Raw genomic sequence first — 144,179 nt, 5'->3', positions numbered from 1 at the left:
TGCCAATGTCTGGCAACAGCTCCAGCGGTAGCTGGGCCCCCATGGACCATGCTTGCAGCAGCCTCTGGATGGCTGAATATGGTGAAAGGAAGCCCAGAAGACTGACTCTCTAGGCCAGGGGTCCCCAACAACCTCTGGTAGGAACTAGACCACACAGCAGAAATTGAGCAGTGGTTAAGTGAGCATAGCTTCATCTGTATTTATAGCCAATTCCCAATTCTTTCATTACCACCTGAGTTCCACCTCCTATCAGATCACTGGCAACATGACATTCTCATAGACTGCGAACTTTACTGTGAACAGGGATTTAGTTGCAGGAGAATCTAATGTCGTTAGACAATCTAATCTGAGGTGGAGTTGATGTTAGTGCTGGTGAAAAATACAAATTAACATTAAGAGGTTTGACTGCATAGAGACCATAATACATCAATTGCTTGGAGCATCATATAAAAACCCTTTCAGTGAGTAGCAAGTGGCAATTAAACTGCATTTAGTGGTGGGATTTATAATGGTAAGTGAGTCAATGTACTTCCATTGTACAGCTGCCTTTGGTGGCAGTTAAGGGAAAACCCAACTCTTATTTTAGCCCATGAATGGCTTTCACATTATTTTATTTACTGTGTCCACTGTACCTCCATCCTGCACTGCATACTTTTCTCATAGTTTTTGTAAAACCACAAGACAACCCTATACAAAATGAATAAAAAACAAACCTCACTAAAGAGATTCTTTGAAAAAAATGAAAGACCCTATGATGAGACAGAAGACTCTAAGACTACCAAAGAACAAAAAGCTGCATATAAAAGAAAATACCAAGAGTCCTACTTAAATTGTGGGTTCATTGCAACAGGTGATTCACCTTCTCCAAGTCTCCTTTGGATAATATGTGGGAACTATCTATCCATGGAAGTCATGGAACCTTCAAAACTCTTCACCATTTGGAGACTGAGTAGCTTGAATTAAAAGACCAGGCTTTGGAGTTTATCAACAGAAAAACACAAGAACCTGAAGAACAGAAGCAATTATTGAAGGTGACTTATTCAGCAAATGTCTCTGCACTGAGATTACCATTCTTAGTGGCTAACTGCATTGCTGAAGTAAAGGAACTCTTCAGTATTGGAGAACGATTGATCCTTCCTACTGCCAAAGATGTTTGTTATGAACTTTTAAAAGAGGCTGCATTCAAAAGGTGGCATGTGTTCCTCTTTCACCTAGCACCATAGTCGGAGGAATTGATGAAATAGCAAAAGATACTGAGGCACAATTGTTAGAAAGGATGCATGAGTCACCATGGCACATAATCCAGGTTGATGAATATACTGATGTTGATGACTAGACAACAATGTTTGTTTGTATAAAATATATTTTTCAAAAAGATCTGTGTGAGGATATGTTATGTGCAGTTTTGTTGTCAACCAACACCACAGTTGGAAGATTATTCAAATCTTTGATTGATTACAATCAGGAAAACTGAATTGGTCATTTCATGTTGGTATGTGGACTGAGAAGGGCCTATGAGGCAATAGCTTTCTGGTTTCACTTCTCGGGTTGAAGAAGTCACTTCTGAATGCGAATCTATGCAGTGGCATCCAGAGAGAAACACTGGCTACTTGGAAAATGTCACCTGAATGCAGCAATGTTGGGCAGACGTGATCGGAGTTACCAGACCCATTAGAGCACAAGTCCTTAAATGTCTGTTCGCATAGCTCTGAGTGCCTGACTACAGAGCACACACGGCTTTTTTTACTCACAGAAATGAGGTGGCTTTTGAAAGGTAGAATGCTGGCCAGAGCTTTCGAGTCATGAGAGCCTCTCCAGAAGACTTTTTTTGTACTGTAATTTTTTGGGTACATTTTAGGTATACAGTATAATGACCTTCATCATTGGAAATTTGCACCGTTACATGATCCATCTTGATTCTTATTTTTTCCCCCTTCCCCTGCCCTCCCTTCAACCCCTCCACCCCTCCTTATTTACAGAGACTTTGTTTCCATTTTTTCATTTTCTCATATTAATTCCACTCCCTTCTTTCCTTTCCCCTACCCCTCCCACTTCCCCTTCCCCTTTGCCCCTTTTCTTCCTATTTCATATTATCTATTATACCTTTAAGTCCTTGTTTACACTTTCATTTTCTCACACTAGAGAAACTATTTTGTATTTACACATGTGGGTCCTATTTATTTCACTTAAGAGAATCGACTCCATGTGCATGCATCCATTTAGCTATAAATGTCTCTAATTTTTCATTTTTTATGGCTGAGTAGTACTCCATTTTATTTTTTAAAAAACACGTTTTCTTGATTCAGTCTCCAGTTGATGGGCATTTGGGCTGTTTCCAAGTTTTAGCTATTACAAACTATGCTGCTATGAACATGGGTGCACATATATCACTGTGGTATGATTCTTTTAATTCTTTAGGGAAGATACCCCACAGGGGAATAGCTGGGTCAAATGGGACTTCCAGTCCTAGTTCTTTGAGGTATCGCCATACTGATTTCCACAATGGTTGCACCAGTCTACACTCCCACCAACAGTGGAGCAGTGTTCCTCTTTCCCCACAGCCCTGCCAACATTTGACTAATTGCAACCTTATCTTCTATATCTGAAATTCTGTCCTCACATTGGCTCATTCTGCTTTGTAGACTTTCAGTGGAGTTTTTAATCTCCTGAGAAACTGTTTGCATCTGTTTTAGACATTCCATTTGTTTCTTATGTTGGCATTCCATCATGTTTCTCAGCTACTCTTTAGATTTATTAATCATGTCTTGCACTATGGGCACAATCTCTGCTGTTATCTGAGAAATCATTCCTGATTTCTTTTTTTCCAGATCCTCTTTTGTTGCCAGTTCAGGAAGTCCAGGTGGTTGAGTATCAGATTGTCCCATCTCATTTCCCTTTGGCTTTGCTATAGGTGATCTGGAAGTCTGGTTTTGAGGCTTTTTTGTGTGTGTTCTCATTTCGCTTGGGGTGGGTGTGGGGTTGTGCTGCTGGTGCCTACAGGGCTCACCTCCTCTGTGGTGGGAGCAGTGGTATGTTGGCCTGGAAGCCTCCTCTGTTTTCCAGAAGTTTTTTTTTTTTTTAAGTCACCACTGGTAGCATATTTCAGTGATACAGAATGGGTTTCAAAACTTCCTTACTTATATAAAATGTTCAACCTGCTCAGTGAACTCCATCTGTCACTTCAGAGGACAGCAACAATTTTGTTCAAGTTGGCAAATAAAGTAGCTGCATTCAAAGCCAAACTGAAATTATGGGGGCAAGCAGTGAACATTGCAATTTTCGACATGTTTCAAACATTAGCAGAGATTTTAAGAGACTGAGCCAGGGCCTTCTTTCTCCCAAGTGATACATTATCACATATCTCAGCTTTCAAAAGAGCTTGAACATTACTTCTCAGCTACAAAATATCAGTTCATGAAATGACCAGTTCAGTTTTCCTGATATGTAACCATTCAAAGATTTGAATGATTCCTTCCAAACTGGGAAGGAACAGATCCTCAACCCATTTGTGAATAAACCAGGTGAATGGACCTTGTCCAAACTAGAAGATCAACTGCTTGAGATCTGCAAATGATGATGACCTTAAAAATAAGTTTGAGAGAACTTCAAATCGCCTTGCACTCTGAATTAAAATCAAGATGGAATGTCCTAAGATGGTAACAAAAGTACTGAAAAGCCTGTCTTGTGAACAAGATTTTCTGCAGTGACAGCAACCAAAATGAGATTATAGTGTAGACTAGACATAAGCAACACACTCTGAGTGTCACTGTCTCCCATCAGCCCCAGATAGAACTATCTGGTTGCAAGAAAACAACTACAGAACTCCCTACTGATTCTGATTAAGGTGAGTTGTATAATTATTTTATTATATATTACAAGGCAATAATAATAGAAATAAAGTTCATAATACATGTAATGTACTTGAATCATCCTGATCCCCACACACACACACCGCCACTGTTTTGGTCCATGAAAAAATTATCTTCCACAAAACCAGTCCCTCGTGGCAGAAAGGTTGTAGACTGCTGGTTTAGGTAACTTCTCAAGTCGAGGATGCTGGCTTCTCAAATGAAAGGTTTACACTTTTTCATCTTTAAGCCTCAATGTGTGGGGTATTGCTGATTACTGAGATTCCCTCGAGGCATTTTTCTTCTTGTCCCACTTCAAAATACTTTATTTTTCTTTTAGTGATGTTGTTAATATTGTCAGCAATCATATCTCCCTTAACTCAAATTTCATACCTGGTTCTTTTTGGACCAAAATTTTATTTTGTCAAGTACTTCTTCTCTGTTTTATGCTCTATAATCCTAGCTCAAAACAGCCAGAAATATCCATGATATAGCCTGAAAGCTGGGATGAATAATGGGTTTCCACTCCCAAATCAATTGGTCTACTGTTGTTAAACTCACCCTCCTACAAAGTCTCACAATGTGGGCAAAATAGATAAATTTTTGGCAGGGTGCAACATGCATTGCTTGTATCCAATACCCAAATAGTCCTTATTCCCAGGTGAAACCTGAGTTTATTCCTAACCCTGTTATTTGCTAGATCTAGGCTAGGACTCAAACATTTCTATAAACCTTACAGACAATGGGCAACTCTTTGAATAATAGAGTTCTAATTTGTACAATGCTTTCTTCATTTGACCATTCTAGCCTCAGGTTCATTTTTAATGCAGTCTTTTCCAGGAGGCCAAAGGAAGGGCCTCAAATCCATTTAACTTGGATTGACTATATCACCTGACTACAACTGCTTGTTGTTTTTCCTTCTCCTTTGAGAATTATTATCACATATATAAATAAATGTGCACTAAAATTTCCCTAACTGAGACCTAATGGAGAAAAAGGCATCTGAATTTAGTATAAGGTGCTTCTTGAAATATAACTTCAGCGTTCTTGTCTTCAGTGCTATGGAAGAGTTATATGGAAAAAGCCCTCGCAGATTTATGAATTAGATTAAAGTGGATAGTATTTAAATTCAATTTGATGCCTTCCAAGTATTTTGAAAAGATTTTGACCTTAGTAAGTTGAGCATTCTCTGAACTATTATTTATATTTCCTGGAAACTTGTTTACATAATAAATTTGCTTAGCAAACTCTTAGGGCAAGAACAATACAAAGAAAAGTAAAAGTGCTGCAGGTGTGTAAAGATTCCAAATGTGTCCCTGGATAAAGAAATTTTGTAGTTTTTCTGATAAGGTGAACACACTCTAAATTTTATATGCTTTAAAATTTGGTAGAAGACTGTTCCTGATAAAAAGAAGCTATTTAATAATCATTCATTCATTTATTCAACAAATAATTCTGTGTGTCTCTTATATGTCAAGCAGTGTTCTGTATATCACTGAGTAATGGCTATATCAAAGAACTATAAAATGTTAATTATTAAACAAGCTAAAAGTTGCATGATGCTCTCAAGGTGCAATAGAGGGAAATGATTTGATTGTGCTGGTGGAAAATGTGCATTTTCTTTCTAACCTAGTACCTTTCTCTTAGGTATTTGCTGTATGGGCATATCCAAAAACCCTATCAGTACACGAACAAAGCTGGTGACAAAACAGGCTATCACATTGGACAGATTTCCAACAAATGTCCATGGCCACTGAGTATATTGGCCCTTAGATGGTTTCACGTGAGCAGGAACAAATAAATTTATATGCAGATGGGAGAGCCAAGAGCATGGCTTGGGACATTGGGCCAGTGGTGTTTAGTTTAATTATTAAGTAAAATGGTTAAAGAATCAGGTTTAATAACTTCCTTGCTGGGCAGATCCTGAGTCTCCGGGCAGAGGCTGCCAGACTTGTGGACTGTGGCCAAGTTTCTCTCTGGTAGCTTGCACTGGCAATTTCACAAGTAAGTAAATTGTCCCTGGCTTTTCCAAGAGGTCAGCACTGTTCTGAGCATCCTTTCCTACTCCTTGTAGGTCCTCATCCTACACACAAAACCCGACTTCAGGGTCCTTCGGGTTGCAGCCAACTATGTGCACAGAAGGCAGTATTGCTCTTAATTTAATAACAAAGTAACATTTTCATACTAATCAGGGACTTGCTGGCTTTAATTACTACACATTATTCTGTGGGAAGGGAAAAACCACTCCAACAAATTTTAAAATAAGATATTCACAGGAGTGTGAGAAGTGCTTCACTCTTAACTGCTGGTCTGCTAATAAAATAGGTTTGTTCTGGGTACCTTACCTTGATGATATTTTCATCTGTTTTTAAAAGCAAACCTCAGAACAAGACTTTGCTAGTTGAAATAAAAATTCATTGTCCTGGATTCTTTTTTCCCATTTTCTTACAGGAAGAAAAATTTATCCAGTTTGCATTTCTAAAAGAAACCACCGTTAAAAATTTATTTGCAGAACGTGCTTTATCCTTTAATCATGTCTCTGATTCCTAAGCCAAGGTCACTTTGTAATGATGACTCACTGTGTTTGGTAGCATCTATTAAGACAGGATTAGCAAGTTTACTCAAAACAAAGGAAGTGTAATAAAGCCTGAGGAATCAACCCACTGACTTTAGTTCCCCTGATCTTACTCCTCATTTCTAACATAATTTGGGAGAGTGGAAAGCAACACAGAGGTAAAAGTCTTCCTAGAAAAGATACATAAGCTTTAAGGTGTGTGTCTGGCAGTTTCTTCCTTACATGAATACTCTTCTGATGCCGCATGATTTAGTTCATTCTGAAAAGAACAAAACTTTCCAGTTAGTGGTTTTTTCCCTCTGAAATTCTTAGAGGATGCAGTCTATAAAATGCTTTGTAGATATCTGAGTTCCTACAGATATTCATCCATGTACCATTTATTTTTTCTCTCCCAAGGCACATATAGCAAATAAGGCAGCTCAGGAATCCAAAACTGCACTGGCCTAAGTGATGTCACCCTGTAGCACTTAACAATGAGCCATGTGTGCTGATTTCACAGGCTTGGAAAGAAAGAAGGGAAACACAACAATACTTCTCAGCTACGTGTTCCTCTCCAACCCTAGGCTGAGTGCCACACCCTATTGGAGTTGTATAGCTCAATGCCTGGCTATTTTCTTCACCTTGTTTCAAACTTGAAAATTTAACTTAAAAAAACAAAGCACAACTAATAAGGACCTGATATTTTCTTAGCAATGTGACGAAATTTTAAAAAAGTTTATATTTTTTAAAAGGAATGTGATTGATGAAACAAATTGTAAACCTATACAGAAAAAGTGTTTAAAATCTTCAGTCTGATGTGGTGGTACACATCTGTAATTCCAGCACTTTGGGAGGCTGAGGCAGGAGGGTCACAAATTTGAGCCCATCTTAGTGAGATGCTGTCACAAAGCAAAACAATAATAAAAGGTAGGAATGTATTATTATATCCCAAAGCCCTGGAAGTTCTACTGAATACAGGTCAGTAGCATGGCTTTGCTGTCATGTGGGGTCTAACTGAAAGTCCACATTTCATTTTGACAGGAGGGGCTTTTGCAAGGAGTGGCTGCGCCCTTTGGTGACCAGCAGCCCTTTGGTGCCCCTGGATAGCTCAGCAGAAGCAGCTTCCTCCTTCTGTAGGCTCCTAATTCCTGCAACTGCTTCTTTGCCCAACCTATGTGGGAAAGAAAAACATATTTAGTCGAGGAAATCAAATAAATACATTCTTTTAATGGGGTGGTATAGAATTCTAAAAATTTTTTTTTCTTAAATTCTTTTATTGGTACATTTTAGGTATACAGCACATTTACATTTCTCTTTGTGAACTTGTACCTTTACATGATGCACCTTGGTCCTTTTTTTTTTTTTCCCCATTCCTAGCCCTCCCTTCACCCCCTCCACCCTTCCCTATATACAGGCTTTATTTCCATTTATTCCATTTCTCAGCATTTTTCCTTTCCCTTCTTTCCTTTCTCCTGCCCTTCCCACTACCCCTACCCTTTGGACCTTTTCTTCTTATTTTGCATTTTCGATTATTCATTCTAATCATTGATACATTTTAGGTATAAAATATAACGCCATTCATCATTGGAAATTTGCACCTTTACATAGTCGCTCTTGGTTCTTATTTTTCACCCTTGCCCAGCCCTCCCTGCAACCCTCCATTCCTCCCTATTTACAAAGATTTTGGTCCTATTTTTCCATTTTCTCATATTAATTTCATTCCCTTCTTTCCTTTCCCCTGCCCCTCCCACTTCCTTTCCCTTTGCCCCTTTTCTTCCTATTTCACATTACTTATTATACGTTTTAGTCCTTATTTACACTTTCAGTTTCTCACACCAGAGAAACTATTCGGTATTTATACATGTGTGTCCTATATATTTCACTTAAGAGTATCGCCTCAATGTGCATCCACTTAGCTATCTCACTAATGAACATAGATGCAAAAATCCTTAATAAGATAATGGCAAACAAAATGCAGAAGATCATCAAGAAGATCATACACCCTGATCAAGTGGGATTCATCCCAGAGATGCAGGGATGGTTCAATATATGAAAATCAATCAATGTAATACACTATATCAATAGAGCCAAGGAAAAAAATGATAGGATTATCTCCATAGATGCAGAAAAAGCATTTGACGAAATCCAACACGCATTTATGATAAAAACCCTACAAAAAATTGGAATAGATGGTCTCTACCTCAAACTGATAGAAGCCATCTATGAAAAACCAACAGCCAATATCATACTAAATGGTCAAAAACTGAAATCCTTCACATTAAAATCAGGAACAAGACAAGGATGTCCACTATCACCGCTCTTGTTCAATATAGTTCTGGAAACACTAGCCATGGCAATTAGACAAGAGAAAGAAATAAAAGGAATAAAGATAGGTAATGAAGGAGTCAAATTGTCATTATTTGCAGATGACATGATACTCTATATAGAAGACCCCAAGAACTGCACCAAAAGTCTTCTAGACTTAATAACCAAATTCAGTCAAGTAGCTGGTTACAAGGTCAACACACAAAATCAATAGCTTTCCTCTACCCCAATGACAGACTCACTGAGAGAGAAATAGGGCAAATAATTCCTTTCACAATAGCATCCAAAAACTGAAATACCTAGGAATCATCCTAACTAAAGAAATCAAAGACCTCTTCTCTGAAAACTATGGCACTCTGAAAAGAGAGATTGAAGATGATATCAGAAAATGGACAGACATCCCCTTTCCTGGGTAGGAAGGAGGAATATAGTGAAAATGGCCATACTTCCAAAACTGCTATATAGATTTAATGCAATTCCAATTGAGATCCTAGCAGCATACTTCATAGACCTAGAGAAAACAATCCAAAAATTCTTTTGGAACAAGAAGAGACCCAGAAAAACAAAATCAACTCTAGATAACAGAGACATGGCAGGGGGTATCACAATCCCCAACCTGCAACTATACGACAAAGCTACTGTGATAAAAACAGCATGGTACTGGCAAAGAAACAGACTTGAGGACCAGTGGAACAGATCAGAAGATGCAGAAACAATGCCAGACACACTCAGCCATCTCATCTTCGACAAAGGAGCCAAACACCCTCACTGGAGGAAAGATAGCCTCTTTAATAAATGGTGCTGGAAAAATTGGGCTTCAACTTACCAAAGATTAAAACTAGAACTGTATCTCTCACCATGCACTAAACTAAAATCAAAATGGATTAAAGATCTAAATATTAAAATAGAAACTCTGAACCAGTTGGAACAGAGGTTAGGTAGAACCCTTGAAGACATCGGTGTAGGAAAAGATTTTATGAACAAAACCTCAGTTGTCCGTGAACTAGCACAAACAATCAAGAGGTGGGATCTCTTCTTATTAAAAAGCTTCTGCACAGCAAGAGAAACCACCAGCAGTGTGAAGAGACAACTCACAATGTGGGAAACAATCTTCACCTGCTCTTCCTCAGGCAAAGGTCTACTATCTCGAATCTATAAAGAACTTAAAAAGATCAAATCTCCCAAATTTAAAGACCCAGTCCAAAAATGGACATCTGAAATGAATGGACATTTCTCAGACAAAGAAGTAGAAATAGCAAATAAATACATGAAAAAATGTTCAACATCACTGGTCATTCAAGAGATGCAAATGAAAACAATGCTGAGATTCCACTTCACTCCAGAAAGAATGGCTGCTATCATGAAATCCACCAATAACAAATGCTGGTGGGGCTGTGGGGAAAGAGGAAGCCTGCTCCACTGCTGGTGGGAGTGTAGACTGGTGCAACCACTGTGGAAATCAGTATGGAGATATCTCAAAGAACTAGGAGTGGAAGTCCCATTTGACCCTGCTATTCCACTGCTGTGGATCTTCCCCAAAGAATTAAAAGAATCATACCACAGTGATATATGTGCACCCATGTTCATAGCAGCACAGTTTGTAATAGCTAAAACTTGGAAACAGCCCAAATGCCCATCAACTGGAGACTGGATAAAGAAAATGTGGGGTTTTTTTATAAAATGGAGTACTACTCAGCCACAAAAAATGAGAAATTAGAACTCTAAAAATTTGAAGGACGTATACTTTTGGAAAAGTCCAAATTGAGATTTTTTAAAATGTGCTTTTTCTTTATTTCTGAGTTCCCTACATAGAAAATAAGGCCATAGTTGAGGGTCTAAGATAATAAGGTCCATTGAAAACGATGGGAGCTATTCCTCCCCCTTACTGCTCTTGTAACTCAGAGTTGGCCCAAACGCGATTGTCCTGTTAGTTCAGGCTCTGGTGGCATATGATCGCCCCCATGTGCTAGATAAGTTGAGGCACCGAGACCCGGATGGACTGTGACACAGACACTCTTCCTGTGTTACTGAGGAGACTGGGCGGCCCCCAGACACACAGCAGGGGAACTGTGTGAGGGAAACTGTTTACAAGCTGAGTACATTTATGCAAATATCCATCCTCCAATAGTAAATAGTGATTACCTGGTGCCTTTTTCCGGAGCTGGACTGGACTTAGGTTTCACAGCAGAGCAGGCCTTGGTTCACATCCTTGCAGCCTCCAGATGATTGACTTGGTTTTCTTGTTCATTTTCTTTGAGTTTTGACATCTTCTAGAAATAGTTCGTTTTAACACATGCTGCAAAAGTACAATTATATAACCACTTGGTGAAAGATAATTTCTGGTCAGACCTTCACAAATGCTAATGAAAGTACCTTCTAAGAGGACACACTTGGGTGTCAGCCCGTTAAAGACACAAAATCTTGGCAGTAAGCTCAGCTGGAAGGTTTTGTTAATATAATTTTACAAGCATATTTTGCCAAACACATAGAAGAGAACACAACCAAAGTCTCTTAATTACATCTATGTGTACAAAGCACAGGCTCCTCTGCTCATCTAGGATTGTTGGCCATTTCACCCTTGACCACAAGGCCAGGACAATCAACCTTTCATCCTCAACTGGGAAGCTTAGTTGCCCATCTGTCAATATCTAGTCAATTTCCCTTTCTGCACTGAGTCCGTAACACCTCAGCTTTGAAAACTTTTCTAACTTTAGATTTGATTGTATAATGCATCATACAATAGGAGAAAAATTTTAATTTTCCCTTTTATAGTTATGATTTTAGTGCTAGATACACATTAAGTTGAGGTATTGAAATGCAAAGTACATTTAAACCCCTGAAAGATTTAAGCAGGATTGCTACTCAGATGTGCAGCCTCAAAAATCAATCCCAGTATTTATGATGAGTTTGATTGATTTTAGTTTAAATAAAAAATTGCATTTAAAACTGATCAAAACAGCCAACCTTCATGGAACTAAAATATTCCGCATGGAGAACTCAAGTGTAATTACTGCAAATGGAATATCTTTTTAAAGTTACTTTCATATAGTTTTATTCAGAGATACACACAAGAATAGAGGTCAGCATCTCTAAATATTTTAGCAAACTTCTTGAATGTACTATGGCAAAATGTCTCTCCAGAAAATAATCATTTGTGTAATTCACATTGCTAACTCAGTGATGGTTGGAGGAGACTCTGATTTAGTATATCTCAAGAAAGCCTGAATGAGCTTATAGTCCTGAAGTCCCAATTTAAATCATATCAGCGTTAGTACACTGTTATTTAATTTTAGGATTCATGCATATTTGATTATGAAAAGACCACAGTAGATAAGAGGTTTATTGAGAAGTCTACTTACTGGGCCACACATGTGAAATGGATTAATTACTTTCCTGAATCTTCCTTGAATACAGGCACCTAGAAAACCTTGGCCTGATTCAAACTTTTCTCAGTCATTTTGGTTATGGGACAATGTCATCTAGTAATTAATACTCAGCTTTCTTCCTTTTCCAAAATTGGTGAAAATGTTGGCGGAAAGGCTAGAGGTGGTCGATGTGGCTGCACAGCACCTTCATACTGATGGTGGGGAAACAGCCCTTTCTTTTGCTATGGAGGCCCCAGCACTGTGGGGAGCCTGTGCCACAGGGCCTACATGCAAGTGGATCCTCATTTAGCTCAACCCAGGCCCCCCCAGCCTCTCCCTCAAGGGAAGCTGTCTGCCCCTGGAGGTACTCAGTTCCCGAGGTACACATCCCTGATTTTTTCTCCATGTTGAGCATTCGTGTAACCAGCTGGGCTTGGGTAACACTACAGCATCTTCCCTTTCAAGTATCTTTTCAAGTAGTTGCCCTAGAATCAATGTGGAACTTTCTTCTTCCTGCAGAGTGCCATGGATTGCTGAGACAGAGGTCCGTTCTTTATCTTAGACTAGCTACAGTCCTTTCAGACTTAGCTGGAAGGGGCTAGCTGCCAGGCTTAGGTAAGGAGCAGGTAGGAGTTTCATATTCCAGTGTGCTTTCTGGCTCCAGAGGGCAGTTGAGACGAAGCGTCCCCTAATCGACCTTGTGGGCTTGGAAGGTTTGAGAGCCATGATGGGCTATGCTCCTGAAACCCCAAAGCACCCTCAAGACTGTCTCATGCATGTTGTTGTCGGGGCTCCCCAGAATGAGCCAGACTGCAGGGTTTGGTGGGAAGAGCATGCAGGGACCCTTCCTTCCAGAAGTCTCAGTTCTCCGTGAGTGACTCTGCTGGAGCCAGTCTGCTTCTTTTTCTCTGTCCATCCCTCCATTCCAGTCCTCCAGGAGCTCATGGGGTGTTGACGTGTGCAGGAGGGAAGGCGTGTTCTGGAAGTAAGAGGCCTGAACGCTTCTCTGCCTTGAGACTGTAGGACACCTAGAAACCTGTATTCTTACCTCTGATATTTAACCTCAACTTCTGGAAAACACAGAAAGTCCCGGTCAACATCTGGTGGTATAAATTCCTGTAAAGTATGCTGAAAGTAATCATGGCTTCAGTTTACATAGACTTACATCCATCTGATCAGGTTTAACATTTTTATAGTGTTTGTTTTTGTTATTAAAATTTTATTTTGGTCCTCTAAACAGAATTTTGCCTAGGTCCAAGATTCGAAAGATATTTTCCTATGTATTTTAATTTTTACACTTAAGTCCCTCCTTTATTGCAAATTAGATACAGGTTAAGGTCTTACAAACCTTTTTAGTTAAAACATAATTCTTCTATTACCATTAGTTAAAACCTTTTATTCTTTCCCACTGAATTACCTTAGTGCCTTTGTCAAATATCAACTGATCATCTTAGAATGGTCTATTTCTACATTTTCTGTTCTATTTCCTTGATGTATTTGTCTTGCCTTATGCTAATACATTCCTCATTTTTTTTTTATAACAACATTAGAACTAATCAGACTTTCTATCTGTGGACTTGCTAAGTTTATTATTAGTTTTTCCCATTCCTCAGGATTTTCTACATGAACTGCCATATTTTCTACAAATTACAAAAATGGTTTCTCCCATTTAAGTTTAGATGCCTTATTCTTTTTTATGCACTAGTGCACTGTTAAGGACTTCCTGGACAATGTTGAAAATAAGTGCAAAGAGTAGAAATATTTGCCTTGTTTCCAGTTTCTGGAAGGACACATTCAATTTTTCAGCATTAAGTGTAAGGCCCACTCTAAGCTTTTTAAAATGCCCTTTGTCAAGTTGAGGATTTACATTGATTTATATTTTATATTTTAATTATGATAAAAACAGAACATGAGAGCTATCCTTTCCACTAATTCATAAGTGCCCAATATCGGCACTGTATAGGTAGAGTATCGTACAGCAGATCTCTAGAACCTACTGAGTCATTGTGCTTAACTGAAACAGGAAGGTCATTTCCCACACTCTCAGCCCCTACATCTACCATTCCATTCTCTGTGCATCACCAATCTCTGACATCTTCCAGTAGATTTTCAAAAATTATTTCCTACATTTATAACTATTATCTGTGGGGAGATCAGTTTAAGAAAACTACTAATGCATTTCCTGAAGCCTCAATGCTGTTCACATGGTCTCGTGATTTTTTTCATAACATTTAACATATAGTATTTCATTTTCTTTTGTCACATTTACTTTCACTTTTTTCCCCTTTGTCTTACAAAAGGTAAGAATCTGATTTGAAAGATAAAGTGGTTTTCTCCAATCCAAGGAGTAAGTGTTGAAGGAGTTAGAAATAGAACATTTAACATGGAAGTGGGAACAAGTTCTCCTGTCCCTGGGATTTTGTTCTGCTACCCTCTTGGCCTCTCATGCTGTATTCTCTGTTGGTTGTTGATTTAATTCTGATCTTTAAGGTCTCACTTGAAATATCACCTACTGATCTAAATTATGTCTAGTTATATCACTCCTGCTCATGGTACCTTGTTCTTTTTTGTTTGTACTTCTCATAATAAGGAACTAAAGATTCTGCATATATTTTCTGCATATATATACTTTTGGGGGGTACTAACTGACAAGAGAACCCCAAAAACTACAGAAATTGCTCATCCTGTTGCTGGCCCAGGGACTAATATTGATTATGCATTTAACCAATATTTACTAAGTCAATGATTAGGATAGTATTTTTCTGCTAGATCATGCCCTTTCTGTATGAAATGTAAAACCTAAGGCCAAATTCTCAGCACACTCTTATGACTAGTTGAAGATAAAAGTTAGGTTTAAGGAAGTTATTTTAGACTACTTTAAGGCCTCCACATATTAACTTTTACATTGAAGATATTTTGTAATTGCTTCATATCTTTTGGAGAGATATAAAAGTCTGAGATAGTCTTGAGAAGAACAGAAGAAATCTGCTTATTTTATATATATATATATATATATATGTATATTTGTCACCATAAGGCATAATTAAAATTTAATAAGTTATAATACCCCAAAGCCAGAATTTAGTAGCAATTATTTTCCAAAAGCAAGAGCTTAAACTAAATGCAGTAGCAAACATTTTGATAAAGCCCTTTCGTTTTACAAGAACTCTCTTTGACAAAGAACTTCCAGAAACTGAAATGAAGAAAATTTTTAAGAGCTATGAAAAAAAAGTAAAAATTTAAATTTTGATCTTTATTACAAAAACAACATAGGCTCCAGGGGAGCAGGGGAGCGGATAGCTTTGTGAGTCCCTAATGATTGTGTTCATACCAGGGAGTGGGTACATGCTCCTAACACATTTTAATTATCCTTACTTCCTCTTCTCCTCCCCTCTTTTTCCCCTCCCTCCACTTCTTGGTCTCCTTCCAGTTGCAAAAGGTCTAACTCTCTGTTTCCTATGATCTTTTATTTTGCTCTTCATTTATACTTTGGGTTTCTCAGATAAGAGAAACCATGTGATATTGAGGCTTGTGTATCCAATTTGTTTCGCTCAACATCATGGTCTCAAGGTGCCTCCATTCTCCCACATCCGGGTTACAGAGGGATGGACGCAGAACGGGCTCCATCTTCTTTGCTAATGCAAACTAAGCGGGGAACAGAGGTAGTGCAGTTAGCAGAGCTGGCCCTCAAGGGGCACTGTGGATAAACACCTGTGGGATTTTGTTGATGCCACTTGAAGGTTCCCGAAGTCAAATATCTATGACAATAATTAAGACCAAGGAGCAATTCCTTGCAGGTTATAATTCATAGGATGCCTTCATATATATATATATATATTCCATTATTTCATTCTACTGGATTTATCTTAATATTGTCATAGTTTACAACTGAGGAAAGCAAGAGAGAAAGCAAAAGACATACACTGGATCGATCAATTCCTTCAACATTTATTTGTTAACCACCTACTCTGTACCACTGAAGCAATTATATACAAAATACTCAAATTCCTATCCTCATGGAGCTTATATCCTAGCAGAGAAGAGAGGCAAATACATGCAAAAGAAGCTGTCATGTCCACAGTTCAGGGGAAAATAAAGGAGGAGGGAGGAGAGAGAGTGGTGGAAAGAGGATGATTGTAGACCCTAGTTTGCAGAACCCCTTTGAGGCCATGGTCTCGGAACAGGTGGAAGTGAAATGAAGTCACAGGGGGATCCTGAAAATATCCAGAGCCTGAAACCAACTCTTTAAAATCTTAAGCCCACACTTTTGGCAAAAATTACCTAGTGGTTATTGAGGTTAAACATCCCAGCAAGAGGTTTGAAAGGATTGAAAATCATAGTTACAATTTGAGTAGGTTAAACTACGGCATCATGATCTTCTAATTTCAACTGGAGACGCTTTAATCACCTCTGATTTCCTAAATCACCCGGAAGGTTAGCCAGTGTTTTCCAGCCCAGTAGTCTTTCAGAGAGCTGTGCCCCGCCTCCCTGTCCCGCCCCCTCCCCAGACAGCGTCAGGGCCTGGCACGGCTGGGAGACAGCGTGGCAGCACACAGTGTCCTCTCGGGCCCCATGTCCTCTGCTGATGACTTGCTTTTCCCAGAGCCTGACTCTGCCTTGGTGGCGTCTCCTGCTGAGGCTAGGCACGAGCGATGTAGGACCCTGGCTCCCCGACAGCCGGGCCCCTCCTTCTGCCCAGTAAGGGGCCTGTGAGCTCCATCTGACTCCTGTCCCACCTCGATCTGAAGTTTCCCACTCTCCAGCTCCTCACAGAGCGGCTCCTTCCACGGGCGGTGGGAAGACGCAGGCTACAGCCTGGGAAGGGACCTGCCGGAGTCGCTTTCTTCATCCCCACCAACATGTCCCTTTACCTTTTTAAGTGAGAACTTGCTCTTATGTCACATCAGGTTGTCCAGATTTCTGTTCGTTCGTTTTAAATTCTCAGAAGAGAATGAGCAAGGATTCTTTACTCATGAAAGCAGAATGCAGGAGAGAAACAATTGTGCCTCGATTTGGACAAAAGTTTGGCTTGGGAGATGAGCAGCTAAGGCCACAAGAAGAGGGCTGCAGACCTGCCCAACAGGGCACTCTGAGAGCCATTGGAGAATTCAGGGAGGCGATGTGTGAATGGGAATGTTTCTTTAAGTCAGGGGAAGCCATTTATCTCGGCGACTCATCTCTCTTGATGGAAGCGGAAACCAGAGCATTATAAGTCAGTGTGGATAGAAGGATTAAGCAGTGATGTAGAAATCCCATAAGTAGATAGGATGGTATTTTTTCATACAACATGGGTAGACACACCTGTTTACTTTGGCTTTTGATAAATATGGCCATTGTGCTCTGGGACAAATTTTGGGAGGGTAATTATCACGACTTGCCAGTAAGTAAAGTGTTAGGAAGAGGACATTTAATTGAAGGGTGTAGGTACTTCTTCTAGAGTTAGGTGAATGAAATAAAGGTGATGCTAATTTTTCTAGAGGAAGCATACACTTCATAAAATAGGAGTGATAAAAGGGTAGTCTTCATGGATAGAGCAGAAAGAGCAGCAGGTGAAATCAGAGACCCTTCCTCCCTGGCAGTGTGGTTCAGTGGACATTTTTCATCTTTCACTTTCCGTCTCTGAGAAGTAAGAAACATCACCAGGAAAAGCAAGGCTGACTGTCTAGAACAGAAACCTAGGTCTTGCTTAATTTCTCTAAACTCACTTTTCACACCAATAAAATGTTGTTTAATAACTGTACTAAACTAAAAAAAAATTGTACTAAACTCATGTGTTTATTTAGAAGAGTAAATGGATTAATAGATGTAAGGCACGTGAACGAAGCACGGCATATGGAAACCACTGGACAAATTAAATTTTAATTAATATCATTACTTTATTTTTATTATGTTTTCCTCCCCAACATGTTACCAAGAAAAAGAGAGAGGGAGAAAGAGAGACAGAGAGACAGAGAGAGTAGAAAGTTCACACTGAGACTGTAACTACTAAACACATTTAGTGCCTTAGCTGTGAGGGAAGCCCCAGTTTCCTCACTGAAGTCTCACCTCCTCTGTCCTCAGGGGACACCTCCTGAGCTCCTCCAATAAAGCCCTACAGGGATCCACCCAGCTTTTCTGGCTTTCAGTTCAATTCTTTGGTACCTAATATGAAAATTAAATCAGTATTTTTCACTTTTTATTTTGCAGTGATTATAGAATCAGAAGAAATCACACACACACACACACACACACACACACATTTTGTGTGTTCCTGGTGGGGAAGCTTTCCTTAAGCAATGCTTCAGAGATCAGGATCTTGTCCATTTGCCACTTGAAACACATGGCTCTTGACAGCTTCCTAGGAGTCTGCTGATGCCAGGTGCCCAGGAGGGGTCAGAAGCAGAGATGTTCTTGCGATGGAGTCGGGTCTGAGAGGGATGTACCTCATGTCTCATGCACCCCATGTGTCATTAAGATACCCTAGTCACATGTGCACAGGGAATGTAAAGGAGGTAGGCACATAGTCTGCAGACAAACCGTGAGGAGAATAAAGGGATGGGTTTGATGAGCAGCTGTTTAGGATCTACCAGAATCCAGGATGCTTCAACCTGCCATGCACAGAGATCTTGCTCTTAGTCCACCCTTGGTAGTTAGTACATAACCAAAAGGAGAAGACATGAGGTTGGAGGTATACAGTGCTGAAAAATTCAATATTTCTATCATTTCTTCCATGTATTGAATGTTTGTTATTTGCAATTAATAAACAAAAGAATAAAACTTTTTATTCAAGCTCCACATGCTTTAGGCCACCAGGATTCTGAGAAGAAAGCTGCCCACACTTTACATTGACCATAATCTACTACATTTTCTCTGGGAAGAATTGGGAACACACAGGTAATGTGATCTCTACGATAAGAGGTTATTGAAAACCTGCACGCACTAAAACAGTATTGACGACAGGTCAGCAACTTTTTCAAGAGGGTAATTCTGAAACACTCGATAACAATTTCTTACAGTTCCTTATGCATTAGCTAAGAAATTAGGATAAATGTATACTGTTTTGTTCAATTCATATTCAATATAACTTATAGAAATAATTAACACGAATTGAAATTGACAGGAATTAAAACGTCACTGTATAATTTGCTATTGACCCAGAATTGAATGACAACTCTCAATGACAAAATATAAACCTGCAAACTTTGACCTTGAAAATAATTAATGTCATCAAAATAATGGCCATAAAAGAAGTTTTAAAGTAGCTAAATATATGACAAAAATTTTCATTCAGATTCTGTAAAAGAATTAAAAGATCAAAACTTCTTTTATAAAGGTAGCATAGAATATTGCATTACTTCCAATGGTGCTAATTTTAGTTAAATCAAATATAAAAAACTTCAGAGCACTATACAGAGGAACATTAAGAAATTCAACTAGTGTGGTATAGTTTGGTGTAGAGAAAATTTCAATAAAAATTTACTCATGTGTTACAATTTTGATTTAAAATGATGTGTTCCTAAATGTGGAGACAGAATATGAGGTCAGTGTTGGAATGCTTGAGGAGAAAAATGGAGTCAAAACAGCTTTTTTTTTTTCAAAAAGAGATATTGTCCTGTCACCTGATTGTGTTCTGATAAGAATGATTCAGGGGCCGGGGATTTAGCTCAGTGGTTCTGGTGCCTGACTCGCAAGCGCAAGGTCTGGAGTTTGATCCCCGGTACAAAAAAAAAAAAGAATGACTCAGAAAGGAGGGATTCTTGCATGCAGGAGAGAATGGAGTGGGTACAGAATGCCAGAATGCGGAAGCGAATCCAAGACTTCCTTCTCTTTCATTTCTGACATTAAATTCCTTTTAACTCCTAAATTCTCCCAATGCTCTCCTTCTAATGTTTTTCCAGACTGCTGCCTTTCTCTACACCCTCCATTTGAGGCTCTCTAGGCTCACAGCTTCTCACTCAGGTTTCTGCAAGAGGTTCCCACGTGGTCCTGCTGCCCTTTCCATCCACTCGCATTGTCCATGCTGCTGGACACCTTTGAAAGGTGGACCTCTGAGCATCTTTCACACCTCATCCAATCCTTCACCCATCCCATCTCCCACTAGATAAAATGTTGGGTTTATTGGTTCAAAACTCAAAATCTTAGCGGATCTGTCTCCTACTACACCCCCAGATTCTTTAGCCCCTTGTGAGCCTATAATTATGTGCCTCTTGCAGTTCCTCTGAACATACTGTAAAATATTCCCTTTTCTCCAAACACTCTTTTTCCACTTGCCTGACTGCCCAACTCCTGTTTATCTGTCCTACTTCGGCTGACAGTCATTACTCTTCCCGTTCATTAAATTAAGGAAATTATGATTGAATGTGTAATAAGTGTTGATTATAGCAACCAGTCCAAATGTTCAATTTTCTGTGGTCACACCACATTTTCCAATCTGGAGCTTGAAAAATGTGTCACAGAGAATGACAGGTGATTAGTTCACACCAAGGTGTGAATGAGACATCACCTGCCAGGGTCATTTTAGCTTTTCAGAGGAGTTTGCAAAGGAAGCATTAAACTGTGTGGAGGTGTGCTCAGTTTTTCTAAGTTTCTGCAGAGCAGTAAAATCCATGGACGCAGGAAGTAGAGAGCTTGTCCTTGCCTTCCAAGACTGTCTGCTAGCCACTTGGGGGGAAATGGGGCTACCATAAAGAATGGAACTGGCATAATGTCTCCAAACACTTGGAACTGAGCTGGCAAATTTTGCTATACTTTCTAGGAATGGCTTCTTTTGGTAAGCACTGCATAGGAAAATTTATACTTGCTTACCATTCCCTTCCCCCTGCACCCCAGCAACGGTGTGGAGTGAGAGGCAAACATTGCCCACGACAATGGCAAAAAAGTCATGTGATAGCCTCAAGAAACAAAGGCAGAAAAACCCTCCAGACCATTTTTGTTAAGTGATGCTTGGCTCAAGTCTCTCTCAGTCTCTCAGGAGGCAGGGAATACCTAAGACTCCTGTGGTTTGGATGGGTTAATAATAGAAGAGTAAAAGGGAACCTTGCACTACAGTCCTGGGGTAAGTGAGAATCAAAGGAGATGACAGAGAAGAAGAATCACAATGAGAGAAGAGCTCTGTTGGGTGGGGAGGCACCCGGACCACCACAGAACTGTCCCAATGCCACAAGAGTGACAAGTATAATAAAGGAACTTATAAATATCACAGGGAGAAACAGGCAGGATTTATTTGAAAGCCTTCCCAGTATTGCCTTTTACCAAACAGTAACATTTTTTAAAACAGAGGTTACGAAGTGACCGTTATGAAGTGATCATACCTTCCTGCAATTCTTTTCAGTTTTTGAGTTTTAGTTGCCTTTTAAAGGTTTGCTGTGGCTGTCGCTTTAAGAAATGTTTTTGCTGTTACTGCTCCATTTTAGTCTTTCACTTTGTATTAACAAAATCAAAACCAGCACAATTAGATACCTCCTGATTCTGATTTGTTTTAATACTAAGAGAATGTTTGCAAGGGCACAGGCGGTTGGGGAAATACTTCAAGCCCTGGTGCCTGCAACATTGTAGCTAAAGAAGCAAACATCAAAAGATAGCTTGAAAGAAAGACCAAAAACATCTAAACCAATAATTCTTTACATTTGTGTTTTTATTTTATTGTAGTCTTCACAATGAAAGCAAGAGGATCATATGGCAGGGAAAAGATGCTTGTGAGCTCATTTCAATTGTGCAATTTAAAATAAAATCAAAAGGACTTTCTCCTTGGCTCTAGCATTGACAACCAAGCCCTTTCCATATAAGTAAAAAAAAAAAAAAAAAAAAAAAACAGTGACTAGAATACACAGGCAACACTCAGCTCCCAACTGTCTCATTTTATTAGAATAAATGAAAAAGAAAATGAGCAAGACTCAGAAAACGGGATTATAATTAAGCTCCATTGATCTAAACACCCACTTCTTCTGTTTATATATTGGACATCCTGAGCAAGATTGAAGTGCTAGAAACAGAACTAAGGAGAGCTCTGCAAGTGATAGTAATTTGGCCACAGAGGGAGATAAATGAAATGAATAAAGAGGTCTTTGAAACACCACAGCAGTTACAGCCAGCAAGAAGTGGCTCCAGTCTCCCACATGTGGCTGGCAGTATCGGAATTTTGAAGCATCCAATAACTTGATTACTCATTCCATTTATTGGTGCTATTATTATTTTTAAGACTCCTAGCAAAAACATTTTGGAGCATTCAAATATTACCTTTGTTCTTATTCCATTTTAAGCTTCGCATTCAGTAGAAATTCTACTGTATTTCTCAGTCTTGATTCCTAAAAACAGTAGGAATTGTTTTTAACATGAAATTTGGGTGGTTGTGGTATATTAGCTTTTGCTCTTACCATTCATTTAGGTAGGTTTTCAGTTCATTGAAAGAGTAAATATTTGGCTTTCTGGAATTGGCTCTTACATTCTTTTTATTAAAGAAAAAAGAGAATACCCGTGGGGCATGCTGGGAAGTTCTGAATTCTGTTCTCTGGGTCATGGAAGAGTGGGCTGAAGTGGCAGATTCGTCATCAGCCACCCCACAGTCCCTTCCTCCTCCACTCTGTCTCAGCTTACCGCTCTGCATCCTCGTCTTTCATCCCCTCCCTCTAGGAGGTGGTGTCAGGGGAGACGCAGGGACAGAGAGATGCATGGGGATGTAGCTCAGCAGGAAGGCGCTTGCCCAGCATGCGTAAGGGCCTGGGTTCAATCCCCAGGAGTACAAAAAGAGAAAAAAAAAATAGTCATGAAGTGTAGACAGAGATATTAAAAGAATAAAGTCTGCTCAAAGACACTTATCTTGGTCACTGGGTTCACGGTGGTCCTGAGAACAGTGGGTCACTGTTCAAATTAAACTCTGACTGTGTCCACGGGAGACAGATCCGAGACTCTGCCGGAGCCCCTGCCCCATCACCCTGTTAAGGTAGCAGAGCCCAAAGAGGGACCTGCATTTGCAGAGATCGAGCAGCACCCTGACCTCACGCTCTCCCGTTCTGCCCTGCCTCACCACCCGACTGCACATGGAGGATGAAAACTTTCTGGGTTGGGGGAAATAATTTTCTGCTTCATATTATTAAATCCAGAATCTTTTCGCTTGAGTTTTATTTAAAAAAACCAGAGTGAGCATTTCCTTTAAAAGGTTCCAGAATAGGCCAGTTTGAATGTCAAAACCTTTCTCTGCTTATCAAGCAGTTAACCATGATAAATAAAGGATCAGCCTTTATGTTCCTGACCAGCATACCTCAGCGATGGCAGAAACTTCAAATGGCAGGAAAATAATCTTCCATTCCACCGCAACAATGTTTCCAAAAGAGAGGATGGGATCACAGTCACTACAGACAGCAGCTCTACAGAGCAGGAATCAGAGAGTAACAAGAGAAACCCAGGCCATGGAAGAAGCCCAGCTGCTCCTACAAAAGAAAGGACTGGGTAGAAAGTGTCCAGGCTCAGAATTTCCAAACGTTAAATCACCGTGACGCCTCTTCTCTCCTGTAGCTTTATGAATTTTGATATAGTGCGCAAGAGAATTTTCTATCACTAATCGTAGCCTGACCATACGCTTTAGGAGTGAGTGGTGTGAACTTAGGAACACAGAGGGAGTTTGAATCAACCACACTATTAAAATGATTCCCTGAAAAGGCACATGTATCACCTTTCATGGTGTATTTTGTGAAAACGATCATTGTCAAGGAAAGCATTTGATTTCTAACCAAGGAAAGCAAGATATATAAAACGTAAGAGCCACAAAAATTACATAATGCTGGAATTTCACAGACTTGAAAATTTAAGGACTTTTAAGTACTTTTAAAAAATATATAGTTTTTCTTCTAAAATGTCATGTCTTCTCAAGCATAGAGTGAAATATAGAGAAAACCTTAAGACTCAGTACTAAATTATTATCTAGTCCTATACTTTTGTGTCATGTTGAACAAGTCTCATTTTTTAGGTCTAGAATACCAAAACCTGCAGTCACTTACTAGGGCTTCTTATATGTCATGCACTGTGTGATTTGAACTTTATATATGTTGTTCAACAACTCCATTGGGTGGATATTCTTATATCCATTTTACATACAAGAAACCAAGATTTTCTGGAGTTGGAGCAGATTGCCCAGCCTAAATGGCTAGAATACAAATTTGGATACATCTCAGGTATTCCAACAGAAAAGAACCTATAAAACCCAGTTTCACTCACTTTATAGCTAAGAGGTTCATCTCAATGGATCCCTGAGAAAAGGTTGTCTGTTCTCCCCATTTGTCTTGATTTGCTTAGCCATGAAGAACTGGAATAGCCTTGCCAAGGAAACAGTGTCTAGGTCATTTCTTGGCAGCTATAGTTTTTGGTTTACTGCTTCCTGCTACTCACCCTTCAGCTTCTCCAAAGACAGCCAGTGGGTTCTGGCACCCTGTCTTCTTTCCGAGTCCCTGGGATGCTCTTGTAGCAGGGACTGAAGCTAGCAGCTCCATGGTGACCAGGAAAAACAAATGAGCCCCGGAGCCCATACCAGCCCTGGGAGCACTTGCCAAGCTGATTCTGCACAGGGCTGAACTCAGTGTAGCTCCAGAGTTCCGTCCAGAAACTGGTACCAGGGGATCCATGAACGGCATGTCCTTCCGCCTTTCAAATACCCAAGAGTTCTGCAGCACAGGCAAGAGTTCAGTCACTCTGGATCTCTCTCAGAAACATGCGAGGCACTTTGGTAGTTATTATGATGCTTAGTTTATGGATGGAAACCTCCCAGGCTCACAAAGAGAGGTTAACACACGCAAATCCCCACTTCAGAGTGGGTCAACGTGGGTCAAGCACAGAGCAGAATGAGGAGAGCTCTTACTTCACCAATCTGTCCAGCTAAAGGAAGCATCTCAGTGTCTCAAAAACCTAGGGTTGGCTTAAGAGAATTGTGAGAGAATTCCCCAACTAGTACAAGAAAATAAGAAGGTCTCTTTAAAATACTGTAGCAATATGAGTCCTCATCCAACTGAGTAAAGTAATGCCTTAGAATAAAAATATCAGTATATTTTATTTTTATTAAATAATAAAATCACTTCCAAACACATAATGTTTTGCAAAACCTTCTGAGCTTTCTTAAAGAGAGAAAGAATAATCAAATTACTTGAGGGACAATTGAAATCAAGATCAAATGCTCTCTGTAGGTAGATGTGTTTCAGTTGATCCATGGATAATAGAAGATAGGAAGAGATTTCCAAGAATAAATGAGGAGTTTTGAAATATTAAAATACCCAATGATCTACTCTGCCAGCACAACTTCATGGTGCTAATTTTTGTATTTAGTGCTATTTCCTTAACTTTCTAGAGATCAGCTCAGGCTTGGAGATTCTATGTACTCCTGGACTCTGAATAGCTTCCTCCTAACCCAGGGGAAGGTGAGAAGAAAGGCAAAATGATACCATGACACCTTCGGTGACTAGACTTAGAAGACAAAGTGCTAAAAGGTGTGATGGAAGTGAACAGTACATGCTAGGCTTTCTGACTCTTTACTGTATCTAAAAACAAATCGAGCAATATTAAGCAATGTATTAATAACTATTTTCTTTTTACCTGGAAATAAAACATTCATATTATATATTGTTCTCCAGATTGAACTGAAATTGTTTTCCTCTTCATGCCAAGAAGGTAGAGAAGCCAGAAGGCAAGAGACTTACTGCACTTATTGGGGTGGTTAGCAAACCTTTCCTGTTGAGGGCTATATTCAAAAAAGTATCAAGACTGCATCTCAAACAGTTGAATATTTATATTAAATAAATAATGTAGAATAAGAATAATGGAAAAAGTAAAGGAAATAACATTTTAAAATAATTTTTGTCTTACTCTACTTATTAATGTGCATTGCTCATGATAGTGGATGTCAATTTCTAATAAACAATTTATTTGGCCACTGTTTTCTTTTCAGCTTTCATTGGTTTGCATCACAGGCTCAGAGCTCATAAAATGAGAGATGTCAGGGTTGTCAATTTCATGAGATTTTCTTGAACTTGTGCATTTTTAATCCCAAATTCAAATCATAGTTTCTTTTGCAAGAATTCTTTCAAGCCACTTCCTTATTTGGGGTCTTTTTCCTTTAAAAGATGAAATAATGTGATTCAGAAATCATGGCTATACATAGTAGGTAAACAAGAACGGGGGCACATCACTCTCTGCACTGTCTCGGGGATCACAGATGCCCCTTTCTTTATGAGATGAGTGAGTAACAGGTATAGACATTGAGTCAGAATATCAGCAACAATTAGCCCTTTAAACATTAACTGATGTTCCTAAATTCTACAGTTGGACACATATAGTCATGTAAGTTCAGATATTTCTGTCCCACACCTCAGTTGTTCATAGTATGCACACTGTCACTGAAGTTTAGATGTCCTCCATCATGCTGAAGACCATTCACCAAAGATAGTAACCGCAGTGACATCAACAGTACTGCTTATAAAAATAACTATTATTTAATGAACACTCACTAAGTGTCATTCAATGAGTTAGGCAGTTAGAAAACATTCAATCCTCATGATATCCCCAGGCAGTTGTTTTATGGCTACATTTTGTAGAAGAAGAAAATGCGGCTCCTAAAGAGATAAATTAGTGATTAAATGATTTACCCAGAGTCACAAAATATTTAGTGTCAAAAAATATCCCATGTCCCAAGAGGCCAGGTTCTTGCTGAGCAAATGAGATTTAGCAAAGGGTGTTTCATTTTGTTTTGTTTTTTATCTAGAATTTTCTTTGAGAAGGCCCAGGCTTGTGTGATATTTGAGTCAGGAATACTGACCTTTTAAACTATCAGATCTATCTGTTGCTCTTGGTATTCATTTAACAGATCAAACTTTTATTTTCACCTTTAAAGCAGTTGTGACATCCAGACTGACTTATCTACATTGGTGGGTAAGTGAGCAATATCTGCTGAGAACAGAGGACAATGGGAGACCAGAATCCCCTGGGGACACGAAGACTGGAGGAAGTGCAGGGGCCCCGGGGGCCTACCAAGAGAAGCTATGGACATCCACGTACCATCTGTGCCTATTTACCACTTTCTCTTCAAAGAAGATCAACAGAGCAAATATGTTGAACATTTATGTCCTTATGTGTCGGTTTCCTCTCCCCAGGTTATTTGTCTCTGTGAAAACTACTGGTCACGGTGGACTTTTGACCCTTCTGTTTCCTTTATCAGTGGGACACCAGCCACTAGCTTCTGTGGCTCTGTGGTTTCTCCACAGCGTTTGCATCAGGTTCTTCTGGCCTTGTTTGTTCCCCTTGTCATCTGTCCACCAGAAGGGAGGGTTCTTCTAATTTTAGATTCAAATTAATTTATATTTCCCATAAACCTGATATTTGTCTTACTCCTCTTATAAATTATTTACACTGGAAAGGCTGCATCATGAAATTAAAGCTAAAAATAATGTTATTTTCATGTGTTGATTTTTTAAATGGATGCGTGGAGCATTTTTATCCACTACTTATTTTTCCCCTTCCATTTGTTCTTGCCTATGTGACTTCTTCATCTTTGTGTGTGATTGGAAAAGGTATGGTTTTCTTTCTTCTTTACATGCATCTCTCATTTTTAAAAATTCAACAACTGATCATTAAATGGCCTACTATGGGCCAGTAACTGGTAGACTCAGCAGGGCACAGAGAAGGCAAAACTGCCTGCACTTTAAGGTTTGTTAGAGGTAAACATGGAGAAGCTTATCATAGCACAATCTGAGGACAGGGACCAAGTGTTCCATCTCCGAGAAGGGAGCAATCACAGTTCTCGGGGAAGGTGCAGCAAAAGGAAGATGGCCAGGCTCCAGGTGCCACTTGGCATGGTTGTAGACCTTCCGGAGTCTGCCAGATCTCAAAGGGCCACCATTCTCTACGCAGGGAGCCAGCCCTTTACCTTAGGAAATTCATCCAATCCCAGCTGGGCCTCAGTGTTGCATCTTCCGCAGTTTGGAAGTTTGAGCCGAGCAGCGGGAAGTGGAGAGTGTTTGAAAGAGCGCCATGGTGCAGCAGCTGCTCCAGCACTTTGGCTCTCGGCACAGTTTGAGGTCAGTGCCTTGCTCTGCGACTTCTAGCACTGGAGTCTTGGGAACTTGATTTAACCTCTCGACCTTTTAAGTTTTTAATTTTTTTTTTTAATTTGGAAGGCAGGAAAAAATAATGTAAACTTTCTCATACAGGTTTTATGAAGCATAAAGGAATTGGTTAAAACTGTGACATGCTATATATTCTATAAATGTTTACCCTTCCAATTATTTTAACTGTCATTGTTGTTATTAAAGAAATATCTCATGAATGCCTCTGCTTGGTCTCCGAAGCAAACCCGAATGCCCTTTTCATCAAGGGATGGTTAATCAATTCCTTTTTGAATCTTTCAATACCCATTTCCAAGAATAATAAAAAATAAAACAAGAAAAAAAAAAGAAACAAAAAGGCCAGATCTACAGCTAATAAGACTGTGAGTATTGAAATTTTCCATCCCCTTCCTTATTATTGTTATTCCTTGGGGTCACTTTTAGGAAATTAAAAGAAATTAATTCACCTCTCCACATTTTGGCTGTATATTCACATGTAATAATAAAATTTGTTAGATCTGTAAACTTTGAGACATATATGGTGAAATAATATAACAAAACAGAAATAAAACTCCTACACAGAAAGTGAAATATAGTTTCTGATTTAGGTAATATAATTATTATATATGGTATATATTATGCAATTACATATATATCCCTACATATGTAATGAGTGAACACGTTCTATATAACACTTGGAATTTACAGATTCTGTATGCTGAAATTCCGCAGAAGCATTGTATTAATTATAGCATCCTGTCTTAATTATTTATTAATAAAAATCCTTAGGAAAACACTAAACTTTCAAGTTGATACAAATATGACTGCTTTTGAAAAGGCAGGGGAAGGTACAGCTATATGATAATAAATATTAGATAACAAAATTGATTTACACCCACATAGCACCCAGAAGCCAACAGATTAAATCAACCTCATGGCATTCTGGTGACGTTATATTGAAATAAGGGGTTACTAAGCCCTCTTAAGGTTTTCACCGTAGAAAAGAAAACCGCAATAGTTGCATATGGCTATATCAAGAAACCGCATTCTGGTAGGGTACACAAAGAATAGCAGAGTTAACCACTTTTATGTAATTTTAATGGTATGTTAATCCTTAATTCCTTTATGAAGTTATCCAGTTCTGGCTTTATCGTACCCTGACCCATAATTTTTTCCTTGTTTGTTTATTTCCCTAACCATAGCTTCAGTCTTGATCAAACAACAAAAATAATAAGAGAACAATAATAATAATGGTAAAAATAATAATAAAAAAATAATAATAATAATAAAAGAAAGCATAAAATGGGGATTCATTAATAAATAATTCTTATTGGATAAATACTCCAGAAAAATGCTCATTAAAAAATTCTGGGTATTTAACAAATAAAGGAAGCAAGAGCAACAGTTACAGCAGCGGTAGGCTGTTTCTGTTTCAAAGGGAAGAAAGGTAAGGAATTTTAAACATGAATGAGAGTTGCTGGTATTTGTGCTTATAAACCCAATGTGGCTGCCTCGGGCTCCTGCTGGATTCTAGTTGTAAAATGTGGTTCCCAGGGAAGAATGGTCTCTCTTCCGCTTTTTTATCTGTCAGAGGAATTGTGAGTCCTTCACTTAGTCTGATTTTCCATGTTGCTGCTGCATGCACCATAGCAAGATGTTGTGTAATGAAGGATGAGGCAAAAAGACAAGTTAAGGGATGAAATACAGTGATGGAGATAAATTACTTGTACCTTAAGTTTCCTTTTTTCCATTCATTTTTGGCCCATAAATACGTGGAGATCATGTAATATAAATAGCTGCCATTTGTCAAATGCTTACTCAGGCCCCAGCATGAGGCTAGGTCTGTGGAATACACGTGGGGTTCAGGCAGATGAAAAGGGGATCCAGGCCAGAAGAGGAACTCGAGCAAAGAAGCAACAAGTTGACTTTTCCCTTGGACCTCGAGCATTTGGTACTGGGACCATTAGTGGGGGCTATCCAGGTTCCAGGGTTACTGTCTGCATTTCTCTCACCCTCTTTTCTCCACCCTTTTTTCCCAGTAAACACAAGACATTTCTCCGTGGTGTATCCCCAAGTTTCTGCAAAGTATCATATGTAGGATATATATTGAATAAAATAACAATGGATTGTCATTTTAAATTTCCATCAAAGAAAAGGAAGTTTGATGGCACCTTATGTACGGGATGCCATATTTGACTTTAGACCACACAGTTATTTATTCCTCTACATCTTTCAAATTTCACATTTTACTTTCAAAGAAATGTAGAATATGTTTTAAAAAAATGAATTTGATTCAAACTTGTCTAATACTCAACTGATTGTACTCAATATTTCTTAAGTAATATATGACTATAACATAGACCAGTCTTTTTATAATGCATTTCAAATTGAATGTTAGAATGATTTCCACAGATATGAAGCAGCATGTTTTTGCTACAACATAAAAATATTTTTACTCTATAAGGATGTGGTGACCCAATAATACACAAATATCTTGTCTTAGACAATAACTTTCTTATAAAAATGTAAATGGAGATCTTTTACTCCATTGGAAAAAATTCAGGTCTAAAATTACTTCAACCAAAGGAAATTTCTCCAAGTTAGCCAAGCTCAAAGCTTTCACATCATAAGATGGTTAATTTTCTACAGGAAAGTACTTTTCCTTATGTGGGCTTCCTTTTGAAAACGCATTCAGAGCTTCGAAGAACCAATTTTGATTTCATAAACTGATCAGCTGCATTTTCTGTGTGATCACATCTTTGTGCTCCTCCCCACAAAAGAAATTTTGAACTACATTTGAGTTTAAAATTCTTGATTGAAGACTGTCAGCCATTTTTTTTTTATAAAACTGTCAAATAGCTCTTACCTTAAAATAGCAGTGTGATAAACAAGAAAGGTGGAGGCAGACCAAAGGCAACCTTGATACTCAAATGTTAAATCACTCAGTACCATTAGGTTTCTTCTCTCTTTCCACTGTGCCGTTCTGGACAAGACTGGGTCCATTCTTTTCAGCTCAATGTCCCGAACCACACAGGGACACAAACAAAGTTGTAGAAGGCTGGTTTTCACGCACAAATTTCTCAATTCATTGAGACAAAAACATTGTACAGTCACAGGGACTGAGAACCCAGTTGAACATGTCATGTTCTAACTTGATAATAATAAAAATAGTATTTTAGAAGTGACAGAGAGCTGTTTGTGGATTTTAACTTATTTCCTGGTCATACGTTTCAAGTGCTAGGTTATTTGGTACCAGGGATCGAACTCGGGTCCTTGCGCTTGTTCAGCAGGCAGTGAAACCACTGAGCTAAATCCCCAGCCAATGCTAGATTATTTGACTAATTCCATGCACAACTTCTTCTGGCTTTTTAATTTTCTTTCTACCATGTCCCTTTCTTGCCCCAGCAAGATGACCACAGGAAATGGTTAGATTTATTATAACACTGATCAGTCAAATGTGTGACCAATACAGACAAATATGGAACCAAATACTTGTTATCAATATAACCTTAAAAATCAATTGAATCAATGTTCCTAATTTTGACATCATTAAAGTGTTAGTTTCCACAGGGTAGGAAATTTCTGCCTGCTGCTTCATTACCACCAGACCATTAAAGCTGCTCAAAGCCTGGAACATTGTAGGTGCTCAATAAATAATGGTCAAAAGCATGCATGAATGAATGAGTTACAAATAAAAATTATGTTGTTTCAGCAAGATTCAAGTAGAAAAGGATGGTAAGAAGTTTCCATGAAAGTGTCTTCCCTAAAGATCTATTATAAAAAGATATTAGGTTGGAGATGAAATATTAATTTCATTCCATTTACTCACCCTCATTCATTAGTAGTGACTTTCTTGGACACTATTTTGAGAAGAATTCTATTCACCCAAGCTCAGTGGAAAAGTATATCATAACCAATTGACAATGACAGCTGTTGGGGCAGTCATGACCCACTTGACAGATATTTGCTATTCCTGAAACAGTATCTTCCCTTACTGGATGTATAGTATCCCTTGTGATAGTGTCTCATCTAATGAATGAATGTCGTCTATCAAGATATACATTGATTCTTCTGAATTAATTCAGTTTTTTCTTGTCTATAAGATTCTGGTGTATTGGTATATCAACAGAACAAAAAATTGATCTCTCTCTAAGAAAACCTAGGGAAACTTGCTCTCTTCTAGAGAAGGTGAGGATGCATACAATTCTGTTTTATGCTACCATTTGAAAAATTTCAGGAAAATGGTACCAGAACACTTTTTCAGCTGTAATACAGTTTCAGGCCTCCAACATTATTTCAGCATGATTCCAAGGTTCCAGGATAATTGTCCAAGTCTGTTGAAATCTGCTTTTTAGCAAGGCATTTTCCCTATTGTCTTTGTATTTGCAAGAATGAACAAAACTGACTTTTGTCAGCTGTCAAATGGAGCGGGATGTTGAGGGTTGGGGAAAGTTTTTCTATACTTCCAGTTCTTATAACAGAAACAAACCATTAGGCCATTTGTTGCCTGCTCTGGGAGAGATTTGTGCTTCCAATATTGTATAGTACACATATCTAAGCGGATTGGAAGCAGTTCTGGTGTCAACAGGAAGGTTGGCAATTTTGCTTCGGATGGAGCCGATAAACTTTTGACACTTTGGGAACAGCAGCCGAAAATCCTAAACCCTTAAGTGCAGCCTCCCTCTTCTCTTCAGTGGCATCAAGTGGTTCTAACAGGCTTTCTCGGCATTTGCAGATGAACTGTGGGATGTGCTGCTGTTGAATTCCCAGGTATGTTTGTGAGTGTGGGACACAAACACAGCCTTAGGTCTGCCTACCAACCTCTCCCAGGACATCTTAGACCTGCTAAGTGATTCAGACTGTTTATTTAGTCATAGGGTTGAGTCTTCTTCAAGTTAAAAAGCTACCACTTATGCAAAATACGGTAGGTCACAGTGTGATTTACAACCAGCTTAGCCTGTAAATTCAAACCAATATTTTTTTATCAGAATTAAATCAGTCCTGCCAGCTCAACTTTCCCTTACCAAATGCTATTTCTATGACACTCCAAGTGTTTTTATTTCCACTGAAATTGACTCAGACTACATGAAACTGCAGTGCATCTGCACACTTTTGATATGAGTATTTTCCCTCTCTTCAGGAACTGTATTGAATTTGTGGTTTAATTATACTGTATGGAAATATGACTTAGTTCTCTCAAAGGGTCTCCTTCCTTCCATGTCCCTCGACAGCAAAAATAGTCTGTGGTGAATTGAAAGGACTCAACTAGGGAAAAAGCTAACCTGGAAGCAAAGGCAAACTAATCTGCTGCTATTTCTCTGGCTTTTATTGCAATAGCTCGTAATGTTTATCTCACAGGAATGGACTCCTCAGACCCCAGCCAGTCAGATATGCTGCCTGTGAAGCTCATGGTTCTTCCTGTCCTAGGAAGGCAGGACACTGGAGTTTGTGGTGTGAGAGCCACTACCCAGCACTGGAACGCAGTTCCTCCCGTAGATGGATGCAGTGCTTGAGTGACTTTTCCGGTCATGGTTAGTGGGCTGCCATATTTGACAACTATCTGGGGTACTTGATGGAAAATCAGATTCTATTCTCACCACACTGCAGTGTTGCCTCAAGTACATAGCTGCTGCTTTTAGCACAACTGCCTTGGTTCCTAGTGGTAGGAAAGCCCAAAGAGGAAGACCTAGCTTCTGTTTTACCTGCCATGGCATGAACCAATCCTTGATCTTATTTTAGCCTCTGGAGTGACATTCCACCTGTGTGCACAAGGATAGCTAAACAAGTTGTTGTATTATCAAAATATTTCCAACCTAGTTGTTAAAAAGCCACTTCCCAAAGACTTCTGAGTGCCTTATTTCCACACCAACTCTTCAATTGCAACACTTCAGGACCCCCCTCCCCCAAGAAAATTCCAAGTTAACACCAGGCACAGAAGTTTTCTTTAGACTCTTTGCACTCTCACTGGGTCATTTCTGGGGAGACTTTGTTTTCATGGCTAGGATAATCAAATCTTTGGGGTTAAGCATTAATCTCACATTTGGATCATGTCTTCTTCTGAGCTCTAATCCCAAATATCTAACTTCTAATGTATCTCACTGACATCCTCATAGCTGAATAAACACGTTCTGTCTCAATTCAACTCCTCTCACCATCTATCCTGACCCATGACTCTTACTCATTCTACCACCATGAAACACAAAACTGACTCATACTTGATCCCTTGCTCCCTCTATCCAATTACTCATCCAATTAGTTGAGTTTTATTCTTCAATTTATCTTGCATCCCTCATTTCCTTTCTATTCCCACTGCCACCATTGCACTGCAGGCTCATTGCTTGACTTTTAGATCAACAATAATTTCTTTTAAATTTTCCTTCAACTTTTCTTCCAATATTTTCCTTTCTGCCACTTCCAGACAAACTCTTTTAAAATGTCATCTTGACGATGTCAAGTTTAAACCAATTCCATAAATTAATTTTTCAAATATGAAACCGACCTTGCATTCCTGGAATTGATACTATTTGATTGTAGTCATTTACGTTTCTTGCTTGCTTATATTGCTTTTATTTTTCCGTAGCTGCTTTTAAGACTTTTGTTTCCTGTCTTTGGTTTTAGCAGTTAGATTTTGATATGCCCGAGCATAGTCTTCTTTGAGTTTAGATGGGTTGGAGTTTGCTGAACTTTTGGGATCTGTAAATTTCTTTCACCAAATTTAGAGAGTTGTCAGCTATTAATTCTTCAGAAAAAGGTTTTTTTCCTCTATGTCTTTCTGTTCTCTTCATGGAACTACACACCACATGATGAGCAATAGATCCCTGCGGCTGTGCTTTTTGTTCACCTCCATACATTTGCTTTTCTGAGTTTTGACTCTTTTTTATATTCTACCTGCTTTTTTTTTTTTTTTACTTTTATTGTTCTCTGGAAGTTGTTTGCAAGTATTTTTCTAGAGTTTTAATTCTAATGGAAGAACTGTGGGATGGTAGTAGACATAGGCTACCAAAGCAGAACTATCCCTCTGTTATGGCTTTGGAGGCCATCCTGGGCCTGATGACTTCCATACCAATATCTGTGGCTAATCTCTCCCCTTATACTCCAGGTATGTGTGCCCAGTGATTTCCACATCTATAACTTCTATGTCTAATAGGCATCTTAATATAAACATGTTCAAAACTGAGTCCCTGGTCTACCCAAGAACCTATTGCTTCATCTTTTCAATTTCTTCAAAGTCATCCTAAACATCTTTTTCTCAAATGCTACATCTGAATCTCAGCAAATCAATTTTTACTTCCAAAGCATTTGAATATTTTTTACACACACATTTCCTACTACTATCTTGCCTAAGCCATTGCTAGAACACACATGAATTATGGCAATCATAGTCCATCTCATCTCTTACTCATAAATGTTTGGCAAATAAATGATCCACCAGTGTAACATGCCTATGATATTTCCACAATATTTAATTGCTACAACTCATAATGTTGACAAGTAAATGACTGAAAAGGTTAACGTCACTTTTAACTAATTGGATCTGTGGCTCTAAATCAGAAATTAAAATCCACAAATCTTACTAAAAAGGGTGGGGCATGGTCCTAGGGCTCAGCCTAAGTGATACTCTTGAATTAAAACTTTCTTGAGTAAAAGTGTCTTCATATAAATCATACACTGTATTTGCTTTCCTTAGAATTGCCCACACCCATAAAGTGGGAGTGGAAATAGCGTATCATTATCAAATCTCTCTCAACTTGTACAATATCTGAGAGGTTCTAGGCTATTTGATAGTGAATTTATCAGTGACTTTATAAGAATATCTCCAAATAATGGCAATGAGAAAACTTAACAATCATTTCAATAATTTTCTGAATGTATGCATCCTCACTTACCTACTCCCTCCCTCTCAACCTGTACCAGCATTCTGGTGCATCTCACAGAAGATATCACCTAATCTCTCTGAGACAAGAAAGTCTGGAAATGCTCCCAAATAATTTATAACTGCATAAACTTTCAATTACTCAAAATCAAATAGAGCTACACTAATGGCAATGCTTTTATGGTCCTTGTTAAATTGCCTACATATATATGGAGAATTATCTTCTTTATTTCAAATTGTAGAATCCATAGAAAGATTATGAAATTATGTGCATAGAGACTGCAAATATTGGGAAATTCAAAAACCTGCATTCAATGCCCAGTACCACACACACACAAAAAGAACTCTTACACAAGATAATGACATTCTTATTTTCTCTTTAGGAAAAAAATGTTGCTTCAATTATTCTTTATTTATTGTTCCTCCCAGGGGAATATAAATTTAGCATGCATTAAACTTTTTGCCTTTATTTATATATTTATTCAATCTTTCATAAATATGTTATCAAACAGTACCTTTTCAAAATTCTAAAACTAAGACCATTAAAATTAGAAATGAAGTTAGAAGCAAATTATCTTCAGTTATCCAGTTTTTTTTCCTAAGCACATATTGTCTATTATGAAAGGTCTCTACCTAAAATATTTTGATTAAATTGTCTGGTTTCTTTGTTGCTGGGGATGGGGTAATCTACTTAACATGAAAAACAAGTCAAGAGCAGAAAAAGGATTCAGAATGAGACGGGCTAGTATATTTTTATGGAAGATTACCAATGCACACAAAACCTAGGAAAGATTACATGTAAGCAAGAAGCATTATTTGATTTTAATTTTGAGAGACAAGAAAAAAAACAAATTTAGAAAGCTAATCTAATTTTCTAACAAGGATTATACAACTTTCTTTCTAACGAGTACAGATTCTATTCAGATTGAGGAGAAATAGGAATAAAGTGCCTAAGGGAATAAAAAAAAGCCAAGCTAAGAGCATCAGAAACTTGAAAAATTCCAGGAAAAAGAATACAAAGATTAAGGAGGTATTGAAATCAACCAGGAATAGTCTGGAAGTCGTGAAAGAGAGGAAAAGCATGAAGGCAAAGAGAGAAGGAACGAGAGAGAAGCCTTCTCTAGCAAGTTCTGCTGCTGACCTCACAGGCCTGAGCCTGGAGGAACTCTTTCTCCAATCCCTCTCTTCCTACCTTCTTCTTGCCACCATTTCCCACCAATTCAATGTGCCAAGACAAACTCGATTGATAACTTTAGGGTTCCCATCCGTGTTTCAGCCAACAACTTCTAGGATCCAAATTAGATGCAATGCTGTGCCCTCATAGATGCTTGAACACCCCAGGGGCTGTGTTAGGTTAAGGCTTTGTTGTACTAGATTATTCAACATGAAGAATGTATTGTCACTAAACCAACAAAGAGCTCTTTGAAGTTTGATGGGAAACATAACTCTTCCATCACTAGGAAGAGTTCCATATAATAAAGCTTCTCCTCACATTTACTATATCATCACTTTGTTCGTGTTACAGAACATTTCTCATTTCCTTACCACTTAGCTTGTCTAGGCTTAATTTCCTGGAAAAATCCATGTGAAAAGTACCAAAGTTCTGAGTTTATAAGATGTGTGCTCACAAAAGCCCTGTGCAGTTGTTCAAGTGGATTTGAATTTGAATGTTTGCACACATAATTGAGCACAAGCCAGTAAGGATCTATAAGCATTCAAGAACAGGGAAAAGCAATAAAAATACTATAACTACTCAGCTGACCCTTCCATTTTTTATTGAAAATAAGAAGATTGTGACATTGAGGTTTAAGAATCAAAGATGAGCCACTATTTTGGAGTTTCATTTGAATTACTCTGAATCATAGAATTGTGGATTTCTTTATTTTAAAACCTGCAAAACATTTTGAAACTTTACGTAGATATAGTCTATGTTATATTAATTGAATACAATTCAGATAGACACTCAAAGAAAAAAGCATGGCAAATGAAAAAAATCAGGCCTAATACCCTTGCTTTATTTAACGTCAGATATGTAAACAATGAATGTACCACACAGTTCCCTTTAATTAGGCTGAAATAAAAGATATGAAATATCATAAGTGAAGGTTCACATTTTTAAAGATTTATTGCAGTAAAAGGCACAATGCCATTAATCCTCTCAAAATATACACACTCATCATTCTTGCCATGTTCTGATGCAATTCTAGAAGTCTTCTTCCATGAGTATCTTTAGTTGCACTCCCTCTGCTGCCTCAATGGTTGTCCTGAATAGGACTAGAACATGTACTTTTCACTGTCATATTGAATTTGAGGAGGAGCTGGAAGTTGCATGGTGCCAGAGCCAGGAAATAAGGTGGATTAGCATATACCGTAATGTTCTTATTGACAGAAATTACTGTAAATATTTTGAATTCATTCAGGACATTGAGGCAGCCATGAAAAACCCATGAAAGAGAACTTCTCAAACTGGTTCAAAAATTGGCAGGAATGATGGGCTAAATGTGTTTTAAGTCAGGGAGAGTGTGTTTTGGGAGGGATTAAAGACAATGTAGTTTTGAATAAAGTAAACTTTCTTTTAATTTAAACATTCATTGTATTTTTATTATGCCTCATAGAATATAATCTAAATTGTACATGCTTAATGCTTAGTATATTTAAATGAGAGAATTAGATTTATGTAGGTATGTCTTTTAAGACTGCACTTTAAAACACTTTTTACCTTGGAACTATACATTAGATTTCTATGCAGAAATATGTTTTAACATTTAGAAAAAAAAGTATATATTTAAAATATTACATATTTTTTAAACTATAAATATTTGTGAAGAAAGTTTTATTGACATGCTTATATTTTATTTAGTAATGGTATAGAGATGGAAAGGAATCAGCTACATTTTAGAGGCCAAATCACAAGATTTGTGAAGTATTTTATCTGGGAGGAACAGAAATAGGGAAGTTGTCGAATATGACTCCTCAGGTTCTGGTTTGAACATTTGGGTGGATGGTAGTGTCATTTAGTTAGATGGAAACAACAAAGGAAGAAACTTTTTAATACTTGGGAGTATATCAAGAATGATTTAATAGGAACTAAAGAAAAGATCAAGAAGTTAATTTACACATAATAATTTTAATGATTAGGTTATCAGGCACTTGTCATGAACTGTACGAAGCATTTTATATTCATCATCTTTCAATTATGTCAACAACCCTATGAACTTGATGAATTCCTTTTATAATACAGAACAGTAAGGCTTAGAGTGTTAAAATAACTTGCCTGAGAGTGGTGGAGCAAAATTCACATTCAAATTTGGTTGACCTCAAAACTTACGTTCTTTATGATTAAGCTGCTATAAATATCATATCACAAGAGCGGTAATATGCTACCCACCCATATTATTTTAGTTTGCTAATTATGAAGATAAACATAATTCCTAATTTATTGAAAAGAAAGGAAATATATTCCTTGAAAAAGAAGGATTTTCATGGTAATTCTGGAAAAGGAGACACCACTAATAAATATTTCAATGCTTAAGAAAAATTTGAGTGAGACTAGTTATAGATTCTGTACTATGTGGAAAAGATAGGACATAAACCAAAAGATTACCTTGACTCTCCTTGATTACACCAACACTCATTGTTATGCTTTAGGATTATTCATAAGTAATTAGTTTTAATATGTTGTTTAATAAGACATGTCACTTAATACTTGAGTATTTGAGTGCAATCAAAATATTGCTTCAGAAAAAAATCCTTTGAGAGAAGTCACTGGAATAGAGTCATGAAGACAGATTGACAAAGTTCTAGCCAACAGATCTGACATTCAGCTTTTCTCTAAAACTAATAAACAAATTTGTAGAAACTGAAAAGCAACAGTGAATGTTGAGAAGCATTTTGGTCTGGGGTAATGATAGTCCTGAGTTTGTCGCCTGTATTCAGGAAGTTTTGGCTGTGAGACTTGGGACAATTAACTTATCCCTTTTTAGCCTCTACTAAAGGATTGGTGAAAGAGAAATGATGGCCCTCTCTTATAGCACTGTGAGAATCAGATGGAGAATTTGCCCAGAAAACAGCGATAGGGTTGTAATTAACAGTTGTTACTGTGACGGATGCCAGTGGTGGTGGCAATGACAGCCAGGATGGCAATGAGCACATCTCAGTGGAACTGTGCTTAGGAGCTTGGACTCTAGAGCCAGCGTCCCATTCAACACTCACATTGGCCACTAGATCATCAAAAAATTTGTAAAAATAACACATGCTTTACAGGACTACTACAAAGATCATGTGAATTAACTGACAATGACATGATTTGAATTAACTGACAATGACATGATTAGAATTACATTTTGTAACTCATGGCATTTGTTATGCTATTAGAAGTAGGTACAAGAATGTCAGTAATAAATCTTAACAGAGAAAAGCCCTAGAAAAGCCTCTGTTAATGATGAAGAATAAATCTTTTGAAGAAATACCTTATAGTTCCTTTTTATTTATTTATTTATTTATTTATTTATTTATTTATTTATTGGTACCGAGGATCAAACTCGGGTCCTTGCGCTTGGGCAGCAGGCTACAAAACCACTGAACTAAATCCCCGGCCCAATAGTTCCTTTTGAAACATACCTCATTTGTCTTTGTCAATCCACTTCAATTTCCATGACAGTTATTAATCTTATATTGGTGTTTCTCAATTTCTACATTTGCTTTTATTTATTTGTAATTAAATTATGTGAAAGTGCTTTTAATGACCTAAAGGACAAAGTACCAATAAAATGTCATTAAATAAATGTTAGTAATTATGATGTACCCACATCTAATATAATTCTGCATCACCTGTCTATTCATTTATGTACTTACTTAGTTATTTACCCAGCTATCCATCATGTATTTCTTATATTTAAAGATACTTTCATTTAGTACAGTATATTGATTGGTATTGATTTTTTGTAAATTAATAGGCCACAATTTTATCCCCATTTTATAGGTAAAAGATGAGATACAAATATTCAATTATATGAAACTCATTTGATGACAAAATGTTATCTGCAGAGCCAGGTTTCTAATGTACGTCTTATGAAAGTGGATCTAATTTAATTCATATTTTGTAGCTACATGGGCTCTTTTGTCCATAGCCTCCTCGTTCTCTCATCCTCTCATCCATGCACATAATTGTTCTATTCATCTGTCCACTCTGCTCATTCAAAAATACATGCTGAAGCCCCTTGATACAGCCAAACCATCACAGATATGGAAATGGTGGTCAGAACTGAAGTCAGAAGACTGGGGTACAGTTCCTGGCTCTACCATCACATCTGCCTGCTCTGAGTCCACTCCATATAGTCAGTCAACAGCACAGTGAACCAGACTGAGCTTAACTGCTGCCTCCTCCTTTGTGAAATCTCCCCAGAAGACCCATGTACTCAGGGCTTCTGTGTGTCCACGGCCCACGGCCTCTATCTCCTCTCCCATTCACTGCAACTCCCCACTGCCATGCTTCACTGAACTTGCTCTGAGTGAGCTGAATTCACCATAGAGGATCAGAAAAGTGAGAGAGCAACAGGCATGAGGAAGAAAGGACAAACCAGGAAGAAGAAGATGAGTGATCAGGTGGAGTTGCAACTGGTGAGCCAAGACATTTTAGTCACAATGGTAGTGGTCTCTCAGACCAGCAAAATATGAAAAAGCCATGTTTTGTTAACTTCTGTGGTTGCAAAACCCAGACTCACTTCGATTTGCTCAAGTGTTATAAAGCTTACTTTAAGAATGTAAGTGAGATGGCAGGCACAGTAATGGCCTCCCAAGGACACTGACTTCCAAACACCAAAACCTGTGAACATGTGATGGTTCATGACATGAGGAAATGAAATCCACTTCCTTTATTAAGGGGGAACAATGCAGTTAAAGTTGCTAACTAGCTGATCATCAGAGAGAGATAGAGAGAGAGAGAGAGAGAGAGAGAGAGCATGCTTTGGATTGTGTCGCGATCTTTCTGTCACCACAAGGGTCCTTAGATGTGGAAGAGGGAAGGAAAACAGTTAGTGTAAGAGTCACTGAGGAATGAGAAGGTACTGTATGACTGGCAGTGAAGAAGTAGGATGAGGCCAGGAGCCAAGGAATGCAAGCTGCTTCCAAAATCTAGGGGAAACAAATTCTTTCTCAGAGCTTGCAGAAGGAGCATAGCCCTGCCAGCACCTGAATTTAGCCCACTGAATCCCCATTTTTGATTCTGCCTAGAGAAATGTAAGATGATGTGTATACCAAATTCATGGGAGTCTGTTACAGTAGCAAAAGGAAGCTAATACAGGTAACAGCTAGTAAGACTACAGGCATTTAAGCCATACATGCAAGCATCATGGCACCGAAGCCAAGCACAGCCCATGTCTCTGGCAGTTATACATGTTATAATGTCTTCCAACACTGCTCTGGATTTCAATTTTGGATTTCAATTTATCTGTAGTTTATGGTCATAGAAGGATTTGTTGACACTTACTGTTCTTTTATCAACAATATGAGCCTTTCTCGCATTCTTTTTCAGTATTAAATGTTTATTTTTATTAGTACATACTTGTACTACATACTGATTACATGCATCACGGGGAATTGGTATGTGCATGTAACACATGTGAATTCTTTTTATGACCCCCTTCTTCTTCCGTTCCTCTCCCTCCAGTTCTTTGGTCCTCTTTCCATTTGCAAAAGATCTTTTTCCCAGTTTGTGTTTTTATCTCAGTGGCTGACAGCAACCTCATCCTCTCCTCTACTTCCATATGATGGTGCTGGCTACATGCCTTCGTGGTCTGCTTTCATGTGTGTGTTTTAATTTTGACCTATTGATAGTCTTGTGCATTATGACTATCATCAAATGAAAAATCTTGTTTATTTTATTAAACATATCGTTTAAACCTGTTTGTCAGAGCTCTAATACCAAATAACCTCAGCAAGTGCTGGCCATATTGACTCCTGGAAGTTCTTGGGCCAGACACCAATGGTTACTGCAATCATCTTGGCAGCTAAAGAAGCGATATGAATTGCAGGACAAGTTCACTAAGGGCACTTACTCAGCGAGCATTGTGTGAGTGTCTGTGTGTTTCATGTTGGACAGAGGAAAATACTCTATCAACGCATCAAAAATATGGATTCTAGATCAAAACACTATGCATTCAAATCTTTTCTCAACTGTGACATGGTAAGTTGCTTAACTACTCTGCATTTCCTCACTTATACAGTGGAGACAGCTTTAGAACCTACTTCCTAATTGTTGTGAGGATTAAATGAAATAATCCAATTAAAAGCCTGGATGGATAAAAAGTCCTCAATAAAAGCCTGATGCTATTGTTATGCTATGTTTACAGTATCATAATTCTTGTGAGGATTAAATAAGCTTATATTTTTTAACTGCTATGTGTGAGAAGGCCTTTTCACCTAAGTTAAATATAAATTCTTAAAGGTGGAAGATATTATCTTAAATTGTTTTGAAATCACTCAAAGAAACTCACAGTTTTGTTGTTATATAGATGTTACCACTTTTATTCCTTCATTTATTCAAGACTCACTGAGGGCGTACTATGGCCCAAATGTGTTATGAGACATAGAAGTACAAAGATTAATAGGATATCACACCTGCACTCAAGGAAATCCTCAGTGTCCAGAGTGATAGGAAGAAAAGGAAATGAAGAGATGGTAGGGAGAGGTAGAGGGAAAGTGCAATCACCCCAAATTGACTGCCTCTGGAACTTTGGACTGAAAGCAAGGGAAGCTACAAACAGCGTCCTTACAGGTCCCTGACTCTGACGATCTCATTTTATAGATAGGAAGCAAAGTTTTGTCCATATGAATTTTATCAAATTGAATGCATCCGTGTATGAGGCCTGTGGATTAGTTTAGCAGCAGATGTGCTCCTCTGGTGAGAATTGAGAGCAAGGGCATGGCATATTGGTAAATGTCTACCAGTCTGTCCAATGGGGTCGTCCTGCCATTGCTAGAGCTGTGAGGACGAGGCCTGCATCCAATGCTTTAAAATCTAGTTTGACACCTCATTGTCTTTCCTGTTGGTAAAAGGGTCTGTAAAAGACAATCATGAAGTAAAAACTGAAGAGATCCATACATAACCATGAGTCCAGCACATGTGCCCTCAGCGTGGTCGCTGCCTGTTCTGCCCCAGGAGTTTTTATCCGCCATCCTCCCATACAGTCCAGAGTCATCGTCAAGGCTTTTGGCTGACTGCAGAAGACTTCACTCACCCCTTTGAAGGTGTATTTGTCAAAACCAAAGCCCCAGTTTTGACCATCACACTCAGGAATATTTCATCTGTTTTTTCAGTTTCATCCAAACCTTAGCCTTTCTTTGCAGATCAAATTATTTAAGATATTATGTACCATAACACCCATAAACTCACATAAGTTCTGTACTACCCAGAATGCTATGCATTACTTTATCCTTGTGCTGACAGCATAACAAATGACTTGTCATATGTTAATGTTACCTGAGATATTGTAAACACTTTGACAACAGAATCTCTCCTTCTCTCTCTCTCTCTATATATGTATATATATGAGAGAGAGAGAGAGAGAGAGAGAGAGAGAGAGAGAGAGAGAGAGAGAGAGAGACATAATCTGTATGTCCCGGTTCCTAATGATATCTAGCATCTAGCAGCAGAGCCACCACAAATGTTTACTGAATTGCATATGTTAGTCTCATTCAATCATTTATTCAGCAAATATTATACCTAGTAGTGATCTATGTGCTGAGGATGCATTGACTGATAAGAAATAATCATGTTTGTGTGGAACTTACATCTAGCAACTCGTTTTTAATAAAACCTTATAAGAACAGTGGCATTTTACAAACAATTCTTAGTGATACAACTTATTGTAAGTGACAAGTAAGCCATGAATTCAGACATTTTCTATTCATTTAATGCTTCCAATCAGACCATGTTAATAATAGTTTAAAAGTGGCTTCCAAGTCTTGAAAGGTTCGCCACAGACATTGGAGCTCCATGTCTGCTGTTTTTAATGGCTTTCTGCCAAAAGCAGCTTAGCCTAATTGGGAAGGGATGTATCCTTTCCTTGATAAGAGCATAACTCTCATGAATAATAATAAGAGTTATGTGTGAACATGAAGAAAAACTCACCTCCTATTGCTCCGGATTGCACAACAGTTTTGCAGAGCCTGCCCCAGTGATTGATGGTATCTCCCTAACTGGCTTCCATCTATCAGTACCATCTGAGGAAAGGACCTCGTTTTTATCCTGGGTAAGTCTCCCAAAACAAAGACCAGCTAATTATTTGAAAATTCCCAAACACACTTTAGGATAGCACTGTGGAGTGAAAACACTTCCATTTGGATATCCCATAGGAACTGCCATTCATGAATGTTTAAAACAGATGCTTCTGTGAGCAACATATTTAATTAAATCCAAACCTGTTGTTATTATTCCAGAAAATATTATTATTAGCACAAGTTCCAAATGGATCTCACAGCAACTTCTGGTTGGAGTTTGTGGGAAGATATTTTCATTTCTAAAGGAATTTACTTAAAGTATAAATCACCACAGTTATCTAGATATGCTTTCTTCAACTCAAGGCTACCATAGTTCTGAGAGTTAATTGCTTGGAGTCATCGGTACTTTGAAAGAGTGACCGAGACAACCAGTTGTCTGGGAAGCCACGTACATCATTATAAAATCTGGGGCTGTGCATGAAGTAGCCATCTTTGCTTCTAAAAGAGGAGGAATGGAAAGGAAAAAACATGTCTTCCAATTTTATAAGATGGACTTACAAGCTTGGCAGATGTGTCACTAATTACATAATTGCTTTCATATGTGCCTCTAATAAAATTATTTGAAGCCCCAAAAATGTCTAGCAGTGAATTATTTAATTTAATACCCAGTTATAACAAAAATAATTAGTATTTACTTTAAACTCTAAATTGTCAACAAAAAACCTCAAGTAATTATTTTCATAGCGGTGCATAATGAAATAAATGTGTAATTAGTGACAGATGGGACTTTTAAAATTTAAAACATAGGAAAAAATCGTATCACCTGTTTTGGTTATTTTTTATATGAGTGAAATTAGAGGTTTTTTTGAAAATGAGTTACAAAAAATTAACTCTATGTAAATTAATGCATTAGTCCTTGTGCCTGCTTCCAAGTCTTATGAGCTTTCTTTAAAATGTCTGATTCTGAAGCCCAGCATTGTTGGAGCCATGTTATTTCAACTATTCCACACTGCTTCTAAGTGACCAAATTGAGGGCAAAGATATCTTAGATGTTATAAGCAGCATTTTATTTGAGGTTCAGTTTAACAGTGGGATGAAATTTTCACTTTAAGTTACCAGAATTCATTTGTCTTGTATGACAAAACAAATTCTTTCCGAGGAGGTCTCTTTCAGTGCTGATGGAGGACATGTATCTTTCTGTGTCCTGTGAAATGGTCTGGACGCATGGCTAAAATGATCAACGTGGTGTCGCCCATCGATCTGTAAAACAATCCCAGTCGTTAGGATTCTGTTGATTACCATGCTGCGTCCCTACTCACCGTGAACGCCTATGATTCTCCCAGACATTTACTTGCAAGCCTCCAGGCATTGTTACCATCTTATTTCTAGTTAGGTGTGTGATGACCTTCTCTGCCAGAGACATCTTCTCATTTTCTCTCTTTATCTAGCCCTCTTCTTAGCCATATGACTCTGCAACTTTCCCAGTTACTGTCTTTCTGTCCTTATCTAGTCAGCTACCATTGCAATGGCCATAATTTAAAAAGTCTTGCTTTTCTGTTGAGTTCTGCTTGATAGTTTTGATCTTCTCATAAAGAAATGTACCATAGGACTTTATCCCAAAATGCCATCTGAAATACAAACATACTGCTGAACTGCTAACTTCTGGCATACACGGCTTACAGCTCACTTATTCTGTATCTATAAAACTGAGCAGAGTGGGAAGTCCACAGAAGCTTCTTGAATGTAAGCGGAATTGTCTATGGAGCGGGGGGGGGGGGAGGTGTCTCATACTTCATGTTAAGAAAGGTAAATGTATGAGAAATTTGGGGTATTTGACAGGACCTGAGTGATCTGATAAGTAGCATTTCATTTCTTTCCCAGCTGAGTTTGGAATCAATTAGGAGAAATATATAGAAATCACATGAATAACAAAATAATAATTTGATTATCAAGAAGCAGTATAGAAAAGGTTACTTATGTGGCTAAATGGATTTGCTACCATTCTTTCACTGGATACTCCAAATTACAGTCACCTCCTGTAGAGACAGGCCTTTTCCTGCACAGATAGTGGGCCAGAGGTTTTGGTGTTGTTTTGTTTTCTTTCTTTTTGTTTTTCTCTGCAGGAACCTGAATTCAAAAGATCCAGAAGGAGAAATATCTTGCAAGACCAATCCTTTTACCAAATTGACTTTAAACGGATAAGTGACTTCACATTCCTTCACTGAAGAATAAGAGCATGGAGAAAAATCCGAAATAACTTGTAAAAGAAGTTTCTGAACTGGGAACCTGAATAGCGGGAAATAAGAATTTCCTTCACTGTTCTCCCACTTTTTTGTTTTCTATAGGCAGCTGTATGGTTTCCTTGTCAAAACACTCATCCTATTAGGAGTGAGGGCAGGAAAATGGCAGTGAGATATATCTTTATTATTGATCAAGGTGAGCCTGCAGACATGACTTGGATTCATGGTCTGCCATAAATCGTATTTCTCTGAATTTAACTTTCTCTCCCATAAAGACAGTGATTACCACATGGCAGAAGAGAAGCTCAGGACATCCCTTCTCTGAGGTCACATGAGGATTCAGAAGATGCTGCCTCTTTTAGGAGTCAAAGATCAGCAGGGATGAATGTATCTCCCGTCCTTTCTTAGCAATAAGGGAGAGAAGGTGTAGAAATTAGCCAAAAGAATGATACTGGTTTACATTCTACCACAAGAACACACGAGGAGAGAATGTAGTGTTTACAGCAGGGGTGGAAGAAAAGTTGTAATCATGACCAGGACGAGCTCCTGGGGAGGTCACTGAGAAGGATGCATTCAGCAGGACAGAGAAGGCTAGGAGAGGAGCTAACATAGCAACAACTGAACTCGCAGAAATGCATGGGATGACCTGAAGAGAATGCGGAGGAAGAAGCGAATCAGAAGAGAAAGTCAGCAGAGGAATCCCTGAGAAATGCAAATATTTACAGGACAGCTAGAGAAGAAAAAGCCCGAGGAAGCAGAGAAAAAGCCAAGAAAGACTGAAAGAGAAAAACAGAAGGCAGTTGCATAAGGAAACACTCGGGGCTCAAGAGAGATAAGGGCTGGCCAGTCTCCCTGGGTTTGAGCAACTGTGGAGGGAATTGGGAACAGCTGCAAGGATCCCGGCACCAGTAGAACTGGATCAGAAGCCGCATTGTCTTATTCTGAGAAGTGTGTGTTCTATAAACAGAGATGGCTTCTAGAAACCTCGCTACAAATAAAGCAGCAAATGGGATCCTTCACTTGCGACTTTAAGCCCTGCTGACCACAGGCCTCTGCCACATTCCTTGATGATGGAATCTTGGAGATGATTTTTACACGCTCCCTGATTTCTATCTCTATCTCTCAGCTGGCTGAAAACTCAGGTAGGGTCAAAGCAATGGGGAGAACAGCGGTGTTACTTATTAGGCTCTTCCAAACTCCATCCAGTGGAGGGTGAATACACAGTGAAATAATCTTTGTGTGGGAAGGAGTTGAGGAAGGAGAGGAGTTCCAGCCTGAGGGCTGCTATCTTTTCTTTAAAGTAAGAGGAACAATCAGCTACTGACGGGGCAGGAAGGAAGAAGTAGGTAGGAGGCTAAAGGAGACTGGTAGAAGATTCAGGGGAGCGTATGTGTGAAACGGGAATAGGAACTGACCAGGACCAAAAAGAATTCTGGTTCATGTGGAGTGTCTAATGAAAAAACTTCTTCAAACATGATTTGATTTTAGTGGAACCAATGCACACAAGTAGGGAAATGGCTCCAAAATCAGTTAGCTTTCCAAGAAGAATATAATTTTGCAATGGGGAATGCTTGGCTTCTGAAAAGCTGGGTTTTTCTTGGCCAGATATTTTACCATTATGAACATGCACCCTCAATCCTTTTCTCTAATCTTAGATGTTGATGTGTACCAGGAACGCACCACTGGCTTTATTTTGTGCCCCTATGCTCTCTCCTCATTGCATCTCCTCCACTCGCGCAGCCTCAGTCTAAATGAAAATATCATCAAAACTTAAACCTACCCTTCTTACCACACTTGTTAAACAAATACATACAAGCTTCTGAAACTCAGCCACTCAAATGATAAAGCCATCGTTTGCTCCAGCTCATTTACTCTGTTCTTACATGTTTTCTGTATCCCTCACAGCTCAGAGCAGACTCCTAAGTCACTATTGGATGGCTGTTTATGCCAGAACCAAATAGTAATAATAATAATGAACGAATTTCTGGTCATTCAAAAGCTAAGAATAAATGGTTCACATTATCACACTGGGCAGATGATCCCATCAATAACTGCTGTTTGTCTAGGTGTGTACCATCTGACGTGACAATGATGATGGTACCTGGTCACACGTGGCTAAGAGCCACCCAGGGATGCACTGTAATGGGGATTTTAATGACTACTGAATTCCAAAGACTCAGTACTGAAAAATAATGCCAAAAATAATGCCATTTAACCAAACAGGGTAAATGTTAAAATTACAATATTTTGATGCGTTGGATTAAAATATTTAAAAAGTTAATTTTATCTGTTTAATTTTACCTGTCTTTTTAATGTAGGTGCCAACTAAATAGCAAATTCCACATATTATTCACTATATATTTTTATTATGAAGTGCTAGTCTAGAAGTAACTACTTATTCTGTTTCTAAATTGATCCAATTTATACATCCAGTATCAAACTTTGCATATTTATTGAAACTATACAGGGTAAATGTAATTATTTTTGCTAATTCATCATGTGAGCCCTCTTGTAATATAAGGTCAAGTTTTTGACCAGTAGTTCTTATATTTGAGGCCTACTTTAAAGGAACTGTAAACACCAGACACATTCTTAGTTTTCTCAAGTGAAAGAACCATCATGTGATCCAAGCTCAGTCAACTAGGTTTGGAACTGGGAGTATCTGATACCCTGAGGTCTTCTTTCTGGTATTTTAGAGAACAGCAAGAACAACATTAGTGTCCACAGTGGATGGGGGTGTAAGCTGAAGTGTTCATTCCTCAGAAAGGCTCTTTGGATTCATTTTTTCACTTGAGTTTTGTTCTGTTTCTGATGGTAGTTTCTGGTTGTTTCCTAAACCTAGTTTTCCAGATATCTGTGAGCTACTGGTATGGCTTGAGTATAGTTTGGCTTCATCAGAACTCATGCTGAAGCTGAATTCTCCAATTTAACAGCACTGAGGTAGAGAAGCCTTGGAGACAGGTAAGTGGGGTCCCAGGGGCATGACTTTAAGAGAGCATAAGTAGTCAGAACCGGACTCTGCTAATTCTATCAAGAGCAGGTTGCTATGGAGCAAGGCTGCCTCAAGTGTACAGTCTTTTCTGTTCAAGGCCATTTCCCTTTCCACTTCTCCTTCATTTGAGACACAGCCAGGGGTCCCTCAACCATTTCCAGCACCATTATGTTTGGTCTTTCCATCCACCAAAATTAGGGGTTCATTAAATTTTCTCTTTTTAAAATAAGTTAATAGCCTCAGACATTTTGTTATAGCAACACAAAATAGACAAAAACACTGCACAAAAACTGTGCCATTTGTTCCACTTTTTGAGTAATCCAGAATAGATTTTGGTTTTCTATAACTAAAAAGAAAATAATGCTGACCTACTCTGCTCACTATAATCCTTGGATATGAGTAAGAGATAAACTAGAAAAAGAAGACAGGAAAGATGTTCTTGAGGGAGAGAGAGAGAGATCCTAATACCAAAGATAAAAGAAAAGCCACGCTCTGTAAGGACCTATGCAAGCCTGGAGTGAGCAGTGTAGCATGCAAGAGGGACACACTGACGTAGAGAAGCAGAAGGTGTCCGAGAATCACAGAGGATATTGCCTGTCGCATTAATTTATTCTCCAGATGTTGATGAACCACTGGGCAACGTGAAGCACGAATGTGGGGAAGTCTTATTTGCAATAAAGATAGATGTCTCCATCCGTTAACAACGATTTGGTTGCAGACAAAGAAAATCTGGTCAATAGAAGTTTGAGTCTTCAGGGCACATGTTGCACTGTTAACAAGACATCAGGCCCAGTTGGAATGGTGGATCAGTGGTGTCCTCACTGCCTAGGACATCTTGGCCATTTCTCTCTCACCTTCCTCTGTGTGCTGGCTTCTGTCCTCAGGCTCACCACACTTCGTGATCAGGAATTCATTGCTCAGTTTATCCTACATCTCCAAACATCTACGTTTTGCAGGCAGGAAGCAGGATGGCTACTTTTTGGAGCAATGGTCCCTTATGCTCAACTGGGAAGAATCAGATGACCTAATCACTCTGATTTGCAAAAGAAGTTGAGAAAGTAAATATCTAGCAAAAAGCAAACAAGCAAAACCAAACTCCACTCTGTATCAGTCAGAGCAAGTGACATACACAAAATAAATAATTTAAAGAGGATCTGACGAAGTCAGATTTACAATGTTCTCAGTGTGGGAAACCAGGAGGGATAGAAAAGTCACTGGGGTGGAAGGGGGAGTGAGGCTACCACTGTTGCTCTTCCCTGGAGGGATAAATGGAGGAAGTGACTGTGGAAGCCAAAGACAAAGAGAATTGTGTGTGGAGGGTCAGCAGATGAGAGGTATAGCCCTGGTCACATAAGATCGCCAGTGTACAGCCATCCCACAGGTGGGGATTCCTGAGGGAGGGAGCTAGCAACCAAAACACTCATCTCCCTGTGTCTGACTACAGATGACCAAGGTGTCTGTTTATATTGTCCAGAAAGGTCAAGCTCATGTTGCGGAGGACCCTGGGAGGAACTAAGGACAACAGAGTTGGATAGGTAAATGGAAGCTCTCTGGCCCAGGCTGACTTGACAAGGCGAATCCTCCGGTGAAAGACACAGCTACCAGAGCAAATGATGTGCTGAGAGAAGGAAGCAGGGAAATATCTGTGGTCCAAGAACTGTATTTTCCATTGTGACAGCTGGGAGATGGATTAAAGATGAAAAATTTATCACAACAACCACTTGCAAGAAATGATGTGAGGTGGTACGTGTTACTTGACACAATTTTCTAAGGAGGGGGTCTTTCTTTATCTTTTTGCTTTCTTTCTCTTTTCATTTTCTCTTTTTTTTGAGAGAAGGTCTCCAAACTGCTGGAGAATACAGACCATGTGCCACGACGCCAGGCCCTAATTTCCTACAGAGGTTTCTCTATGATATTATAAACCTAATTATTTCTGATTGAGAAGTATCTTTAAAAATTTAAAAATATTTGCTAGATTCAGAGTTCAGGTCCACTTCAAAGAAATATGTCGGTCAGCTTTAATAAATAAATAAAATAAAATGAGGAAAAATTTGCATTGCAATAGACTCCAGTCAATCATATAGATTGTATTAAGTGGAAGGGAAAAAAGTGAATTGCACATTTACTCTTACTTTAGAGAAAATTTAGCCACTTAACAGAGGGAAGACTCTGACTGGTGCTTTTGTCATCTTTGGGGCTGGGACACTGTGTTGTTCTCCAATTTCCTTCCTCATCTATGGCTTCATCTTCTAATTTAGTATCTGCATGGAATCATATCCACCTTCTCCCTCATCTACATCTCCATCCCCCCACAAGCACCAATCTACCCTCCCTTTCTAAAATTGTATTATTTCAACAGTGTTACATAAATAGAATCAAATAATACACAACTGTAGGGATTGACTTTTTTCACTTAGTATTGTATCCTGAAAATCCAGCCAACTTAGTGTGTGTGTCTATTTTATTACAGGGTAGAAACCCAAGATGTGTTGATACCTTTGTCAGTTACATTCTCTATTATCAGCTGTACAATTTTTTTTGGTTGTTTTTGAGACAGGGTCTCGCTATTTAGCCCAGGCTGGCCTGGAACAAGCAAGATCCTCCTGCCTCAGCCTTCTGAGTGCTGGGATTACACCCAGCTAGCTGTACTGTCTAATTAAATGTATTGAGCATTGGGGAACCCATAGCTTAGGTGAATTATCATATGCCATCTAAATCTCTGCCATTCAAATTATGGTGGGCATGCCAGCAGCTTCAAACTTGTGTAAAGCTTGCTTAAATGTGGGGTCTCATCCAAAACCTTGAATTAGAAGCTACATTTGAACAAGACCCTCGGGTGATTCATAGAGCAATAAAGTTTTTTTGAATGCTGATATAAATCACACTGAGATCATTTTTAAACATGGAGAACTTGCTTGAGGTTACTTCTCCAGATTTAAAGAAGAGTTGGGTCTTTACTGCACCCCTTGGAAGCAATTTAACATCTTTTTTCTGAGCATTTAGACCATCATTCACTTTTTCTTTTAGAAAAGTTAACTGGACTGATTTCCCCCAAGTTCCACCAGACACATTACCGGTCTGTATGAAAATGCTCTCTCTCAGCCAATCTGGCAAGTCCACTGGAGAAAACAGAACTGGCTTGTGGCCACTCAATGTGCGGAGTGCCACCGTGGTCACCACAGAAAACCCCATTGTCTAGAAATAATATTGAGGTTTTGCCCACAGCAGAAATCTGCATTCAATCCTTCCATCCCAGGACTGGAATTTTGCTTAGAGCCAAACTCTGAAGTCTTCCTAATTTTAGTGAAGATATGTGTTTTTGCAAGTGCAAATTCATGAAATTAAAGTTGGACTTTTCTTAGCTTTCCTCTATCCAGTGTTTTATGACAGGAAGGACCTTTGAGTATTTTCTCAAAATAGCATGTGCCAGCAAAGCTAAACCAGGTTTGCTGTTAAGCTCACCACCCAAGTCTTGGTGAAAGGCTGGCGAGGAAACAGAAGGGCATCACTGTGATTCTGACAAGCTTCCAGCGTGTTCCAGGCAGGTGTAGTCTGCGGTCCAGAGGAGCATTGCCCTGGAGGGAATCCTGCACCTGAACCCTATAGGCCAGTGGGACCGCTCCTCTTCCTGGCCTCCGTGGTAATAGTCTCCCAGATGTGGCCTGTAAAATAAATAGAGGAGCCCAGAGAACTGTGAAGACTGCCAAGTAGTCTGGTTTCTTAAAAAGAGTTTTTATAAAAGATGTGTAAAATGCTGAGAAAAACGCAAGTTGAAATGGCTGCAAGTGCACCAAGTGGTGTGTACTACAATTTCACCATTGCAAGCAACAACTCAATTGAAAAGGTTGCTTTGACTATTGTTTTAGTTGGAATGATGTTTGTTTTCATATTCCCAGTTGCTAAATGCAGACAGTCAGAATTCCTTACAATAGCCACAGTATGTGGCTATAACAGCCATCTTCTTGCCTGACATAGGTGGAGTCAAAATAGTTGCAATCCCAAAGGTAATTATCCTGTTCCATCTCACTCACTGCGTCTAACGTCTGATGCAATTCACGCAGTCAAGACAAAGTGCATTTCCTACGCTGTGTTATTTAAACTGAAAGTACATATGTTTTAAAACTATACATTGTTAGATGGGCTATGAATTTTTAGCAAAGAAATGAGAAATGACTTTTCTTTGCAAACCAGTAGTTTGACTACTGGCTTATGACAAATTTGTTATATCAAAGATTTTTTTTAAATTTGTAAATTAGAATCAATTGAAGTGGAACAATCATTTTATGATAAGTTACTAGGAAAATGCCCTCATACAGCAAAAAAGAAAAAAATGAGTTCAATAAATCCAATGAATAAAGAGACTATACTAGACTTAGATCTCTACATAGTCTAAAAATTTCAATATGTAGATTTTGTATGTCTAGGATCCATTTCTATTGTTATTCATTTTCCTGATTACGTCAAAAGACAATACTTTAAGTTATTGACATTAATAAAAGAAAATCTTAATCCAGTTTTTGAACATTTTTTCCCTTCCTGATACGTTCTTGAATCCTCACATTTGTAGAGTTTTTGGAGAGCTTTTTGGCTTTCTCTTAATACATCTAGGGAAGACATATTTCTTGTGGGTTTCCTCATCTCACTTGCGTATTTAAAATTTTTAACTAAAACTTTACCTTTTGTGTGACTGGATTGCAATTACTATTACTACAAAGCCATTCCTTTATGAGTAGGTAGGAGAAGAGAATGACAAAGTTGTAATGGAAGGTGGATGCTGCACAAGTAGCTGATGCTGTTCACATTTCCCAAACTGTCTCATGCTGTAGGGCTTCCGTGTTGACCTTGGATAGAAATTAAGATGAAAGTTAAATTCACAACAGCCCGATAGTTTTTTCTATAAGGCCAAAATATTAAGGTGAATTTTATATTTTTAAAATTTTTGGCTACTTATTGCATTGTGACTTTCCTTTGAAAGGAGGGCAAGGTCCCTTAAGAGTACTTTTCCAAAAATGCTTCTCTTTGTAAGTCTAAGGCCACCAAGAACATTTTGAATTTATAGTTTATTCCTGGAGGCATCTCCATAAAATTGAAGATAAATTGTTCCATCAAAAAATTAAAACAAAGAACCCTCTTCTCCATCTGGCTGATGCATACACCGCTGAGCCCCATTCTTTCCCCAAATTGTTCCATACTGCAGTGCACTGAGGCAGGTGACTTCTCTCCTCGATAGTCTCAGAGAGATTGTTGCCAGCTGTAGCCTCCTCTCTGGCTTCTTCGCCAGGCATTTTAATGATTGCAGATTTGCATGACCTCCAGCTCCTGGAGTAGGTCAAGGCTCAAGGTGGCAGACTGATCAAAAGAACCCCTTCATCTTTCAGGATTTATGTTCTAAACTCCTGTCCTTCTTGTGAATTAACCGATGCTGAGCTTTAGCCAATCAAGCGATTTTTTTTACTTCTTAAAAATTACTTTTTCTCAGTTTTTAGCCCATTATGATCAATTGCACAGGCACAGGGACTTTTCATTTCCTAAGTGACTATTTGTAATTCATGATGCTTCTCTTTTCTTTATGTGATATTTGATATTTTTATTTCATCATCATTTGATTTTCTTCTATTTCAATTGCAGTATTTGTATGTTTCTTTCTATTGGCAATTTAAACATTGTTGATAGTAGTATCTGTCAGGGACTTGTCAGGAAAATAGGGCCTTTGCCAAATTAGCTGAATTGAGAAAATATAATATAGAGAAGATTAATAACAGAGCACCAGTGAGTCATATAGAGGACAATGAAATAATATAGAGGTTAATAACATCTGAAAGCCACTGAAATTCCTTGAGGCAAGAAATGGAAGAAAAGGAATTATCCAAGTCCTAGTTAAATCAGGATCACCAAGATACAAATTCAAATAGAGCAACAGAGAAGAAATATTCTGCTCACTTCAGTTTCCCTGCCTTCTAAATTCCTATCAGTGTCTACCATCTGATGTCATCTACCATTTGATGACAGAACCTACAAGGAACCACTGTGAAGGGAATCTTGGAAAATATAACTCATAGGGATCAACTATGTGTAGCTCCTGAGAAAGCTGGAAGAAGGAATAGGAAGAGATTTGAGATTCAAAGGCCAATAGTTTTGTTGCTAGTTAGCAGAGTTCATGTAATTTTATTTGGGGCATAATTTTGTTGATGTGTTTTGCAAATGTGCAGGTGTAAGATTTCTACCTGTCCTGGGACAAGCTTTGTAAATGTGAGTCAGAGGAGAATGGAGAACCACTCAAGCTCAAGCAAAGGGCTTGGGTTTTATCTTATGCCTGAACTGAGGGACTTAGAAAATGTCCCCCATGCTATTATTTATTTGTATGGATAAAGAAGGTGCTGCCCATAAAGGGTTGTATCTATATACTGTTGAGAAAAGAACTGTAAGATTTGTTCAGTGAACTTTCAATGTAGTCCGCAGAAGAAAGCAGATTGACCAAATGTTTGACTTATAATACTCAACATCCAAAATTGCCAACCAATCTCATATGCTTAAATATCATGAGACAGACCCTCTGACTCCAGTCCACTCTGAATAAAATGACCAAGACCAAAACCATTCTAGGTTACATTTGATGTACTGCAAAAATTAAACTTGTTACAAGACATACCTGCCTTTGTCACTTTTTTCTTCTTACTTATTGGTTAAGAAGCTGGGGAAATTGATCAATCAGATAAAGCTATAGCGTCTAATATACAGAATAGAAAGAATATTTCACTTTTTAAGGAGTATTAGATTAATGGCAGGTAATGTGTAGGGAGTCTCCTTAGAATGACTCAGTTAGCTGGGCCCGCCAAAAAGTTGTAAGGACTATGAGGAACCCTCTGGGCATCATGATTAGAAAACATCTCAAACACCCAGTGCCACGATAGTAGAGGATTGGAGAAGGGAGACAGGAGCCTCAGATCATGTCAATGGATCTAGACAAGGCCAAGGGCAATGTTTACTACTGGAAATGGTGGCAACCATGTCCTCACCAGACTGCTCCTATGTGATTTTGGGCATTTTTCCTTCTTATATGGCCCCCAACCACTTTCTAATTATTTCTCAAACAATCCTTAATTGTTTGAGTAAATTCTTACTCTACAGAAAGAAAATTTAGCTAGTTTCAGTTACTTGCAGGTAAGAACCCAGGTCAATATAAAAATATGCTTACATTTCTGTTTGCCATCATATAAGTCACATTCTGCTGCGAAGCAAAATACCTGACACAACTTCGAGAGAAAAGGTCTATTTTGACTCAGGTTTCAGAGGTTTTAGTCCACGGTCAGCGGGTTCCAAGGCAGAAATATCACACAGAAGGGCATGGCGGAGGACATCTTCTCACCCCAGGTCAGCTGGGAGGCAGAGAGACATGGAAAGAGCCCAAGAAGAAAGGGCAGGGAGCAGATACAGTCCCCGAGGTTACACTCACCAAGATACACACAGAGGAGAGCTTTACTAATCTCCTATGTACCTCTCAAGCCAATTGGTTTAACTAGATTATCCATTTACCCACTGAATTGATCTCCCTGCTTGTAGAGTGTTATCTTATTGATCTTTGTGTGTCTGGTACTCAGCAATATTTGAAATATGCTACAAGCCAAAATTGAACTGAACTGAGCTTAGTTTGTTCCTGTCCCATGTTTTTAAGCAGCCTGCCAAAATAATTTAATTTTGCTTGCAGCTTTGCGTTCAGAGGGGAATAATATCTTGAGCAGCTGACATAGCTGCTGAGCAGACCTGGACACTCATACTTTTCTTTGTACTGAATTCTGTGACTTTCTGGTCAGTATCCAATTGCTGTTCTTAGTTCCATGAATCAGTTCCCGGGATCCTATTTCTTTAGGGCGACACTGACAAAATCGCTTTTCTGGGACTACGAACCTGAAGATAGCCTCTGTCTAGGGAACTACCACCCTGTAAGGTATCCCTGAAATGGCCAGCCAACCTATTTTAGTGAAATTCCCAAATTAGAAAAGTTCTAACTTGAGCAATACCATCTGTGTCTGTTACATTTCTCATCATTTTTCACCCATTTTCCCACAAATATTTTCCTTTTCACTTTTACCACTCTTTGGCAGAAATAAAGCTGGGTAGTTGGAAAGATAAAGACATACTTGCCTTTGAATTGCATAACAAAGTGCCACACTGTTGCAAACACTTGAACTGTCCCATATCTTTTGCTATAACAGGAGTTGGCCTCCAGCAGAATATTAAAGAAATAGACAAAAAATAAGAAGGCAGTTATTGACCTCCCTCTAGAGTATCACATTAAAAATTAGTACTGAATTTGAGTGACCATCTATCCATATGTGGGAGTGTTAATCACAGAGTAAAAAGGAACAGCTATTGTGCTTATTCTTCTGGATTGAAATTGATTTAAAATTTCTGAGTGGGAATAGAGATTCTGTTTCATATACACTAGTTGAGATTTTTGCATATTTATTAAAAGTTATACAGGTCTTTTTTTAGTTCATAAAAATTTTTTTATCCATGTTTCCACTTCCTATCATATGAATTACTTTGCAAAGGACTTTTACATGCATTTACTTGTGTAAGCCTCACAACAATCCTGTGCAATAATTAAGTTTATTAGGCAGCCATACACAGAATATCATACTTTTCTCCCTGACCCTTTATTCACACAGTGAGCCAATGGCATGCACAAGGAGTTCAGCATCTATTCACAGCTTTACATTTTTCTGTATCCATTTGAAAATATTTTTGAACTTTTTCAGTAGAAATAGATTCTTTGGTCTTCTCCACATTTTTACAGCATGTTAAAGATAAGTCTATCCAATTTGAAGGGAGAGCTGTAATTAATTTTCATTTCTACCAAGATATGTGGCTACCATTGCACTTACTGGAGTCGTATGAAATCTGTTGTTTTCTCTTCAAAGCTCTGTTTTCAGTATTTTCCAGGGCAGACAGTGACTAATAGGAGCAGTAAACAATACTTGTTATCACAGGCTATACTTCAGCCACAAGACAAAACTCTCTCCAGGTTTATCAAAGCATGGATGATTTATCTATTTTACTGTCCGGGAGGGACAGAGAAAGCAGTAAATTGCTAAGCAATAATTAAATAAGCTGATTAGAAAATGTAATGAAATGTCTTAAATTCAACAAGTGCAGTTACGTAAATGGAATCTATTCTAATGAAACTGAACTTTAGTTACAAAATCTGGGCACTTTAGTTATAAAATTGGGTAATTGCCTTCTTTTTCCAATGTGAAAATGGAAGCTAATAACTTAGGTATTGAGACTCTCTTTCAATTCTTCACTATGATAGATGCTTTACACTTTTCATTGGAATTGTTCTTCATTCCAGTACTCATAGTAAACATAACAGATGATAAGAAAACCAAAATGTTTAGCCAACTGCCAAATGCCACACAGTCAGTAAATAGTTGAATTATAAGTAGCTGATTGTATTTAAAATGATATTTGGTAAATGGGGTTCCTGACCAAAGGAGACCCCTTCATTCAACCTAGATTAATTTCCTCATTGAATAAATGCAAATAATTGTGATACTTATGTGAAGACCTCTACAACATAGCCTACTAAAATATATGACAAAAGACTAGTAAATAGAAGCCTAAAAATTAGTCTTTTTTTTTTTCATGATCTCGGGCAAAAATATGGTTTCTCTTTTGACCTTTTCTCACCTGATGAAACAGGAATCTTTTCCTTAAAAGCAGGGTTATTTATATAAAAATTTGTCTCTGGCAAGGATGTTAACTCAGAAAAGGGATCTGGAATTACTATTACTTGACTTAAGGCGTTTCTGGGACTGATAAAGTTAAACCTACCTACCCGATTTCAAACTAAATTTTAGTCATTGCACCTTTGAAGATCTTACAAAACTGATGAAATGAAATGAAAATAGTGGACATATGGAACACCCAAAGAAATTCAGTTAGGAATGAAAGTCACTTGGGCAGAAAGCAAAGAAAAAAATGAAGATTTAATATTAGAATACAAAAACATAAATATTTTGAGATAATTTGCAAGCAAGGTCCACTAACAGGTAATAAAAATAAATGTAATTTTCGTAAGATTGCACCTATATTTTATACATGCCTTATGGTAATAGAGAAATACTAGGATTATAATTATGAATAAGATTCTACTCATATTCCATAGTGGCACATAATAATTTATAATATTAAAGTCTTTAGTATTATGCAATATTAATATCTTTATTATTGATATCTAGAAGACATATTAAATAATCTAATTGCGTTTACCTTAAAACATTAGTTTTCTACAATTTAAAATATTTCATGATGTAAGTAACCGATGTGAAAACAATACAATACTAAAATCTCTGGCATTAAAATACAATATAAAGTTAATTATTAACCTTCTGTTTATGTAGACACATCTCTGAAGTCTCTCTGGAGTTTGTATCTGATATAGTCAACTACCCAGGAGGAATCTATTTATGTCTGGTTTTGGCAGGAGATACAAAAAGATCTAGAAGACAGGACTTAGCTGCCTGCTGGGAGGAAAATAAGAGGGGCTGCAAGTATCTCTCAAATATTTGTCTTCTAGCCTAACTCTCCAAATTTCCCCAGGGGAAAAAGAGCTCTTTCCATGACAGTGCCCACAGTACACTCTAGTGAAAAATAATGCCTCTCTGAGTGTTAAGAGGAAACTCTCTCTTCTCTTGTGTGCTCCTTGGAACTTTGAGATATGAAGAAACAAACACAACATTACACCATGACAGACACCTTATCTTGGGGGGCCTTTAGAAATTAATGGGTGTGATTTTGCAAGAGGCTGGAAAATGTACATTGACAAATGAGGATCAGAGTGAGAGGAATAAGGACCTTTTTGGCCCCCTAAAATTGAGAGGACTGAGAGACATAACATTAACTATAAAAGTTAGGATTATCAGGTAACTAAGAGAAGACAAACATGAAAGCACAAGATTATATTCAATCTATCTTCTAATTAAAACAGTTACACTTTGAGCATTTGCCATCCATCACCAAATTCACAGGCAGGTGTAAAATGGCTTGACCTAGAAGATACAGGACACTCCTCTTTGGAAACACTACAGGCCTACCCTGAGGAGAAGGTGGTCACTCTCAAAAGCTTTAGGAGGCCCAGTTTTGAGAAAGCACTGTTTTGCAGATGAGCAACTCTGTGTACCTATGTGCCAGGGTGAATGGAAACAGTGATCTCTCATTTACAATCCATAAGACTCCCAAACGACATTGAGGGTAAAGAAACACTGAAATAGGAAAACCTTAAAATGTCTTAAATACTAAAAGTTTTCAAATCCTGCTGCACATAAGACCATTGGAAGAGCTTAAATGAATGCAGAGTCTCATGTTTGCATCACCAGATAGTCTAAATCACCAGATCTAGTGGGGCTTATGTATTTTTGTAAAGGTTCCTTAAGATGACGTTAATATCTTTCCAGCTTTAGGAATCATTGGCATAGAGTATAGACAATACATGAGAAATTAGGGAAAAGAAAAAGGGATAGAGGCTGGAATTTTCAGATAATTCTCCACTGAAAAACAGAGACATGTACATGGTACGACAGAAAGGGTGAGATGTAACCACGGATGAAATCTAAAGCTATATGGAAAAGAAGATGTGTTAGGTTAGCACAGTAAGTATAAGAAACAAATCTCCAGGTCACATGGTTTTAAGCAATAGAAGTATATTTTTTAACAAGTAATAATGCATTCAGGTTGTTCCAGGGAGGCAGAGGGTTCATTGTGCAGTATCTCATGGTGCTTCAAAGCCATTCATATTTAACTCCACAACCCCTTAGACTTTGTTATCCTTTATGTATGTGCAATGATGGAAGGACCAAGTCCTTCTTAAAACCTTTGGCCTTAGAAAACATTCCTGTTACATCTGCTCACATGAAAACTAGTGGCACAACTGTCTCCAGAACCAAGTTGGGCAAGCAGATAGGAAGCACAGGAGGCTGCAAGTTCCAATCCCCATCTGGACAGTTGCCTCTCAGTAGCACAGCAGAACAGCATAAATTCATGTGCAAAATTCCTTCCAAGACAGTGGGCAACAGATTGCAAATAAAAATGAATGTTCTTATGGTGACATTTTGCCACAGATATTAACCTTACTTATGTGGATTTCATATTTTGTGTTGATGTGGGTTTCTGCATGACTACTTCTCAGTTTCTACTTTCCTTAGGTGCACAAGGTGGAACTTATAATATTCATGGGCTTCTAAACATCCTTTGACTTCAACAGACCCAAGATTTGATTGAGTGTGTGAAGATAACTGCTGGAAGAAATTAGCCAAAAGGCACACTGCTGTCTCGGGTCATCTCGTCCTTATAGAGGCCAGGATGACTAAAGTAAACAGATGCTGTGTGAGTGAGCACATTTGATTTGTTTTATTGTTGTTTTTCTATTATAAACCAAAAGAGACAATGGAATCAAAAGGAATTCACCTAAGAATGTTCATTGTTTATCCCATCAAGTTTCATGGAAAGGACGTGCCATTTATAGGCATGGTCAAATGTGGAAACTTCCAAAAAGAAAAGGTCTGAAAGAAGCAGTTTTCAATCCTAGAGAAGCAAGGAAAAGAGAGAATAAAACAGAGAGTTCAAGCCCCCTGATGATATAAATTTTGTGAGATAAGTAGGTGTGTGAAGAAGCTAAGAGTAATTTTATTTCTTTTGTTACACATTTGATTTGTGTGAAGAACAATCAGTGCTCTCATATAATTAAAGCGGTTCTGACATGTTGGTGTGTTTCATTGTTGGGCTATGCACAGAATGTTCCTACTGTCTTTGTTAATGTATTTTGAATAAAGATGGGTTTTATATTCATTCTGACCTTGTGATACTACCTTGAGCTTCACAGCACTGTATAAAAAGATGAAGGATCTTTACAATGATCAATCTTGGTTACTAATGAAAAAATTGCTTATTGCCAAAAGGAAATTGCATTTTCCACTATTCTAACCTGAGTGACAGTTTCACCTGTTAAAACTATTTTTGTAGAGGCAATGTAGCCTCAGGAAAAATCTGTTATCTTGTGGTTTCTGTAAATATGAGCATATTATTCATAATTTGATAATGTTGAGGGGAAAATAAAATTAGTGAAATTTGTCAATATTAAACTGATCTCTTATTTTCCACCCTCGAAAGAAGAGTAGTGTGAATACATGACTTTAAGATTAAGAGCATTTAAAAATTTTTTAAAGTATGTTTTGACTTTGGAAGATGTAGCATACTTTTTCTTCTAAAAATACTTCCTGTAAAAAGCATGTTTTATTTGAGATTAAATTAATATAACAGTTAACTATTCTTTTATTTATAGCACAATAATTTGACAACTTAATATACAATTTCCAAAACATTATCAACATGTTTTTAAGGCTTTTGAGTGGCTACTATTGATGTTATTAAAGTTTGTACATAAAGTTCAAGTACTTCTTTACTGGAACTCATTCCAGACCCTCAGTCAGGGTTTACTTAAGCCAAATTTGTTCATAGTTTTTTATCTGCTCTGAGAGTAAAAGGAGGTTTTTTAAAAAAAAATTTTTTCAGAAATGCAAAAGTACACCCTAACTTTAGAAAATTCAATCTTCATTTATTCAACAAATAGCCACTGACTAGGCATTGTTGCCACCATGGAGTTTAGAACACGAACCCCAAGAGGCATGGTGCCTGCTTTTACTAAAATTCATTCAAAATGAAGACACATATTAAGCAAGTAAACAGATAAGTTTTATGAACCCAGGGGTAATAAGTAATATGAAAAGTAGGAAAAAAGGTTAGACAGCTACTGCAGCTACTTGTGGGTATTGTTTTGTGCAAAGTAATCAAGAAATGTCATCTTCACAAGCAGTATTCATGCTGACCATGCTGTACTGTTATCATAATGGAGTTCCTTAGAGAAAACAAAGAAGAAAACAGTGCAGAATTCACAGTGATGCTCCTCCCATGCCAAGTGGGCACCAGGAGTTCTCAAGGTTTCCATGGTGGTAGCCTAAAGGTCCCAGCTGTTGTTTATTTTGTTATCATTGCAATGCAGAGCAATGAGGAGTAGTTATAAGACTGAACATCATAAGAGGTCTTGAGTCGGACTCAAAAGTTCAACATAAAGCCAGACAAGAGTGTGGAGTCACATCACATAGCAAAATAGAAGACAGATCAGGCTAAACCAAGAGCATAACAAATTCAATGTTCACTGAAGAGAATAATACCTTTGATTGTGGGTAAATGCTTTTTCCAAAAATGGATGCTGCTCTTCTTTTAGAATTACTTGGAGATAGGACAATGGATCCTAAGAAAAATCCCCGAAAATTATCCAAAACTTATTATACCTAAAAACCATAAGCCACCAAGAAAAAATTAAATCAGGTGAAATATGGACTACTTGAGAGAGGAGCAGAGCTGCCTGCAGTGCAGAGGAGGTGAACCTTCCAGGCCATCATAGCAACACCCCTAGTGCCAAGAAGCAGAGCTGTACCCAATGCAGAGGAGGTGAACCTCCTGGGCCACTGCACCACTGCCCCCAGCACAGAGGAGGAGAGCTCTCCCAAGCACAGAGGAGATAAGCCAGACAGGCACTAGCAGGACACCCCCTCCCCTGCATGGAAATGAGAGGACACATAAACAAGTCTCAAAACCAGACTTCCAGATCACCTAAAGCAATCCCAAGGGGAAATGAGATGGAACAATCTGATATTCAACCACCTGGACTCCCTGAACTGGGAACAAAAGAGAATCTGGAAAAAAAGGAAATCAAAAATAATACCTCAGACATCAGCAGAGATTGTGCCCATAGTGCAAGACATGATTAATAAATCCAGAGCGGGCACAGATAAAAAAAATAGAGGAGCTGAGAAACATGATGGAATCCCAACATGGGAAACAAATGAAATCCATAAAACAGATGCAAACAGATTTCCAGGAGATTAAAAACTCCATTGAAAGTTTACTCAGCAGAATGAGCCAATGTGAGGACAAAATTCCATATATAGAAGATAAGATTAAAATTAGTGACCAGGAAAAGAAAAATTTCTTTAAAATAGTAAGGGATCATGAGAAATCAATCCAGCAGCTGCTAGATGATCCAATCAGAGACTGATTAGAGTCAAGGAAGAAACAGAAGAGAGTATAGATGACATAAAAAAAAAACTGTTCACAGAAGTGAAGGCAGAAAACTTCCCAAGCAGGGGAAAAGAACTTGACATACAGATAAGTTATGCATATTGGACTCCAACTAGCCTTGATAAAAAAAATCTACATATAGGCATATAATAATTAAGATTCCAGAAACCCAACAGAAGAACAAAATTCTACAAGCACTTAGAGAAAAGAAAAAAATCACATACAAAGGAAAGCCCATCAGAATCACAGCAGATTTCTCAATGCAAACCCTCAAGGCAAGAAGAGCTTGGAGTGATGTATCCCAAGCCCTAAAGGAGAACAGCCTCCAATCCACATTAATGTACCCTGTAAAAGTATCTTTCAAAATTGATGGTGAAATAAGATACTTTCATGACAAAGAGCACCTTAGGAACTTCATGAGTACCAAACCAGCACTCCAATAAATTTTAGACAATACCCTAGGAAAAGACAACAAGGATCACAGTCCCAGGAAGCCCAGCAAAATGAATCCATCAGACATGAAAAATAATTAATGGCAAGGAAGGAGAATCCAACAAAAAGAAAAAGTCATGACAAGGATAAGTCAATAGTTATCAGCTATAATGATCAATATTAATGGTCTCAATTCACCAATCAAAAGAAATAGACTGGCAGAATGGGCCTAGAAGCAAGATCCAACAATTCAAAAACAAATTCATAGAGTGTAAGTTAAAGGGTGGAAAACAGTACTCCATGTGACAGGAACCCACAAAAAAGCAGAAGTAGCTATCCTATTTGGAGATCAGGTGGATTTCAAACCAACACTGATTAAGAGAGACAAAGAAGGATGCTACATCCTTGTAAAGGGAACAATCCAAGAGGAAGAGATAACAATCATAAATATATATGCACCAAACACTAGTGCCCCCAACTATATAAACAAATACTAACAGACATGAAAAATCAAATAAGCACTAATACAATAGTAGTGGGGGACCTCAATACCCCACTGTCACAAATAGATAGATCAACTAGACAATAAATGAACAATGAAATAGTAGCACTCAATCAAACTCTTGAACAAATGAACTTAACAGATGTTTACCGAGTGTTCCACCCCACAAAATCAGAATATATATTCTTTTCAACAGCACATGAGTTGTTCTCCAAAATAGATGACCTACTCGCTCAGAGAACACGTTTAAGTAAGTGCAAAGGAATTGAAGTTATCCCCTGTATATTATCTGACAATAGTGTGATGAAATTGGAGATCAACAGCAAAAGAAACTTAAGAATTTCATAAACACATGGAAACTGAACAACACACTTCTGAATAACCAATGGGTCACAGAGGAAATTAAAGAAAAAAATCAGACAGTTTCTACAATTAAATGATAATGACAATACAACATATCAGAATCAATAGGACACAATGAAAGCAGTCTTACAAGGTAAATTCATAGCACTGAATACTCATATGAGGAAAACAGAATAAGCCCAATTAAACAAGCAGATGCTGAACCTCAAGCTTCTGGAAAAGAGCAGGACAAACCCGAAGTTCATACAAGGGAGGAAATTATAAAGATCAGAGCAGATAACAAGACTAAGAGAATGATATAAAAAATCAATGAAGCAAAGTTTTACCAGCTGTTCCTCAGACAAAGCTCCACTATCTAGAATCTAAAAAGAACTTAAAAAATTCAGACCTCTCAAATTTAAAGACCCAATCCAAAAATGGGCATCTGAAATGAACAGACATTTCTCACACAAAGAAGTAGAAATGGCAAATAAACACATGAAAAAATGTTCAACATCACTGGTCATTCGAGAGATGCAAATGAAAACAAGGCTGAGATTCCAACTCACCCCAGAAAGAATGGCTGCTATCATGAAATCATCCAATAACAAATGTTGACAGGGCTGTGGGGAAAGAGGAACCCTGCTCTACTGCTGGTGGGAGTGTAGGCTGATGCAACCACTGTGGAAATCAGTATGGAGATACCTCAAAGAACTAGGACTGGAAGTCCCATTTGACCCAGCTATTCCCCTGCTGGGTAGCTTCCCCAAAGAGCTAAAAGAATCATACCACAGTGATACATGTGCACCCATGTTCATAGCAGCACAGTTTGTAATAGCTAAAGCCTGGAAACACCCCAAATGCCCACCAACTGAAGACTGGATAAAGAAAATGTAGGGTTTTTTTTTTTAATAAAATGGAGTACTACTCAGCCATAAAAAATTAGAAACTAGAGACATTTATAGCTAAATGGATGCACACTGAGACGATACTCTTAAGTGAAATAAATAGGACACACATGTGTAAATACTGAATAGTTTCTCTACTGTGAGAAACTGAAAGTGTAAATAAGGACTAAAAGGTATAATGGATAATGTGAAATAGGAAGAAAAGGGGCAAAGGGTTAGGGGAAGTGGAAGGGGTAGGGGAAAGGAAAGAAGGGAATGGAATTAATATGAGAAAAAGAAAAAATGGAAACAAAGTCTTTGTAGATAGGGAAGGATGGAGGGATTGAAGGGAGGGCAGGGGAAGGAGAAAAAAATAAGAGCCATGATAGAGTATGTAAAGGTGCAAATTTCCCATGATGAATGTCATTATATTGTATACCTGAAATGTACCAATAAAATTAATAAAATAAATAAATAAGTGAAATAAATAGTTCATAACTTGTATTTGAAAATTTTTAAAAATGCACTCCTTGAAAAGACAGAAAACTTCACAATCCACTTTGTTAAGTTTCATCATCTGAATGATCAATCTCCTGAGAGTTGCATCTCACCTACATGAACATACTACTTAGGAGAGTGGGAAGGCTGGAGAGAAGTCTATTGGGAGAGAACAAGATTTTTTTTACATTAATAATGAAGACTACACTTTATCCTAATATCCGGAGTTTTTACCAAATATCCTTTTGTGCTCCATGATTCTGTCCAGGATATGGTTTCACTTTGGTCTTTAATGGCCCCTTAAGTTCTTCTTGGCTATTGTTGATACTCAGATTGTCCTTATTTTTGATGACCTTAATGGCTTTGAGGAGTTAGAGAACTTGTAGGGTCTCTCTGTTGGAATTTAGCTGATAATTTTGTTATGATCAAACTGGATTCATGAGACCTGGGGAGAAAAATAACAGCAGCAAAGTCACATTGTCATCTTTTCATAGTAAAGATAAATACTATCAGTCTGGTCTATGACTGTTGTCTTTAATTTTCCTGGGGTAATTGTTGACAGAGTTCTACTGCAAAGTTATTTAGTTTTTGATTTGTGGGTTGATTGGATGGTTGTTTTTATGGTGCTAGGTATCAAAACCAAGGCCTCATGCATGCTAAGCAAGCTCTCTATTCTCAAGCTACATTCTCAGCCCTGAAAGTTATTCTTTTACCTCTTCCATAGTTTGCTCTTGACAAGTAAGGCACAATGTGCAGCTCACTCTTGGAAAATAGTGAAACATCTTCTACATCCTTAAGAGCAGATTATTTTCATAAATTTTTGGAATTCTTCTATAGCGGATATTTGTTCTTCCTCTTATTTAATCATTCATGGTAATATGAATTCGTGGATATTTATTTTGTCCTTTCAGCTATAATTTTGCTAATAGAATAAAACACACACACATATATTTCTCAAAATTTTCCAGCTTTTACACTTATAAACTCTTTCTAAAGGCTCCTGTGTTTTTTTCTGACGTAGCTTCATCAGTGTGAAAAATACTTCTTAGCGTGTTTTTAGTTTTTGGCAGTACAAAATGCTCCAGGCTTTTCTGACCTATTTCTTGTCTGAATCCCAGAAACAGCAATGGTTCCTTTTATTTGAATATGATCATAGCAACCGAGATGTGAATAACTGAGTTCACTCCTTGCTATTCAGTTATTCTTGGTACAAGACTCCCTAACATGATGGAGCAAGGACATGCATTGTAAATTAACCTCAGTGTAGACACATATCTAACTATTCCATGAATAGTTAGTCATCTGCACCTACAGAAAGCTAAACATGTGCTTATACTGATGTCTCCAACTCTAATTTGTTACCAGGAGGGTCATTTCAGCTTTCTCTCTTTGTTTCTCTTTAACTTCCCACTCCAACCATGAGAAACCTGGCTCCCACCATTTGCCTCCCATCCAGGTAATATTTTACTTCCAGTATATATGTGCTATCTTTTTAGAACTTCTAATCTATAGCTTTTATTTTTTAATGCTTTTTATCATGCTAAGACTCCACTGCAGTGTTGAATGGCTGTAGTAAGAGAACATTCTTGTGTTTTTCCCAGCCTTGGTGGGGAAACGTGTCCAGTCTCTTATCATTATACATGAAGGTAATGGTAAGCTTTTTGTAAATATTCTTTATCAAAGTGAAAATATTCTATTCCATTTTCAGTTTGCCTAAAGTATTTATCATGCATGACTGTTATATTTTGTCAAATGCTTTGTCTATGGTAATTGATGTGAGTACAGTAATGCCTCAGTTAACAAACACTTCTGTTCACAAACAATTCATTTCCCAAGCAAAAGGGTTCAACAAAATTTTACTTCTGTTCACAAACTCCACATTGGGTGACAAACAACCACAGCCATCTTCTCCACACAAATGCAAACATGGCCATCTTCTCCATAATCACAAAACAAATTAAGTTTGTGAATCAAGGTGCCACTGTATATGATTTTTTTTTCTCTAGTCTGCTGATATGCTTACTATAGTGATTGAATTTTGAATGTTGTACCAACTTGCATACAAGTAATAGATCCCACTTGGTCAGTCCCTTCAGTATTTCATCTGATTTTCATTATTTTGTTTGTTCTTCTTCTCTCGGGCTTTGATTCACTTCTATTTCTCAACTTTTCTATGATGGAACCTTAAGTATTTTACTTTAGTTCTTTTTTTCCAATATATGCTCTTATACTATAAATTTCACTTAAGGTACTGATTTTACTGAATCTTACAAATTTTGATATTATATTTTCATTTTCATTTGTTATAAATAGTTTTAATATCTCTTGAGATTTCTTTTTATCTGTTGATTGCTGATAAATATGTTGTTTAATTTCCAAATATTTGTAAATCTTCTAGCTATTTTCTGTTATTGAGTTGAGGTTTAATTTCCAGTTCAATCTAAATTGGAATGTGTGTAATGTTTGCTCTAACAATAAACACTAGAAATTTCAAAATCCTTTAGTGTCCTTGTTTTTGTCTTTTCTTGATTATGTTTCAATAAATACTAAGAATCTATGTCTTGAAGTTCTTTCCACTATAACTTTTTTAATATTAGACATCTGATGGTGTAATAAAGTATGGATGAGGGACAAAATTTAATAATCATGCTATAAATCTAGTCTTTGGATGGTTCTGTGCCTAGGATATGGATTTCCCAGTGGTCTTTCCAGTATTGCTCTGTCCTGCTGCTATTTTCTTTCTCAGATCTACTGTTACCAGTCTACCAATATAATACCAGTCTATTTTCTTGGACTACTGACTCCATTTAACTACTGTTTGCTCCTCTATTAAATAGAAAGGATGGAGGAAGTGAGTGTAGATGGATGGTCCCAAGTGGGATAAGACTCTGGTGAAATCTTTTCCTTTGTTATGGAGAAGGCAGTTCCCCTCTCCCTGCCACAGGTGAATTCTGTGAAAATGGCTAGTCACTTTCATCCCTCTCAAAACCCTGTCAGCTCCAGAAGTTTCTCATTCTTGTTCTAAAGCACATTCAACTTCTAGCAATTCATCAAAAGTATAATTTAAGTGTTTCTAAGAGTTTATGGCTTCAGCAACTTCTGCTTATTGTGAGTACACCTTGGCTGGGACTCTCAGGATGAAACTATCATTCCTCATTATTAGGTGGCATTTAGCTCTGTAATTTCAGTTCTCTTTTGAGTCCAAGAAAGCCCATTGAATTTTATTTTGAAGAGCCTCTTCTTGTTGTAAGGATGGGAATAATGAATTTTTATAAAAATATCACTGCTAGCAGTTTACAAGCTTATGTCCAAATAGGTAATTACTGTTCCTTAAGTTTTAATTTTTTTGTTTTGTTTTGTTTTGTTTTGTTTGTTTTTTGAGACAAGGTCTCATTATGTAGTTCAGGCTGGTCTTGAACTCACTACATAGCTCAGACTGACCTCGAACTCACAGTGGTCCTCCTACCTCAGCCTCTCCAGTGCTGGGATTACCGGCATGCGCCACTATGCCTGCCCTTGTTCCTTTAGGTTTTTAAGGGACAGTTTTGGTTTTAGATAAACATGAAGAAAGAAATACATTTTAACTATGCTGTTTAGGAGAACAGACTTAGAGATAGTTTTGTTGTTTATGTGTGTCCATTAATGTACAACTTATTTTAATAGGGTATGAAAATTATTTATACTATATCTACTACAATTTTCAAAACAGGAAAATATTTAGAAACATAATTTGGCTAGTATGAAGTTTATTGAAAGAAATATGCATTAGTCACTTTTCTCTTGCCTGGACAAAATACCTGACACCTGCAACTTAAAGGAGGATATAAATTTGACTCACTGTTTCAGAGGGTTCAGTCTATGCATGGTCAAGGTAGAAATGATATGTAGAAGGGCATAATGGAGAAAAGCTGCTCAATGTATAGCAGCCAAGGAGCAGAGAGAGAAAGAAGGAAGGAGCCAGGGACAAGAATACAGCCTTCCAGGTCACATTCCCAGTGACCACCCCCAACCAGGCCCCACCTCCTAGCAGCCCATTCAGATAAGAACTCATTGATCAATTGACTCACTGATGAATGAGTATAGCACCTCTCCCTGCCAGTCACCTTCCTAAAGCCCTGCCTCTGCACATATGAGAATTTTGGGGGTCATTTTAAATCTAAACCACAACAAAATATTTATTGAACATGCTTTCTAATAAGTCTCAATTTCCTATATTGTATTCAAGATACATTTGCATGTTTTCGGTGGTAGACAAAATTTTTATCTGCAACAAATCTTATATATTCCCCTTTAAAGTAATTTATAATATATCAATATCAAGTATAATAATTCAATATCAAAATTAGGAAGGAAAACTCACTTTTGATTAAAAAGAACAAAGACAAATTTACTGTACATTCAAAAAGCTAACTGATCTTCATCGGAAAAATGTGCAATGAGTTTAATACATGATATAGACAGTCACCTAGTCTATTTATTTTCATTCACCTGTCAGGAACATAGTGAACTGCCAAAATATTCTTTTGAGTGTTAAGTTTTGAAGTAACTGAAAACTAACTCAATACTAGTAAAATGCCCTGACAGACTACATTGTACAAATCTGTGTGGATGTTCTACCCAACTGCTGATATTCGATCCACTTATCTTTTTTCACACATCTAATTGTTGCATTCAATCTGAGTATATTCAATTGATATGATTTATAGAATTATCACAAGTTCTTTTTGAGTGATTAGGAATTTCAATTTTGCTGTTTTCTAACAGTCACAGAAAAAGATGCTCAGACTGGTGACACAGAAATCTGCAACTTATTGAAATAGAAAACATGGAGCACTTGTGAGTTCTCCTGGTAACCGCATCTTGATAAGACACTCTATAGGACTAAAACAATTTTGCTTCTGTGTGTTAGATTTACTTGAGGGCAGCATTATTGACATTCCATATGTTTCTGTGTTCTAACAATTTTATTAATCACTTAGTGTGTTCATCCTTGAGGTAAAAGCCACCATCTCACTCAAGCCCATTACACAAATTAGATGGCTTTGTTCCTTTCATGTTTTGCTGGTAGGCATTAACATGAACACTATGAACCCACAGAAGCTGGAAGTAATGGACTGAAATTGCTCACACCATTACTTTAAATTGAAATGCAGGGAGTTCATCTGCATAGAAATCATTAGGCTCTTTTACCTGAAAGATTATAACACTGAATATCAAATTTCAAACAACAACAACAAAAGAAATCCCAGCCCAGTTTAAAGCAACTCACCTGCAAACCTGTACTTGTATAATAATCTTTAGAAATCCTTTATATTTGTCTCTACCTGCTTCACTTCCTAATTGGAGCCTGTGTCTAAAAAGTCAACATTTTTGAATAGAAAATATATCTTCATGGAACAGATGTTGTAATCATTTTTACTATAATGTACTACTATAAATTAATTTTAGACTCATTATTATTAAAGGGAAAACAGGTATTCATCATTAGTTAGGCATTGATACTCTTACATTAGGGAAGAAAATGTGAACTAATGAACTTCCTACTATCAAACTGGTTTTGTTTAAAGAATGCTCATGACACCACATAGGTGAATATTTTAAAAGATCATTTCTTAATAATAACACTTTCGTCTGCTTCAGTATATGAGAATGTTAGGAGAAAATATGGCACTTTACAACAGCAGCCATTTTAAAGCAGATGGGCTATGTCAATCTCCAAGACAGTTTCTGAGCTTCTTCTTATAGAAATCATAAATGTGCCAGGAACCATGGAGGTGTCACACTGACAAAAGACAGTAAGACTTACGACATTTTAAAATTTTTGATACAATAAAATAATAATAATAATAATAATTGGGGCCAGGGATTTAGCTCAGTGGTTTCGTTGCCTGTAGCGCAAGCACAAGGACCCAAGTTCGATCCTCGGTACCCAAAACAACAACAACAACAATAATAATAATAATAATAATAATAATAATTGTGCTTTGAAAGTTTTTTCCTATTAATCAACTATGCAAAGACAATAGTCAGCTCTTAAACATTTTTGAGTGTGTGCTTTTGAAATTACTGCCCACTGATGGATTCATAGAAATACACTTCCAACATATGAGTTTTATATTTGAGGAAGTGGAGGTTCAGTTGATGACCATGTTTCCTTTTCCACTAAGAAACTGGAAAAAATCTTCTGGTCCAGCCTATCTAATCACCAATTACATACCTAATGTGTCCAAAATTTAACAATCTGAAACATAACTCTTGGTTTTTCCCCCTAAAAGCTATTCCAATGCAGTTTTACCTTTCTCAGTAGATGACAGTTCTATACTTTCAGGTTCTCAGGACAAAATTTTGAAATAATTTTGGACTCTAATTTTCTTTTTTTCTTTTTTTAAACCAGAGATCAAACTCGGGACCTAGCACTTACAAGGCAAGCGGTAGAACCACTAAGCTAAATCCCGGCCCCTAGACTCTAATTTTCTTACATGCCATATTCTGATCCAATTAATCAGAAAATTCTGTGGCTTCACTTTCAAACTGATCCAGTATTTAAGCCTATCTCATAATTACACTGCTACTACTCTTGTCCACACACCTATCATTTCTGAATTAGACTTCTTCAGTTGTTCTTGAACAGATTATGCCAGGTCTAGTGACTTGACCTAGTGTTCCCATGAAATCTATTTTCAATGGAGGATCCAGAATGATTCTTCAAACACATGCAAATTATCATTCCTCTATTTGAAAATCCTCAATAACATTCCATTTCTGAGTATAATCAGAAGTCCATTTACAAGTACATATTTATCACACATGTGAAAGTCCATGGTATTGGGGAAGAACATGGGCAATCAGCCGAAAGGCATATGGAGGATCCATGTGTCTATTTCAGAGAAAGTAACATCTACTCTGTAAATTGACAAATGTTATCACAGAAACTAGTTGAGGGTGGAGAGGCTAAGAAGCCAGCACGCACACATTCAACACTTGGAGCTTACTACACATCGATCATTAGTCTGAATACAAATAGTTTGCATATATTTATTCATCTAATCTTCTTGGCAAAGATTTCAAGTAAGAGGAGCTATTATCTTTATTTTAAAGATGATGACAGAGACAGTCAGCTAGCTATTGATAAAGCAAGAATTCAAATTCATATGCTCTTCAAGTTTCAAGCTACTGTTGTTAAAGAGGTTAGTAAAGTCCAGCTTCTACAATGTCTCTAGGTCTAAGTTACAGAGCTTTAGTTTTATTCTGGAAGCTATAGGGGATATTTTTCCTACTTTGGATGGAATAGAAATTAAGAAATTTAACTGAGTAAGAAGAAATTTCTTGACACTACCCTGAGCTTACTAAAGTGCCTTTTGACCATGAGCTCCTGTTCACTGGCCTAATTTCCAGTGATTTTTCTCTTTCCCCAAATTCTCCATGCTCCTTGCAGCAAAGCATTATCCCCCACCCCCACAAACTGCATACAACTGCATACATTTTCACAGTTTTCCCAGACTAACGCCCCTCAGCTGAGATTCAAAGTTCAAACAAGTTCAAACCGAAAGCACTCACGACAATCTATGTTTCCTGACCAACCAGGACTGATTAATTCTTTATCTATTTCCTTTTCCTAAGAATGACTAATTCTCTGCTCTACATAGGAACCAATCATCAATCACTCAAGTTAAGCATCATAGATCTGGGAAATTTCCTCCAAGTCTCACTTTTGTCAAACTGGTACAAAGGGCCATATGCTAATCAGAGGGGCTGGGGTGTATAAGAGTATCAATCCCTCATATTTACAGCTTTACGTAGCAGATAGTTTTTTCTTCATGTGCAAATGTTGTCTTAGGACGGTTCTGGTGACTCTAATGATCAAATTATTCCTATCTCATCATGTTGAAATCTCAATCTGAGGCTTCCAGTTTGCCATAACAGGAAAAATAAGGAGGTGGGAAATAGACTTTCCAGTTCAGAAACATTTCTGCCTGAACCAGAAGTATGCCACTTCTGCTTTCGCTGCATTGACCAGACCTTGTCACATGAGCCTGACTAACTGTTAGAGGTATAGCAAGTCTAGGAGGCAGTCAACAGCATTTCCACAAGTCACAGTTAGAAAATGAAGTAGGGATCAGTTACTCTCTTTTCTACCTGTCTCATTGTATGGTAGTCATATTTTTACATGTCTATTTCTTCATTAGAGCCATGAACTCTTGAAGAGCAAGGCTCTACCATTTTTTCTTTCTTTTTTTCTTAGTTCCTAATTAAATTAAGGTTGATTCGGTTTTGCTGATTGTATTTATTGGACATCATTTATGTTGTAGCCTAGTGTCCCAGAAAAGAGATGCTGAGATGGTGATTAGTGTTGTTTATCAGGAAATGCTGGCAGAATCAGCAAATATGGGAGAGTGAAGACAGCATTGCTGGTCAAAGGGAGAAACTGAAATTTGATCCAATTTCAGTGAAGGTTAAATGAACTTCTTTGGAAGGTCCCGAGCTCTGGTGACCTTTTAGTGTTTTCCCAATGAAATTATGATAAAAAGCTGTGTTTAAAAGAGATGAAGGGGTGGTGGGAGGGGAAGGGGAAAGGAAAGGAGGGAAAGGAAAAATTATGAGAAAAGAAAAAAAATTGAAACAAGGTCTATATAAATAGGGAAAGGTGGAGGGGGTGAAGGGCACACAGATAATGGGGAAGAAAATAAGAACCAAGATATATCATGTACAGGTACAGGCACTCAAGGATAAATGTAAATGTATTGTTTACCTAAAATGTACCAATAAAAGAATTTAAAAAAAAAAAAAAAGAGATGAAGGGTTGTGAACATGAGATCAGCAACCAACAAAGGTCACTGAGTTTCATGAATGCAAGACAAACAATTGTGTTACCAAGAATAAAAACTGTTCCTGAGTTCAGAAGATGAAGAGATCTTCATCAATGGAGGAGAAGTCCCAAAGAAAAAGTTTTGCAGTCCCAAAGAGGACACATGAGCAGTGAAGCACAGTGCCCCATGACCATGGAACAAAAAGTAAGGACATGCATTGATAGCGGACTTGAACTGTCCCATGTAAATAAAGATGAATTGCCCTACAATGCTTATGAAACAAGATTCATATCAGATGCTCTAACAGACTTGCCTTTAAAACTGCTATAAATCAAATTTTTTGGTAATTTTTTAATCATACATTCAAGACTAGTATAAAATTGGTTTCCTAAATGGTACAGACAAATTCCACAGTTTGATCCTCATATGTATTTATAGCCACAGCTATTTGGTTGTGTGAGCAATTTAAGCTTCTGAGTCGGGAACTAGTTTCATCATTGCTTTTTATCTATTCAAAAATAGTTCATATGAGCAAAAGCTAATATCTAAATAGAATTTACTCACCAAAATAAAAGTACATTATGCAAATATAGAGCCAGAAGAGAGTAATCATTAGCTTTTTAATAGGCTCCAATAAATGAGAATGAGTAGCATTGACTTAACACTTAAACTGACAGCACTAACTTTATGAATGCCACACGATTTTTTTCATATGATACTGTATAGTTTAGCTCTTTTCCTTGAGTCTTGGTGAGTTCAGGCTGCTGTAACAAAAGACCACAGACTGCCTGGCTAATAAACAATGAGAATTCATTTCTCACAGTTATGGAGGTGAAAGTCTAGGGTCAGGGTGCTTGCATGGCTGGGTTCTAGAGAGGGCCCTGCTTTTGGATGCAGTGACTGCTTGGTTCTTCCTGTGGTGGAGAGAGAGTGAGACAGGTCTATGGTGCTCCTTTGACATGGGCAGTCATCCCAGTTGAATGCTATGCTCATAACCTAGGGCTCCCAGATCCCTGACTTCGCAGAGGCTAGGATTTCAACAATTTGGGGCAAATGCAAATATTCAGTCCAAAAGACCTCATTTTCTTTTTCTGTCCTTAAAATGGAGATAAAAAACATAACCCAAATATTTCAATTCCTGTTAAGGACAGAAAAAAAGCTGTGTGTGATGGGTAGGAGATGAGCGGTTCAAAGCATCTGAGACTGGGTTTGTTTTACAAATATACCTGACGGCCTTTCCTTTGAATATTCATACGTAGAAAGCAGTTCTAAAAAAGGCAGTTATTTACTTTGGGGTAGATTGTGTGTTGGGATGAGGGCAGGTGAAATAAAATCACCCTCAAGATAGGTCCTTAGAGTAAAGCCGCTTGCACTGTTTTAGGATGGATTGGTGTGAGAATAAGACAGCTTACTAGTTAAGAGTTACTATACTAGATATAGATTCAAAATACCATGGGAACACATTATAAAGAACAGAAAATGCTAAATGTGGGAGTGTTTAAGAAGTTGAAGTTGTCAAATTTTTCATATAACAATTTCAAAAGTTCAGTGGCTTATAACAAACATTATCTTGTATCCTCCTAATTCTTCAGGTCATGGGTGGCTCAGCTGACCTAGGCTTGGTACCAGCAGGTCAACCTAGACTACGTACGGGATCAGATCTACCCCATGTGTCTTCATTCTTAGGCTTGGCTGAAAGGGAATGATTGCTGATATGTTCTCTTCTCATGACAAATCTCCACCTTGCAAAAGGCCAACTGAAATCACACAGGAATGTTTAAAGACTCTCCACATGTCTCGTCCACCCACTAATTTTGCATTGACCAAAGCAACCTCATGCACAAGTTCATTCCTTGATGGGGTAAGGAATTACACTGTATCCACACTATACTGAAAATAGACACCATGGGAAGTCCATGGATATACAGTAGCTAAAGGATATGTAATTAAAAAGTCAGGGGCCGGAGATTTAGCTCAGTGGCAACGCACCCGCCTTGCAAATGCAAGGACCTGAGTTTGATCCCCGGTAGCAGAAAAAAAAAAAAAGTCAAGCACAACAATCCAACCTACCATAAAATGCTGTATGAGAATTGAGTCTAAAAGAATGATGGGGGTTTTTTTGGTACTGGGGATTGAAGTTGGGACCTTGAGCTTGCGAGGCAGGTGCTGGAACCACTGAGCTACATCCCCAGCCTGAGTCTAAAAGAATGAGTAGACATTTGCTAGTAAAGCTCCAGACTGATATGTTATTTCCTTTATACCTTTAAGCTACTTAATTTGACAATGTGTAATTATTTATTCTTTCTAAACAACCACAATCTAAATCTCCCTCAAATGAGTTTACCCTCAATGTCATCGTCAAACTCATTAATCTAACCTCCGACATTGACCAGACTCTAAATACTCTTTCTGTCATCCAAAGCTCTTGTCATCACTCTCTACAAAGACTTTTGACTTTGAGATGCTTGTCTTTTTCCTAGTTCTAAAGCTTTGCAACTTTCCCCTATTTGCAAATTTTTGAAAGAATTAGTGTCCTACTGTTATCAGAATACCAGGGTCGTGTCCCATGGTAACAAAGAGTGAAACTATGGATAAAGGAGACAGAGTGCAAAGAAATTTATTTAAGAGATATAAAGGTGAGGAAGTAGAGCTCCTGCTAGCAGGGAGGGGGTCCTGAGCAGGATACTCATGAAGGCTCTTTGTCTAGAGGTTTTTAAGGGGTTTAGAATAGAACTCAAACTCTTGTGCAAGCAATATGATCCCTACCCTATAGGAGACTATGTACTTTTCAGGGGTCCAATACCTGCAGTATTCATGTAGTGCCACGCAGGACTCATGCACCCTTGAGCCAGTGTGTGTGTGTGTGTGTGTGTGTGTGTGTGTGTGTGTGTGTGAAATCCCTGAAGGGTGACTCAGCAGGCTCATGACTCAGCAGGCTCCATTTTGGGCTTCCTGACTCCATTTTGGGCTGTTGTTCTTACTGCCTAGTAGAATTCTAACTCCTGCCTCATACTATGTGTTCTCTTTCTTTGTTGTAGAGCTGTGATTATGTCTTTATGTTATATTTCTTTCTTTCATTACTCATCATCTTAATAAATTTGCTATCTTTTGGGTTTTCATGTTATACAGAATTATTTTATTTATGCATAATCCAAACAACTCTTCATTCTTCAACATAAATTATGTTGACTTGTCTAGCACCTTCAGAATTGAGTTACAGCTAAAACTTCTGATTCAGTGCAGTCAGTTTTTCTACATGTTAAGCCAGAGATAATATGGAGTCAGAATAATAAGACGAAACTGCTTCCCATTTTCCAAGTCACTTGGGTTCTGTCCCATGGATATCCACATTTCAACTTCTGGATTATTTGCAGGTTAATAAGAACCAGTTGAAGTTCCACTCCAGTCTCTGTTTTTCTCTATGACCTTTACAGAAGGAAAGCAGTTAGAGGGAAAAAACTACTCTCTTGGAAATAAGGAGTTAAAAGGGTGTGGAACAAAAAGTAGTATGAAAAAGAGATGAGAAGCTGTGGACTTGAGATTCAGCAACCCAAAAAGAGCATTGAGATTCATGAACGTAAGAGAAACACATGCATTGCCAAGGATTAAAAAATGTTGCCGAGTTCAGGCAAACTATTAATGCATGTGTAATGTGAAAGCACAGAACTCCTGGTAAGAACTAGCCTTAGGCAATATTTCATTTTAAAACACAGAATAATTTATATTATGATTCTACAAATGAATGTTGTCTAAATATTTTTGTTAATTGCAGAATATTTCATGATAATAAGGATCATCAAGTGTTGAAAATGTAGTGATTCATTTGACATTGAAAAAGAGAGTGTGCGTGCATTTTAAGCCTAAAAATTAAAGCTGTTCGGATTTGAACTACATTCACACCTTGGAAATCAGCAGAAACCAAAGCTCCTCAGCTCACAGAGGGTAGGCAGAATTTTCCTATTTTTCAACACCACTAGAAGAAAAATAAATTTTTAAATCTTTCTTCTTCGCCAGTGTATCCTTGGTGCTTTACACAGCTTTGCATGTAAAAGATGCTCCATAACTAGGTTGGGGCAAATAAATATTCATTGAATTGCCATAAAATATAAATCTCTGTGTTGAACAATGGAATGGAGAAGGTGAAAGATAAAGTTTTAGCCATTCAAATGCTGTTTACCAAGCTTTTGTTATGCATTGGAGACTTTTTAAAATGCTGGGATACAGTGTTACCAACAGGAAAGGAAAAGTCCTTGATATCATGGAATTGATATTCAACTTGGGTGAGATAAATATACAGTTGTCTTTTTACACCAGCAGGTTCTGCTTCCAAGAATTCAAAAATATTTGCAAAACAATTGTGTCTATTCTGAACAGGTACAGGCTTCTTTTTCTTGTCATTATTCCCTGAACAACACAGTTTACCAGCTATTTGCATAGCATTTACATCCTATCAGGTGTTATAAGCTACCTAGAGATCATTTTAAGAATGTGAGTGGATTATGTACAAACACTGAGCCCCATATATAAGGACCTTGGGTATCCACAGAAGTTGGCATCCATGATTTGAGGAGGGCTCTGAAACCAATTCCCAGAGGGCCAAATGTATAAACAACCAGTGAGAAAAAAACAGCAACAGGAAACAAGCTGATACCTGATTATCTGTATCCAGAGCTACAAAGCAGAGGGTGAAGTGGGGCAAGGGAAGAAAGGAACCCCAGGATTCCTATTATGCACGGGCTGATCCAGGAGCCCCTTTCTGAAGAGGCGATACTTGAAAAGAGACATCTGTACCAGGAACAGCTGTTTCAGAGGCTGGAGGGAGGGAAAAGTCCTTCTCAGAGAAGGAAGAGCAAGTTCAAACTCCCTGTGGCAAGAAAAAAGCTCTGTGAGCTTGAAGAACAAAGAGGCTGATGTAAGGAGAGGAGAGAGACCGTGGTTCATGGAGGAGGAGCTGGAGTCTGAGGCCAGCGGCAAGCCTTTGGCATTGGATTTTAAGGACAATAGGAGAGATTTCAGAAGTGGGAGGCAGGACATATGATTTAATTTACAATTTCAAAAGACCGTTCTGACAGCCTTGATGAGAAAAATTTGGAACGGGGATAGTAGAGATTTAACAACCATTATAACCATTAAGAGCGGATTCCCATAACGAAAGCCAGAGATGATGGTGGTCCTGGCTGTGTGACAATGAAAACAGTCTGGACCCAAGTTAGAGACAAACCGACAGTCCTGCTGCTGGACTGCATGTGGATGGATGCAAATGGAACCATTAAGAATGGTTCTAACGTTTGGGGGCTGCAGATCAGAGTGGATGAGGGGCCACTTTATGAACTAGGAGAGATTCTTTAGTGAGGAACTGCTTTTGTTATGGAAAAGTAAGAAATAAAATAAAATATATTTCAATAAAATATAAGACACTGAAAGAATACGGAGGAAAGAGTTATCAGTTCTCACCCTGTGGATCATTTCACATGTGGAGCAAAATCCCTCACTTGTCAGTATTTAAATAACAAAGGTACTTAGTTATTTTACATTATGTAAATCCAGGTATGCTTAGTATAATCACTCAGTATCAGAATAGTCAACAGGTTCCTTCTTTGGCTTCTTGTCACGATTTTAAAATAGTTGATACAGCACTAGCATGATGCTCCCATGTGACAGAACCTCAGTCAATAGGAAAAGAGATGGGAAGGAAAAAAGAAGCCAAATTCTCTTTGGTTTTTTCCCCCTGTTGGAAAACCCACAGCCTTGTAATTGCCAGACCAGTGCCCTTGCAATGAGCTGCATCCTTAGCCCCTGGTTTTTCCTTTTCATCAAGAAAAGGTTTTTTTCTGAGAAGCCTCTCAGCTGATAATTATTATACCTAATTTCCCTGAGCTGGAGCATATGTTCACTTCTACACCAACTCCTGGCAAAGAGAAATGAAATTGATAAGATTGATTGAGATCAATCATGACTCAGATTTTGAGTTTGGGGTCATTGATGCCCTCAAAGCAGTAGGGATTTTGAAAATAATAGAGAAGAGCTATTTGGCATATTGGATATGATCAGAGGTCAGTGGGTACAGCTTTTCATCTGGGTCGTCAGTGAAGGAAGACAAAGTTGTTAGATTTGCAAGCTCACTTCTGTCCAGATGATTAATATGACTTACATGTGAAGAAAGTGAGGTCAGAGAAGTGAAAATAATTTGCCCAAGGTAATTCAGTGATAAATGTTAGAGCAAGATTTAAACTCAGATCTTTCTTGTTTCAATGTCCAAACTGCTGATTGAGAAGCACATCAATTTTCACTGACATCTAATCATGCAGTTGCTCACACAACTCTAAAAGGAAACCAATTCCAAGGCCTAAAGAAGGGGAGAATTTTTCATATGAGAATCAAGAAATAGCAGGAAAATAGCCACATAGTTCTTGATTTCTTCTTAATTCAAGTATCTTCTCCTTCATTGCCTTTGGCAGACCTCTTCTATAGCCTACCTCTCAAACTACCTAAACTACAAAGTTTTATACTCTCCTTGATCATTTGGAAACACTTAAACATGTCAAAATCATCATGATCCCCAGTTCCTTTAGCTCACCCTATATTGCAAGTGTGTTCTCCCATCATGTCTCTGATTCTTATCATAGTTTGCCTCAACCAAATTAGAATGTGTAGTCATTTTTGTGAACTGTTTTGTCCTGCATAGACACCTTTACTGAGTGACTTTATTACAGCTCAATTAAAAATCTGTGTTAATTCAACTTCCTGGCTCATTTCTTCCTCTGAAAGAGCCACTGAAAATGTCTTAGAAAAGCACGTGAACACGTTGCCTTAGCCATTAAAAATGCACATTCCCAATCTCATTACTCCATGTGCACTGAGCTCCCACTCCAGGACCACTTGTTGTTGTTGTTGTTGTTGTTATTGTTTTAACTGGAGACAGAGTCTCCCAGCTGCCCATGCTGGGGTTGAACTTGTTATCCTCCTGCCTCAGCCTCCCAAAGTGCTGATATTAACTTGACTACAGCTGCAAAGACCATATTTCCAAATCACATCTTATCTACATGTACTGGAAGTTAGGACTTGAACATATTTAGGACAGAAGAACTGATTCAACCTACTGTCTTTTAACTGTATGAAATGATTGTTTTCGCAGGTCATTGCTAGGGTCTGGATGCTAAATGTTCTGAGGCTTAGGTGTCAAAAGCTTGGTCTTCTGGATTGGTGCTCTTGAGAAGTGATGGCACCTTTAAGAGGCAGGGCCTGTGCTCCATTTCCCCATCCCTTCCTCACTGTCTTCCCTTTCCTGTTTGTGAGGTGAGTAGTTTTCTCCACCATGTGCTCTGCACCATTGTCATCCAGCACTGCCAGCAGAGGCATGAAGCAATGAGTCCACCAGCCTTGGACGAGAATCACCAAAGCTGAGAGCCGGTACAAAGCTTTTCTCCTTATAAGTTATCTCATGTACTTTGTTACCACAGTGAGAAGGTGACCAAACAATCATAAAGAACTGATTCTTGACAGTTTCATATGGTTCAGCTTAACATGCTGAATGTTCACATTTCCTCTATCGAGGAGATATTATTATCATTCCCATTTCAAGAGAAAGATGCTGAAGAGGTTATTGAACTTGATCGATGTTGTGTAATGAGGATGTGATGGAGCCCAAAGAACAACTTCCTGAGCTGAACTCCAGCCCCTACTCTCTTAACTGTTATAACACAGCATCGTTAGGCCCTATCAACGCTTGTGTGTGACTCCACATACTGAATACTATCCTCTGAATTTCTGTAGGAAGTCCCATTCACTGTATGTTCCCAACTCTAAACATAGTGTGCACCATTAGATGAAAAACAAATGTTCTTCAAAAGGAAAAAAAGAAAATTAATTCATGGTCTGGAAAATGTTTGCTCCCCTAAAGAGAAAAGAGAAGATACTTGGGAATAACAACATTTCTTACTATCCCCAGCCCTTCGGTGTTACTACAGGCAGGAGAGTAGAAGCTGAAAAGCTATTGGAAATTCCATCTCAGCCTCACATGAAAAAGAGGCCTCCTCACAGCCTTACTCCAATGTCATCCTTATCTCATCCTCAATTCCACTTCTCCAGCCCTGCCTTATACATAAACGACAGCTCAGCCCAAAATATGCCACACTAAATTGATTGTTTTCTCCCACATGTGCAGAGTTACTGTCAGCATCTGAAAATGTTTTTCTTTCCATATTTTTCAAATCTTAATATGTACTTTTTTAATTTCAAAGTTAATGGAGATGATTTTTCTAATTAAAGAAAAATCAACTAAAAGAATCATGTGTGATTGTGTAATAAAAGAAGCAGTTTTGTCCTTGGAGGTAATACGCTAGAACAGCATCACTACTAACTTTACAATGCCTAAGAGTCATTGTAATTAACTTCATATGTTCACAACTTTCTTCCACCTATCAGAGAGCTGAGGCTGAAAGCAGACAACTAGATCAAAACCTGAAGGGAGAAAAGTCCTTTTACCTGATTACCTGAAGTAGAGACAATCAGATAGTCACCCAAGGCTGAATGTGGGCTGGTAGAAAAGGGCAACCCCCCTGCTACTTCAGAAATTAATGCCATCAGAATTTCTTGTAGGTTCTTTTCCCATGATCCCATAGGGTGTTCACAGAAAATGTTAAAAAAGTTTGATGAAAGTTTTCATTCTGCTCCAAAAGTAAAGGAGAATAGCAGATACACAGGGAAGGCAAGATAGGCCACACGACTCTTCTAGCTTTTCTCATGTATAAAACAAAATGTCTATCCTGCCTGGAGAAGAGCAACCAGCCTCACCCTTCGGGCTCTGGTGAAAGCTTAGGTAAACAGGAGAAAATGAATGGAAGAAGCAGTTTTATCCGTAGGGAGGGGGAACAAATGCTGGGCTCCGGTTACATGGGGTGGGGCACAGGACCATGGAGGAGGCCACACATCTGAGACCTGAGACATGCCACCTCACTATGAGGTTTAACCAGAAAAGCAGTGACCACTTCCCTCCTTCCCTGGTACCATCTTGAAACCCCAAAAGAACCAGCTCTGAATAGCAAGTAACAGCAGAATACTGCTGGGAAAGGAAAAGGACAGTGATGTAAACATTCGAAGAAAATGTGCACTGAGGTGCGACATGAAAGGAAGACCTAAGCAGAGGCCAGTAGGGGCACCACACCTATTAACCAACTGCCTCTGCAAACACTGAGCTTCACTATGTGCAGCTGAAGTCTGTGGTGTACAGCAACAACAGTCCTGATGTCCAGATCAAGTCAAACCCACACAGTAAAGGCCTTACGCAAGAAAAGGTGCACCTGTTCCAAGGAATAAAATCTACCCATGCAGCTCATTCTCAGTGCCTTCATGAGGTGACTGGCTGCCCAACAAAAAAGCACAGGGCATACAACAAGGCAAGAAAAAGATGCTTTTGCAAGAATCAAAGCAGCGATCAGAATCACATTAAAATATGACAACTTCAGTAGAAATTTGAGATGAAATGTAAAATAACTACAAATAAATACTGAAGGTTGTAATGTGAAAAGTAGATATCAAGGTAGATAATTGTGGCAGACAAATGTGAACTACAAAAAGAATCTAATGGAAATGCTGAAAATGGAAACAAAGCACAAAATAGTAACAAAGATGAAGAAGGTCTTCCATGGGCTCATCTTTAGTGTTAACACTAACAGAGAAAAGAAAATGTGGAATAGAGGATTGGTCAATAAAATCTACCCAACCAGAAAAATAAAATGCAAAGAAAAAATTTTAAAGGCAGATAGAAGTAAATATATACATATATATGTATATATATATATATATGTATATATATATATGGCATACAGAATAATAAGAATTAAGAATAAAATATAAAGAATGGGGGAGTGTCCAGAAGCAAGTGTAACATTCCAAATATTCTAACATATATGTAATTGAAATTCCAGAAGGAGAAGGGAAAGAGAAGGAAGCATAAAAAAATGAAGAGTTAGCAGAAGAGAATTTCCAATAATTAACAACAAAGAACAAACCACACATTCAATAAGGAGAAAAAATAAGTAGGCATACTGCACTCAAAAGTGCAGAACAGAAGGCAAAGAAAAAATTTTACATGCAGACAGACAGAGGCAAGAGAAACATAGCATATAGGAGAGTAAGAATGACAGCAGACTTTAAGTCAGCAATACAGTAACAAATTTAAGTGAATAAAAGAAAAAGAAAACTAAGTCTGAATTCTACATCCTAAAAAGATTAACTCTCAAAGGTGAAGGACAAATAGATATTTTCTCAGGCAAACAAAACCTGAAGAAATTCATTGCAAGCAGTTCTACTTTCCAAAAAATGTGAGAGGAATTTTAGGTTGAAGGAAAATTATATCAGTTTGAAACTGGGATTTAAACAATAAAATGAAGAATACTAGGAAAGAAAACCATATGAAGGTAAGCTTTTAATTGATATGAAAGATAACTGTCTAAAGAAAAAAACAGCCAAAACATTTGATTTATTCATGTATAACATTAAATTGTGTGGAAACAATAGCAAGAAGACTAGTCACCACTATATGGAAAGCAGTATAAGATTTGAAGGGAGACTGAATATAAAGATGTTTACTTAGGAAAACCACTGAAATACTTTAAAGAGATTTAATAATAAGGCAATACACAAGATCAAATGGAATCATGAAAAATGTCTAGCTAACACAAAAAGGGATACAAAAGAAGAAACATTTATTAAAGTCCAAGAAAATAATCATGCAAAAAATAATCTAAAAGACTAAAAAAATCAGAATGGATGAAAAAACAAGTTTTTATTTTGCCTACAAGAAACCTGCTTTAAATAAAATGACAGAGTTGGCAAGTAAAGTAATGCACAAAGAAATGCCCTGGAAACAATGATCAAGAGAGAGCTCAAGTAGCTATAGTAACATTGAACAATACAGTCTTCAGAAGAAAGAATAGTATTAGATATTTGCATAATGAAAAGAATCAATTCTCCAATAATACACAGCAATCTTCAATATATATGCAATGAACAATAAAACTTCAAAATACACTAAGCATAAAACTCATGAAACTGGAAGGAGAATTGCAGAACTTCACAATAGTAATTGAAGATTCCAGCATTCTCAGTAACTGGGAGAACAAGTAGGCAGCAAATTAGTAAAGACTTAGGCAAAACTATAAACCAGCTAAACCTAAGTCACATTTATAGAGCATTCTACCCAACAACAGTGTAATACTGATTCTTTTCATTTGTAAATGAAGCATTTGCTAAAAGGGAGTTCTGGGGGAACATACAAAAGCACCAAATAAGTTTAAAGAATAGAAACCATAAGAATATTTTTAAACCATGATGTAATTTAGCTAGAAATCAATAACAAAGATAATTTAGGAAATCACATGATATTTAGAAATAAAGCAGAATACTTCTAAATAATCCAGGGGTCAAAGCAAAAATTTTAACCAAAGTTTTAAAACTTTGTTCATGTACTGAAATAAGTGAAAATTAAAACAATATATTAAAAGTTGTGGGTTGCAACAAAAACAGTGCTTAGTAAGAAATTTATAATAATCAATGCCAAGAAGAAAGATTTCAAATATTTAATGTGTTCACCATAAAATGCTTGCAAGGTGGGAGGAGAGCAAATTAAATCCAAAGCAAGTAGAAAGAAGGAAAAGAGCTAAGAACAGAAATCAATGAAGAAAAAAACAGTAAAATAATAGAAAAAAATTAAAGTGAAAGCCAATTTTTAGAGAATTTTAAAAATTCACCAATACTGACCACAAAAAAAGGAACAAGATTTAAATGAACAGTATCAAGACCAAAAGACACAACATTATAGATGCTAAAGGAGTATTAAATGGTATTTAGGAATACTACAGATTATGCTAGGGTTTAACCAAATAGGTGACTATATTATGGATAAGTAAAATCAAATTCTCGTTCTAAAGAAGAGAAATTACCCAAGGAAAAGGGAAAGCTAGAATGAGTCCTGTAGTTCTGGATTAGAATTGTGGGCATCAATATGCTGTCATGGATTTGTCTGAGTAAATTGTAGTTAATAATAATGTAAAGCATAAATTATCCTCACTCATCCACTGAGAGAGATTAGTAGTAGCAATACCCTAGGAGCAGTGAGACATACTAGTATCCAAATCTTGGTTTTTAAATCCCATTTAAAAAAAAGAACCAGAGTTCCTAGGAGAACTGGTTGATTGTAGATTTGGGTGCGAAAAACAAGGTAAGTCTGGACTGTCTTGTAATGCCAAATGCATGGAAATACAAAAGAAAGAAGCAAGGAAGGAATGAATGTAAGAGGAGAAAGGGGGAGGGAGGGAGATGAGACAACCAAATGTAACATGGAATTCTAGATTTGATTCTAGACAGAAAAGGAATACCTTTGGAAAACTGGCAACATTCAAAACAAATTCTAAATGGGAGAGTATATGGGAAATTTCTGTGCCTTTTTGACAGCTTTCCTTAAATCTAACATTATGTCATTATTTCCAAGTGTTAATATTTACATGGAATATTTATAGACACACAACCTGGAATAGAATCTTCTGGTCTGTAATTCACCTAGGGGACATTGGAGGAACAGCTGAATCTAAGACAGATTGCTAAAAGTGCAAGAGAATCACTTTAGACAGAGAAGGCAAGAGGAACATTGAGTAGGCAGGTGATCACGAGCTTGTGAAATCCCCATCCCTGAGGAACTTGAAAAGCAGGGTAGGTCTTCAGCTGTCTGGAGGACCTCAGGCTCGTTCTTTAGGAAGCCTAGGAGGGCATTGTGCATTCTATTTCCTCCACATGGAAGATTTCAGAAGTACTGAACTATATTCTATGACTTGTATATTTGCATATGGATTAATGAAGTCCATATAATTCTGCTAAAATATATCTTTTCAGCAAACCCCGAGACTTGGAAAAATTTTAAGGAAGCACATATCAGGAAATTTTGGTTATGAATTGAGTGAAATACCCTAGGTTTTACATCTCTTTTTCCTTATTCATTAGAGTCCATTTTAAGCTCAAGTGTTTTCCCATCTGGACCAAGAAATTGCACTGCTGAAATGCTAACATTCTTTTCTCGGTACTATTTCATTCTGTTTCATTCTGAAGAGGTACATGGTCTAACAGATTAGAAAATCCACTGAATTGACAGAGATAATGTGTTAAACAGTAGTTGTGTTGATAGAAGTTACCATAGATTAAACTTGATATCAATACTCTTTAGTAAGATGACAAAGTTCTTAAATCTGTGATTTTTTTTTCTTTTACCAGTGTGATTTTTGCTTAGGACCATGAAGTCTGATTCATTGAGAAAAACTGCTCAGGGAAACCATGTAATATTGCAGCAGAACTTGGACACAGGAATCAAGGGGGTATTCCATTTCTGACTCAAGGAGCAATTCCATAGACTGCTCTCTTCTTTTTCTGTTTCTCTCTTAGCCGCTTTTGCTCTGTTAATTTTCTTCTTGGAAGCTTTGCAGTTGAAACACAGGTGGGCGGGTGTGGAGGTTTTAGTTTCCTTTTCAGGGTTTCTTCTCGATTGCTTTAAATCTCCACTGATTTAACAACCTGACTGATCCTTTTAGTATTGACGTCAGGAGGGGAAACAAAGGCCTGGAGAGGCATTGAGAGGTAGATTGTTGAAAGTGGGTTTCACTGTCTGCAGAACTAGGTTGATGATTGATTAGTAACAATAAATACTTTGTACTTTCTAAACCACTGCACTCTTATTATTTTAATTTATAATATAGACAGCCTATGGTTGACTGAGCTTTTTATTTTTCATCCCGAGAATTTGTCAAGATGTAGTTACGTGATTAAGACATGGGAGGAAATGCCAAGATTGATGAGCACAGAAAACAGATGAAAGGAAAGGAAGAAACGGTTACTGGTTACTTTTGAAATTTATGACTATAATTATACAAGTTTGAACTGAATAGGGAATATTCACTTAACAAGTGCATATTGATTACCTATTATACAAGAGAAACAAGGGATATTATGCAGACAAGACAGAAGTGTCAAGCCTTTTGGAAACTACTGAGATATTAGCCATAGTTCCCATCAATCAAGAACTCAAAATATGATTTTTTAAAACTCCTACGTTTCATAATCCTTGACATTCTGTATTTCCTGTGTTCTTTCTTATTTCAAAATGAGAAGAACAGGGGGATTGTGTTTTCATGGCTCGCTCTGCCGTGATATCCTACATCCAGTCCAGATGCAGAAGTCAGCCCCTCTGCCATAGGGTCACTCCTGTGAAGCTTTTTGTAAAGTTAGTAGGATTTACAGAAGATTTGGAATCTTAAGCAGGAGTTACTTCTCCCACTAAGTAGATTACTCTTTGCCTCTCTTTACATCTTTAATCCTATGGTATGCAAGGCAAACACTTCAGGAACTCAGCTTGGAAAGGGTCCGCATTAAAAGATATCACTCAGGACTACAGTGCTTGCCTAGCATGCCAGAGGCCCTGGGTTCAATCTCCAGCACCACACACACACACACACACACACACACACACACACACACAATAAAAGAAAGAAAGGAAAAACCCCTTATCAGGCAGTTGAGATGATAAAAAAAGCATGATGATAAGTAAAACAATAATAATGAGGACAGCAGTGACCATTCCATTACACAGATTTTCATTGTGTGCTCCCCGTAGCCCCCCATGATAACTATTGTCCTGTCCTGTTGAATTTCGATCACCTACAGAAGCAGCCTGTGGGAAATTATGCAGGTATTCTAACCTCTGAATTAGTATTAATTCTAAGAGAAAATACAGAAATTATCCCATTTTTACAGAAAGATTGTTCACATCCTGAGACAGATTGATCTTTCTGAATAATTTAATTTTTAAAAATCAAGGCTTGTGCCTGGAATATAAAGTAATTTTTGTTCAATTTTGTATTTCTAATATGTTCCCATCCAGTTCTTTACTCCATATTTCTATCAAGTATAAGTCTTTTGATTTTAAATAGCAGGCACCCCCCAAAAAAAGAGAAAGAAAGGAGAACAATACAGCTTTTACATCTTTTAGGTGACATGTTCCATAAATCTTGAATTTGATGAAAATTTTTGTGAGTTTCTAGTGTAGCTATTTGAGTCATTCTAATGAAATAAGACTTGAAGTTCAGAAAAGTAAAATCATACTGTATTAGTAAAAGTGTCACTTAGAAAATTTATGTTTAATGTATAAATTCAACCAGCTGCCCCAGACATTATGATTTAACATAATGACTGTAGGTTAGACATGAACCACACCTACATAATTTTCCTAGATTTGTCTGTATTGGTTCCAATTTGATACTTTAAGGATTTATTAGACTTGTTTTAAAAGTATTTAGATGTTTAATATAGATGAACAACCCTAGGGAAAGAGTAAGCAAAATATCAGTTTGTTCATTCAAAATGCAGTTAATGATAGCTAAAATTATTATGTGATCATAAAACTATGGTAAGAAAATCAGGAAGAACAAAATGAAAGGCCAATTGCTTTTATATTACATGTCACAATGGAGAATGTTATAAGCATAATTGAAACCTTGTTAAGAATAAAGGAAAGATGCTAATAAAAACTGAATGGCCAAAGAAAAGAATCAGTTTTTTAGACATCTCAAATACTTGACTGCTAAGGAAATTTTAATGGAGATTGGAAGCCTCCTTTGCATCATTCTGTGTAAGGATATCATTTGGGACGCTAAAATATTTTGCCACATACTTGAGCAAAGACTATCATTAAAAAGAAAGGAACCATTTTAAGGAGAATTACCATGGGAAATATTAGTTTTACCTTGAAAATTTATACAATTTGGACTCATTTCTCCAAGGTAGGATGAGAACATTGTTGCAACAAAAACAATGCATAAAGAAAATAATGCTTCAGTTTTAGCCAATTTTTTTGTACTGCAAAGTAGTTACTTTTCCTATATTCATGGAGCCTATACCAAACTGGCCACCATTACATATTAAGTAAAAGGCATTTTTTTCTTTGAAGGCTGTGAACTCAGTTTAATTGTATGTGCTCAGATATTACCATTGCTTCACACACTGATCTTCTCAAATGGGTAATATGGATCTAAGCCAGAGGATTGTTGGCTCTTTTCAACATAGTTCTAGTTGCTAAGGATAAAATGATTTCTATATATAATCTTAAATATAAAATTTGAGGATCTTCCAATGGAGTGCTACTCTGACAGAAAAAGGCTATGTCTTTCTGAAAAGATAAAATACCTGAGACAGTTAGAAACTATAAAAATAAGCATAATACTTCTATGCACACACAACATCCATTTTTCTTTAATTTTCTTACTACGCTATTTTAGGATAATTTTTGTTCACAGCAAAAGTGAATGGAAAGCACAATGTTTCCCCTTACATCTCCAAGCCCAGGTGTGTGACATGCCCCAGTATGAACAGCCCCACCCAAGTGTTTCATTTGTTACTACTGACAAACCCACGTTAATGCAAAGATATCACCCTGAGTCCATGGTTTACATTTGGGCTCAATCTTGGCTTTGTACATCCTATGAGTTTGGACTAAAGTGAAATGAAGTGTGTGTGTCTGCCTTTACAGTATCACATAGAATAGTTTCACTCCCTTAAAAATTTCTCAAGGTAGTTCTGAAGTTTAGGTGAGCCAAGAATGAATATTCCTGTCATAATCTTGCAATGCCTTCCTATTCTCCAACATGGCCTCTGCTAAAAAAATCACGTTAACAGTGTTTTTCTTTATGGCAGCCATAGGAGAAAAAAAGCCAAATAATTGGAGCCAAATAATTCAATGACTAATAAAAATCTAAAAGTTTATCTCTATTTTTATAATTAGAAAGATAATTGAATTGGCCGTTTGGTGTTGCCTAAACAAACTGGCAGTGAGTGGCATGGTCTTCCGGGACCTCACGTCACGTTGAGTGGAGTCAAGGTGATTTTTCCAAGAAGCTGAAGAGTCTCACAGGTATGGAATGAAAATGTCAACAGTACTGGCAGTGACTGCCACAGGGCTCAGGGGCATTGTGACCTAGCATTTGAGGAGGAGAGGGCACATGGCTTTTAGAACTGGTTTACCAAGAAACGGGATAGACCCAAATATTTTCTTACATTATATGGTATCATTAAAGGACCACAACTAGGTAATTTAACTAATCTTGTGTTTTACTTAAACATTTTTGACCATTATATATATTGCATCTATTGTCCTTCCTTCTTTTAAACATTAAAAATATTTTTTAATTTTTATCAGTACATATTTGTAGTGCATAATGATTACATTCATCATGAGGGGTGGGTACATGCACATTATTGAGATGATTTTAATGGGTGAATCAAATGATTCACCCATTTAAAATATATAATTTAATAGTTTCTAATATGATTGCTTTGTCCAACCTTCGGCACAATTTTAGATCATTATCATCACTTAAAAACAAAATTCAGTAACCATTAGTAATTATGAAACTTCTCTTCTCATTTCTAACTCCTTCCATCTACTCCCCCATGCACACACACACACCCGCAGCCTCTGGCAATCGCCTGTGTCCTTTCTAAAAATAACTAGTGCCACTGCTACACCACCATGTGGGCCTTAACATATTCAGTTCGTTCTCAGTAGGCAAACCCCAATTGAGTTCATAGTACACTGGAGGCAAGGTGCCCAGTGACAGGCACACAGAGAGAGAGACACTGCCCTCCAGTTCTTCAACCCATTATGGAGACTGGCAGGAAGGGATCCTTTGGGCTCAGACCACTGGGGCTCACGTTCTACCTCTGACACTTTGTGCCATTGCAACCTTAGGAAAATTATTTGGCCTCTCACTCTTCCTCTAAAAATGGGGATAATGAAAAGTATCCCACACTTGGGAGGTGTTAGAAAAACTGAGTGAGTCAGTATATATGAAATGCTTTGAGCACTCACTGACATGTACCAGGTGCTTATGGAATGTTAGCTTTTTAATATTAGACGGTGCTTCCCAAAAGGTGGTGTATGGGACATTACTTCAGTGTCACAACACGCTACTAATCTTGTAATTGTTATAATTTTGTTTGGCCCATGGTTAAAAAATATAATTACTATTATATAATAGAAAGTTTTTTAAATTAACAGATGTATGGTTTCCTTTTTAAATACCTTTATATAAGAAAAACAGTGTGTTGGTTTGGAGATAAAAAGGTCTTATAGATTCTAGTTGGCATAAGCAGTAAAGTTTCAGGGAGAATTTCCCACCTGGCTTCTAACGATTAGGCAGAAGTGCATAACTAGTCCTGATCCATGAGCTGTGAGCAAGAATGACAGAGTGTATCGCAGCTCTCAAGCGGAGCTGCAGGGTGACATGCTCCAGCACTGTCTTCCCACTGCCAGTTGCCAGGATCCATAGATGGCTTTGTAGAAGCAAAAGTAAAGTGTAGCTTTGCACGGCCCCTGAGAGCTCACATTTTGTTACTGCAGTGCAGAGTGGCTTATGTTGACAAATGGAGGATCGTAGACTATTCCACAAACTGAAAGTGGCATTTGAATAACCGAAGTTAGCAGAACATTGCAATAGAAACATAAACGACATTCTATGAAATCAATAATATATTTGTTTGGCCTTGGGAAATTCTGAAAGGTTTTACAGAGAAGACGGTATTTAAATAACTCTTGTAGGTTGAATAGGTGTTTAGTTAGTCAAAAACAAACAAACAAACAACACAAGTGAAGAGTCCAGGATATGAAAGGACAAGGGGTACACGGTAAGGGAATCAATGATGCAGGGGAGACGGGCCACAGCCAGAGCTCCCTGGGCTTCTAGGCAGCTGTGGTTATGGGAGGGTTGAGAGAGAGAGAGAGTCCCTGCTGGATTTCCACCTGCTAGGGAGGAAACAGAGCTCTCATGGTGCTCTTGCCTCATGCCCTTACCTTAGTAACTTATACCTTGCCAATGTATTATCCTTGGAGCTGGGTGTGGTGGCGCATGCCTGGAATCCCAGCACTGGGAGGATTGTCATGAGTTTGAGGCCAGCCTGGGCTACACAGTGAGTTCAAGGCCATGCCGAGCTACATAGAGAGACCCTGTCTCAAAAAAAAAAATCACCCTTAGAAAATGTGACCTTCCTGTCTACAAAGTTTTCAGTTTTTGTCTTTGTGTGGTAATTATAACTGAATACTGGGACAACTCTTCAGATCCCTTCATGTAAGATGAAACTCTGTGTACTATATTTTCCTCAAAGATCATTTGAAAAAGACAAAGAGAAAAACTGAAATTTTAGAAGGTTTGGGGTAAAGATTGAGTTCATTATTATTCAACATCTTTCTGTTGCAGCTGTGCAAGTCCCTTCTCTTTTATCTACTTGTAGATGTTTATATATTTCTGCTTTGCTTTCTGGCACCAACTGTACAGTTCAAAATGCATAGATAACAAGAGAAGTCTAGAGATTAACCCATCATTTTCTTTATCATTGCTGTTATGAAAGAAGAAAAGTCAGAGGGCTAAAAGAGCCCAGTGGAGGAATTTGGTATTCTTCATATATGATGACTCAACTTCCTTTCAGTGGAAAATCAGCATCCCCAAATTTAATATCTAAAGAGAAAATGAGGATTGTTCCAGTGTTTATATGCAGTCAAATAGACAACAGCAATGGTACATACCAGTTAAGAATTCCCCCTCTAAAATCTGAACACTTTAGCTTTCTCTTACTGTTGTTGTGTGTGTTAATGTATTTATTTACCCAATAGCTTAGTGAAGCACTGGGCTCAACGTCAAGTGCAGCCTGCTCCAATTCCCAGGTGTGTCATTCTCTAACTGAGTGGCTTCAGTCAATTATTTAACCACGCTGGCTGGTTCTCAGCTCCTCTGTTATAACAGGAGGTAGTATTAGTAGCTATCTCTTTGGTTGTTGCAAAAGAGTGAATACAATCTGGAAAGTTATCAGCATGGTGCCTGTAAACACTCAATTAATGTAATCTGGAATTATTATTAGCTGGTACTGAAAATTAAGCATATCGCATTCACCCTAGATAAAATCAGCACAATGTCATCCTCACAGAAGAGTCAAAATGGATTTCATTTTCATTACAAGATCTTGTCAAAGAAGAGGATAACTACTGATTAAAATAACTCTCCACTTCTAGGTAATGCACATCTTTTTCTTCTTTGCATGTTCTTCTCCTTTGACATGAAGTTGTAGTATGAGAAGACTTTTGTCTCAGCTCCATTCTCAAAATGTGTCACTAGTTTGATAATTATTGCCATTCTATGACTGCCAGCTTCCCCCTTACCAATCCTAATCATCCCCAGTGAGCACACCAAGTCTTGTGTCATTGAAATCTGTGGTTCGTGGAGCAGCTAGAGAGATGCCTCTGACCCTGTCACTCCCCGGCTCATAAATCTGCTCCCCATGTCTAGAACTGCATCCTCCATTGCTCCTGAGTAACCTCTGCCTTTATTTTCTACCAGTCTTCCACTTTCCCACTCCATTCTCTACAAATCACATGCTCACACAAACACACTCGCACACACTTGCCCCAGAACCTTTCTACTTCTTATTCACCCCTGGGAATTTATCTCCCTCTGATGCCTACAGGCCTCTAGCCCTGAATTCATTCAGGCAATTCCCTAAAGAAGCTGTCATTCTCAATTACACCAACCGAGATAGTGCTGGCCAGCTTCTACCCCTTACCCTGTGTTCCTTCATAACATTACTTACAGGTTTTACTTATTTGTTTTTTGTGTATGTTTCTTCAGGTTCATATTTCAGTTCCTTTTGCTGGGTTGGGTGAATAGCAACTATTCAGTAAGTATTTTTGAATTGGTAAATACTTTAGAAAATAGTTACTTGTGGATTTGTTGGAAGTTTACTCCCTGTTTAGGCTATTGATTCTTAATTTGAAATGATTAGTGCATGTCACAAGTTTTAATCAAGATCATAGATTTCTAAGTTAATATACCCAATATTAGGGTAACTGATGCTAAAGCATTTCATATACATTTTTATAACATTAATAAGTTAATTCAGAAAAAATCCTAATTCTGTATTGTGGCTCAACAGTGGTACATAATAAGAGCAGAAAAGTGAAGTTCAGGCTGTCTAAAGAATGATAAACTCTAAACAAAGCCCAGCTTCACTTTACTGAAAGCTTTAGTTATCCAAGTTGTTTTCATTTACTTCAAGGTAGAAACACAGGTTAGTTCTTCTTTACTAGGCAAATACACTGTTCTTACCAACCAGCTGAAAATATTACGCTTTATTCCAAAAATATTCCTATAGCTTTGAAAAAGTAGCTTCCAGACCTGGGTTATTCACTGAAGAATAAGATGTTCCTCTCTACAAATGTAAATCCCATCATCCTTAGTGTGTTAGTCTGCTTTCTGTCACTATAACCAAATACCTTAAACGTAAAAGAGAAAGTGTTCATTTGGGCTGTGTCCAGAGGCTCCCATCCATGCTCAGCTGCCCATTAATTTGGGAATGGTGAAGCCAGAGTGGGTGGCAGAGCAGAGCACCTACCTTCAAAGCCAGGAAGCAAAAGAAAAAGGAAGAAGGAGCAGGATTCCACAGTTCCCTTCCAGGGCACATCTCCAGTGGCTAAGGGCCTCATATGAGGTCCTACCTCTCAATAGTTCCACCCCAGAGAACCTGTTAAAGAACACATAGGCCTTTGAGGGCCACTAAAGACCCAAACTACAGCACTGAGAAAAGTCTCAAACTGAGAGATGTCAGATTTTCTGTCTTTCTTTTGTGCAAGTAAATGTTTGACCCCCGTATCCTGTTCCCCACTCAGAAAGAGTTCCCAGTTTAAGCGGAATGCCATCTGACCTCCTCACACACATTTCTTTCTCTGATCCACCCAGCCACCTTGACCACCATTTTGAATCCATCTCTTTTCTGCTGCTGCATGGCCCACTGCTTATAGAATCCTTCATCCATTCATGCTCAGATTCATTCTTCACTCTGCCTCTGACCAGACCTGCTTCAAATCCGCCACTGAGCCTTCACTATCTGGAAGAAAGGGCCCATGCCAAGGCCTTCTGTGATTCTCCACAGGCTGCTGCTTCCAGTCACTTTTGTCTCCAAAACCCTTCTCTGCCTTAGCCACACTTTGTCCACCTTCTTCCTTTCTGAGCACAGCAAAGTCATGAAAAATCAATCCAGTGGCAGCTTAGTTTATTACAGAGAATATTTGCATTCAGACAACCAAATTTGAAACCATTTTCCCAAGTCACTGGTCTGTAGTTTTAGATAAATTACTCCTCCTCATTAGTTCCCGCAATGGAAAAAAAATGGGAATAATTATACCTACCTCTGTTGCAAGAAATATGTTAGATGTCTGTGTATCACACATGGTGCATAGTGTGTGTTCAGCAGGAGGCAACTGTGTAATAATTAATGTGTACAGGGCCCAGTAGACAGTGTGCCCTCCGTAGCTGCTATTTTCCTTCCTACTTTGGTGCAACCTGAGTTTCATCAGACAGCCTCTTAGTCAGTGGCTTTATCTGCCAAACAGACCGCCCATCCTCTGGAGTAGTTAAAACCTGTTCCAGGAGCTTCCAAGTCCAAACAACTTTAGTGCTGCTTTCCAACCACATGGTCTCCTCCTGAGGCCACTTGGTAGCCCTGCTCTGAAAATGAGGCAGAGTTCAGATTCCGACTGCATTTTATGGGCACAAACAACTCCGACTGGGTAAACACTTTCATTGCCATGTGGACCAAAGAGTACTGACGCTTTGCTATGACACATGGTGAAGTTTTAAAAAACTAAAAGGAGAGAAAAAAAAGTTAGATCTTTACAAAATCTGGGATAACAGCAACAGGACATAACTAGAGCAGAAATCACTCTGCTAGTGAGCCAAGGTACCTTATTTCCCTTGTGGGCAAAGATATTAAACTCTCTGGGATTCATTTGAAGACATCTCGGTAGCACCAAAAGCCAATCCTGATGCCAGCCTGATTTCCTTCAGATCACTGTTTGCAATTAGATTGGCCAGTCCCACCAGTGTGTCGTGTGGAAGGAGAGTACACAAATTCAGATGAAGGTGCTATTACAAAAGGCTTCTTAATCGAACCTGTGGGACAGCAGGGAGATTTATCCTGACAAAGCAGTGAATGACAGGGCTTTGTTGGGAGTGCCAGTTAAAATCCAGTATGATCAGCTCTATGTGACAAGGTACTAAAATGCTTCCCTGGCCTCACCCTCTTTTCTGAGGTGGATATTTTTGTTTCTGGGCATGGTTCTGATTTGGGATGTTCTGAGTTGTTTTTCTTTTTAGAAATGCAGATGTAGCCATTGTTTCAAAAGACTCCAAGTGGGTCACCCTGATTTATCCTTTTAGGACGGTTCCATTACAAAATGAGTCAGTTGCTTCCTGGAATGGGACCAATGCAAAGAACAATCCTAAAGCCTAATTCACTGCAAACATTTCCCTGAATGCATGGCACTCATTGGTATTTGTTTAAACAAGGGCGCTGCAGTTATAGCCCAGGAAGAAAGCTAGTAATCAGAATGTGCAACGCCAAAGCATCTTTCACAAAGAAGCTGATAATATGCACCTCATACTAATTACTCTTGAACTGCATTGTACTGCATCCTTTTACCTGTTTGTAAGTTATAGAAGGTGGACCTGGAAGATATACCTATGCTGCGTCATTTTCCGAGATAATGCTGTGGTTCCTGTTTTGGCTTGAATTCTCTCAGAATGCCAGCAAAGCATACTAGTGACTGCAGTGTTGGTCTGTGAGCGTTATGAAGTTCCTTTCTTCTTAGCTTATCTCTACGTTGAACTCCGCTAATTGGCCATCCACACAGCCTGTCAAGTTAGTGGATGCCACTGAGTTTGGATGAAGAAGTGCATTGGAGTCAGCCACCCGGCTCCAACATTTCCAAGGGAATGTTCTTCAGTGAGGGAAATATTTCCAATGAGCCTCAGAGTCCTCATCTAGAAAATAGGACAATTAAGGCAGTCCGTGACCCTCAGGTTCCTAATTTTCTTGGAATAACATCTATTTTGCTGAACAGTTGTGGAGAATAAATGAGACAACTATATAAAGTGTTGCTACATGATATGGAACTAGTAAATTTTTATTGTTATTGATTCTAATTATTCTTTCATTTTTTAGTGATTTAGAATCAAATTACCTATTTTCCCCTTTTCTGACCTTTTTATATTAGTTTTGTTCTCTAGATTGTAGTCATTTCCTACTGTAGAACTCACATTTCTGCTTGCCTTTGACATGTATAAATGGTCCTGTTAACTTTGTCTCTTATTTCTCTGCACATTTCATAAATGATTTACACCATTTCCCAAATGTGGAAGCAATAACTTCCCCCTAAGAAACACAGTTCCTATCTCTGAATGTACACCTGCCCTGGATTCTACCTGCAAACACTTGAACCCAATCCAGTCAGGTGCTTGTCATTTTAACTTGCAGTGGATTTAAAATGTTTGAGCTTGATTTTAACTTTTATATCAATTTTAAACTCTCTTCCCCTTCTTTCATCCTTCCTCCCTCTCCCCTTCCCTGCCCTTCAATCTCTGTCCCTTCCTGCCTGCTCATCTCCATCTCCATCTCTATCTTTCTCTTTTTTAAAAAGAAATTAACACTTTTGGTTTTTGTACTATTTGTCAGCAAGACGATACTTGAACAATTTCTGGGAAATGAAAGTCGAGGGGGAAAAAAAGTAGTAACTAAGATCATTAGTTTTGAACTTTTATCATCTTTGTAAATTAGAACAATTCTTTTGGAAATGAGTTAGACTCTAAATTAGATGAACATTTCTGTGAAGTTGTCTAAATTCCATGATTAAGAAAAGCAAGCCCTTTTCACTTTTTACACCTTTAATTGTCACCTAAAACTGTATGGAAGAAGACGGCCATCTTGGCAGAGCAGTTTGGTTTTGGAACTGTTCTCCTGCAGCAGGCCAAGAAGGAACAGAGGAATTGGAGAAAATGTAAGTCACATCTGGTTTTCTTATTAAAAATGCACTGCTCACCATCAGCTCTCTTATAAGCCTATACAAGTCAAATTATGTATTTTGATTGCTTCTGGGTTTCTTTTATTAGTGTGTTGGCTGGTTCTTTGGATTTTTTTCTGTCTTCATTTCAGCTAATCAATTTCTTATTTTTATCTTTCCAAAGAACTCAACTTCTCAATATGGAAGACTTTTGTTTTCCCCAAAATGCAGAGGGCTGTCATGTCTAAATTGCCGAATTCTATGCTTAGTTCTGATTTCTCTGTAAGTGAAAATTCCCATAACCAACTGGCCATCTGATCAGTATATTGGGTTCCAACAAAAAAAAGAACTTATTTCTTCTCATGTCTATTTTGAAAACCTTGCAACTATACAAGAGTGGAATAAATATTTTAGGGGTTTTGTGTTGGTTGAGAACAATGATTAAAAAAATATATAAAATGAATCCAGGTATGGATATCAGAATTAATAATTTAGCAGATGAAATCATTTTATATAGTCACATAGAATATATATCTAATTGTAATTTATTGAATTAAGAAAGATTCCTGCATCCATAATGCAATTCTAAAAAAGGAAGGTAAAAAATACATATTTTTTACAGAAAAACATCAGCTTGTGAATATAGGAGGAGTGACAAAATTGGAAAATGACCATCTAAATTCAATAATTACCTGATAAAAGTGTCATCAATGAATGGGTAAAAATCTTTGAGCATATTGTTGCTAGAAAACAATATTCACATATTCCTATAGTATCGCTCCAGACATTTATTAATTCCAAAGGAACAAAGGCTACTTTACAATGAAAAGTTTGGTAGACACGACCTTAACCAAGTGACCAAAGTTAGCACCTCCTCAATCGTGCAATGACGGCATCATGCGATTCCTAAGATGGTGTAGGGAATAGTATGTTCCATCCATGGAGACATAGCTAATTTAATCCCCAGGGAACAATAGCATATAGAGCATGGGTTGTTTTACCTGACAGCATGCTAAGATTCAGTGTCAAGAAAGATAAGTGACAAAGAAGATTCGTCAGGGATCCTTAATTTTGAATGGATCCTGATTTGGAAAAAATGTTGAGCAGTTGGGGAAATTTAAAGATAGAATGCATATATTTAATTGCATTATTATGTCTTTGTAAAATGTAAGACAGCATAATATGTATTTTATATAGAAGAATATCCTTGTCCCTAGGTGATCCATGCTGAAGTGTTTTGGGTGAAGTCATGATTCCTATAACTTGTTCAAGTGATTAAGGACAGAGAAAGGGGGGGGATAAATCATAAATTGGCAATGTGTTTGTTGATAAATCAGGGTCACCGTACATAGGCGGTCATGGATACTACTTTTCCACTTTTCTTTGTTTGCAATTGGAGTCAGCTAGAAGGGTCTCATTTGTCAGGGGAGGTGGTACCAGAACACCAACTTCCTAGCAAGAAGAAAGAGCCTTCCTCCGCCCCCTGGCCACTTCTCTGAGCCAAGGGCAGCTCTCACAACATGTCTCACTCAGAATACTCATGGCCTCGGGTTCACACACAGCCCATCTGACTGCTGGCCCTTCCTGTGGAGCTCAGAGAGGACAGGGGAGAGAGCGATGGAGAAATGTGGACAGAGAAATGGAATTTTCTTTCACTACTTCTGCGGGGACCAGAACAGTGGGGACCTTAGCTTAACTTCTTCTAATACCTTATATGACATAAAAGTCGAGGTATTCAATTTCTCTCCACTGTTCTGTCTCAGAATCTCCAGGGCCTTTACACCCTGAAAGGCAAGTTTAATTTGGTATTAAGTTGTGCACAGTACTTTCTGGGTGGAGACAGGGAACTGCATAGTACCAGCAAAGGATTCAGTAAGGCCGTTGATTGCATCTCTGTGTGTCCTATTAAGGGCACTGAGAAAACAGTTTGAACAAATAACCTGGAGCAGGACTTCAAGAGCAAGCAGCAAGCCTGTGGCCTGTTTGGATGTTATAATGTGAGCTAGAGAAAGAAGCCAGCAGGTGCCCTGGCCCCCAGTAGGTATTTAACCAGGGAGCCAGACAGGAAGGATTTTTTTGAGGTTTTGTTAGAATAAGGTAGTAAACATCACGAATTCCTCTTTCATCCCTTAAAACCGTGCTTTGGTTCATGCTCAAAATGAAGAGAAAACTCGGCTTTAACTGTTGCTATCAGAGAGGAAAAGAGTTTAGGGAGATTAACAGATCAGGTCAAAATTAGAGGAGCAGTTGTGAAAGTTATCATGGTTTTTCAAAAGGTCCACTTAATTCAGTTCAGTGCATACAGATATTAACTTAATCTAAAGCTTTCTTTAGTGTGCTACAAAATCTTACGCTGAAGTAGCCTTTAAGCACATGGGTCACGCTTATATTCATGGTTGCCTCCTTGTTTGATAAAACTTCCACAAGGACGAGATGGGACTTTTAAGCAAAGAAAATTTTTTTGTGTGATTTAGTGATGGTATGGGAAAATGTGGAAAAGAATGTGTGAAACCGAGTTTAATAAATGAGCATGCCATTGCTATATTTCTTACTTCAATAGAAGAGGAATATTTTTACCAGCAGCTGCATAAGAATGTTCAAGAATATTTATAAAAAGCTATTTTGGTCAGTGAAAAAAATCATCTAAACCTCCAATCTCTCCAACATTTATAAACCAAGTTGGCTCTTACACTTCCCCAAAGGTAATTTCTCTAAGCAGTCATTTTTATCCTGACTTGAGATTTCAGTGAGATTCATTTATTCAGAGTAGTCTCTAGTAAATATTAAACACATGGCAGAAGAATATATTAGAACCCAGAAAATAATTTGTTTTAAGTGTTTATGTTTTAAGAAATAGTACAAATGACAAAAGACTGGACATGGCAAAATAATTCTGATTTTGTTATTTTGCTTTATTTTTAAAACATAAAGTGAACCCTTTAACTTGTTTCTTTTAGTATCCATTTCTGAACTCAAGAGCTTTTTTTTTAGGCAAAGGATATTTAATTCTTCCACACAGTATTTCTTATATTTGAATTGTCCTCTTAAGCCTCATACACTGATATTAGAATGCCGTTTTCCCATTTCCTTTCATGAGACTTGTTTCAAAAGAGTTAGTCTCAGATATTCTAGAATAATCTATGAACAATTTCATTCTTATTTAGAAAACCAGTTTCAAAGGGGAACATTTATACAAGACAAACCAAGGGAGAACACATTCCATTCACTTCGCAGATGTCTGATCCTGTGTTTCTGTGTTCCTTACTACAGGGAGAAGTCATTTTTCCCTTGCAGAGTTTTTCACTCAATATTTCAGCCACACCTTTAGCAGGGAGATCAACTTCCTGACTGAGGCAGAGATGGATTGTTCAACACTGAAATATCCTCCTGTCAGAATCACTTGTCACTCAGGAAGTACATTCTACATCCTGTTCCCTTGATTGACTTTCATAACAAACAGCCATTACATGGTGAAACTGTTTTGTATCAATATTGATTGCTAGGAAATTGAAGTCAACTGAAGTTCACTGACATGAAGGAATCCCACGTGCAATGATGGGGTAAAACTGACATTTTTGTCATGCGTAATTGCCAAGGCACACTCCCCAGGTGTTTTGAGCAACTCTTTTACCCAGAGAGAATAAGTTTTATTCGGGGCAGATTGGTCCCAGGTAGCACGGCTGAAGGATCAGAGGCCACATAAGACAGCAATGGCAGCTTCTTCCCTAAAGCAGAGACCCAGCCCTCAATACCTTTAAAGTACACTGCGCTACGTGGTATCCACAGGAAAGCTCTGGAATACTATCATTTTTAACATTTAGGTCAAAGCATTATAAATTCAGTGTTTCTTTAATGACCATTTAAGTCCCATCTCTTGTTATTAACCTGATAATGTTGGTAATGATGAAGAAGGTCATATTTATTGAGTACTTACTCTGTGCCTGGAACATATCATTTATTTTCATTTATTTTCAAGAGTTAGGAGCTACGGTAATACACAAATTATTGGCTGGGAGCAGACTTTGATTCTTAAATACTTTTGCTAATTTCCTTATGTTTGCATTCTCTTAATTTATCAAATTCTTCTCATTTCAGAATCACAGAGCACCCAGTAGTCCATTTTATTTAATAAGTTCATGAAGTCAGCTTTCTTTTCAATTCATAGGAATGTGACAGTGTTACAGAATGCCTACTGAAATTATTGTCCTCACATTCCAACACACTGGGAAATGTCTTCAGTCCTAACTAAATTAAAATAAATTCTAAATTTTTCAATTATTTAAATATATTCATGCTGCCAGGAAACAATACAGTATAAATCAATTCAACACAGCAATGCAGCTTCTCCTTTGTTTGTGCTGTTCCTAGGGAATACAACATTTTGAAAGGAAGCAACTGAAATTTTTTAAATCATTAGTGTATCATGAGAATAAGTGTGCAACAACTGCCATAATGTGGCCAGGCTATCCCAACATGGCTACTCTGAATTAGAAAACAAAAAGTAATATGTTTCTCGTTATTTAAGGACAATTTTACCTATACCATTTACTCCACTATAAATGTAAAATCCACTACTCTACAGCAGAAAAAATTGTAGCATTTTCTTTCTTCATCTTGGGGCCTTGGATTAATTCTTATATGAACATTGCCTCAGTGTGCTATGTAAGACTATACTAATATCTTCTACACTGTGCTCTTCAGAAAATTAGAATGTATTAGGGTTTCAGCAGAAAAATGAGACATCTTGTCAATCAAGTTTAAGAAATAGCATTTAAACCTAGTTAAATGTATTTGTTTGAATGTTGTGTTTGAGTGTTATCTTTGTTTCCTGCAAGACTTCTCTCAATTGAAGTCGAGGTAAGTTCCACTAATTATAGAAATAAGAGAGTTTGGGTATCGCATTAACCCAGTTTTGACCAGGTAGCAAGGGTCCCTGCCTCAGCCAGCTTGAGAGGTTTCAGAATAGAATAGCAAGGACTCTTCCAAAGTTAATGGCCCAATGATCTGGTAAGAGTGAGCAATTAGATGGTGGTAATGGTGCGTGTGTACTACCTTCAGCTCAATGGAGCACACACAAAATATTTTCTTCTCATGAGATAGTATGATAACAAAAGAAAATCTTCTGCTTCATGGTCTAGTGAGGGTGAAAATGACATTTTATGAACCACCAAATTCTAGCCACACTTAAATAGCATTCTTAGAAATAACTACATAAATTAAGACACTTAGAGACAGGATGAAGAATGAATAAATACACACAAGTAAAATGTTTCAACAATTGAACAATTCAAAAAATGCTCTAATGGCAGCTTCTCGGCTGATGAATATCAAGAGAATACTTTTTGAAGTCTGACTCCTGTTTCCTCTGGTAATAGTTTTCCCTGCCAAAAAATATTGCTCTTCATCACTATCAAAATTTGTGTTTGCTTATGTGACAAAATTGGAGTGGCGACGGTCATAACAATGGGATACTGCAGAAGTTTTCAAATTTGTACTTATATGGGAATTTGGAAACAACAAGGAATATTTTCAAAATGTACTATGAAAAATGGCAGTAATTGATCTAAGAACTGTCTTGTGGCTGCTCCTCCCTGATCCCTTACCGTAGTGAGAGTCAGTGACTTTTATTTTCAAGTCAAAGACAGCAAAAGTCACATTAAGTCCTGAGCCACTCCTTGGAGTTAAAATGCCGATATTGCAAATATTGTTTCTGTGAGAATGAAAAGTATTTACCTACTACCGAAGGACAAAATTAGTATCTACCTAAGAGATTTGAGCACAGAATAAATTTGGTTTTGATGACAGCGAATTGCATTAAGGTCTCAAAGAGCAAAGTCGGACTGAGAACTAGGTACCAGGCAATAAAACAGAAAAATCAAAGTCATGGACCTGACAAGGTAGGAGGAAGAGAGATGCGTATTTTGGATGTGGGTCAACCAGATGTGGTGACTAGTTATTTAGCAAGTCTTGTTGTGATGAAAATTCTAACACACTTAACGATGCCAATCAGGTTTTCCTCTTTTATTGTTCTATTTTTTTCCCCTTAAAGGTAAAATCTCAAGTTTCTGTGATTTTACATCAAAACAAATAATGCCTTTTTGCACACTATCTTTAAACTTGATTCCAAGAGAAAATATTGACCCTCTAAATTGCTTGATGGCATTATTGTTGTATAAATTGTGTAATTTAGGGATTCAAATTGAAACATTTGAGCCTGAAAACAGTGAAGTTTTCATATTCCAAATAATAGTATGCTACTTGTCTATTTTCTTCAATCACATGAACCCTAAAAGAATATGTCACATGCATGTGTATGTATATATACACACATCATATGTAACTACATATGTACATATAATCTATGTAAATACATATATAATTGTGTCATCACATATACCTACATAATATACATTATATATACAATGTTATATTATTCACATATATATACCCATAAATATGTAATATTTTGAAGTAGCAGGAAAGGAGTAGATAGCAGTCATCAAAGTCACCCTTAAAAGCAAAATATTGCTACTTCTGTAAGAAACACTGGGAGGTGGAATCACTCTGTGTGTTTCACAACAGCAGCTCATTATTATTTGAATTGTATTTTTAAGTTGAAAGTTCAAATTCTACTAAGTTATCGTAACTGTGTATGAGAAATGAAGTGGGACGAGAACTTAGATCAACAATCTTCAAACATATTTAGGAAAAGAATCATGTTTCAAAGCACAAACCTTGTGACAGACCTCAATATGTAAAATCATTGCTGTACTGTGTGAGTTCCAATTCATAACCATTATGTATCACTAACTCACTTAAAATGAAGTTGTTTAAAAAGTAGAAATACAAAAGTTGAATGCCACAGATAACATTCAAATCAGCCTCAGAATTTAATTTATTGAAACACTTGTTTCTACACAATTGAGCAATTACTTATTCACATATATAAATACTTGAAAATGGAAGCAGCTTTTAAACAGCTTGCAGGGTAGCAGAGGAAATATTTCTCTGAGATATGTTTACTGACTACACAGATTAGTGCGGCAGTAGACATCATCGACATGTTAAAATACGTGTATTGCTTTTATTGTATATCTTAGGAGGTTAAATTATTCCTAATGAAGTTTAAACTAACATTTTTGGAATATTCTCAACACTTCTTGGGAGTCAGAAGTGAGGGTATGATGGGGCATGAGCTGATCTGGAGAACTTCAAGAGGTTACTCAGAAATGTTTCATTGAGACAAAGAGGAAACAACAGAAGTGTATTACAGTCACTTATTGTAGCATTTCCTTAAAGAGTTCTTCTGTCAACATTATCAGTCTTCTCCTCTACCAAACCAAACACAACCACACCATTTAAATTCAGCTTTACAACCAATCATTCTCAAAATGGTGGTTATCATAGCCTTTTAAGATGCCAGTTGTTCATGGCCAAGCAAGGATGGTGGATTGGGCTGAAAGTACTAGTACTTGGGAATAAGAAGGAGAGAAGTCTCAACCGAAAAATGAAAATATGGATGGAGTGAGTCACCAAGGTCAATCCTAGTCTTTCTTTCATGGGGCATTTAGATATTTCTGCCTTTGAGAAGCCTGTTTAACCCCCTAAACTGTATTGGATGTTCTCAGACTAGTAGTTGGATCAATAGAGATCATCTATAGTGTATTAAGTTTTTTCAAATATTTCCTTTCCTGGATTCAAGAGTCCACATTCTTGGTGATCTTTCTGGTTCTCTCTTTCTCAGACTTATACTCTCCTACACCTGACTTTAGATTATGATATACAATGAGATTATGATTATGATATATATCATAGCTAGATTATGATACCTATGAGGACAGAAATCGTGTCCATCGGGAACACCACAATGTTACCAGCACCTAACTCAATGTTTTCCACACAGCTGGTCCCTACCAAATTATTTATGGAATGAATGAACAAATGAGGAAATGATAATTATTCATGATGATACAGAAAGAGGATAAATGAGCAAGAGTAGGGTAATAAAACAGGCTGAGCAACTTTCGATAGGGAAAGAGTGAAAACAAAGCATGAAAATATATATTGGCAAAGTTAATTTCTCTGTGGACCTTGAGTTTTGTTTTTAGTCCCCTCTGGACAAATGCTATGACCAGTTTAGACTTTCTCAGCCTAACAAGGGGTGCAGCGAGATCGTTTTCAGAGTGATTCATCATCAGATATGGCTCTCAGTGGAGGAAGTACTGATGTTGATGATTAAGCAGAAGGCATTTCCTCCCCTGGAGAGATGTTAGGAGGAAGGCATTGCTGTGCTGGAAGTACTGTTTTTCATTGAGATGCAAAGTTGAGATCTTAATCTCTTGGAACATTGCTGGTTCCCTGGACAACTCCATAAGAGACAGCCAATAAAAGTCATAATATATAGTACCTTACAGTGGTAGATCTTTTCTCAACTTTTAGACCATGTTTATTACCTCATGAGATCTTAACACTGGTTTTTTAAAGTAGGTAGAATATAGGACTTGACAATGGAAAAACTAAGACTCAAAGATGAAATCCAATCTCATTCTATAAAAACTTGCAAGTTTGGGGTAGGAAACTTGTGTTATCCATCACAATTCACTATAACCCAAGCTGTATAGATGTAGAATTGTGCTAGAACAGTTTCTATCTGCAAGCCCTTCAGTATATTTTTCTGAATTTGGATAAAGAGGAAAAGTATAGAAGCTTTCCTATAAATTGTAGGGGTTAACTATGGGGAGGAAAGGCAGCCCAAACAAAAAGAAAAGCCAATCTTTCAAGTGAACTCACTTCTATGTGCCTTAAAATGAATCAGGGGAAATGTACCACTTATTGTCTTAGTTAAGCTAGTGTGGTCTTGCACAGACAATCACAGAGGTACACTTTAAAGAAAGTTACTATACTACATTTTAATGCCCGATGAAGTGCGTATACTGTGTGCAGCACCTTTATGCCAAAGTATATACTAAGTGCTTTCCCATTCACCCATTCCTTTACCCTTGAGAAAAAAGAAAAAACATTTTCCTTGAACCAGCTTGCATGATGATAGATGTAGATTTCCTGAAATCTCATCAGATGTTTCGAGGTTCTTTTAAAAACTCAGAATTGTAGAGACACATCTGTCCACTATCAACTTCTACAATCCAAAAATCTTTCTATATGACCTAAAACAGAAGGTGCATGTTTCCAAGTCCCAAATCCATCCTTCTTAGGCCTTTGTCTACCTCTGGCACTCTTTTTTTTTTTTTTTTTTTGACATACTGGAATTCTGACCTATCTTTTTATAAAGTATATGTGTGTGATACAAAACACTAATGTGCACTTTGGGATCAAGTTCTCCTTCTTCATTTCCATGAAGGGATTCTGATTGTTTTAAACCTTGGTGTATTAAAATATCAGAAAATATTTTCATCTAGTTAAGGTTTTGATAGGAGGAAGAAAACAGGGGAGGCCAAGTTACATTCTGCCCCCAAGACCATAGAGAAGAAGAGCTACAGAAAGTATGGGGAGGTGGCAGGTATTGAGAGAGACAGCAATGGGGCAGGAATCTTTTTGGATAGAGAGAAATGGTATCCCAAGGGAGAGGCACTTCCAACCCCTGGAGATGGGAGACACAATAAAGACATCAAGTCAGTGGTCCCCCACAAGAAGTCTATGAAGTTTAGAAGGAGAGAACTTCAGTGGCATCTGGCTAATGCACTTGGCATTTTGGCTAAGTCACGTGTAAAATGGATAATTTCAATTTCATCTTCACATTTTGACAAGTTAATACCTAGTTTGACATATTCTGTATACTCTTTTTTTTTTAGGCCCCAAATACATGAAGATACCTTTAGAATCAATGAAAACAAAATTCGTCTATCAGAATATTAGATTCACGTTAGGTTTAATGGTTATCAAGTCTCTCTATCACTAGACATAAAGAGTATTGCTATCTTCATGTAGAAGTATAATATCTTTTTAGATATTATTCCTTAACTCAAAAAGGACTACTGATGTAGAAAAAATCAAGATCTCCCAGCTCTCTCGGTGAATATGGCAAAAACAGAGACCCAGATCTCCTGGTACAAGGATTAGGTTTGTTTCCACACCTTCAGTTATGATAAATCACGAAAATGTAGAAATCACGAGGAAACTCTGAGTGATACATAAATATATATTTTAAATGAATACATAAACCTAGTTTGTCTTTAAATTGTTAGGAAAGTAAGGCAAGCGTGAGTTACATTCTCAGAAAGTAACCTTCTTTGGGAGTGATTTACACTTCAATCAGTGCAGGGAGCCAGGGAGAGATATAGCTAAGGATGATAAACTGAACGAAAGAGAATCTCCAGCAGTTTGAGCCGCTGTGTTTTAAGTGGATGATTGATGGTAGGTTGATACCAGAATTCCCATCTCTACAGAGTTTTGGTGTACAGTTGGCTAAAAGAGATCAGGAAAATGGAAGTGAAGTGGAAGCCTTTACGTTCAGAGGTGTGAGGTCAGACCTGGTGATGCGTGAACATACCGGCCTCCTGCAGCTCTGTCTTCCTCTTGCTCTTGGTCAAGCTCATCGTCCTGGCTGACGATTGTGCTGACAAAGTGGCTCTGCTGGAAGCATCAGGAGATTGGTTTCAGATCCCAGCAGGCAGTTAGCACATTGCAAGAACAGCTTCCTTAGAAGCCACAATTTCCCCGCTCTCAGAATCTTTTCCTTTACCTGGGTGCAGGTTGGGTGTGCAGGCGAGAGAGCTTGGTTTCTTAGATTACTTTGTGAACTCCAAATGGGGCTTCAGGTTAGTGACTGTTCCTCTGGTTCTCTGACAACATGTGCTATAGACTGAATGCTTATATCCTTCCAATCTCATGCTGAATTTCACTGCCATTTTAACGATGTTAAAAGGTGGGACCATTGACAGGTGCCTGGGAGGGCTCTTCCCTCATGGCTGGATGATTAGTGTTTGTATCATGGAGTGGAGTGGAGCAAATTTGGGTGTTCTCTCTCTCTCTCTCTCTCTCTCTCTCTCTCTCTCTCTCTCTCTCTCTCTCTCTCTCTCTGTCAGATGCCAGCACCTGGATACTGGACTCCCAGACTCCAGCAATGTGAGCCAATAAATTACTGGTCCTTACTACCCCATCTGTGGTAATCTGCTACAGCGGCACAAAATAGACTAAGAAATCTCTCTCTTTTAGATCTATACTGAGCCTGATTTCACAACTGAACCCTGATACAAGGTTTAAAACAAAACAGAAAAGTAAATGTGAAATGAAGAATATTAACGATATACACAGTGATGCACTGTGAGACATAATTATTAATGCATCGCCCAATGGAACCAAGTTAGTTTATCATCTAGTTTCTCTAATCAGATCATTTCTTGAATGATAACATAAAACAACACGTACTACTTAATATTTACCATAACTCAGGATTTGTACACTCATGCTTTCTAATTGTTTAATAACCACTTTGTGAAGGAATCACCAAAGTGATAAAAATCAGGCTAGCAATGATTAAGGAACTTGCTTAAGGTTCAGGGAGTAGAAAGTACTGGAGGCAGGTCTGTCTGACTTCGTGCTGCCTTCCCTTGCTCTACAATTCTTGCTTGTAATAATGATTCACACACAGTCCCGGCACCTTGGGGGGAAGACGATGGATGACAGGATAAAAAGAACTTGGGCTCTATTTTGATTATTAGAAGCCACTGATTGTATATCTTTTTAAATTGTTCTATTTATTTTTTTTAATTAAATTCTTTTATTGGTACATTGTAGGTATACAACACAATTACATTTCTCATTGGGAATTGTACCTTTACATAATGCATCTTGATTCTTATTTTTTCCCCATTCCTAGCCCTCCCTTCACCCCCTCCACCCTTCCCTATTTACAAAGACTTTATTTCCATTTTTTCCATTTCTCATCATTTTTCCTTTCCTTTCTTTCCTTTCCCCTGCCCCTCCCACTACCCCTACCCCTTTGGACCTTTTCTTCCTATTTTGTATCATCTATTATTCATTCTAATCATTGGTACATTTTAGGTATACAATATAATGACATTCATCATTGGAAATTTGCACCTTTACATAGTCTCTCTTGGTTCTTATTTTTCACCCTTGCCCAGCCCTCCCTTCAACCCCTCCATCCCTCCCTATCTACAAAGATTTTGTTCCTAATTTTCCATTTTCTCATATTAATCCCATTCCCTTCTATCCTTTCCCCTAGCCCTCCCACTTCCTTCCCATTTGCCCCCTTTCTTCCTACTTCACATTACCCATTATACATTTAGTCCATATTTACACTCTGAGCCTCTCACACCAGAGAAACTATTCGGTATTTATACATGTGTGTCCTATTTATTTCACCTAAGAGTATCACCTCAATGTGCATCTACTTAGCTATAAATGTCTCTAATTTCTCATTTCTTATGGCTGAGTAGTACTCCATCTTATAAAAAAACCACATTTTCTTTATCCAGTCTCGAGTTGATGGGCATTTGGGCTGTTTCCAAGTTTTAGCTATGCCAAATTGTGCTGCTATGAACATGGGTGCACATATATCACTCTGCTATGGTTCTTTTAATTCTTTGGGGAAGATCCCCAGCAGTGGAATAGTGGGGTCAAATGGGACTTCTAGTCCTAGTTCTTTGAGGGACCTCCATACTGATTTCCACAGTGGTTGCACCAGTCTACACTCCCACCAGCACTGGAGCAGAGTTTCTGTTTCCCCACAGCCCCACCAGCATTTGTTATTGGTTGATTTCATGATAGCAGCCATTCTTTCTGGAGTGAAGTGGAATCTCAGCATTGTTTTCATTTGCATCTCTCGAATGACCAGTGATGTTGAACATTTTTTCATGTATTTATTTGCTATTTCTACTTCTTTGTGTGAGAAATGTCTGTTCATTTCAGATGCCCATTTTTGGATTGGGTCTTTAAATTTGGGAGGTCTGATCTTTTTAAGTTCTTTATAGATTCGAGATAGTAGACCTTTGTCTGAGGAAGAGCAGGTGAAGAATTTTTCCCACATTGTGGGTTGTCTCTTCACACTGCTAGTAGTTTCTCTTGCTGTGCAGAAGCCTTTCAATTAGAAGAGATCCCACTTGTTGATTGTTTGTGCTAGTTCCCGGGCAACTGAGGTTTTGTTCATAAAATTTTTTCCTACACTGATGTCTTCAAGGGTTCTACCTAACCTCTGTTCCAACTGGTTCAGAGTTTCTATTTTAATATTTAGATCTTTAATCCATTTTGATTTTAGTTTAGTGCACGGTGAGAGATATAGGTCTAGTTTTAATCTTTGGCAAGTTGAAGCCCAGTTTTTCCAGCACCATTTATTAAAGAGGCTATCTTTCTTCCAGTGAGGCAGCTTGGCTCCTTTATTGAAGATGAGATGGCTGAGTGTGTCTGGCATTGTTTCTGCATCTTCTAATCTGTTCCACTGGTCCTCAAGTCTGTTTCTTTGCAAGTACCATGCTGTTTTTATTACAGTAGCTTTGTAGTAGAGTTGCAGGTTGGGGATTGTGATACTCCCTGCCATGTCTTTGTTACCTAGAATTGCTTTTGCTATTCTGGGTCTCTTCTTGTTCCAAATGAATTTTTGGATTGTTTTCTCTAGGTCCATGAAGTATGCTGCTGGGATCTCAATTGGAATTGCATTAAATCTATATAGCAGTTTTGGAAGTATGGCCATTTTCACTATATTAATCCTTCCTACCCAGGAGCAGGGGATGTCTGTCCATTTTCTGATATCATCTTCAATCTCTCTTTTCAGAGTGCCATAGTTTTCAGAGAAGAGGTTTTTTATTTCTTTAGTTAGGTTGATTCCTAGGTGTTTCAGTTTTTTGGATGCTATTGTGAAAGGAATTATTTGCCCTATTTCTCTCTCAGTGAGTCTGTCATTGGTGTAGAGGAAAGCTATTGATTTTTGTGTGTTGACCTTGTAACCAGCTACTTGACTGAATTTGGTTATTAAGTCTAGAAGACTTTTGGTGCAGTTCTTGGGGTCTTCTATATAGAGTATCATGTCATCTGCAAATAATGACAATTTGACTTCTTCATTACCTATCTTTATTCCTTTTATTTCTTTCTCTTGTCTAATTGCCGTGGCTAGTGCTTCCAGAACTATATTGAACAAGAGTGGTGATAGTGGACATCCTTGTCTTGTTCCTGATTTTAGTGTGAAGGATTTCAGTTTTTGACCATTTAGTATGATATTGGCTGTTGGTTTTTCACAGATGGCTTCTATCAGTTTGAGGTAAAGACCATCTATTCCAATTTTTTGTAGGGTTTTTATCATAAATGCATGTTGGATTTTGTGAAATGCTTTTTTTGCATCTATGGAGATAATCATATGGTTTTTGTCCTTGGCTCTATTGATATAGTGTATTACACTGATTGATTTGCATATGTTGAACCATCCCTGCATCCCTGGGTTGAATCCCACTTGATCAGGGTGTATGATCTTCTTGATGATTTTCTGCATTCTGTTTGCCATTATCTTATTAAGGATTTTTGCATCTATGTTCATTAGTGAGATTGGCCTATAGTTCTCCTTTTCGGTTGGGTCTTTCACTGCTTTGGGGATCAAGGTGATGCTTGCTTCCAGGAATGAATTTGGGAGTACTGCCTCCCTTTCAATTTCACTGAAGAGTTTAAACAGTAGTGGCAGCAGTTCCTCTCTAAATGTCTTGTAGAATTCAGTAGTGAAGTCATCAGGGCCCGGGCTTTTCTTAGTTGATAAGTTTTTAATTACATTTTCAATTTCATTGCTTGATATTGGGTTGTTCAGAATTTTTAGGTCTTCTTCGTTCAACTTTGGTAATTCATATGTATCTAGGAATCTGTCCATTTCTTCTGTGTTTTCCATTTTATTGGCGTATAGGTTCTGGAAGTAGGTATTGATGATCCTCTGGATTTCTGCTGAGTCTGTTGTAATTTCACCCTTTTCATTCCTAATTGCATGGATTTGGGCCTTTTCTTTCCTTTTTCTGATAAGGTTGGCTAAGGGTTTGTCAATTTTGCTGATTCTTTCGAAGAACCAACTCTTGGCTTCATTGATTTTTTGTATCATTCTCTTAGTCTCCATTGCATTGATTTCTCCTCTGATCTTTATCATTTCCTCCCTTGTATGAGCTCTGGGGTTGTCCTGTTCTTCTTTTTCTAGAAGCTTGAGGTTCAGCATCAGGTTGTTTAATTGGGCTCGTTCTGTTTTCCTAATATGTGCATTCACTGCTATGAATTTCCCTCATAAGACTGCTTTCATTGTGTCCCATAGATTCTGATATGTTGTAATATCATTGTCATTTAATTGAAGGAACTGTCTGATTTCTTCTTTAATTTCCTCTGTGACCTATTGGTTATTCAGAAGTGTGTCATTCAATTTCCACATGTTTATGAAATTTTTTGAGTTTCTTTTGCTATGGATCTCCAATTTCATCACACTATGGTCTGATAATATACAGGGGATAACTTCAATTCCTTTGCACTTACTTAAACATGTTCTATGTGTGAGTATGTGGTCTATTTTGGAAAATGACCCATGTGCAGCTGAGAAGAATGTGTATTCTGTATTTTGGGGTGGAAGACTCTGTAAACATCTATTAAGTTCATTTGTTCAAGAGTTCTATAGAGTTCTAGTATTTCATTACTTATTTTTAGTCTAGTTGATCTATCTATTTGTGACAGTGGGGTGTTGAGGTCCCCCACTACAATTGTATTAGTGCATATATGACTTTTCATGTCCGTTAGTATTTGTTTTATATAGTTGGGTGCACTAGTGTTTGGTGCATAGATATTTATGATTGTCATCTCTTCCTCTTGGAGTCTTCCCTTTACAAGGATGTAGTGTCCTTCTTCATCTCTCTTATCAGTGTTGGTTTGAAATCTACTTGATCTGCAAAGAGGATAGCTACTCCTGCTTTTTTGGGGGGTTCCTGTCGCATGGAGTATTGTGATTTGTTTCTTTTCTCTAACTGCTTGTAGAACTTTGTTCTTCTGTTGAGTTTCTGGAATCTTAACAATTATGTGTCTATGTGTAGATTTTTTTTGATCAAGGCTATTTGGAGTCCTGTATGCCTCACTTATCTGTATGTCAAGCTCTTTTCCCCTGCTTGGGAAGTTTTCTGCCATTATTTCTGTGAAGAGATCTTTTATGTCATCTCCACTCTGTCCTATTTCCTCCTTGACTCTAATCAGTCTTATGTTATTCTTCTTTGCATCATCTAGCAGCTGCTGGATTGATTTCTCATGTTCCTTTAAAATTTTGAACCAATTTTTCTTTTCCTTGTCACTAATTGCAATCTTATCTTCTATATCTGAAATTCTGTCCTCACATTGGCTCATTCTGCTGTGTAGACTTTCAAAGGAGTTTTTCATGTCCTGGAAATCTATTTCCATCTGTTTTATGGATTCCATTTGTTTCCTATGTCAGGATCCCATCATGTTCCTCAGCTCCTCTCTAGATTTATTAATCATGTCTTGCACTAGGGGCACAATTTCTCCTGTTATCTGAGAAATTATTTCTGATTTCATTTTTTCCAGATCCCCTTTTGTTGCCAGTTCATTGGGTCCAGGGGGTTGAGTATCAGAGTGTTCCATCTCATTTCCCTTTGGGGTTGCTGTAGGTGATCTGGAAGTCTGGTTGTGAGACTTATTTACATGTTTTCTCATTTTAACTGGGGAGGGGGGGCTGTTGGCACCTGCGCGGCTCACCTCCTCTGAGCTGGGAGAGATGGGACAGGGGCCGCGAGCAGCGGTAGGGATGGTGACCCAAAAGCCCTTTCCGGTGGGCTGGGCAGAGCTGGAGGGATGGTGGCTGGGAAACCCCTTCCTCTGGACCAGGAGCAGTGGGATGGTGGCTCAGAAGACCCTTCCTCTGGGCCAGGAGCGGCGGGACAGAAGGTTGCCCAAAAGCCCTTTCCTCTGGGCTGGGAGCAGTGGGAGGGATGGTGACCCAGAAGCCCCTTCCTCTGGGCCAGGAGCAGTGGGACGGCAGCTCAGAAGCCCCTACCTCTGGGCCAGGAGCAGTGGGACTCAATACCATGGTCTGGTGGTCCAGTGTCCTCTGCATCTTTGTAGTGTGGAACCAGGTGACTGTACAGAGGAGCGGGGGGTGGCGGGTCCAGTGGATTGTTGCCGGGGTGTGGGCTGATTTGGTGTCTTCTGCCTTACTTGGGACCTCCTAAATTGCTCTATTTAATATTTGCCCATTTTTATTGTTCAAAATTTTTATTTTGAGTTAGAGTTTCTGTCACTTGTCAAGAAAAATATCAAAACCAATACTTTCTTTTATAAGTACTGAATCTGGAAAATATTGTAATTAATAAAGATTTTCAACAGAGAAGTTCAATTCCCCCTTTCCTTTACCTGAATTATAAATTCCTAAAGCCCACCCAATTCCCTTTGATTTGGTAGTGACCAAGCACATTTCTCTTTTAGAATTTGTTCTCCCAGATCAAATTACTTATTTATAGGAAAAATCCAAGTTACTTGAAATACACTATGATTCACAAATCCATAGTCTTAAAATAACTACTTTTTTTCTTATACAACATAGAGACATGAGTTGTATATTTATGTGGGAGACAGAGAAGAATGTAGAGAAAATTGTTATATAAACTAGACATTCATCTGAAAAATAGAAAACCATTATACTTCTAGGCTATTATTCCATTTTTAAAAATGAAACTAAGATATTCTCTTTTAATCTCCAAAAAGAATGAAGTAGAGATGAACAGAGAGAGTGATTTAGGATGAAGTCAAAACAGTCACAAATCAGTAACAGCCAATGGGCTTGACCATTGCTGATGGGATGGTGGAGGACCAACAGGTACAGAGAAGAGAGATGCAACCTGGTTCTCAGTCACATTCTACATTCAGCCTCTAAGAATAAATCTTAACAACATCCATTCATTGACATCTCCACCTGGGACCTGGGAAGTGCTAGTCTAAACAGCCAGGTGTCCATTTCAAAGACAAAAGAGATTATGGTAATTTGCTCTTTGTTTTTAATTTAGTTTTTTAAAAATAAATGCTTTTGGGCATATTTGGCTACACCTGTGAACTTATTTATAACATTCTAATGTAAAAACATGAAAGAACTGCCTTGCATTTCTAGAAATGAGAAAAAAACAAAGACAAAAAGAAGAATACATTCCTGTGGATCACATCAGGTTCCTTTTCTCAATGGTTCTTTCAGATAGACATCTCAGTAAGGAAATTTTAAGTTGACAAAGCTGCCAAGCCACAGCATTTTCAGGTGAGATCACTAGGGACCACATCATGCGTGAAGGAAAGTTACTGATCTCTGTGTGTGACCTGCATGCAGTGTTCACAGGCCTCCTTAGCTGGTCTTGTACACATCCAAATCCACATTTTATAAATGGGATTCTTGTCCTCTCTTCTCAGCTGCTCACTAGTGATCGCGGATCCTTTATTGACCTTTCTATATAAGCGTGATATGTATATGAGAATTTACCAGAATAAAAAATATCATCAGGATGACAGAGGGCTCCCTAATATTCTCTTCAGCACACAACTTTTTAAATAAATTTATATATTTATTTCTTTGCCTTGTTAGGGATCAAACACACAGGGTCTTGTTCATGTTAGGGAAGTGCTGTACCACTGAGCTTCCCCTGAGTGCAGACAAACTTTTTAACAGTATGAATGTGTCAAAATGAATATTGCAATCTAGTCTGGCACTAGAAGACTGGAATAAAACGTGTCCTTCCCACTCCTCTTCCTCCTTCTCCCAGAGACTCTTCCTCCTCTACTTCCAGGCCTTCCCTTGCTCTTACCTTTTGACTTCCTCAGCTCAAATGAGATAACTCTGGTTGGCAGAGGAAGAAACCATTCCTTGCAGAGTTATTTCCATCCTGATAAGAGTCCCTGGAAGATTAAAACAGGGATAACTTAAAATGAGATTCCAGAATGTGAGTGAAGCTTCAAGCGTTATCATGAGAAGTTGACATGATCTTAGTAATCATTCTGAAGAATGTGTCCTTCATTAACCATACCTCCTGGTCATCAGATAAACCCAGAGCCATGGAGGAACAGGACCAATTAACTAGAAATGCAACATCACTGGGCTCTGTGTCTGTGGGCAAGCTGAGTTATTAAGATGTGCAAGTCCCACTGGGCAGATCTATTTGTCTGTCTTATTTTCTAATGTATCCCAAAGGCCTACAACTGTTTTTATAACACAGCAGGCCCTTATTAAATATTTGATAACCGAGTAAATAAATAGGTGAATTTATTTATCTACCTATCCATCCATGAAAGCTCAGACCAAGAAAAAGAACCTTTCAAACCTCAAAGCAGTGTCTTTTTTTCAATCAAGTGATAGAGATTATATGCTGATGAATTCTAGAATCCCAATATGGAAACAGAAATTAGCATAGGGATCTTCTTGACATCAGGACTTCAACTCAATGAACAGAACCATAGACACTTTATTTCCTCCTCAATCTTTGTATTTGTCTTACCTCTGCAGCAAGGACCACACCTCTTTCCACATTACCTCCACAAAAGGAGACTGGACATTTTTCACTCTTGATACAATAAATCACATTTAACTTCAAATGATTAGCAGATAATTAAATCAATGAATCTTACAATATATTCCACATTGAAGAAACTACAGACATGTGTAAACTGTAATGAGTAGTCATGTTTAGGTAGATAAATAAAATATTTGTTTTTCAGAAAGAAGGATAAAGAAAGAGAAATGAAAGGGAGGAAAGACGGGAGAGAAGAAAGAGAAAAAACAAAATAAGATAGTACATGTTTACCTAATTGTGTTGTTGAGGTGGGCATTATTCTTCAGAATCTACTTACAATCTTTTGGTTTTCCTATATTTCATATATCAAGAGCAGGTACTATTTTTAGGCAAAAGTGTCTTTGTCTTTCAGACTCGTGTATTTTTTTTCTATAATTCTTGACCAAGGGTGTGTGTGTGTGTGTGTGTGTGTGTGTGTGTGTGTGTGTGTGTGTACATTTCCCATGAATGTTGTAAGATGCACTCATTTACTTGCTCTGGTGTAGTATCCTAAGCCTTAGTCCAATAAACTTTTATGATCAAGAATACTATTCTCCTTAGCAAATGAAAAAATGAATTCTGCTCTACTAGACCTGGTGGCTGGTCAAAACCAGTGACCCACAGATACACCTTAGTTGCAGAGAAAGACAGAGTTATTTAGAAGGACAGGAAGTGTGTTCAAGGAGACTTCAGAGTTTGGGGAGGAACTGGTTGGTAGTCAACGGCAAATCAAACTCCATGCTTATAGATGACCACAGTTCTTTGAGTAAACTAATTAATTCACCCTTGTGAACTCTTTTCCTTACTATAAATATACAATATTTGCTAATAAATATATCAGAGACAAAGAACAGCCTGAGGGGATTATTTCCTGTCCAAAGGACAAATACACTTTATAATTGGTGCCCAATGGAACAACTCCAAAAATTCTACCATCTTTTCATGCATTGTGCACACTGATGTATACATAAGTCATTATTTGCTTAAAAATTCTTAGAAAACCACAGGGACATATGAGAAGGAAACAGCAGAAGCTGTTGGCAGAAAGAACAATAATCAGATTTTTTAAAAATTTGTGACTGGGGATCTAAGTATTCAATTAGCAAGTGTATAGCAATTCACCAAAGGTCTGGTCTCCTGCCATATACCAGACATAGGGGACCATTGCGAAAGAAAATGGTAAATGCAACTTTTTAGGAACATATAGTCTAGAGCATATTCATGATGAAAAGGCCATTGTGTTTTTATTCATGGTGATTTGAGAGTAGATGAATTTACATAAAGTTTTAAAAGTAGAGTCAGATTAACTTAAAAGAAACAGGGTATTTTAAGGACAATTTTCACTGATGGTAGCAGTATTGCCTTGAAGACTCGTTGCCACCAGTAACAGCTGTGGGTATATCATTGGACAGCTTCCATTTGAAAGCTGTCATATTTTACAAGATGCATTTCATAAACTTGAAATTTATTTCTTCTCATTTGGGACAGCCTATTCCAAACCCTTGGGAATACATTATTCTGCTGTATGATTTCATACAGTAGATTCTGCTGTATGATTTCATACAGTAGATACTTTGCTAATATCTTGTGTAAGAGAACCAGTAGTTAAATGTGCATAAAAATGCATCCATTCTCTCACCTAAAGACAGCATTGTACATTATTAAATAGGCATTTTGCAACCCAGCCATAAAGAATTTGAATTCATATATATTTGCCAGGGTCTGCCACTATCAAAGGACAAGGGGATGTTCTTAATCTATATGTCACCAACTTGAATGTTCTTAGAAATGATCCCTCCAAAAACATTGTGTCCCCAAAGAAGTTCTTTTACCCCATGAAACCCACGAATAAACAGCTTTATTCTGTTAATCTATAACCCCAATGTTCCTCTGCCTAGTTCTCCAAGGTTCATAAATACTGAGGCCCATTCTCAGAAGGCTGATTCCTAATCCAGACAATTAAAATATCACAGCAGAATTTCCTCCCCCTCCCCTTCTTTACCAGATAGAAATGTAAAATACCAGACCATCTGTTTCAAAAATGGATACCTGGCAACTCTACTGCTCTGTCCTGGAATAACAAATCAGTTTCATCTTCGGTGACAACTCACTCACTCTATTAGTGCTGGCCACCTGGATTGCTGAGTCCAGACGGCTGGGAAGTGCAGGTGAAAGTGCACTCTCCCTGATGGGAGAAGTTTGTTGTGGGCCCAGTACTGAGAAATAGCCACAGGCCTGCCAACATTTACTAATCCAGAGCCCACTTCCTGGCTATGGAACTTCGGTGATTCACTTAAGCCCTCAAACTAGAATTCCTCATTTCTAAACTGAAAAGGTAAACTAAATCAATGACTAAGTTCTAGCCCACAGATAGAAGGCATCATACTCACATCTGGCCTTAGTTGGAAATAAAGATCCACTTGTTTTGAGCAGAATTTCTTAAACAGAATCTCTTTAGAACCTGAAGAGTTTAATTTTTAACATAGACCTCGGGAGCGGTTGATGGTCAACTGGATTTGACAACCATTGGGTTAAATGTGCCAGGAAGGTTTTAGTTCTAGAATTGTTTTCTGATTGCCTTCTAGAAAGAAGAGTGAAAGCCTAACAATTTAACCAGTGCCTCCAGGAAAGACCTCTAGTGGATAGATTCTTCTGGAAGTCCAAAGGACCCAGCTGATGCCTGAAATCAGAAGGAAGACTGGGAAGGAAGACCTTCAGCATCTAGTCCTTGGTAAGAAAGCAGAGTGGTTTCCAGCAGGGCCCTCCAGGACTTCCTGTCTGTCCCCTGTGGCCACATCTTAGGGCCTCTTCATCTACCTCCAATTTATTGGTGACCATTAAACCCATCACATTAGTTACTCCCAAAGTCAAAGGGCAACAAAGAGAGGAAAACTATTATCCTTTGAATTCCCTTTCCTCAGAAATAACACAAGGAGGGGATATCAAGTGATGCCAGAGTAAGAGCTTCTCCTTAGTTATTTCCTTTTAAAGATTTAGCAATTAGATGTAAAGGAGATTTTTATATAAGATTTAGTGGATGAAACTAATGAGGGCATGAAAATGCTGAAGGGAGCAGTTCTATCACATTTAATAATGGCAGTACCGATTCTGACAGAATCTCCATTAGCAATTGCTAAGATAACTTAATTTCCTGATTAAACACGTGGTTCTAAATCTTATTGACATTTTAAGAGAGAGACAAATAGTAGTGCCAATTCTCTTGGGCACAGAAAAAGAAGTTCTTTTTTCTTCTCTACTGTTGACATATCACCTAGTTCACCTCTTTCTATCTTAGTGCCCAGAAAGAACTGCGTCGCTCAGAAACCGCCTGAATATAGACTGCAGCTTGACCAGCTTATAAACCTTGCTGTGCAAATTAATTTTAGCCAGTGAAAGAATTTGCTGTGTTCATGTGGTCCACTTACCAATGCTTGGGGTTGAGCTCAGGTGTAATGTAGGAGTCTGAGGAGTAGCAGGGCACAGAGAATCATAGATTTCTTGTACTAATTTAGGGGTTGGTAAACTGTGCTCTTCAAATATGGCCCACCATCTGCTTTTGCAAATAAAGTTTTATTGGAACACAGGTAGTGTTCATAGCTACTTTTATATTATGGCTGCTTTCATGGACAGAGTGGAATAATTGTTACAGAGATTGTATGTCCCACAAAGCCAGAATATTGCTAGTAGATACTGTATAAACAAATAATAACTTGTCTGTTACTAGACTACAGATTCGATAACCTCATCAGCACTTTGTGCAAAATAGAAGAGCTCAATGTATGTGGATTCCTGCAGACTCGTAAACATTCTATAAATAAGGGCATCCAGTGCAAAGCTCCTTCACAAATGTACAAGAAGGCCTTATGCACAGATGGGCTCTTCAAAGACTGCGTTCCATTTCAATCCCCAGCACACACACACAAAAAAAAACTGCGCTCCATGAATACCACTGAAAATCAGAAAAGTTCTTTCACTTCTCATAAAATTAGACCAGCTCTTGAAACAAAAGCTTGAATTTAGTTTAACTGAAGTTTTCTTCTCTATCTCCCCAATAAGTTTGCTTCACAGGAAGGGACTGTACAGTAAAATCTTGAGAGATTAGCAGCCATCAGCAAGTCAAGACTTTGTTGCTTACTTCTCAAGTCATCTCCTTTTAGACACGATGCCATAAGAAAGCATCTGGTATATTCCCAATGAGAAAATTAAGAAACATTCTCTTCAGAGGAGGGTTTAAAATCAAAAGCTTATTTTCTTTCATTTTAAAAATTGATTTTAGCCTGCAATTTTTCCTATTTGCTTCAATTAGAATTATTTTTTTCATTTATTAAATCATGACATTTAAAATCAGGTCTTTTATGGAATGAAGTTGCTGTTACAATTTAAGAAGCAAGAAACAAAAAGTAAAGGCACATATTGTACTGAAGAGGGGAATTATACTTTAAAGCCCAGCCATGTGGCTTCTTATGGAAATATAATGAGTTAAAGATGAAATTCCATTTCTAGTTTGCATACATCTTGCAAAGATTCTGCCCAGTAAAATGGTAATTGGAGTCTTTTTTATAATAAATATTATAATTTTTAATCCTAATATTGTAAGCTATGAAATGTCTTCCATTTCCCTAACATATGTTTTTTGTCCTGTTTCTCAGTCCAAGAGACAGAAATAAAATAAACACCTTAATGAACACAATACCAATCCTCCTGAGACTCTGTTCCTATCTTATGGCCATAACATGGACCAGGGATTTTGAAGATTCTCCCTAGAGGGCAAAAAGTCTGCCTTATTTCTTAACCCAATGTGGTCTGCAGAAGTATTCAGTCTGGTTTGTTGCTTAATTTCTATAGCCTTCTGGTAAGCTGCATTTTGCAATTGAAAGTGTATTTGTGAGATGTAAGTGGGTTAATTTTCCCTTTTGAAGCTGATAGTAGAGCACTCCAAGATGGCAGTTATTTAGGGTGGGGTCGTTTTAGACACTGGGAGGTTGATCATAAAAATATGGCTCTCTGTTGGTCCTTTCTGTTAATTGCAAAAACATGATGAGGAACTCCTGTTAAGCAATTATATTAGTAAGAAAATATTTTGAATCTTTCTCCCTGGTGATTACAGACCAGACATATCATAAAAAGAAATGAAACTGGGGGAAAAGATTTTCAGGCATTGGGTGTTCAAGTGGTTGATTGTCCCTAACTTGACTGGTCAGTGGGAGGACTTATTAAAGACCATTGATTTCTTTTGTCATGGAAACATCCTTCCTGTCATAGATCTCAGGGAGGGGGAGACTCCACAGAGATCTGCACAAACTCATCCCAGCTGCTCGACCATCTGACAACCTGATGGTCACTGGGGACCTCAACGCACGTGTTGGTGGCAGTGCCAAAATGTGGAAGAAAATTATTGGAACACAGAGGATTAGCTTCTTCCCGCATGGCGAGCAGGCCAACCAGAGACCTGTCATCTCAGACAACAGCTTCAATTACATACATCAGGAGAAAAAGTATAAATTTGCCACGAATCGAGAACAGTGACATCTCACCATTCTGCCACTGTTTCTCAGCAGAGTGCCAGGGACATTTGACAATCTGACTGAGTCTGAGATCATGACCCACTATGCTTCAAATCAAAAGGAAATCATAGTAGGCATCATATAATGCCTCTGAGATTGATATTTTAATAAAATTGAATCACAGCAAATAACGATAGCAATAACTAATTTTTCAAGTATAATAGAACAACCATTATGGACTAGAAGACTCTTTGGAGACTCAACACAAATCATTTTATGCCATTACTTGCCTATAAACACAGCAAATTTAAAACTATATTGTGGTATTTTCCATTAAATAACGTTTCCATTAATGGTTTCCCAACTCTATAATGTTAGAATTCTGGTTGCTCCATGAAAGTCCCATCTCCTTACCCATGCTCTGTACAAGGTACCATCTAAAATTATGGTGAATGTTTACATTAAAAGCATGTATTATGATAACAGACACATTGCCATTAATCCCCCTCAAAAATACTTCCCCTTGGTTTGAATATACTTAGCCCATAGTTCTTGCAACTTTCTCAAGCAGTTCTGGAAGTCCTCTTCATGAATATCTTTAGTTGTTGTAGCTGCCTCAATATCCTGAACCCTTTCAAAATATTTCTCTTGCATGCTCATTATGACTTTAGAGAAGAGCCATAAATCACACAGTGCTACTTTCTGTTGGATAGCACTCAGCAGCCACATTTGCCATTTTTTATCTCACCTCATGAAGATACAAAAGAGGACTTCCAGAGCTGCTTCAGAAACTGGCAAATGTGTTCAAAGCAAGGAGGAACGTTTTGAGCAAGGTTGAGGGCAATGTGTCTTTTACTGTAACAATTTTTTAAAATTTTAACATTCATTGTATTTTTGATCACTTCTCAGACATCTGCTGAAATCCCTAGTACTACAAAAATATTGATTTTTATTATATAATAACATAATTATAATATTATATATAATTATATGTTATATATGATTATGTTTTTATATAATTATTATTTGTTAATTGAACAAGAAAGCATTTTTTTCCTTTAGTGCAGAAAATCTAACGTAGCTACTTTTGTTTTTCAAGAACAAATACCTTTTACATAGTAAGTTCTCAATTAATAATCTTGAATCAAAGATCAATTGATTTGGATCTGGCCTAGATTTAGATGTCATACTGTACTTTCCAAATCCCAGAAGAAATGTCTCTTCTGATCTCCATTGGATTATGTCCTTCTTAGATGCTTGGAGAGTCAATGGCCAGATTATCTGCACAGCAGTGTGTGAGGACAGGTTTCTACTTCGATTTGTCAAAGAACAAGTTGCCTGTATGAAGAATGCAGAATAAAGCTAGTGATCAATCCAATTCTCGCCTCTCTGAAAACAATGGTTTTCTTCTAAACTACCTTGGGTAAACTCTTATATTTGTAAAGAAACAATTACTTTCAGTGATGTGAAATGAGTATTAAATTATACCCTTTTCCTGATTTGCTGGTTCTTTGGTCCACTTTTCCCACTGATCCTTTGTTTTTTCCTTAGAGAATGTCATGAATACCAAGTATAATTCAAATGTTTAACATTCTAAAATGGCGACAGAGTCAAGTCTGGAAGGAAATTCATGAGTAGGGAGAACTCAAAGTCTAAAATAAATTTCTGAGAACACAAAGGTAGTCATTATAAGAAAACAGTATTGTATCTAATGAATGAGTTATGTGAAATCATGGCATGGGTTCTAGCATGAGTTTAGTGATGAAACATTAATAACTGTGTGTAAGCTATCTCTCACTGACAATACATTCCTTCCATGGAAGATTCTGTGAGCTCATTTATAAAGATCATATAAAGTGTTTTGATCTAGCTAGCACAAGGTTTTATACAAACGCAAGGCAGGCTTACCAGCGTATGCTTGAGCAAAGCTATCTTTGGAGCAGGTCAAAGTCAGGGGATTGGAAAAAAAGAAATTTAATTTTTCAGTCATTAAAATAGGCTCTTTTCTCTTGTTTTTTCTTCACAGCCCATTTGGGACATTAAGAGAAGACTTATTTCCTTTTTAATGTTCCATATGAGATTTAAGAGAACACAGCTTCCTCTTCCACAAAGGTAGACATAGCCCGGGTGACTGCTAAATAAACTGCATGATTTCTGGCAAGGCCGTGGCGGGTTCTTTTTATCCTAGTTGCCACAACTTCCAAGGATGACTTTACTTTTACCCCTAACAATGATGGATCTTGATTTTGTAAACTGAATATTAGATTTATTTTTCTTTGTGAGGCCAGCACTACTAATTCTCAGGCTAGGAGGAAAAAAGGCATGACCACTTCCGGAAAATTCCAAAGTCATAAGGCAAAATTTTCAACAGATGATTAAGGATTTTCCTTCTCAAGCAAAAGGTGCAAAGAACTGGGAATTGGGCTTCTTCTCCAGAGACACACAACAGCAATCCCAGGGGCAGCTCCATCCCCAAGAACAGCACCTTCCCCCTGCGTCTTGCTCCCATTTCTGCTTTTTTCAACTTTTGCTGACAGCTAAAGTTCAGAGGTTGCCTTGTTTCCCTTGTAGTTGATGCTAGTTCAACATTAGACACTAAAGGTGGAGCAAGCACAGAAATTAGTGCACAGGGATAGGAGAAGAACTTTGGCAGCCAAAAATAACATATGTTTTACACTTGGGGCAAGTATATAAATTAAAAATGGAAAAAGTAGGCAAAAGTGAGATAATTGGCTAATACAAATACCTGTCAAGTCTGACTTTCTCGGTGAGATCCTGAGTTGAGAAACATATAAAATTGCTCACCACCATGTTCAGCTCACACTCTACGCCTTTCTGAAAATTTCAGGGTTCTTTTATGAGTTTTGGCTCAAGGAATCTGGTATATAAGAGGAAAGGAGTTAAAAAACAAGGTTTCCTTAAGTACTTTATGCCAAAAATCTGTGTTTAGGAAGAACTGAGAAAAAGAGTATTGACACTTATTTGGAAATTATTGCAGACAGTTGGTGAAAGTCTAGAAACTATGAAAACACTGTCTTCCAGTTTTTTGAGGGTCCACAGTGGACTGTTACCTGAGTTCAATGGATCAGTTTGACCCACAGCAGTAAAAGATGGTAAAGATATGCTTAGCTGGGCAGTCAAAGTTGACTTTACAAACAATGCTTAGGAATGAAACCAGAATCAGTAGATATGGCAAACAGAGATTTGATAAATCACAGGATACTTCTACATTCAGGTATTTAAATGAGTCAAAAGGTTGCTTCAGTTCTCTTTATCCCCATCAGTATGTTTTAAAAGCTTTTTGTACTGAATTACTAGGTGTTGTTGGAAAACCTATTTGAATTGTACCTGCATTTAGATTAAATAATGAAGGGATTAAGGGTAAAAATTATTTTGTAATTAGTCATAGAAAATAAGTATTAGGTATAGGAAAATTGTCTCCCATTTGGTAGGACCCCGATATTATTTTTAAAGGTTGTTTGCTTACTAGGTTATGTAAGTGGATCCCTGAGACTGCCTTGTTATGGGTTCCAAATTAACACAAAAATAGGCAAACTGTTCTAGGTGAAAGGAAAATAGACAGTAGTGAAAGTAAGCATAGTGCAAGGAAGCTATTGGAGAATGAGAGAAGAATCCAAAGAATAGGGGGGGGGTGGTTAATGAACAGAGAGACAGAGAGAGAAAGAGACAGAGAAAGATAGAGACAGTGACAGAGAGACAAAGAGACAGAGACACAGAGACAGAGAGACAGAAAGAGAGACTAGTGAAAAACTGCCAGAAGCAATGACCAAAATGCATTTAACAGAATCATAACTAACACGCACCATTTTTGTAACAATTGGGGTGTAGGTTGCCTGTATCACAAACCCCTTATGTGAAGGCAGAGTTGAAGAATTCATAGTGAGAGGTAAGTCTGAGATGGTGTACAATGGATGCAGAAAACAGGAATCCATGGTTGCATTAATGTAAAGGAAATCAGGACAGTATTTTATTTTCCCAGGAAATATGGGATAGGAATTATAAGTGAATTTTGCATAAAGCTAAGGGACTAGGGTGCCTCCAGCTGAAAATTGGGTTAGATAAAGTAGGATACTTCCATCTCTCTCTTAAATGTTGTAAGAACATGAAAAGACCCAAGACGTGATGGATATGGAACATGAGACATCTGACCGTGGTGGAATTCATACTTAAGTAGTGTTTAAGCTCATCAAAATTCATGGGCCTAATGTAATAATCAGAGGATCAACCCAATCACCTTCACAAAGTTGATAATTAACTGTAGTTTAACACCAAGATAATAAACTAAACTTAAGATGTCTTATGTAAATCCAACTCATGTCCCAGAATATGGCTTCCTCAATGTTTTCATATTATGTTGAGATTATCTTAAATGTCCTAAGAGCCTTGGTACTATAAAAAGTAAATAAATAAAATAAAATTGTAAAACAAAATATGTAGTTTCTGTGAATTCTCAGTGATATCTTTTCCTTCCTAGGGGACAAAAGATCTTATCACAATATTCCTCTGTATCTACCACATAAGATTATAAGGATATTTCCAAGATAATTGTACCTAGAACTACCAGACTTCCTTTACATTCTCTCCTTTAAAAAAATTTCGAAGGAGTTCTAGAGACTATAAGCTTCCCTATGAGAAACTTGGCAAAAATTTGATCTCATTTAAACCAAAGAAAAGAATAAAAATAGTCAAAAGTTAAGTCTCATTCAGAGAACTGAAAAAAGTGAGGCATTTCTTGAAATGAATTCCTAATTTATTTTTAACACATCCTTACTCCAAATTAGCTCATGTTCAATAACCATAATAAAGGAATAAATGTCTTTAACTTAATACAAAGTAGAACATTTTACATCTTTCACAATATCATAGTTAAACAGTTTGAATTATTATTTTCTTACAATTTGTATGGTATCTGGGTTTGAGCCAGAACTCTAGAACTATGTTACTCTATCCTATGCTATGCTATGCTATGCTACTCTATTCAATTTTATTCTATAGAATGGACTGTCTACTAAAGTATGACTGTTACAAAAGCTAAAAGCCATTTGAGGGCAAGATCATGAAAATGATTCCATTGTTCAAACTTAGGAAGAAAATGTTTCTAGTATGTTTCACTTAATTTAAATTCTCAGGGTGAAAAGCAGGTCCAGTGCCTAGAAAGCCTTACAATAATGTGACATACTTAAAATCTAGTCTCATCTCTATGGTCCTTAATTTAGATTTAAGCTATAATTTTTATTTAAGCTAAGAGTTATATGTGAAAATATGTAAATACAATCTGAAAAGATACTGGATGAACTGAGAAAGTTGGGAAGCATTTTCTTGCAAAAAATAACCTTCACACTTTGTCTTAATAATGTCATAATGCTGAATTAATCTAAATTTGTTTGCTTTAAATCCATTATAAATCAATCTGATCTAGTGATGAACAGAAAAACAATTCTCCTGATTGCCTCAAAATACTCTGATCAGTAAGTGAGCTCAGATCCCAGCAAGAAGCCTGAGTGCACCAGAGTTGCATGGATGCACACAGGTCCCAGGCAGGGTTTCACCCAGACACAAGCAGCTTGGGCCCACAGGCCCCAGACAAAGGCTCACCTCGAAAAGACCTGCACAAGCACACAAGCAAAAGCCAGAAGCCTGCCCACATACCCTCAGTAAGTGTGTACATACCCCAGTGAGAAGCCTGCTCAGATGCACAGCCCCCAGCCAAAGGCTCTCCAAGACAAGAGCTACACAGGGTGGCAGGCCCTGGCCAGAAGCACACCCAGATACCATCCCAAGTGTGCACAGGGCCCAGCCAGAACCCCTCACAGACAACAGGTCAGCCCAGGGAGCCAGAAGGCCACCACTCTGAACCCAGGAATTGGTACACTGGTGAGCAGCAGAGAAAAGGCCTCTAGGTGGCTTGCTGAGAATTGAAGACCACTGGGCAAGCAAAAAGTTGCCTCCATAAAGGCACAGCAGGCTGCATCTGTTGAAATGAGAAGACTTCTAAACAAGTCTCAAAACCAGACATCCAGATCACTTAAGGCAACCTCAAAGGGCAATGAGATGGAACAATCTGATACTCAACCACCTGGACTCCCTGAACTGGCAACAAAAGAGGATCTGGAAAAAATGAAACCAGAAATAATTTCTCAGATAACAACAGAGATTGTGCCCATAGTGAAGACAAGATTAGTAACTTTAGAGCAGACACAGATAAAAAAAAAATAGGGGAGCTGAGGAATATGATGGAATCCTAACATAGGAAACAAACGGAATCCATAAAACAGATGCAAACAGATTTCCAGGAGATTAAAAACTCCTTGATAGCTTACACACCAGAATGAATCAATGTGAGGACAGATTGTCAGATATAGAAGACAGGATTGCAATTTGTGACCAGGAAAAGAAAAAATTCTTAAAAATAGCAAGGGATGATGAGAAATCAATCCAGCAGCTGCTGTACAATGCAAAGAAGAATGATATAAGACTGATTGGAGTCAATGAAGAAACAGGAGAGAGTGCAAATGACACACAAAAAAACTGTTCTCAGAAGAAATGGCAGAAAACCTTCCAAGCAGGTGAAAAGAACTTCACATACAGATAAGTGAGGCAGATGGGACTCCAACAAGCCATGATCAAAAAAAAAATCTACACCTACACATATAATAGTTAAGATTCCAGAAACCCAAGAGAAGAACAAAATTCTACAAGCACTTAGAGAAAAGAAACAAATCACATACAAAGGAAAGCCCAGCAGAATCACAGCAGACTTCTCAATGCAAACCCGCAAGGCAAGAAGAGCCGGGAGTGAAGTATTTCAAGACCTAAAAGAAAATAACCTCCAACCCAGATTGATGTACCCTGCAAAACTGTCTTTCAAAATTGATGGTGAAATAAGATACTTTCATGACAAAGAGCACCTTAGGAACTTCATGAATACCAAACCAGCACTCCAAAAAATTTTAGACAATATCCTAGGAAAACACAACAGGGATCACAATCCCAGGAAGACAGAATGAATTCATCAGACATGATAAGAAATTAAATGCAAAAGGGGAGAATCCAACAAAGAGAAAAAGTCATGACAGGGGTAAGTCAATACATATCAATCATAAACATCAATGTTAATGGTCTCAACTCACCAATCAAAAAAATAAACTGGCAAAAATGAGTCAAGAAGCAAGATCCAACAATGTGCTACATACAAGAAACACACTTAATTCAAAAAGAAACTCAGACTGAAATTTAAAGGGTAGAAAATAATACTCCATGCCACAGGAACCTGAAAAAAAGCAGGAGTAGCTGTCCTCTCTGAAGATCAAATGGATTTCAAAGCAACACTAATTAAGAGAGACAAAGAAGGACACTACATCCTTATAAAGGGAACAATCCAAGAGGTAGAGATGACAATCATAAATATATATCCAACAAATACTAGTGCACCCAACTATATAAAACAAATACTAAAGGCATGAAAAATCAAAAAGGCAGTAATATAATAGTAGTGGGGGACCTCAATACCCCACTGTCTCAAATAGATAGATCAACTAGACAAAAAATAAACAATGAAATACTAGAACTCAATCAAACTCTTGAACAAATGGACTTAACAGATGTTCACAGAGTATTTCACTCCACAGAATCAGAACACACATTCTTTTTGGCTATGTACAGGTTGTTCTCCAAAATAAACCACATTCTAGCTCATAGAACACGTTTAATTAAGTTCAAAGGAATTGAAATTATCTCCTGTATGTTATCAGACTATATTGCAATGAAATTGGAGATCAATAGCAAAAGAAACCGCAAGAATTCCTTAAACATGTGGAAATTGAACAACACATTTCTGAATAATTAATAGGTCACAGAGGAAATTAAAGAAGAAATCAGACAATTTCTACAATTAAATAACAATGTTAATACAAACATTGGAATCTATAGGACACAATGAAAACACTCTTACATGGGAAATTCATAGCAGTGTATATTCATATTAGGAAAACAGACTGAGCTCAAATAAACAACCTGATGCTGAACCTCAAGCTTCTAGAAAAAGAATAGTAGGAGAAACCCAAAGCTCATACAAGGGAGGAAATTATAAAGATCAGAGCAGAAATCAATGCACTGTGGACTAAAAATGATAAAAAAAAAATCGATGAAGCCAAGAGTTGGTTCTTCAAAAGAATAAACAAAATTGACAAACCCTTAGCCAAACTTATCAAAAAAAGTGAAGAAAAGATCCAAATCCATGCAATTAGGAATGAAAAGGGTGAAATTACAATGGGCCTAGCAAAAATCCAGAGGATCATCAATACCTACTTCAGGAACCTATAACGCCAATAAGATGGACAACACAGAAGAAATGGACAGATTCCTAGATACATATGAGTTATAAAAGTTGAACAAAGTAGACCTAAAAAATTCTAAACAACCCAATATCAATCAATGAAATTGAAAACATAATCAAAAACTTACCAATGAAGAAAAGTCTGGGACCTGAGGGCTTCACTGCTGAATTCTACAAGACATTTGGAGTAGAACTATTGCCAATGCTATTTAAACTCTTCAATGAAATTGAAATGGAACCAATACTCCAAAATTCATCCCTGGAGGTGAGCATCACCTTGATCACAAAAGCAAATAAAGACCCAGTCGAAAAAGAGAACTATAGGCCAAGCTCACTAATGAGCATAGATGCAAAAATTCTCAATAAGTTACTGGCAAATAGAATGCAGAAGATCATCAAGAAGATCATACACCCTGACCAAGTGGGATTCATTCCAGGGGTGCAGGGATGGTTCAACATAAGCAAATCAATAAATTAATATACTATATCAATAGAGCCAAGGACAAAAGTCATATGATCATCTCAATAGATTCAGAAATAATGTTCGACAAAATCCAACACATATTGATGATAAAAATCCTAAAAAAATTGGAATAGACAGTCTCCATCTTGACCTTATAAAAGCCATCTATGAAAAATCAACATGGTCAAAATGGTACTAAATGGTCAAAATGGTACTAAATGGTCAAAAACTGAAATTCTTCACACTAAAATCAGGAACAAGACTGTCACCACTCCTGTTCAATGTAGTTTGGGAAACAGCCACAGCAATTAGACAAGAGAAAGAACAAAAAGGAATGAAGACAGGAAACAAAGATGTTAAACTGACATTTTTTACAGATGACATGATATAGAAGACCCCAAGAACTCCACCAAAAATCTTCTAGACTTAATAACCAAATTCAGTAAAGTAGCTGGTTACAAGGTCAACACACAAAAATCAATAGCTTTCCTCTACATGAACAAAAGACTCACTGAAAGAGAAACTGGAGAAATAACTCCCTTCACAATAGCATCCAAATAAATGAAATACCTAGGAATCAACCTAACAAAAGAAATCAAAGACTTCTTCTCTGAAAACTATAGCACTCTGAAAAAAGAGATCTAAGACAATATCAGAAAATGAACAGACATCCCCTGCTCCTGAGTAGGAATAACCAATATAGTGAAAATGGCCATACTTCCAAAACTGCTATATAGAGTCAATGCAATCTCAATTGAAATTTTGACAGCATACTTCACAGAGTTTGAGAAAACAATCTAAAGAGTCATTTGGAACAAAAAGAGACTCAGAATATCAAAAAGAATGCTAAGCAACAAAGACAAGGTAGAAGGTATCACAATCCCCAACTTGAAACTATACTACAAAGCTACTGTGATAAAAACAGCATGGTACTGGCAAATAAATAGACCCAAGGACCAGTGGAACAGATTGGAAGATGCAGAAACAACTCCAGACACATTCAGCTACCTCATCTTTGACAAAGCAGCCAAATACCCTCACTGGAGGAAAGATAGCCTCTTTAATAAATGGTACTGGAAAAACTGGGTTTCAGCTTGCCAAAGATTAGAACTAGAACTATATCTTTCACCACGCACCAAACTAAAATTGAAATGGATTAGAGATCTAAATATTAAAACAGAAACACTAAATTGGCTGGAACAGAGGTTAGGTAGAACTCTTGAAGACATTGGCATAGGAAATGATTTTATGAACAAAACCTCATTTGCCTGTGAACTAGCACAAACAATCAACAAGTGGGAGCTCTTCTTATTAAAAAGCTTCTGCACAGCAAGAGAAACCACCAACAGTTTGAAGAGACAACTCACAATGTGGGAAAATACTTTCACCTGCTGTTCATCAGACAAAGGTCTACTCTCTAGAATCTATAAAGAACTTTAAAAAAATCAGACTTCCCAAATGTAAAGACCCAATCTAAAAATGGGCATCGAAATGAACAGACATTTCTCAGGGAAAGAAGTAGAAATAGCAAATAAACGCATGAAAAAATGTTCAACATCACTGGTCATTTGAGAGATGCAAATGAAAACAAGGCTGAGATTCCACCTCACCCAAGAAGGAATGCCTGCTATCATGAAATCAACCAATAACAAATGCTACCAGGCTGTGAGGAAAGAGTAACACTGTTCCACTGCTGGTGGTGCAAGCACTGTGGAAATCAGTATGGAGACACCTCAAAGAACTAGGATTAGAGGTCCCATTTGACCCACCTCTTCCCTTACTGGGTATCTTCCCAAAAGAATTAAAAGAATCATACCACAGTGATATATGTGCACCCATGTCCATAGCAGCACAGTTTGTAATAGCTAAAACTTGGAAACAGCCCAATTGCCCATCGACTGGAGACTGGATAAAGAAAATGTGCTTTTGCTTTTTTTAATATAAAATAGAGTACTACTTAGCCATACAGAATGAGAAATTAGTCATTTATAGCTAAATGGATCCACATTGATGCAATACTCTTCAGTGAAATAAATAGGACAGACACATTAATGTTGAATAGTTTCTCTGGTGCGAGAAACTGAAAGTGTAAATAAGGACTAAAAGGTATAATAGATAATGTGAAATAGGAAGAAAAGTTCAAAAAAGGAATGGGAACTAGGAGGGGTTGGGGAAAAAAGAGGAAATGGAATTAATATGAGAAAAGGAAAAAATGGAAACAAAGTCTTTGTAAATAGGGAGGGGTGGAGGGGTTGAAGGGAGGGCAGGGAATGGGGAAAAATAAGAGCCAAGATACATCATGTACAGGTACAAGATCCCAACGATGAATGTAACTGTACTGTATACCTAAAATGTACCAGTAAACTTAATAAAAAAATACTTTAACATTTGGGTTCATTTTCATCACATTAATTGTATCCTGTAATAAAACAATACCTACTTTAAGAGACACCATACATATAAAATGAAAATGTGACTTGAGTGTGTAATTCTAGAACAATTTTGATCTATTTCCAACCCAAGACTTTTTGAAATTTTGCATGGAAGTGGAACTTGGTCTAAAATTTTACTTGACATGAATTTTTGTGTTTACTATCATTTAAATACAATCAAAGTCAATTTTGTCATTGTTTTTTGAGGCCATCTCCCTTTGTGGTTTAGGCTGGCCCTGAACTCATTTGGTAGCCCAGGCTGGCCTGGAACTCTTGGGAATCCTCCTTGCCTCATCCTCCCAAGTGTTGGGACTACAGGGGTGCATCACCATGCCTGGCTCAAAGTTATCACAATTACATTTAAGTTTTTATATAATTAGTTGAGAAATGATATGTTTAATTACAACCCTCTGAACTGTAAATTCTATGAAAATAGATAATAAATTCATTTTGAATCAATAATTGCTTGAACAAATATTTATTCTTATATTTCCAAGTTCTTCAAAAGAGAGATGTTTCTAGTTTATTAAAAGTTTTTCACAGTTTGAACCAAAATCATGAAGAAAGGGATTCAAATTCTAAAAATCACATTAAACTCAGGTCTTATTTCTCTGGTTCATTTATAATATTAAAGGGTTTTTGTTTCTTTGCTTAAAACTTTGTATTATCAAAGCTAACACATTCTTTCAGATTATTTGACTCCTCAGGTATTTGTGTTTTCTCAAATATTCCTGACTCCACACTGATTGAGCCTCGCCAGTTTTCAGTTAATACCTAACATTACATATGAAATGGTTCTCAGTTAAAATTATCAAATTATTTTAAATAATTATTAAAATATTATTTAGATTTCCTTGCTAGAAATAGAGTCTTAGTGTAAACCTTATAAAATACTTATCTTACTTACAAAACATAATTAAGATATTATTTCTAGGGACCAGGGATTTTGCTCAGTGATTCCACCACCTGCTTCCCAAGCACGAGGTCCCAAGTTCAATCCCCAGTACCAAAAAAAGAAAAAGGTGTTATTTCTAGAAATTATCATGGATTATACAACCATTGCTGTACATGGTATTTGTTTTGCTAAATATAGCAAAAATTATAAAAATTTATGGTACTTATATTTTTTCATAAATTATTTGTGATCAAACCTTTTTACTACTTTTAATATGTTAGTAAATTCTACAATATTTTAAATTTTTTTAAGTTTACTGGTACATTTTAGGTATACAGTACAGTTACATTCATCATTGGGATCTTGTACCTTTACATGATGTATCTTGGTTCTTATTTTTTCCCCATTTCCCTGCCCTCCCTTCACCCCCTCCACCCTTCCCTATTTACAAAGACTTTGTTTCCATTCTTTTCCTTTTCTCATATTTTTTCTTTTTCCTTCTTTCTTTTCCCTTTCCCCTCCCACTTCCCCTACTCCTTTAGACCTTTTCTTCCTATTTCTTTCCTATTTTTGTAGACAGCAAAAATAATATTTAATATTTATATAATCATTTCAAATCTGGTATTTTCTTCACAAAATTCTTATTTTCTAGAAATTTTCAAGATAGATACTGCATTTCACATGCAAATACTGCAACCCTTTTTTATTGATTTATTGAACATTTTACAACAACAATATATGAAAGGCTTTTGGAGGAAGAAACATTTTTTAACCTGAATAGCATTATGACAACTTATGATAATGACAAACTTTATCATTTTAGTTAATGTATACTTTTACACATAAAATATTTCCATTATTATGCTCAATTTACTATTAAAAAGAATTGTAATGGAGGGTAAATCAAGGATAACATTTTCAAAACAATTTAGAACCTTACAGCCTCACAAAATACTTTTAAAATTATAGATGCATCAACAAAATGCTTCAAGGATGAGATTGCTCAAAATTTTCTCTGAGGGAAGTGGAATAGGAATATGAGTTCAAAAACAAAAATTAATGATGTCAAGTTTTTGACTTGAAAAACTCTCTGATGTGGTGTTTTAAAATGCATGATACTGAGCCGGGGATTTAGCTCAGTCGTTCCGCCACCTGCCTCACAAGCTCAAGGACCCAAGTTCGATCTCTGGTACCAAAAAAAAAAAACACAAATAAAGTGCATGATACTGAGTATCAAACGGCTGTGACATTTAAATTCCACCGGACATCTTTAAAGTATGGCATAGCAGTTTTATTTAAGGATATCAATATTATGATATGTTGGAAACTGCAACATTCGTATCTAATTTAACAGAGATAAAACCGTCTTAGATACCAATTTTAAAACACGTGAGTCAGTGATTTCCAGTTAATATATGTAAAGACCCCCGTCTTGAGTAGGTGACACTGAATCAGCTATGCTCACACTGAGGGTTTGCTGTAGTTAGCATTTGCTTCATAAAAAAAAAGCATAGAAAGAGAAAGATAATTTCCCAATGGAGAAACCTAGTAAGAACTACCTTCATCAAGTGGTGAAAATTAATATCACCAGGAATGATAGATTGACATCATGTGCCCCGATTTGTTATAAGAACGACACCCCACCTTTTTAATATTCTTTCCCAAAACTCATAAACTCAAGCAAATCTTTAGAAGCACATCAGACAAAATGGCACACTTTATAGGATACTGGGCCACTATTCTTTAATATGATCAAATGAAAAACAGGAAAGACTGAGAAAATGTCACAGACTAGATGACATAAGGAAGGTACGACAACTACAAGCAATGCGGAATCTTGGATGGTACCATGACAAGGGGGCATAGATGGAAAAATTGGCGAAATCCAAATGAAGTCTACAGTTTAGTCTTAAATACATGGAAGAGACTCAAAAATTTGAAAGCAATTTTCCAAATGAAAAATTTTACAGGTATACAAGTAGATACAACTTTATAATTAGAATATGGCTTGTAATAGAGACACTTGGAAATATCATAAATGCCTACCAATATTATAATGGTTAAATTGTGGGAATTTGGCTAATAAGAACTACTCATCAGTTAACAAGAATGAACTAGAATTAGAGTTAAACCAAAAATAATAATGTTTGATGAATAAATCTGCCAAATGATATGTCCAGTATGATATTTAAAATTCAAACATACTCCAAAGAATTCTTCTATAAATCTTTTTTGTGGATACATACATACTTAAAATAATACATACATGGATATATTGCACAACTACTTGAAGTTAGTGGTTTATTTTTAGTAGGGGTGAACAGAATATAATTAGGGAGTGATATATAGAGGGGTCTATTCTGTACTATTTTATTTAAAATAATCATCTTACATATTACAAAATTTTAAAAATATATTATGATTACATTGCCACTTTCATGACTCTAATTATAATTGACAAAAATTAAAAATTAAGTAAGAAAGAAATTCAGGTAGATTGCCAAGTTAAAAAGAACCCCAGCACAAATTAACTGATAAGAGGGCTGGAGTGTAGCTCAGTGGTAGAAAACTTGCCCAGCATGTGGAAGGACAGTAAGAGAGATAAATAGGTAGACAGACAGACAGGAAGACTGACAGACAGATAAATAGGGAAAGACAGGAAGCCCTCAGTGCGTTTAAGTCCAGCTGATGGTGAAAATGACCCAGCTAGTTATCCGTCAGGCACCCGGGCCCCAGCCAAGCATAGGATTTAAAAATAGAAATCCAGTTTTTGATGAACCTTATGAGAAAGAATTTCAGTTCCAAACCTACCAGGGTGCAAAGAATTCATGTATAAAACTAAAATTTAGCTGTTAGAAATGAAGTTCAAGGTAAGAAGAATGAAGGTAGAAAGCAAGAATTAAAACCAAGACCCAATAGGTTTGGCCAAGGAAGTATTGTGGCAGTGTTTCTCAAGTACTTCCACAGATGTTGTTGTTGGTTGGTGTCACCTTGGTCCAGTGACTCATTCCTTGGTGCCTTAGTACTCCCTTTACAAAGTGGAGGTAGAAACTTCTACCTCAGAAGATGCCCATGACCGTTAAATGAATTATTACTTGTAAGCATTTAGAAGGACACCTGGCACCTACTTAAGTGTGATGTAAGTGCTTATAAAACAAAAATAAATAGCACCACGACTAATAGAAGTACTTTTCTTTAGCTATGTTGATGTGTTTCCACTCAAATAAATTAATTGTCTCATTTGGCAAGAAGAATGCAGTCTCGTGCCAAAACACTAGTTGACCTGCATGGCCCTGTCTCCAAAAACTCCGGAATGTATCTTATTTGTTTGTGTTGACAAGCACTGAAAAATAAAAGCCTTTTCTTTTTCTTGTCTCGTAGAAACACCCATTGACTTATATGTTCTTGGTAAATCAGAGCAAAGGACTACAGTGGGAAAATGGTGGAAGCCAGTGTGAGCCCACTGCAATGTACCAGGACATGAGTATTTCAGGGTTCCATAAAAATAAAACCATTAATTGATATAATAGAGTCAGTAAGTTTTATGTAAGAAATACATTTCACCTTTGTATAGTTTTAACAACTTAGAGTTTCAAAAATACCGTGATTATTATGTGATCTGGTCAAAATACTTGTTATTTTCTTCTGACCTTTGAAAAACAGATACTTCACTGCTGGCATTGTTGCCTAAAATTTCATTAAATCAGGTATTTCCTATCACCATGTTATTTCTGAGATACGTTACCTATGATATATTGTACAATAATTTTACTGAATGATCTATTGTACAGTAATGAAAGATTAATGCATATTTTCATATATTTCCATGCTCTAGCCTGTAATGCACATGGCATGTCACTTAAAGAAATGTGTGAAAACTGTCTCTTGAGAAATGCATGGATCATGCAAGCAGTTTGAATCACTGATATCACTGAAGCAAACCTAATAAAATAATGCATTATTTAAGCAATATTATTGTTTTTTCTCTTTTTAAATTTAATATCTTTCAATATGAATGTATATGCCACTTGTCAGTTATAACATTCACATCTGGCACTACAGTTAGAGCACCATGGAATGGAAATATTTGCTTCTACCAGGTTGTACTAAGAGAGGCATGTTGGATGTAAATGAAACAAGTATGTTACAAGAATTGCAGAAACTAACTGTACAGTTTCAGGAAATCATCGACTTTCCTAGGTATAGCACAAAGAGCTATCTAATTCTTATTACGATAATGAAGCGCTAGGCGGTAGATTACTCTTTTATTTTTGGAGGAGAAAAGTAGTCTTTGGTGCTAAGTCTTATTTTGATTATCTGCAATGGCCACGTAACAATAGTGCTTACTCGGTGCGTTCTTGTATTGCTCATCATTTAATCTCCTCTAATCACTGAGGTGATTAACAAATGACTCATCATCAAACCGACACTTTAATCTGATTAACTTATTTTTTCCACACACTCAAATAAACAAAAGCATCAAGAATTTAATGAATTCATCACTGCATAAGATATAGGGAACACATAAAAAATATGCATATATTCCCAGGAGTATAGTATGATAAATATGTGTGGATGTGGCGTACCACATTCATTAGTATGTGTGTGGTAAATATGTATCAGGCCAAACCATACAAAATTGTCATTTATGTAAACAAAAAATATCAGCAATTTCAGGTGGCTCAATCTCAATTTGCAAATTTTAAACAGAAATGATCAGTATTTTACCTTTCAAATGTTTTAAAATATTTAGTTGAGTAATTGAAACAAGAAATGTAAATTTTCATGAATAAAATAGAATTATCAGTAAAATAACACAAAGATATAATTTGATATGACTTTTTTAAATAAAAGCCCATTACTCAAATGGAAGGGAAATTGTACAGTGCATTAAATGCTTACTTGTGAGTACTTACACTTACTAAAAGTAATTTTTCCTTGATAAAGAATCGTGTACAATTTATGACTTACAAAGTAAGAGAAAAACAAAACAGAAAGTATTCCCAAAAAGCAAGA

The 144,179-nt window shown here is 37.5% G+C and overlaps 2 long non-coding RNA genes across 2 annotated transcripts; one reads left to right on the top strand and one right to left on the bottom strand.

Moving 5' to 3' along the window:
- Positions 1 to 46,087: 46,087 nt before the first annotated feature.
- LOC101703369 (uncharacterized) lies at positions 46,088 to 124,002 on the bottom strand. The gene is made up of 7 exons (XR_001183826.3): positions 123,904 to 124,002; positions 120,773 to 120,863; positions 112,504 to 112,586; positions 68,508 to 68,718; positions 55,151 to 55,315; positions 53,937 to 54,136; positions 46,088 to 46,502 (listed from the first exon to the last, which is right to left on the bottom strand). It is a non-coding gene; the product is annotated as an uncharacterized LOC101703369 (long non-coding RNA).
- Positions 48,399 to 53,947, top strand: LOC147824101 (uncharacterized). Its single transcript, XR_015442894.1, has 3 exons — positions 48,399 to 48,624; positions 50,325 to 50,443; positions 51,949 to 53,947. It is a non-coding gene; the product is annotated as an uncharacterized LOC147824101 (long non-coding RNA).
- Positions 124,003 to 144,179: the final 20,177 nt, after the last annotated feature.

Source organism: Heterocephalus glaber, unplaced genomic scaffold (assembly GCF_053883595.1).
Source record: "Heterocephalus glaber isolate CG9 unplaced genomic scaffold, H.glaber_assembly_v1.0 deba00001555, whole genome shotgun sequence".
NCBI lineage: Eukaryota > Metazoa > Chordata > Mammalia > Rodentia > Bathyergidae > Heterocephalus > Heterocephalus glaber.
This window is presented reverse-complemented; position numbering and strand designations above follow the sequence as displayed.